A 130,535-nucleotide genomic window follows, 5' to 3' on the forward strand; every position below is an offset into this window, starting at 1 on the left:
CCTGTAAGTCTTTGACAAATGCTTTCAAACTTTAACTTACAGCGCAAAAAAATTGATTTCTCTGTCATATTGTCTGATGGATTATTACTAGGGGCGCACGATAATTATCGGACCGATAGTTATCGAACCAGCAATGGCCAAATATGACGTCACACTTATCGGCCCGATAGAGAAAAAGGGACTTGATAACACTAAATACACACTATAATAATGAGATGACACTACTTGTTAGAAATATTGTAAGCATTTATTTTCTTCATTGTGACATATTTTGATTTTCTGTGGAATTAGTATCACAACTTGGTCGCGTTCCCTCTTTACCTCTTGATTATGTCTGAAAGCTTGGCTATAATAAGTCTCATTGCTTTGCATTTGTGTATCTAATTCATTAGCATTTTATCTTAATGACAATAAAGACCATCATGAATTTTGATTTATTATAGCCACAATTGTGTACAGCTAAGGCTACGCCACTTGATATGAATGATTAGTATATTTCTTTTAGCCAAGGGATGTGTGACCTTAAGTATTGGAGCACTTGAATAATGTTTAGAAGTGACATATTATCACATTGTGAACACACCTATAATCTGTGATATCTACCGTAAATTCCGGACTATAGAGCGCACCTGATTATAAGCCGCACCCACCACATTTTAAGAGGTAAAGCGATTTTGTACATACACAAGCCGCACCTGTATATAAGCCGCATGCGCCCACATTTAAACATGTAACACAAACGCAAAATTAACCCAAACCCGACTTCAAGTCCCGCGATTGAAACTAAATGTCCTTCATTAAAGTCCACAGTCCAAAAATCACAGCCGGCAAAGTGAACAGAAAATGATACCGGTACTTAAGGTTTGATGCAGACTGGCAGAGTCCGGGTCCCGTTGAAAGTAATCCAAGGAAAAAAGTGTATATTTCCAAAGGTAAGGGTGGGAAAAATATATCAGATGAACACATTTACTCACGCAACTCCCTTTTCTTTAACCAACTTTTTACCCCCTCTTCTTTCCTTGTCTGTCCCTCTCCTTTAGCGGTCCCCACTTAAACTCGACACCCTGCGTTTGTTCCGCCCCTCATTTTTCGTTCACGCGTGCAAAACATATCAGAATAAGTGTTTAAAATAAATACAAATAAATCGATTACATAAATATACAGTTGCAAATACATATTATACATGGGTTACACATATTTACAAAGAAAGACGGTACACCGAGAGAGTTTTCAAAGCTTTAATAATAATAATATAGCTTTGACAGTGCAGTTAATGGTAGCAACATTCGAGCGCCGCTGGCGGCCGTTAGAAAAATTACATAAATTGGCCGCATCACTGAATAAGCCGCAGGGTTGAAAGTTAGGGAAAAAAGTAGCGGCTTATAGTCCGGAAGTTACGGTATATACCGGTGTTATGATACTTATAAGAAAACATTTGCCATTATAGTTCACCTGAAAAATGAAGTATTGATAGATCAATTGATTGATTACTTGAGCTTTAGTCATTCCAAAACATGTTTTGGAGACATGTTAATCAAAGTTGTATGAGGTTCTTGTAATTGTAACCCAAAATAAAGACACATACCAGTAATAAGTCTTTTGTCTTTTTATTTTTCTTTAGATCATAATAAACCTAAGTCACGTGTGAAATAAGAGAAAGGTACAGTCAAGTCAAGTTTATTTGTGACGCCCTTAATCACAAGGAGTCTCAAAGAGCTGCACAGACCAGAGTATTGCAAACTACGGACTATTTAACACCATCCCCTGATCTAAAACCTACATGAGGGCAAGGAAAAACTCAAAACCTCAGTCAAATCATGTTTATTTGTGACGCCCTTAAACACAAGGAGTCTTAAAGGGCTGCACAGAGCACAGAGTATTGCAAACCACAGACTATTATGACACCATCCCCTGATCTAAAACCTACATGAGGGCAAGGAAAAACTCAGCAAATCATGTTTGTCCTATGCACCAGTGCTTCAGCAGGGAATGTGGTTTAACTTTTTTGATGCTGCTACGTGACTGAGATGTTGATTTTATTGTTCATATTTTCAATACAGTGAGCCTTCATTTATCGTAGGGGTTACATTCTAAATGGAACCTGTGATCGGCTAAGTCTGTGTAGCGGGTTTTTTATAATTACAGTGTTATTATACAATTAAATTCTGTTGTTTTTGCAGAACATTATAATAATAATAATAATAATAATAATTTCCTTGTATTGTCATTCTGTGTAACAATGTACACAGAACGAAATGTCGATTACACCTGACCCGTTGTAGCGAGCCGATGCAGCCGCAGCCAACAGAGGGCGCCGCCGACCACTTTTTAAGTCTTAGGAATGACTCGGCCGGGGCGCGAACCACCGACCTCCCAGTGGTTATGTCAAAACGATGGCGTTTAGAGAATCTTTGAATTGTAAAAGAATTTGGGCGTACATGAAATGAAATAACATGATCTGCATTTTTATAGCGCTTTTCAAGTCAATGACTTCCCAAAGCGCTTTACAATGTGCTCCACATTTCCCAATAGCGGCCTTCTATTGCAGCCATGTAAGACGCTAACCTGCTTATTGGGGGTATTAGGGGTTCAGTGTCTTACCCAAGGACACTTCGACATGTAACACGGACGAGCCGGGATTCGGACTGGGATCCCTTGATCCCAAGACGAGCGCTCTACCTCCTGAGCTACTGCCGCCCCGACATGACATAGGCAACACGGCAGCTGAGTGGTTAGCACGTCCGTGGCACAGTTTTCAGGTCATGGGTTCGAAAGCAGCTACCAGCCTTCTTGTGCGGGGTTTGCATGTTCTCCCTGTGCTTGGGTTTTCTTCGGGGACTATGGTTAACTTCCTACCTATACTGTCTTCCTCCTGAACTTAGCAAAAATCGTCCAGTCTGCCTGACTTCAGTCAACACGTTACATAGTAGTATATAAAAAAGTCTGGATGCTTACCAGTTCTTCGTACCTGGTACGCTTAGCTGTTCGACAAATGCACCTCCAGGGTCAAATGTCCCACTCGTGAAAATGTGACTAAAATGACTTTGTATCTAAATTTTGGGGGAATGTAATAGAACCTGGCAACACGGTAGATCAGTGGTGAGCGCGTCCACTGCACAGAAGGTCATGAGAACGAACCTTCCTGCGTGGAGTTTGCATGTTCTCCCCATGCCTGTGTGGGTTTCCTCCAGACACTCCGGTTTCCCCCCACATTGCAAAAACATACATTTGATTGGCCGGTCCAATGAGTAACAGCTAAGAATATCAACAGTATAAACAAATATTTAAATATATAGAAAATAAAAAACAGAATACTTCCAAGCTGTTTTACGTTTGTGTACATCTTAAAACTCAACCCTATGGATGTACAGGTTGAGAAGAAGCGGATAGACTGTTTAGCCAATCAGAATGCAGAACACAATGCCTGATGAAGATCTATAAAAAAAGCAATACAGTGAAAAATGAACTGTGTTAAAGTGAGGGCTAACTGTATATTTTGGGTTCTCATCTCAGGTGACAGTCACAAGGTGGAAATCCCGCGGGAGGAGATGGAGGTGGTCAAGGGCCAGATGGTGGTACTGCAAGCCTGGTACAGCCCCAGCTCGGACATCTCCAAAAACACCGTCATTTGGCACTATACCGGGAACGAGTCCAAGCAGGTGAGACGGCAACTGGAAAACAAACGCACCCATAGTCACACAAACACACAAATATATCATGTTTCATGGCTTGTACATCTGCTGTAGACCATGCGCTGACCTCCACTGGAATTTACAATGGTCATCTTCTTTAGTGGGATTAAAGATGACACCATGAATGGAGGTCATTGTGCGTTGTTGAAGGGGAAATGCATATCTTGGAGGGATTATATAACACAGTAGAGTATGCGCTGTCCTTTATATTGAAACTGAAACGAATAATGATGCACTGAAATCAAAGCTATGGACCGAAACTGAAAATGTGAAATGTGATTGGTCGAAATACCAAAATAGAAGACTGCACCAAATTACCCTAAAAAAAAAATTCATGAATTGACCTTTCATAGACTTGCCTAAAAGGCCAATTGTTTGGTGAAATGTTGTTTCAATTGCTCTTTGAGTCACCACAGTTACTTATTCCTCCCCCTTCTGTCATTGTTAGCATGCTAGCATCATTAAATTATGAAAAGGTAAAACTGTTTTGGTGAAAATTGGGTCCAACTGCTCATTGAGTGTCCTTAGGAAGAAGGTTCTGTCACTTATTCCTCCCCCTTGCTTTAGTGTTTGCGTGTTAATGACATAAAATTATGGAAACCTCAAATTGTTCCGTGAAAATTGGTTTTAATTGTGCTTTAAGTCACCTAGGCAGAGGGTTCAGTTACTTATTCCTCCCCCTTCTGTCATTGTTAGCATGCTAACCTCATTAACCATTGGGAGGTATTTTTACATAATTGTCTTATTTGATGGTTTTGATAATTTACCATCAAACAAAAGTATCGATAAAAAAAGTATGTACCTCTGAATATTATGAGTGGTTGGACGTAGAAATTGTAAAAGGAGGTGGACAGTCGGCTTGGCACAGAGAGGTCACAGGTTCGATTCCCGGCTCCTTGAGTTAAATGTCGAAGTGTCCATGGGCAAGACACTGAATCCTTAATGCTGGCGCCTCATTTTTGCATATTATCGTCATGAAAATATTGAAACCTAAAATTATTAAGTCTGAATTAGATTCAAATACTCTTTGATAGTCCTTAGGCAGGGGCTTCAGTTACTTATTCCTCCCCCTTCTGTCATTGTTAGCATCCTGTCATGATTAAAATATGAAAAGCTAAAACTGTTTTGGTGAAAATTGGGTCCAACTGCTCATTGAGTGTCCTTAGGAAGAAGGTTCATTTACTTATTCCTCCCCATTTGTCATTGTTTACATGCTAACTTCATTAAACCTTGGGAGGTAATATTTACATAATTTATATTATTTGATGTTTTTGATGATTTACTATCAAACAAAAGTATCGATAAAAAAAGTATGTACCTCTGATTATTATGGTTGGACGTATAATTTTCTAAAAGGAGGTGAAGCGCTCGGCTTGGCACAGAGAGGTCACAGGTTCGATTCCCGGCTCCTTGAGTTAAATGTCAAAGTGTCCATGGGCAAGACACCGAATCCCTAATGCTGGTGCCTCATTTTTGCATACTATTGTTATTAAAATATTGAAACCTAAAATTATGAAGTCTGAATTAGATTCAAATAATCTTGGATAGTCCTTAGGCAGGGGCTTAAGTTACTTATTCCTCCCCCTTCTGTCATTGTTAGCATCCTGTCATCATTAAAATATGAAAAGGTAAAACTGTTTTGGTGAAAATTGGGTCTAACTGCTCATTGAGTGTCCTTAGGAAGAAGGTTCATTTACTTATTCCTCCCCATTTGTCATTGTTTACATGCTAATTTTATTAAACCTTGGGAGGTGTTTTTACAAAGTTTATTTTATTTGATGTTTTTGATAATTTACCATCAAACAAAAGTATCGATAAAAAAAGTATGTACCTCTGAATATTATGGTTGGACGTAGAATTTTCTAAAAGGAGGTGAAGCGCTCGGCTTGGCACAGAGAGGTCACAGGTTCGATTCCCGGCTCCTTGAGTTAAATGTCAAAGTGTCCATGGGCAAGACACCGAATCCCTAATGCTGGCGCCTCATTTTTGCATACTATCATTATTAAAATATTGAAACCTAAAATTATTAAGTCTTAATTAGATTCAAATACTCTTTGATAGTCCTTAGACAGGGGCTTAGTTACTTATTCCTCCCCCTTCTGTCATTGTTGCATGCTATCCCGTGTCGAGAAAATCAGTATCCTTTTCAAAAGACAAGCGGGATGACGTCTCGCATGATATGGCCATTTCAGGTTTTTTCAGGACGCGAAGATTAATGCGACACATGTCACATTAAATTAATTCGAAGCTAACGACATATTTCATCGGCCACGTAAATATTAGCACGTCGGATGCGTGGGCGCCCGTGTGCGTGCATGCGTGAGTCTTGCCGTGATTAATATAATCTAAACAGTTTCAGTGTCTGATGCCCGCGGGTTTATCTCGCAGAGAAAATCAGAAAAGTCGGCGCTTGCCATCTGCACACATCAGGATTATCTTTATGATGGACGTCCATTTCTGTTTATATGCTTAATCTGTGCAAGCAAATATGCTGCACGGCCAATGCCATTACAATGTATGATATGCCCTATGCACTTCCGCCATTTGACTAATTACCGCAGGTGGATTTAGCGCTCGGAGCTGTGTTGGAATGCGTTTTTACTCTGTTGTGTAAGAAAATAGCTTAACGTTTATTCGGACTGGTTTCATTTAAACCAGTGGTTCTTAACTGGTCTGATTTAAGAAGCCACCCTAACGACGAGCTGCGACCCAAATCCAGAAAAAAATCCCACTTATCAATTGTATCCAATGAAAGGATTGTGCGGTTTGGAGTAGAGATCGTAAAATATATTCCCTAAACATCGATAATTATTCATGCAGTTAATATATAGAATGTATCCCATGGGGATGAATAAAGTATCTCTCTCTCTTTCTATCTTTCTCTCTTTCTATCTTTCTATCTATCCCTCTATATCCATCTATCTCTATCTATCTCTATCTATCTATCTCTATCCATCTATCCATCTCTATCTATCTTTATCCATCTATCTATCTATCTATCTATCATTAATCTATCTATCTATCTATCTATCTATCCATCTATCTCTATCTTTCTATCTCTATCTTTCCATTTATCTCTATCCATCTATCTCTATCCATCTATCTCTATCCATCTATCTATCTATCTCTATCTCTATCTATCTCTATCAATCTATCTATATCTTTATATCTACCTCCATCTATATCTATTAATCTATCTCTATTTATCTATTTATATCTTTCTATCTCTATCTTTCTATCTCTATTTATCTCTCTCCATCTTTCTATTTAACTCTATCTCTATCTATTTCTATTTATCTCTATCCATCTAGCTCTATCCATCTATCTCTATCTAACTATCTCTATCTTTATATCTACATCTTTATATCTATCTCTATCTATCTCTATCTATCTATCTCTATCTTTCTATCTCTATATATCTCTCTATCATTCTATTTATCTCTATCCCTATCAATCCATCTATATCTATCCCTATCTATATATCTCTATCCATCTCTATCTATCTATCTATGAAAATCTAAAAATTGTTAAAATCATTTACAGTCTAGAAACGCTTCAATGGCAGACCCTCGTACACCATTTTTATATTTTGCAATTGTTTCCTTCTTTGACTCCCTCTTTTTCACTTTTCTCCTTATTACTAACTTTCTTGGGACCCATTATATTGGGCAAAAAGGGAAAGAAAACCAACATTGACAATAAAATGAAAGATGGTCCCTCTCAAACAGGCTGATTGGCTGAACAGGGAGAAGAGATTGAGCAGGACATTATTGCTATCTACTGATAATCAGTGTGAATGGTAAATGGTCTGCATTTATATAGCGCTTTTCAAGTCAATAAAGACCACCCAAAGCGCTTTACAATGTGCTTCACACTTACCCATTCACACACACACTCACACACCAATAGGGAGTCAGCCATGCAAGGCGCCTACCTGACCCTGCGTTTTTTTTAAATTATGATAAAAGCCCCGTGACCCCCACTGAAAATAAGTCCTCGACCCACCTTTGGGTCCCGACCCACCCCTCGAGAAACACTGATCGAGACTATTGAACACCTGCCAAAAGATTGCTTATGATGCCAGGTTTAGGTTATTTTGACTATTATTGCTGACTGTTGTTCTTTATTTTGACTGTTATTGAGCACCAGTGTACTGTTAGATCACTGTCACTATTTGCCAATCATGTTGCTGTTCTTTGATTTCCACACCCTTTACGATTGATCTTATTTTCGTTACCTAGGAGATTTTAATAAAAAGAAAAGGCCTAGGTAGGACCTTTAGAACAGGTTGGGTTTTTACATCTTGAGGGTTTTGTATAGTCTCCCCCTGTTATCTTTGCAAGTGTTAAGTTTAAACTTTAGTAGACAAAATAAGGTGAAAAGTCATCAATGGATTTTGAACGTGCAGGAAGATAAGAGAAATCCATTCCCCGTTTCTGACACCTTGCCCTAAGCCTCATCTTTTTATTAAATCTTTAATGTTTTAAAAAAACAAATCAGCCCTAAAGTGTGTGGAATTCAAATTACAGCAACACGATTGATCGATAGCGACACTGATTTAATAGGCAATACAACAAACAACAGTGCACAATGATACTCAAAATAAGGAAATGGCGTCCCAGGAAACCTCCTTTGCATTGTTCCTGTCAAGAACCAGAACAGGATCAGGACCCAATTGCGTGACGTTCTCACACAAGCCTTTATTTTACGGGAAATCAGGGGTCTGGCGTGGAAAGACAGGAAGCCAGAGACCGACAAGATCGATTCCAATTGCCTGAGTTGATACCGGACAGATGGGGTCGATACTAGACAGGACGGGACAGACAAGATAGATAATGAATCAGGATATCGGGAGAAACTAGACGGGAACAAACCTGGGGAAAATAACAAACAGGACAAAAACAGACGGAAACAAAACTGGAACCTGAAATTGAACAGGACAAATATAAACGGAAACAATACCAGACTGGAAATACCGACAGGAAAACAGGACGGAGTCAGAACCCACGTCTTGTGGGGCAGAAGTTCGTTTGACGGGCTGACAAAGGAAGCGTGAGAGTCCTGAGCTTAATATAGACAGAAAGCCAATCTTTTAACGTGCCGCAGCTGGCGCCACCCGGGCGGGGCCAAATGGGCACCATGGCAACCGTGACACACACGGGCGTAGCCAATTGGGCGCCATGGCAACCAGGACAGGTCCAATCATAAATAACAAACTTCAAGCTAAAAATGCACTGATGTATTTTCTCCTTGTTTTGAGTGTCTATTCAACTACAAACATGGGTAGAGTTTTTTTAGTTTAAATGGAACAGTTTTTAGAAATTCTACTTATAGACTTATATTTTCATCTCATTATTTGTTAGGAAGATGTTTTTATTTCACACGATTCAACAGTCAAGTGGAACAAATTGACATTTGATTTAATTTAGCCAATTAAATGGAGCTAAATAGTCAAGTGACTTATATAGGTTTTGAGAAATTTTCCCCTTTCAATTATAATCCCTTAAATATATTGTATCACACTGAAAGGATATAGTTATGTTTATACTTATTTTGGGGGATAAAATCTTGCACTTCCACATTGTCGCTGCTATTTAAATAACACATATCTTCATCTTTTTGTCCTTTTTCATTTTTGCACTTTTTAGTGGAAATATTTTTGCTAAAAACATAAAAATGACACAAATGGAGAGAACTAATAAGAATAGCAGCGACAATATATTCAGTTCTATCATCATTAAATTATTTTTGTTATATTGTCATCAGGGCAGCACGGCGGCGCAGTGGTTAGCGCATGTGCGGCACAGTTCATGTCTTGGGAACCTCCTGCGTGGGTTCAAATCCAGCTCCAGACTTTCTGTGCGGAGTTTGTATGTTCTCCCCGTGCTTGCGTGGGTTTCCTCCGGGCACTCCCACATTACAAAAGACATGCATTTCAGGTGATTTGGCTGGTCCAAATTGTCCCTAGGTGTGAATGAGCGAGCGAATGAGTTGTCTGTCCCCGTGTGCCCTGGAATTGGCTTGCAACCAGTTCAGGGTGTCCCCTGCCCACTGCCCGATGATTGCTGGGATGGGCTCCAGCACCCCCGCGACCCTACTGAGGATAAGCGGTGTAGATGATGAGATGAGATAAGATAAGATATTGTCATCATTAGATTTCCATTAAAAACATTTTTTTTTCTTTTCAATCTTCAAAACAGAGCCCATGATTAAACATTTGGTGCAGAACTTTCTGGGTTAAAATATTTTTTTTAATTTAGAATATGTTTAATGCTTCCCCACTTTTTCGGCTGCGGGCTGTACGTGGTTTTCCAGGGGCATGGACTAACACTACCTATGGATGTATACAACTGTTGGCGCCACGACATATGAATTGTTGGATTTTTGCAGTGGGGATGGAAAATAAACAGGAATTTCTTGGAGAAACCCAACAATAGACAAGAGCCTTTGTTTAACAAGTAAGCTTGAGTTGGCGTGTATAATTAGTCCCTGTACTACAAGTCCCATGATGCTTTGCGGTATGAAGGTATCCCGGATGAAAGAAACTGCTCACATGTAAACTGATTCCTTCTGTTAAGCTGTAGCACATTTACATACAGGTAAGGTTCCTACTCTGTGGAAATTCACTTAAAAGTATTTCCAAATTCTTAAACATGCAACGGTGTTAGGCTTGAATTTATATTTCATCGGTATTTTACAATTATTTTCTAAGATAATCCATTTTTAGGACAGCCTCTCTTTGTCATTCTGAGCTGTGACATCATCGGAGGAACACCAGCACCCTAGCAAGCCAGTTGCCATAATTGTATTTGTTAATTAATAAAGGGGTATTGAGTTTTGAATAAAAGTTTTGGTCATTTTTGTGGAGAATGCCTTGGTTTTGTTTCAGGTGGATGCAGTTATGGTGCAACAAAGGGAGAGAAGCCAATTAGGGGCTAATAGGCAAAAAATAACACACAGAGAGCTAATGGAGGCTATCCGGGACGGACCAATTAAAGCAGCAACAGCCTTGGCATACAGTGAGCAGAAAGGCTGGGAATAAACCAAGGCACACAGCCAAACAACACATGGTGGGCAACCAACGAGCACCTACTGGGAGCGAACAAAACAGGAAAGCCCTGGGCATCCCTGATGCTAATGGGAAGCTAGCTAGCCAAAATTATGCGTGACAGGCATGGTGAAAAACACAAACGAAAAGCCACAATCGCCTAACTCTCTGAAATGAGCGGGTTTGTTTTGGATTCATCCCCACATGTTGTGTTAATGGGATTTCCCATTTTTTTAAAGTGTTGTGTTCCTTCAATGACATCACAGCTCTACAGGAAACAAGCCAGATGGGTCAACTTTGAGAATAAAAATCTCAATCCCCAGGTGCCTGTTAAATTTTGCAACATATTTGTGTATTGTGGGAAGGAACACGATGTGTTCTGTACTCTGTTTGAGAATACAGTGGTACCTCTACTTGCTAACGTAATTCATCCTGGGAGTAGTTTCATAACCTGAAAACTTTGTAAGTAGAGTCATGCTTTGTATGTAAATGCTCTAATCCGTTCCAAGTCCCGCAAAAGTACACAATTTTTTAAAATCATAAAAGAGCATCAGAACATGAAACAAATACATGTTAAAATAAGATTACTGCACCATAACCTTTTTAGCTGCGCGTTCATTGAAAAACTGATCCAATGACGTCTGCTTTTGCCAGCTTTTGATGATTCATCAGAAATGCGCGAGGCAGACATAGCGATAGCCCGACTTGTAAACTCTTTTCCCGGGTGATTTATTTTCACTAATCCCCAGACTTCATAGAATTTTTCTAAAATGTGTTTAATTTGGGCTGATTGGATGATGGCTGCGTCATGCCGGAACCCCTCCTCCTCGTCTCTGACGTGACGGTGACACAAAAAGCATGCTGGAAGCACACATGCGCACTGGGTTGCCGGGCAGTTTTGAAGCAATAGCCAGTATTTTAGACTTCGTAACTAGAGGCAATGTTTTCACGTTCCGGTACTTTGTAACCTGAATCCATCGTGTGCAGAGATATTCATAAGTAGAGGTACCACTATGGTTATTGAATTTTAGTAAGACTGTTTTAATTGTATGTCAATTTTCCGCCACCCTAAAGGTGATCAACTTCAGTTCTGGCGAGGTGGGCCACGGTCAGAACGATTTCAGCAAGCGAGCGGGCTTCCACGCGGCCATGCCCTCCGCCAACCTCTCTATCTTCATAAACAACACGCAGGAATCGGATTCGGGACGCTACGTGTGCGATGTCATCATTCCTGGCGGCACTGGCATTTCTGGACAGATGCGCCTGAATGTCAAAGGTAGCGAACCCACGGCTTCACTGCGTAAAGGTTATGTTTGATTACAAAAAATGCACTGCTACTTCCTTTTTCAAATAGTGGAATCGAAGGAAAGTACCTTTAAAAAAAAATCAATCCACCTTTAGTAGTGAAGTTAAATACTATTTTATATACACTTATACTAAAAATATTTGTCCTAAGTTTGACCTCAGCCTTGAGTACAACTTTTGAGAAGGATGTCGTAAAACACTTGTGCATTGGAATGTTTTCTTTGGTTTTAGTCTGTGCAAAAATTAAATGACTTATCACCTCGCCTGGGGGGTTAGAATGTGTGTGTCGTGCCCCATTCTGTCCGAAAGGGCGATGACCTATCACCCTTCTCCCAAGCTTCAAAGGACTATTGGGAAATTTACATCCAGGACGGCGCGGACCAATATTTTGTAGTTATACTGTAGTATTATTTATGTAGTAGTCGTATTTTTGTAGTATTACTGTAGAAGTATTTCTGTAGTAGCGTTTCTCTATTCTTGTTGTAAAATAATTCATTAGGTCTCTGTTTTGAAGCACTTAATATTAATTTTTTGGAGGATGATGGACCCATGTGGGGGAGGCAGGAACTGGAGTCAGGGGTGCTCCAAAAGAAGGTTGTATTTAATAACAAAACCAGGATCAAAATAGCAACAGAAAATGGGCCCAAAGCAACTACCAAAATGTCCAAACCAGAAACCAGCAACAAAAACAAAACAGAGAAACTGTAAATGGATTAACGAAGGTAACAAAAAAACTAGAAACAAATAAACTAACCTGACATAGCGTTAAAATCGGGCTTAAAATATCCAGCCCAAGCCACCTTTAGTAGTAATTTTGTAGTAATACTGTAGTATTATTCATGTAGTAGTCATGTTTTTGTAGTATTACTGTGGTAGTATTTCTGTACTAGCGTATTTTTGTTCTTGTAGTAAAATAATACATTTTGTCTCTATATTTAATTACCAAATGTTAAGATTTTGGAGGATGATGGACCCATATGGGGGAGGCAGATACTGGAGGCAGGGGTGCTCAAAAAGAAGGTTATATTTGATAACAAAACCAGGATTCATAGTAGCAATAAAAATATTTGAATGCAATATTGAACTAACTGAAGAATTACTGTGGTGCCATTTTGTGGTATCACTGCAGTAGCATTTTTGTGGTATCTCTGGAATAATTGTATCGTGCTTCTTTAGTATTTTTGTAGGATTACTTTACTAGCATTGTTATAGTATTACTGTATTAGTGTTTTTGTGGTTTTACTGGAGTTGTAAGTGTAGTATTCCTGTAGTAGTCTTTTTGTGGTATTTCTCAGGTAATACTTTTGTAGTATTACTGTAGCAGTCTTTATGTAGTAGTATTGTTGTAGCAGCATGTTTCTGTAGCAAAATAATATATTTGGTCTTTGTCTTAAGCACTTAATATGATATTTAGTTTTCAGTACTTCTGTAATTAGTATTTCTGTATTTTTTTTGTATTACCGTTGAAGTATTTTGTGGTGTTTCTGTAGTAGTATTTTTGTAGTGTAAAGTAATGTATTAGGTCTCTGTTTTAGGCAACTCAATTTGATATTTTGTTCTTTCGCATCTGCAGTATTTTTGTTGCAGTTCTGTAATACTTCTCTAACATTTCATACTACAGTATTAATGTAGTAATACATTTGTGGTATTTCTGTTGTATTATTTTTGTACTCTTTCTGGAGTTGTATTTTTAGTATTTATGTAGTAATATTTTTGTCATATGACTCATATCACTGTAGTAGTATTTCTGTAGTAGCATTTCGTATTAGAGTATTTTGTTGTATTTATGTAGTATTTTTGAGGGATTTCTGTAGTAGCATTTTTGTTGCAGTAGTTCCGTAGTACAGTCTGACTGTAATAGTATTTTGGAATATTTCTGTTGTATTTTTTTCTTTAAGTATTAAAGTATTTGGGCCGTTCTTTAGCACATCATATGCTTTTTTATTTTGTAGTGTTTTTGTTGTATTTATGTAGTATTTCCGGGGATTTCTGTCGGAGTATTTTTGTAGTATTTTGTTGCAGTAGTTCCGTATTACAGCCTGACTGTAATAGTATTTTGGAGTATTTTGGCTGCATTTCTTTTTTCTTTAAGAATTCAAGTTAAATAAGATATTAGGGCCCGGTTTTAGCACATCATATGCCATTTAGTTTTGGAGTGTTTTTGTTGTATTTATGTAGTATTTCCGAGGGATTTCTGTAGTAGTATTTTTGTAGTATTTTGTTGCAGTAGTTCTGTTTTACAGTCCGACTGAAATAGTATTTTGGAGTATTTCTGTTGCATTTCTTTTTTCTTTAAGAATTCAAGTTAAATAAGATATTAGGGCCCGGTTTTAGCACATTATATACAATTTAGTCTTGTAGTATTTCTGTAGTATTTTTGTTCATACCCTGAGATGTTGTTTCGGCAGTCCCACCCTCCCCTCCAGTTTGCACGTTGACGGGCGAGCCGGTGGTGAACGGCAACGTGACTCTGAGCTGCAAGTCGTCTCACGGGAAACCCGTCCCTCAATATAAGTGGACCAAGACGGCCCCCATGCAGGAAGTCTTCTTCTCGCCCATGCAGAGTGAGTACATGTCTACTTGTCAAGTTTTAGACATTGTAAAAGAGTGGTGAATGATTGACTTCTCTATCCAGAAGTCAATCACTTATTGTGCACACTTGCGCATGAAAATAGCGCGTAAAAATGGATCCCGAGTGGCATTACGCATTTCATTTTCATTCATTCATCCGTTTGTTCTGCTTATCTATGTTCTTTGGTTTGTTCCTTCCTGGTTTTCTGTTCCTTGTTTTTTTTTTTTTAAATCTGATGTGTAATTTAAAATAGTATTATTAAGAAACATCTCTTGAATTCGTGAAATTGTGTTCAGGGATTTAACTTTAAGATCTAATATAAATACATTCAAAGCTAATAGGCTCTCTCTCTCTCTCTCTCTTCCTCTCCATGTATCAGTGTATACGTATAGCTTTCTGTATTCGTCCATGCTTTTCTATGTCTATCTTTCCCATCTTGTTTTTATCTCTACCTGTCTTTCTCTATTAGTCTCCGTGTCTCTCTATCTCGCTATATCTACATCGCTCGCTCGCGCTCGCTCTCTCTCTCTCTCTCTCTCTCTCGCCGTATCTACATCTCTCTCTGTCTCTCTCTATATCTACATCTCTCTCTCTGTCTGTCTCTCTGTCTCTCTCTCTCTCTCTCTCTCGCCATATCTACATCTCTCTCTCTGTCTCTCTCTCTCTCACTCTCTCTCTCTCTTTCTCTCTCTCTCTCTCTCTCTCTCTCTCTCTCTCTCTCTCTCTATATATATATATATATATATATATATATATATATATAATAATAATAATTTCCTTGTATTGTCATTCTGTGTAACAATGTACACAGAACGAAATGTCGATTGCACCTGACCCGTTGTAGCGAGCCGATGCAGCCGCAGCCAACAGAGGGCGCCGCCGACCACGTTTTAAGTCTTAGGAATGACTCGGCCGGGGCGCGAACCACCGACCTCCCAGTCTCAAAGCGGGCGCCTTACCATCTAGGCTACTGAGATACCTCCCCATTTCTATTCATCTCTAGCTAGCTTTCTATCTCTTCTTATTGATCACTTTTTTACGCTATTGCGCTTTCTGTACCTATCATTCAATTAGTCTCTAGCTATCTCTCTATCTCAACCTACACACTGTATCTCTTATTCACTCTCTCTACCTCTACCTCTCTATCTATCTTTCTATTAATCTCTTGCTAGTTCTCTATCTCTACCTATCTATTTATTCACTTTAATTCTATGTCTATCTCTACCTATATTTCTGTCTCTTTCAATCTTTTTATCTCTATCTCTCTGTTTCCATCCAACAGCTATCCCCCTATGTCTATGTTTCTTTTGATTTCTAGCTAGCTCTACTTTGTCTGTCTGTCTGTCTGTGATTGGTTGGTTTATATTCGATTTTGTTAAACAATACCGTTAAAGTAATAACTATGATGACTCACCTATTTTGGGGGGGGGGCTTGGATCATTTGACTCAAAGAAAATTATGTCTTGAGCCAATCTGTCATTTTCAGATGGTCTCAAAATGGCCGCCCACAGAGATGGATAAAAACAAGAGGGTTTTGTGTTTTTCATTAATTTAAAAAGGCAATATCATTCAAAATCCTTTGTCCAGACCAGTAAGATTGGAGAAACAATATTAGGATACCGAAAAGTATTTAACCACCAAGTCGTTTTTTGACGAAATGCTGATTTTCTCCACCTGACATTTACTTGGTGTGTCCCATTACTTTTGTCCACAACTTGAGTTAGAAAACTCCAGGGGGTAATCACACCAAAAAGGTCAATTTCCCCCAAAACAGAACAACGTGACCATGATTCATCGGCCCCCGGTTTGTTAACACGCTAGCCATGTGCTTTAAAAACGTGGCACTGTGATTGGTCGAATAAATGATTGGCGAAGACCAATGTGAAGCACTGTTGAATTATAGTGTACATTGGTACCTCTACTTACGAATGTTTTTACGTACCTAAACGGGAAAAAAATGCTTCTAGTTACAAAGGGGTTTTAGGATACAAAGTCAAAAATACAGTACATGCTGCTATTAAAATCTGCCTGGCAACCCAGTGCATATACGTGTATCCCAGCATACTCTTTATGTCACCGTCACAGTTCAGAGTTCAGAGGAGAAGGGGTTCGGGTAAGATAGCAGGGGTGAGGACACTGCCATCATTCAATCAGCCCAAATTGCTACATCTGCGTCTCACATTTCCCACAGATTGGCAAAAGCAGACATTATTGGATCAGTTTTTCAAGAAACACTAGACAAAAAAGTAAATCAATATTTTTGATATTTCCTTTATTCTTTTCTCTTTTTTTACCGTATATGCCTCTCTTTTTATGTTAATTTTGGAGTAATCTTATTTCAAGATATATTTGTTTCATGTTCTGAAGCACTTTTATGATTTATTGAAAAAATATACCGTACATTTGCGGGGCTTGGAACAGATTAACGCATTTACATTCAAAATCTGTCTCTACTTACAAATGTTCTAGACTAAGAAGCTATTCAAAAAACAGATAAAATGTGTTAGTAGAGGTACCACTGTATTTATTTTTAGGGTGCATGTTCTACCTTGGTGAATATCCGTAATGACTTTGAGTTTTGTTAGCATTACATGTGGAATAAACCTACTAGACCAAAAATGGGCAAACTATGGCTCACAGGCCACAGGCGGCACGTCCGTCTTTTAATCCGGCCCGCCAAACAAAAATGGTACTCATATACAGTACCCTTCAAAAGTTTGTGCTTTCCGTAAAAAGTCATTACTAAAATGAGTTGCAAAATAGATAGAAAACACGATAGAACAAACATTCTGCCGGGGGCCGGACCAGTAGATTAAAGAGGGAGAGAAAGAAACAAAGAGCAACAAAGGAAGCGAAAAAGAGACACAGAGAGTGGGAGAAAAGGGGTTGAAGAGAGAGAGAGAGAGAGAGAGAGAGAGAGAGAGAGAGAGAGAGAGAGAGAGAGAGAGAGAGAGAGAGAGAGTTCAGTGTCTTTTTTCGAGGCACCTGGATTTGGCAACATCAAGTTGACATATTTCAACCTGCAGCCTGTTTTTCTCTTGCGCTTCTCTGAGTGTTGCCTCGCGGGCCGGATTTATTCCCTTACCGGGCCTAATCTGGCCCGTGGGCCGCCTGTTTGACACCTGTGCTCTATGCCATTGTCATCCTGTTTTTTTCATTTCGCCATTATACACACAAAATAATATCAAAATCCCTGGATTACATTGCAAAAAAAAGGAAAAAATGAAATAGTGCTGTAGACTTCCAAATATTGCAGTAACAAAAGCAGGTTTGACATCAAAATGAAGTTGTTTGCGTAACATTCGTCCAAGCTCGCTCGTAGAGGATTAAACAAATGGACATGATAATTAGAGAGATTTGGGTTTGTTTGTTTGTTTGTTTGTTGGCTCTCTTCACTGGCTTTCTTTTTATTTACACATTTGGCTCAATATACGGCACTAGAAAATATGTACCCGAAAATAAAAAATGTTATGTCAATTGTGGGGGCAGCACGGCGGCGCAGTGGTTAGCGCATGTGCGGCACAGTTCATGTCTTGGGAACATCCTGCGTGGGTTCAAATCCAGCTACCGGACTTACTGTGCGGAGTTTGTATGTTCTCCCCGTGCTTGCGTGGGTTTCCTCCGGGCACTCCGGTTTCCTCCCACATTCCAGAAACATGCATTTCAGGTGAATTGGCCGGTCCAAATTGTCCCTAGGTGTGAATGAGTGAGTGAGTTGTCTGTCCCCGTGTGCCCTGCGATTGGCTGGCAACCAGTTCAGGGTGTCCCCCTGCCCACTGCCCGATGATTCCTGGGATGGGCTCCAGCACCCCCGCGACCCTACTGAGGATAAGTGGTGTAGCAGATGAGATGAGATGTCAATTGTGTTTCATATTTGTTTAATTTCGTGAACCATATTGCTGTGGTAGTGTGTTACGTTTCCAAAAATCTAGAATGACGCCCTAAGACAACAACATATATTGTTGTCGTGTATTTGATGTTAAAATAATGAACTAATTAAGTAATTATCTCTGGGATAGTTTATTAAAATAAGCAAAAATCACATTTGGCTGGCTTTTGCTGATTGTTATTTTTCAAATATTGTGGTGCACTTTCATGTTTAATGTCAATGTGAATACATATAATATGATGTACAAAACTAATATTTAAAGTTTCACGAATGAAAATTTTTTTTCTTTTATTGTATTTTAACGTTTACATGTATAGTTTATAATGATATGGTTATTTCAAATATTATAAATAAAGTAAAACCTTAAACAAACCAGCCAAATCATCATAAGGATATCAATATAATATTTTAATATATCTCAAAATCTAGATGTAGATATCTATATCTATAGATATAGATGTGTGTGTGTGTGTATATATATATATATATATATATATATATATATATATATATATATATATATATATATATTAGGGCTGCACCATTTTTGAGAAAAATGAATTGCGATTTTTCAGAGTTGTGTTGCAATTTTTAAGCGACTTTCGATTTTAAAAGAAAAGTGAATTTATGTGCTTGTGTCGTTTACAGCTAATAATATATAATATATATTGTATTGATTACTTCAAATAGTTTAAATATAGTTAACCAGCAAACCAAACACATAAACAAAATCATCATAAACACATTAAAATAAAATTTCATAGATGAAAACAAACATAATGTATATTTTGATATTTACATTTGTGTAATATGCTTTTTATATATATATATATATATATATATATATAAACAAAGTTAAATCCCTGAACAAACCAACAATCTAAATAAAAAAATCCTAGATTAAAATATATGCATTGATTGTTGTTTCTTATTTTAACATGGATAATATTAATATTTTAAATAAAAATCAAACCCAGAATAAAGAGACAAAAGTATCATAAGCCTAAAAACTGACCGATTGAAATATACATCGATTTTCTTTTCTTATTTTAAGATATATTCTTTTAATATTTTATCTATTTAAGAAAAAAACTTGGAACAAACCAACATTATGATCAATAGCCTAAAATTTCACAGAATAAATAGTATACATAGCTAGTTCTTATTTTTAACATTTTTAACATATATATTTTTAAATATTTTAAATAAATTAAAACCCCAAATGACTAAAACCCTCTAGAAAACATTAAAATAAAATATCACGATTTAAAATGTTAATTTTTTTCAAATATCATCAAACTATTAAGATACATGTATATTTTTATAATGAAATATTGTATATCCTATATTTTTACTTAATTTACATTGTGTCTCTACAAACAAGCAGTAAGTGGGTCAGTGTTTTGATGTTCTAGCTTACACAGGTACTCGTGCTAATAACAAATTACAAAAAAAACAAACCAAATGCATTTAAATCCGTTGTTCCGTTCCCATTTGCGGCCATCTGTTTCCAAACAAGAGGACTTAGCATCGATCGATGCGCGTCCTTCATCTCCTGATGACGATTAAGTCTTTAGATTCGGCCCCTGATTGAAATTGTTGCTTCTTTTACCCAAAAACCTCCCAAAAAAATAAAAAATACGAGACTTGAGTACAATTTTCATCCTTTTAACGCCACAGTCTGTCGTTGTGATACTGCTGTTTTTTTCTTTCATCCGTCTCTTTTTTCCTCTCTTTTCGGGAATTTTCCTGTGTTGTGCCTAATCTAACATGCCCCATGTCATTACTTGGTCCAAGAGCCCTAAGTTGGATTTGGGCCTGAAAGCATCACTAACTCTCCTCCCGCATCCCGCATCGCATCACGCATTCTTCTTCATTTTTCCCTTTTTTTTCCTTTCTCGTTATCTTTTTCAACATCTAACTCACAAAAAGAATGGAGGCCGTGTCCTCAGCCCATACTGGTCTTGGGCTTCATGGGTAAGGCTTTCACTCATTCCTTCCAGCTGAAATGTTTTAAAGGAGAAAAAAATGAAGTCAATAAAAAACTGTTGAGTCAATTCATAATTAAATATTCAAGCATATTACCGCCATTTTAGGACTGGATGTCTGTATATTTTCGTATTTAAGTTAATCAGGAAAATCACATGTTAGCTGTAACTTGTTGCCAGGGTCAGAAATCTACCTAGAGGCCTTCACAATCCATTCTGCAGGCCCTGGGGTTAAAAATGAAGTGTCGATAACACTGTTTGGTTCAGCCCACCCGATTTCAAGTTGGTGACACCGCGGCCTTCTAGAAGGCATAACAAAATGTCACCGGTTTCACAAACTATGATTGGCTAGGGCGGTGGTAAGGGAACTATCGCAATGAAAATCTGAGGAAAAAAATCCACAGGTCAGACTTTTTTTGTCCTAAATCGAATAAAAATAGGAAAGAAATACGACAGCACAGCCTCGGCTTTCGGCATTAGCGTCAATGCCGATTGAACAGATTCATTTGATGGAACTGATTCGCACGGGGAATCTGTACAACAGAGCAATTTAAATTTTCTCGAGGAAAGAAAGGAGGATGGATTTAATGCAAGAAAAAAAGGACTTTGGTGATTAAAATGTGGGTAATTTTATGAGGTTATTATTGATGCTTTTGTATATGTGTCACAGCTGTAGCTGCAGTAAAGGTTTTATAGCCATAAAGTAGTTATTGAGGCTTGGATTGAAGAACTACTGAAGGCCTATGAGTAAAATGCACGGCCCGCCACCTCTGTTCACGTCATACAGATGGTAAACTTCGTAGTATGTTATTCAAGATATATATTTATCATAATAAATCTTAATATGTTTAAATACTAGACACATTATTAGTTGTGTCATGTCTGTGGTTGCCCTATTCCGTTTTTATTTTCAATTGTTCGTTATATAACTTCTAATAAATATCCTAAAAATGAGCAACTTATACTCAAGTGTGGATTTAAATTCTTCATAATGCATTTTATAGTGACTTAAACTCCTGAGCGACTTATAGTCTGGAAAATACCCTAAATATTTTTCAAGGGAACCAGGTCAATTTTCTCCTTTAAATCATACCCATTTGCTCTGATGTCACTTCTCTGTATTATATAAACAGTGAAGAAAATAAGTATTTGAACACCCTGCTATTTTGCTATTTCTCCCACTAAAAATAATGGAGGGGTGTGAAATTTTCATCGTAGGTGCCCGTCTTAAGTTTGCATATGACCATTTGGATGTTACTGAGGAGCCATGGGAGAAAGTTTTGTGGTCAGATGAGACCAAAATAGATTTTTTTGGGTCATAATTCCACTAAGTGTGTTTAGAGGAAGAGGAATGAGAAGTACAATCCGAAGAACACCATGCCTACTGTGAAGAATGGGGGTGGTAACATCATACTTTGGGGGTGCTTTTCTGCACATTTGATAGGATGAGTGCACTGCATTAAAGAGAGGATGACTGGGTCCTTGTATTGTGCAGTTTTGGGGATCAACCTCCCTCCCTCAGTCAGAACATTGGAGATGGGTCGTGACTGGGTCTTCGAACACGACAACGACCTGAAGCACACAGCCAGGAAAACCAAGGAGTGGCTCTGTAAAACGCACATCAAGGTTCTAGCATGGCCCAGCCAGTCTTTAGACCTGAACCCAATCAAAAATCTTGGAGGGAGCTCAAACTCTTTTTTTTCTCAGTGATAGCCCAGAAACCTCACTGATCTAGAGAAGATCTGTGAGGAGGAATGGGCCAAAATCCCTCCTGCAGTGTGTGCAAACCTGGTGAAAAACTTCAGGAAACGTTTGACTTCTGTAATAGCAAACAAAGGCTACTGTACCAAATATTACCGTTCATTTTCTCAGGTGTTTCTGGATTTTTCTTTTTAGTTTATCTCTCTCACAGTGGACATGTACCCACGATGAAAATTTCAGACCCCTCCATGATTTCTAGCCGGGAGAAATAGCAAAAAGGCAGGGTGTTCAAATACTTACTTTCTTCACTGTAACTTGTGTTAGCGTGTGATGTTGTATTGGTGATTTTTAGCAAAACGACTGGATTTGTGATAGGCTAGCAGTATTGTAATATTATTGTTTTTTGTTTTTTAAACAGATGGAAACTGTAGATTGTTTTTAAATGTTTTCCTGGGTAAAACATGTTTTCTCACTTTGTGCTGGCAGTTTATATGAGTAGTTAAAGGACAATTCTAACAAGTTTAGGCTATCTTAGCACAGTAAATATTTGAAATTAATGAAATTGAATTATGAAGATCTATGACCACACTTTGGATTGAGGTATTGATTTAAGAATTGTGAAAATATAAAAAAGTCACTGTTATGAAAAAATATTGTGAAAATACGATTGAATGTATGATTCATAAATATCAAAAATATATATATATAAAAATGCTAATTATTTCAAATGTTTTACATGTTATGTATTGAATTCTTCAAACTTTTTTAGATTTTTTTGTTATGCGGCCAAATTAGGATGCAATTATATTTTCATTTTCGCTTATTTGAAATGTATTCAAGACACATTTGTATTCACAGATGCATTGGTAACTTTTTTTACATTTATTTAAATCTATTTGTTGTGGGGTTAGGGACACAAAGTATTGTGGATATAATTAAAACATCTCTCAAAATCCAACTATGGGAGCCCCAGAGTGCCAAAATAAATTATATCAAATCAGCACTTTAAAATTGAAAACATATTTTGCTTAAGTGCTGGAATTTATGCAGTGTGTTGTTTTTGTAAATACCTGATGTTCTTTGAAATGTCTTAATTGTATTATTAAATATTAGATAATATATTTAATATCATTTTACTCTTTTTTTAATAATGTATTTTCATTTCATTTGCATGGTTTATTTGAAAAAAAAAAGCAAACAAAGAAAAATCATTTTTACCCCAAACATCCTTTTCTATAATGGCCTTTTTATTACGTTTTACTGGAGAATGAATCCTGTTGTCAATCAAACTACAGGAGGCGGGGCTTTCGGGCAATCATGAATATTGAGCTTAAAGATCAACCTAATACTTTGATTTACAGCAGAATTCATCCTTCTGTAACAAAAAAAGCATATTAAAATAAACTGTTTTTTTAAAGCCTCTAAAAAAGTTTTAAATTAAAAATGTACATTACTCTGCAAAGTATAATATTTTTTTTTATAGAAGAGCAATGGAGAGCAATAAGCCGCAGCATCCATGTGCGCCGCCATCTTGCCAGATTTTAAAGGATAGTGATACCCTTTTCTAAAAGTGAATGGCTATATTACCTGATTACCTGTTATGTAGCAACCATTTTTTGATCAAAATATTTTTTTTATTAATTGTATTCTGGCAGTGGTGGTTTCTCTGCCAAACTAAAAATAATATTTAAATCATGTAAAAATGTAATCATATTTTGTCTATTAATACTTATAAAATAATTCCAAATTGTCTGTCGGCATCCTTACGATTTTTCCCCCCTTGGTTGCGCTGCTTCCAAAGGTGTGCTTTCATATTTAAGCATTTAATCAATCACATTTCAGCAATTACTTGTATCCAGGCTCAGAAATCTGCCCGGAGGCCTTCAACAACACTTCTGAAGGCCAGCATAGCATAACATGGTGTCCGTAACAAGTTTAGCCAATCAGATTTCAAGTTACCCAGACCACGGCCTTCTAGCAGGCGTAAGGAAACATCAGCTAGAGCGGCGGTATTGCACCAAAGTCTAAAATTCATTGTACTAAATTAAAATAACATTTATTTTTTCCACTTTACAGCTAACTTTTAACTCATCTGAACTGAACTATTAATATTCTAACGCAGAATCTCTAAAAAACACACAGCAAAATGTTAGTTAAAAATTTGACTTTTCAGTATAACAACTAACTCTGAAAGACAAGAATAAACCTTATGTTTGTTATAAACCATATTATTCCCCCAAAAAACACAGAATGAATGAAAATATTTACAGATCTACAACCTCTGTGAATCTCACATCACGAAAGGCCATCACTGAAGGCCTTGGTGTGAAATACATGGCTCCGCCACTGCATTTTGGCACTCATGGGCTTCCGTACAACTCCGTCCCCACTCTCAGCAATTGTCTGATCTGCCTTCCCTGTTTTGGCCTCCCTGCTCATAAACCAGGAGTCATCATTCATTCTCATCCAACAAATCATGTTCCCCATAATGACAACAAGCCTGGATGTATTGTATGAAATATCAAACAGCAGGGGGATTTTTATTTTTTTTCATTTCGAACGTTTTAAAGGCAGCTGCCGCAACAGGCAACAGATTTTGTTGAATGGTAATACCGTGAAAGCATGCCCGCTAGCCACCGTGTCGCGACCTTTGTGTGCTAGAATATGAGAAGAAAATCTGGCGTGCAAAAGCGAGCGCCACTCGTACTCTCGCTGCCAAGGTAGCTGTTGGAACGCTACCAGCCGTGGATTAAACAGCGGATTCGTGGCAGGAAACGGTAACTAATGAAGTCGGCACTACCGCCGCACGCGCCGGTGTCATAATACAGTGGTGCTGCTTAATATCAGTTTAATATACAGGTCCTTTTTAAAAATTAGCATAGTGTGATAAAGTTCATTATTTTCCAAAGTATAATGATTAAAAATGAAAGTTTCATATAACTTGGATTCATTGCACACCAACTGAAATATTTCAGGTCAAGCCCTTAATCACAAGGAGTCTCAAAGGGCTGCACAGACTATTGCAAACCACAAACTATTATTTCACCATCCCCTGATCTAAAACCTACATGAGGGCAAGGAAAAACTCAAAAACCTCAGTCAAGCCAAGTCATGTTTATTTGTACAGCCCTTAATAACAAAGAGTCTCAAAGGGCTGCACAGACCACAGATTATTGCCAACCACAGACTACTATGACACACCCCCTGATCTAAAACCTACACGAGGGCAAGGAAAAACTCAAAAACCTCATTCAAGCCAAGTCATGTTTATTTGTATAGCCCTTAATCACAAAGAGTCTCAAAGGGCTGAACAGACCACAGATTATTGCCAACCACAGACTACTATGACACACCCCCTGATCTAAAACCTACATGAGGGCAAGGAAAAACTCAAAAACCTCAACATGAGGAAAATGAAGAAACCTTGAGAAGGGACCGCAGATGAGGTATTCCCCCTTCCAGGATGACCAGGCTGAAATGGATGTTGCAATAACAAATAATACACGGATACTGTCAACATGAATATACGTGTGTTCAAGCCTAGATTTAAACAGCTTCAAGTCAAGTCAAGTCATGTTTATTTGTATAGCCCTTAATCACAAAGAGTCTCAAAGGGCTGCACAGACCACAGATTATTGCAAACCACAAACTATTATGACACCATCCCCTGATCTAAAACCTACATGAGGGCAAATAATCCACAGATATTGTCAACATAAAATATAGGTTATTCATATGCTATAGAATAGAAGTGTGTTTTAAGCTTAGATTTAAACATTTTCACTGAGGTTGCAGATCGAATCTCAGGGGGAAGAGCATTCCACAGCACCGGGGCCCGAATGGAGAACGCTCTCAAACCTTCGGATTTCTTCTTGGCTCTTGGGATCACTACTAGACCAGCATTTTCAGAGCGAAGGCTCCGCACCAGAGCATAGGGGGAAATTAAATCTGAAAGATATGAGGTAGCAAGTCCATGCATGATTTTGTATCCTACCAACAGAACCTTAAAATTACATCTTAAGCTAACAGGGAGCTAATGCAGGTTAGCTAAAATGGGGGTAATGTGATCTAACTTTCTTTTCCTTGTTAAAAGCCTCGCTGCGGCATTTTGTACCAGCTGAAGGCTCTTGATTTTGGACTTCGGGAGACCGGAGAATAGTGCATTACAGTAATCGAGACGGGAGGTAACAAACGCATGAATTATAATCCCCTCATCCGACTTGGATAGCATAGGGCGAATTTTAGCAATGTTACCAAGATGGAAGAAAGCTGTTCTAGCAATATACTTAACGTGTGTTTTGAAAGGACAGATCGGGGTCAAATATGACACCTAAATTTTTGACTGAGTCATTCTGGGTGATATTACATTTGTCAATATTCAGATCAGTTTTTGAGAACAAGTCACGGCATTTAGATGGACCAATAACTAACATTTCGGTCCTTTCAGAGTTAGGGCGCAAGAAGTTGAGTGAGATCCATTCTTTTATCTCAGTGAGGCAGGCTTCCAAATTTCCACAGTTTACTATGGCAGATTCCTTTCACTGAGGTTGCAGATCGAATCTCACATGGAAGAGCATTCCACAACACCAGGACCCGTTTGGAGAACGCTCTCGAAACTGCGGTTCTCTTCTTGGCTCTTGTCTTATATTGTTTTAATAGTAAAGATGTTGGCATACAGCTCATGAAAACCCAAAATTCCTATCTCAAAAAATTAGCATATCATGAAAAGGGGCTCTATACAAGCTATTGACCTAACCTATCTGAGTCGCTGAGTTCACTCTCCACACCTGCAAATGATACCTGAGGCTGTTTAAAACTCCAGGCCTGGTTCATTACTCAAAATCCCAATTCTGGGTAAGACCGCTGACATGACTGCTGTCCAGAAGGCCACCATTGACACCTTCGAACAAGAGGGTAAGACACAACATGAGATCATTGAGCAAATTGGCTGTTCCCAGAGTTCTGTATAAAAGCACCTCAATAGGATGAAAAAAAGTGTGTCAGAAAACACTGGACAACCACAGGGATCAGAATGGAGATTTTCATTTTCAGCTGAAATAGCCAGCGTCCAGGAATAAACCAGGGCGGAGCCCCCACACCCCCACCGCCCCCCAAAAAAACCTGGGTTTTAGGCAATTTACTTGTCCAAAACCATGCTTATATTTATCATTTAAGTAACATTTTTAGAAGATTAAAATAATTTGCCCACATAACTGATTTTTTTGTAAATACTGCAAGATAAGTTCAAATGCAGTTCAGTCCCTGCAGCTTGTGCGACAATGCGGCCAATTTTTCTAACGGCCGCCAGGGTGCGCCAGAGCAATAAAGGAAAGAGTGAGACAGTCGGATTTTGAATTTGTTTGCTACGCAAGAGAAAAAGTGAAAAAGTCGGAATGCCTTTGGGGTTCAAAAACAGCGGAAATCCGCGGATCCGCGGAAAATTCTGATCCCTGCAACCAAGAGGTGACAGTTTCCTAAGGAAAATTGTGGAGAACAGTCGATTCCAGACCCTGGGCGACCTAAAGAAGCAGCTGTAATGAGTCTGAAGTAGAAAAATCTAGAGCCACAATGCACAAGGATGTGCAGAAAATGGGCTACAGACGCCACATCCCCGAAGTCAAGCCACTTTTGAACCAGAAACAGCAGCAGAAACGTCAGTCCTGGGCGACAGAGAAGCAACACTTGACTGTTGCTCTGTGGAGCAGAGTACTTTTTCGGACAAGAAGCAAATTTTGCATGTTCTTTGGAAATCAAGGTGTCTGGAGGAAGACCGGAGAGAAGGAAATGCCAAAATCCGAAGTCCAGTGTCAACTACCCACAGTCATTGATGGTCTAGGGCAGGGTTGGGGAACAAGTTTGACACAAAGAGCCGAAATGTTTAACTGTGAGAGTCATAGAGCCACACCACGCACTGACCTGCCACGACAGACAGACACACACAATTAAAAACATTATTTCCCATGACACACTCCTCTCCTTTTAATACAAGTATCGTTCTTTTATTGATTTCAAGGAAAGTGTCCACCCTCAATACACACAAAAAAAAGAGCCACAGTATAAAGAAAATCTGATGAAGTAAAGGGCCGCATTCTTATTGGCCAATAGCCATGTGTTCGCCATCTTTGGTCTAGGGAGACATGTCACCTGCTGGTGTTGGTGCACTAGTTTTATCAAGTGCAGGATCAACGCAGCTTGCTATCAGGAGATTTTGAAGCACTTCAAGGTTCCATCTGCTGAAAACCTTTATGGAAATGAAGATTTTATATTTCAGCACGACCTGGCACCTGCTCACAGTGGCAAAACTATTGTTAAAGCTTTACTGACCATGGTGTTACTCCTTTCAATTGGCCTGCCACTCTCCTGACCTGAACCCCATAGAGAATCTGTGAGATAATGTGAAGAGGTTGAGAGACACCAGACCCAACACTGTGGATGAGCTTAGGGGCGCTGTCGAAGCATCCTAAACCTTTGTAACACCTCAGCAGCGTCATATGCTTCCAAGCCACACTGTACTGAAGCAGTCATTTCTGCAAAAGGATTTTCGACTAAGTATTGAGTGCATGAATGAACAGTTATTTGAAGGTTGACTTTTTTATAAAATAAACAACACCTTTTTTATTGGTCAGATGAAATATGCTGATTATTTAGATAGATAGATAGATAGATAGATAGATAGATAGATAGATAGATAGATAGATAGATAGATAGATAGATAGATAGATAGATAGATAGATAGATAGATACTTTATTCATCCCCGGAGGGAAATTCACATTTCCAGCAGCATCCCTGAGCTGAGAACAATACAATAATAAATAATAATAATAATAATAATAATAATAATAATTTCCTTTGTATTGTCATTCTTTGTAACAATGTACACAGAACGAAATGTCGATACACCTGACCCGTTGTAGCGAGTCGATGCAGCCGCAGCCAACAGAGGGCGCCGCCATTATACCAATTAGAAGCAAAAAGAATACAATATACAAATACCCAGTGTGACGTGCAAATGCCCACTGTAGAGTGTTATATAGAATATCTAAATAGTGCTACACAGAATACATATTGCAATAAAATTTGGTAATATGCAATGTAGGTGGTGTGGTTTAATGTGGGCTTTTACTCTGCCGGGTAGAGTTAAAGAGCCTCATGGCATGAGGAAGAAAAGATCTCTACAGTCTGTCCATAGTACAAGAGAGTGACAGCAGTCTGTCGCTGAAACTGCTCTTCTGTCTGGAGATAATGCTGTGTAGTGGATGCGATGGATTGTCCATGATTGACCGCAGCTTTTCCAGTGCCCGTCTCTCGGCTACTGTTGTCAGGCTGTCGAGCTCTGTGCCCACAAAAGAGCTCGCTTTCCTAGCCAGTTTATTGAGACGAGAGGCATCCTTCTTCTTGACGCTGCCTCCCCAACACGCTGCCGCATAGAAGAGGGCGCTTGCCACTACTGTCTCATAGAATATAATCAGGAGCTTTTTGCAGATTTTGAAGGAGGCCAGCCTTCTGAGGAAGTAAATTTAAGATTATTTGGAATTGTATATGTTTGCTTACTATTTCTGCCAAAATCATCAATATTAAAACAATATAAGGCTTGAACTACTTAATTTGCGTGTAAATGAATGTAAAACATATGAAAGTCTAATGTTTATCAGTACATTACAGAAAATAATGAACTTTATCACAAGATGCTAAATTTTTTTAGAGGGACCTGTACTAAACCCCAGGGACACAACATTTATCGCTTTTTATGTCAAGATCGCGAGGTGAAATTGACTTATAGCGGGGGCAGGGTTGGGAGTGTTATTGCTAAACTGTACTTACTAGTTACTTTATTTAAAAAGTATCGTAAATTCCAAACTACATGTTGCGCATGATTAAAAGCCGCATGAGCAAATCTAGGGAAGAAACTCAACATTGTTTTTGTTCAAGCCACACTGGATTTTAAGCCGCAGGCTAAAGCAGCCATTAAACAAAGGAACTCATCCACGTCCATTTCTTACATAAAAAAATCAGTGGTGTGGACGAGGCAATCCAGCTATTGAATAGATTGTTAATTTCAGTTTCTCATTTTATAGTTGTAAATTTGGCTTTTAAGCGAGTATATATGGTAGGGAGAATATCTCCATAAGGATGAATTCAGCGACCTCATACTCTGTGGTTGAGACTGCAGCGCCGTAATTGTATTTTCTAGGTAAATATAAACACCCTTAGGGGGGTGATTCCACCTGAGAGATGAATCTAGACAATGTAAGTGAAGCAAGAGGACCTCAACAATGAGAGGTCACCAGAAGTAATCATCTGCTTTTAAAAGTAGTAGAGTCATGCCATAGCACAACAAGTAGTAACGATAGTAGAGTTCCAGCATTTTATTAACGCATTACAGTACTCGTTACTCGTGTTGATCCCATTTCAGGAACCTTTGCACTGGGTTGGTCCCAACGGTAGTCGGGGGTCTACCGTACAACAGGAAAGCGTGTAGAATAAACAAAATAATGGTGTCATTACACTTGATCTTTGCTTTTTCAACTTGGGGCTAAATACATTAGATTTTGAGATGCATAAGCTACAGGTAAAAGTCACACCTGCAGATGTTTTTTTTTTTTTTTTCAACTTGAAAATGTTGATGTTTTGTGTCTGGCTTTGCAGACGAGAGACACGGCACCCTGCGGCTGAGCAACCTGACCAAAAGCATGTCGGGGAAATACATCTGCAGAGCCAGCAACACAGCCGGTTCCGACAGCTGCTCCATTAACCTGGAGGTTATCACTTGTGTGTACACGCAAGCACATGCAAAAACACACAAAAACACAGACTAACTACACTAGCTTTCAAAAATTTGGGGTTATTTAGAAATAATACAATTTTTAAAGTAAAAGTACTGGGGTTTTTTTTCCAATGATGATTACATTAAACTATCACACTGGATTTTGAGGCACACCCCTAAATAGGGCTGCACGATTTTGAGAAAAAACCTAGTTGCGATTTTTCAGACCAGTGTTGCAAACTCAATGCGATTTTCTGTGCTATTTTTTTTTTCTATTTTTGTAAGTACTTAACCCTTGGGTTCATGACCTACCAGTACATATAATATTCCATGAGTGGAGTCGGTAATTAGTAGGGGGTGGGATAAAAATACTAATGGCATCATATCATACACATGTTTTATGAGGAATACTTGGGATATGACAGGATTACAACTTTTTTATTTTTGAAGATTTTTAAGAATAACAATTTTGTGATCTAAACCTCTATTACTTTGGTTCAGTCTGCCCACCTGTGAAAAATAAAGACAGAAGTCTGAGTTCGGGTCGGAGTGAGACTTTATTTTTCTTCTTGCAAGAAGGACATCGGCCAAATGTGTGTTAGTCACCGTTTATTCCCCCTTTTTATGCACTCTCACGACTGGGAGTGTGAAGCAGGATATGACTAGAAAATAAAGACAGCTGGATCATGAGTTTAAACACAATGAACAATGGTGTCCTTTACACAGTGTGCGAAACAGGATATAACGGGCAAAAGAGCACAGATATTGGAAATCTCATTTGATAGATAAAAGTGTGACTTTTAGTTTTTCACAAGTTTTGGAACGGTAGTTTACACACAAGATATATTTATAAGCTCATGTTGTTGTTGTTGTTGTTGTTGTGCAGCTTCCAACGCGGGCATGATAGCTGCGGCCACTCTGGGCTCCATGGTGGGACTCGTCGCCATGGTCCTCTTTCTTATATGCGTCCTCAGGAGGAGGCGGGACAACGAGGACGAGACAGCCAATGAGATCAAGTGAGAAATCTGTGTGGGAAGTCCATTTGGGGATGGGTCATAAATTGGGTTAAACGGTGAATCCGTGAGATTATCTGTACCGATTAACTCCAGTTCCTCATCTTGGTTAGACTGCAAAGAAGAACATATTCATTTTACTGTATACTCTAAAATATACATTATTATTTACCAATGAGAAAAAACTGAATTGTTGAAAATAATGTAACGTAATTTAGCTGATTTTCTTTGCTTTGTTAACGGAAAAAGTTTATCACATAATAAAATAAATATGTTTCAGGAAAAAAAGTCTTAAAAGGAAAAAACAATAATAAACAGGGTAAAAATGAACATGGACAAGTTTGCTCAATTTGTGCAATTTTTATTTCTTTTACAAGAAAAAAAGGGGTACAAATATGGTAAAAAATATCTGCATACGGTATAATTGTGATAATTGTGTTAATTTTGTGAATATATATATATATAGAGAGAGAGAGAGAGAGAGAGAGAGAGAGAGAGAGAGAGAGAGAGAGAGAGAGAGAGAGAGAGAGAGAGAGAGAGAGAGAGAGAGAGAGAGAGAGAGAGAGAGAGAGAGATATTCAAACAATATTCAAAATGAAAATACTTTTTTTTTCCCTTACCTTATTAGAAAAAAATAACTGTGATATATTATTTAGCTGGACTGGTGTAATTGTAACAAACGTTTTGACATTTAGTAATATAAGAAAAAAAGTGTTGAATAAGAAAAATCTGAAAACGTAATCTTAATTCATGTTTTATTGTTCACACTTTACTAGGAAAAAAAAAAAAAAAATATATATATATATATATATATATATATATATATATATATATATATATATACTGGACTGTCTCAGAAAATTAGAATATTGTGATAAAGTTCTTTATTTTCTGTAATGCAATTAAAAAAACTAAAATGTCATACATTCTGGATTCATTACACATCAACTGAACTATTTCAAGCCTTTTATTATTTGAATATTGCTGAATTTGGCTTACAGCTTAAGAAAACTCAAAAATCCTATCTCAAAATATTAGAATATCATGAAAAAGTATACAAGTAGGCTATTCAACTAATCACCTGAATCATCTAATTAACTCGAAACACCTTGCGAGGGTTTCCTGAGCCTTAAAAACACTCAGTTTGGTTCAGTAAACTAAATCACAAGTATGGGGAAGACTGTTGATCTGTCTGCTGTCCAGAGGACCATCATTGATACCCTCCATCAGGAGGGTAAGACACAAAAAGAAATTTCTCAAAGAGCAGGCTGTTCACAGAGTGCAGTTTCAAAGCATATCCACAAAAAGTCTGTTGGAAGGGAAAAATGTGGCCGGAAACGCTGCACAACCAAGAGAGATGACCGCAGCCTTAACAAAATTGTGAACAAGAGCCGCTTCCAGAATTTGGGGGAGCTTCAAAGACAGTGGGCTGAAGCTGGAGTCCAGGTATCAAAAGCCACAGTTCACAGACGTGTCCGGGAAATGGGCTACAATAGCCGTATTCCCATGGTCAAGCCACTTCTGAACTCAAGACAACGGAAGAAGCGTCTGACTTGGGCTATGGAGAAGAAGCACTGGACAGTTGCAGAGTGGTCCAAAGTCCTCTTTTCAGACGAAAGCAAGTTTTGCATTTCATTTTGAAGTCAAGGCGCCAGAGTCTGGAGAAAGGCTGGAGAAGAGCAAAATCCAAGTTGCTTGAAATCCAGTGTGAAGTTCCCACAGTCAGCAATGGTTTGGGGAGCCATGTCAGCTGCTGGTGTTGGTCCACTGTGTTTCATCAAGTCCAGAGTAAATGAAACTGTGTACCAAGAGATTTTAGAGCACTACATGCTTCCATCTGCTGAAAAGCTCTATGGAGATGAGTATTTCATTTTCCAGCATGATCTGGCACCTGCCCACAGTGCCAAAACCACCAGTAACTGGTGCACTGACCATGGCATCACTGTCCTTGATTGGCCTGCTAATTCCCCTGACCTGAACCCCATCGAGAATTTGTGGGGTATAGTTAAGAAGAAGATGAAAGACACCAGACCTGCAAATGCAAATGAGCTGAAGGCCGCTATCGAAGCATCCTGGGCATCAATAACACCTCAGCAATGCCACAGGCTGATTGCCTCCATGCCACGCCGGATTGATGCAGTAATCCGTGCAAAAGGATTCCCAACCAAGTACTGAGTGCATCAATGGACATTTTCAAATGTTTGATTTAGTTTTGCTGTTATAAAATTATTTTTTTTACTTGGTCCGAGGAAGTATTCTAATATTTTGAGATAGGATTTTTGAGTTTTTTTCAGCTGTAAGCCAAAATCAGCAATATTCAAATAATAAAAGGCTTGAAATAGTTCAGTTGATGTGTAATGAATCCAGAATGTATGACATTTTTTTTTTTTTAATTGCATTACAGAAAATAAAGAACTTTATCACAATATTCTAATTTTCTGAGACAGTCCAGTATATATATATATATATATATATATAGAGAGAGAGAGAGAGAGAGAGAGAGAGAGAGAGAGAGAGAGAGAGAGAGAGAGAGAGAGAGAGAGAGAGAGAGAGAGAGAGAGAGAGAGAGAGAGAGAGAGAGAGAGAGAGAGAGAGAGAGAGATATTCAAACAATATTCAAAATGAAAATACTCTTTTTTTTTCCTTACCTTATTAGAAAAAAATAACTGTGATATATTATTTAGCTGGACTGGTGTAATTGTAACAAACGTTTTGACATTTAGTAATATAAGAAAAAAGTGTTGAATAAGAAAAATCTGAAAAAGTAATCTTAATTCATGTTTTATTGTTCACACTTTACTAGGAAAAAAAAAAAAAATATATATATATATATATATATGGTCTAACATATCTGCCGTATCATATAATTTAGATTATTTTATGTTTTTTTTATTATAGTAGAATAAGAAAATACATATATCAAATGAAAAATATCAATATAATTAAGTATTATTTCCTTTACTAGAATTTAAAGTATAGTAAAAGGTATCTGCTATCTGCTACATATTATTTTGCTCCTTTGGAGCTTGTTTTCTTTACAAAAAACATTTAAAATGTAGTATCATAAGAAACGATATGTTGAATGAAAAATGATTTGAGTATTATTGTCTTTATTAGAAAAATATATATAGTAAAATTTGTTATTCACGCGTTTGCAGAGGAGACTTTTTGAAATGGTTTTATATTTTTTTGTGTTTCTTTTTTGATGCTATTCATTTTACGAGAGAGCATTTATCAAGATTTTCAAAATAATATTTTGAATCAGACAAATCATTCTTAATTGTCTAATTTCATTTATTATTTCTACCAATCGCAATTGCCCTTTTTAAGCGATAATAGACCTTAAAAAAAACAATACGGCACCTATTTACTTACATCAAGAGACTATGTAAAAAATAATGTTAATTCATAGGTTTTATTTACCAAATAACACAAACAATTCTTTCAGCATCTTAGTTATGTCCCCATTTGGAGTAAACGTAATGTTGCTTATTATATGGAGCAGTGTATTATTTGAGAGGAAAATATATCCCTGTACAAAAATTGTTATACTCATACACGATTTGAAATATATCCAAAAATGAACAAAATATGGGTAAAAAAGTATAAGTAGACAGGTATGATCATTGTACGCTAGCAGGATTGGGTAGGGTTACTTTAACTGGATTACTTTCAATTACTTTTGGATTACTCTAATAACAAATATGCTAATAAGAGACAAAAGAAACTAAATATGAATAAAATGATGACTCTCAACACGTGGTAAGCTTTCTCTCCTGGCTTTGATCTCAAAACGAACATAAAATGCGACAGAACAAAATGAAAAGAAATCCAAACAGCTTGCCAACATCATTTTTGCTGTTCCATGTATTCCGTTACTCCCCAAGCCTGCACAAAATGTAGTTATTTTATTCATATTTAGTTTCTTTTGCCTTTTATTAGCATATTTGGTATTGGAGTCATCCAAAAGTAATTGAAAGTAATCCAGTTAAAGTAACCCTACCCAACCCTGTACGCTAGTTTGTGCTGGATAGAGAGCTATTTTTAATTCTGTCTGTATTAAACTGCCCCCTATTGGCTGAAAGATGTACAGCAGAAAAACTTGGTTGTTTCCTTTCAGGGAGGACGCTCAAGCTCCCAAACGCGTATCGTGGGCAAAAAGCAACACAGGCTCAGACATTGTATCCAAAAACGGCACGCTATCGTCCATCGCCACCAGCCCCCGGCCTGGAGACCACCCCCACTTGCAACGCCAGCCCGCCTACCATTATCCATACTCGCCCTCGTCTACCACCGATACGGGCTCCGTCATCAACGCCTACCAGCTCCGCCCGGGTGAGGCCAACACCCTACGCGGGCTACCGGGCTACAACGCGGGCGGCACGCCCTCGCGTAAACAGAAACGGCCCCTTTCCGCCAACGGGGGGCCACCCCAGGTGGTGCGGATGCCCCCTGTCAGGACGGAGGGCCCCCAGCCTCAGATCCCGCCCGCTTTCACGGGGTCCCCACAAGCCAGTTCTTCGTCCACGCTTACCCGGACCGGCACGGTGGCTGTCATGGTGCCTGCGCAGAGCCAGGCGGGGTCCTTGGTGTAGCCTGCCATTGTACGAGAAGGAGCAAGGGCGGGTTGGGACATTTTCTGCCTTGTAATTGGACAATGGTGACCTCCTGCAAGGGCGTTCAGTTTGTTTATACTACTGACTTTGATTTTCACTCCAGATGGTTTTAGTCAGGGCAAAGTTGTGTAGATATTCGGCAGTCTTGTGAATCAAGGGTCTCAAACTCAAGTCAAGTCACGTCACATTTATTGTACAGCCCTTAATTTCAAAAAGTTTTAAAGGACTACACAAGCCGCAATTACAACATCCCCTCATTTGACACCTGTATTAGGGCAAGACTCAAAAACCTGTTTAACATAGTAGACACTCATCATAAGGAGAGAAGATATTAATAGATTTTGAACTTGCAAGGAGGGCAGGGAAAGGAGCCTTCAGATGAAAGAAATTATATCCTAAATCCCTTCCCTAAACCCCCTCTTCTTATCAAATATTCAAAGTTACTGAAAAACAAATCAGCCCTAAGGGGCTCTGGATATCAAAGAACAGCAACATGATTGGCCGATAGCGACAATGATGTAATGATCAAATCGGGTGCGCAATAATAGTCCAAATAATATCTCCTTTGCATTTGTCCAAGATAAGTGGTTTTTATCACTCACCATGCGGAAAATAAGAAACCTCGAGAAGGGGTCACACACAAAGTAATCCCACTTCCAGGATGACCAAAAGATGTCAATAGATGGGGCAATGGGTAACAATACACAAAATGTGGTCAACAATAATAATAGGAAACAACTAAGCTGAGATAATTTAAGATCGGGTTAGCGGGCACCTCAGCTGTCTTTAGGGGGCACTGTGGTGTCCTTGGGCACCACGTTGGAGACCCCTGGTCTAGATTTAAACCCGTCCACTAAAGTTGCAGCTCCTATCGAGTTTTTTTGCTGCACTGAGGCCCGAATGAAAAACTCTGGAGCCTGTAGATTTCTTCTTGGATCTTGGAGTCACTAGTAGACCAGCATTTTCCAAGTGGAGGCTCCAAACAGGAACATTGGGCATGACTAAATCGGAAAGATAAGAGGGGGCAAGTCCTCGCAAAATTTTGTATGTTAGTATTAGATTCTTAAAATCACATTGTAAAATGGACATGGAGCCGGTGCAAGTCGTCAAAACTTGGATTAATATGATCAAAATGTTTTGTCCTTGTCAAAATTCACGTTTTAAACCAGCTGCCAAGATTTTATGCAAGACTGGAAGACCAGAGAGTAATGCATTCCAGTAATCAGGCAGAGAAGTAATAAACACATGATATTCATATTTTATATATTATTTATTAAAATCTCAGCATCTGATTTCGACAGCATGATCTGCACCGCTCATCCTCAGTAGGGTCACGGGGGTTCTGGAGCCCATTCTAGCTATCTTCAGGCTGTGGGCAGGGGACACCCTGAACTGGTTGCCACCCAGAGACAGACAAGTCACTCGCTCATTCACACCTAGGGACAATTTGGACCGGCAAATCCACCTGAAATGCATGTTTTTGGAATGTGAGAGGAAACTGGAGTGCCCGGGGGAAACCCACGCAAGCACGGGGAGAACATGCAAACTCCGCACAAGAAAGTTTAATCCCAGCCGGTAGCTGGATTTGAACCCACACAGGAGGTTCCCATGACCTCAGAACTGTGCCGCGGACGCGCTGACCACCCAGTCGCAGTGCTGCCGGAAAATAGCTATTTTCGCTATATTTTTTCTCCTGTAACTGAAACGACCGAATAAGACCAAATATTACACAGAGATTTCCTGTCGCCTGGGGCCCATTTGATAATGATAGTTCAAGTCCCGCACGGCGGCGCAGTGGTTAGCGCGTGTGCGGCACAGTTCTGAGGTCATGGGAACCTCCTGTTTGGGTTCAAATCCAGCTACCAGCCTTCCTGTGCGGAGTTTGTATGTTCTCCCTGTGCTTGTGTGGGTTTCTTCCGGGCACTCCAGTTTCCTCCCACATTCCAAAAACATGCATTTCAGGTTAATTGGCCGGTCCAAATTGTCCCTAGGTGTGAATGAGCTGGTGAGTTGTCTGTCCCCGTGTGCCCTGCGATTGGCTGGCAACCAGTTCAGCGTGTCCCCTGCCCACTGCCCGGAGATGGCTGGGATGGGCTCCAGCCCCCCTGCGATCCTAGGATAAGTGGTACAGCTGTGATGTTGTAATATTCTATTGTTCAACTGAAAACGATTGCTAAACATCACAAGTAAGAATGAAAATTACGGAGACTCCGTTTTTTTCTTTACATAGCAGCAAGATACCGGCCAATTACTGTACAATTTGGTACGAGCCGCAAGGGATTTGAGGCCGCAGGCTCTGACAGCTTTACAAATTAACTTACTCCTGTTCATTTTTTACATTTTGAGAAAATCAGCGGGGAAATGTCTAGTACAGAAAGGAACACATTGTGCCGTGGATTAGACACTCGTTAGCAGACTGTTTCTCACTGCTCTCAACAGTAATACACTAGCGCAGCAATCAGTATTAGCTAAATTGGCGTTAGCATACACATGTGGGTGCAACAGAAATATTCCTAAAACAAAACGCAATGTACTGTACTGACTAAAATTCAGAAACCCTTACAATCACAATAGCCTCTACACATGCTGAGCCATGCGACTGATATTAAGCTCTCCCATCCCTTGCGCACATGACAAAGTGATAGAGAGGAGAAAAAATCATTAGACATAAATGTTTGGAATCTTTCTCACAAGTCTTGGAAGTTGATTGAATATTTTTGTGCAGCATCAGGTGACTAAGTATCGGGTACATTTTTAGTATCGGGCCAAAAACTGTGAAGTCATTATTAGGATGTTATCAGTCTGATAACTATCAGCTCATTTTCTTTTTTTTTTTAGATCTAACTTTGTCCATGGAACGATACTTAAACAGAGAGGATTGTTTTTATCTGAACTTTTTTGTATACAACCTGATCTGGCTCAACTTCACCCAGACCCTTAGCTCCGGTGGTCCCGAGATAAATTGAGTTTGAGACCCCTGTTGTCGATGTTTCTCAGAAACGGAAAAGAAGATGAAGAGGAGAAGGTCTTATGAAGAACAAAAGTAAACAAAAAAAAAATCAAAAGAAATTCAGGTTTTTCTATAAAAGTCATGAAGAATTGTATGTGTTGCCAGTAATGATAGACGGAATGTAAGCAAAATGTAAAGTTGATGGTGTAGGACGGACATTTTGTGTACAAGGAACTGGGGCCATCCCATAATTAGCCCTGCTGGTTGTGTAGAAGTTTATACTGTACTACATCAAAATTCAATGTACATATGCTGTTATTTACAAATGGCAAGTAGTTATATATATATACATATCGCATTTGAAATACAGTTTGAAAAGTCGGTAGTTGTTTTCCAATTAAAGAATAATTTTAAAAAATGTAAATTTGTTGTTTTCTCCGACTTGATCATGATCCATTTGGAATAGGTACAAGATTTAACTCAATACAAAAGTATGTTTTTTGTGTGTTTTAATAGATCATATTTATATCTAGAATGAAGCTGTTGTGTTAACGGGACTAGACAATATAGCAACAGATTAACATTTTGTTATTTAGTTCAGTAATGTCCAACGTCCGCCCCGGGGAACCAGTTACCACTGTAAATTAAAAAAAAAAAAAAAAAAGGAAAGTCGACTGTGAAGGCCGCCTCTTCCTGGAAATTAGTATTTTTTCACGGAAATCTGAAACAACTACATTCGCCTAATTTGCAAAGACACTGTGGCTGTTTTTGAAGAATATACAGACGCTGCCCTACTTACGGACAATCGTTTGTAAGTTGAATTTGTTCATAAGTTTCTATATTTTGTATGGAATGTATGTTTAAGGTTTATATAAGTAGGCTTAAGGCTTGTATAAGTAACCCTGTAATGTTTTGTACTAAAAAAATAAACATTTAATAAAATAACATCCTTTATAAAGATAAATGAAGTTAAGTTTAACTTACTTTTGGAAGATGCGCTTCAAGAGTTAAAAAAAAAAAGTTATCCAACCATTTTCTCAACAACATCAGGCTTCCAATGTCCACTTTCATTTCAAATAAAACGGCTCGCCTCTTCTTTACACTTTACACGAATCATTGAATGGCTGCACGGGCTATTAAACAATAAATATGTCAAATTTCTTAGCGCGCAGGAGTTACAGTATAGAATGTTTACACACAAATTAGGAAGAGGAAGCGAATTTCTTCTTCGGGGTGGATGCTGGGTGACCTCTCACAGCTCCACACGTAGGTAGCAGCGGAGATAAGCACTACAGTACTGTCCTTGGAAAAAGGTGCACATGATACAAAACCTGACTAACCACAAACTATTTTTCGATATACCGAAAAAACAGTCGCATCTACCGCTTTTCGTAAGTCGAATAGTCGTGAGTAGGGGAGCGTCTGTAATATCAAGAGGCACCGCCGTGCGAAACATGCTGACTACAAAAAGCTAACTGGAAACGAACGCTGTGAAAAGGTGAAGCAACTGGAAGCGGTTTTAACAGTACAGCAACGTTTTTTCACGAGACCCTGCGTGTCAAATGAAAACGCTGCGAAGGCGAGCTATGAGGTCGCAGCGCAGATCGCCAAGCACTGCAAACCTTTCACGGGGGAGAATAATTTATTAAAGACTCTTCAAAGAATACCAGGCCCTCACACATTTTCAGCTTACCAAATTTAACCCGCTTGCTGAAGAGTTTGGACACCCCTTTTTTAAATCTGAAAAACAGTTCTATTGTAGTAACAAAACTCTCCAATGTGAGGCAGTAAAGAGCCACGAATGGTTGATTGCAATAGAAAATAGAAAAAGCTAAACTGACCATAATTGTTAGTGCTAAATATTTTTGAGTGAGTTTAACAGTAAGTGAAATACTATCTATCTATCTACCCTGGCCATATCCCTCAAGAGAGGTGACCGACAGTAAGAACAACACATACAAAAACAAAGAAAATAAAAGGGGAAAAAGCAAAAAACACACAAAAATATTTGGACCATGGCCAACCCAAATGCCCAAACACCCAAACAAGTTAAGCACCTGGGCACCAAAGTTGGTCATGCTTTCGTCCCTCCACATGAAACAGGACACAAGAAAGCGGCCATGTCACTCGGGTCAGGGCGACAACACACTCTTCTTTTCAACAGCAGGGCCCGACAGCTTTCGCTGGTTTACCCCTGCCGTATCATATAGGTGCCCTACCCATCCCTTAGAACGTGTCTAAACATCCCACTATCCTTTTACAACACCTCTCCACTCATTCCTATCACCAACAAGAACTCTAGCTTCCTAGTGAAATAATAAATGTGTTAATTCAAGTATTCTCCTTTTTTTAACAAGTTGAAAATATAGCAAAATATTGTGTAATTAAGCTCATTTTGCGAACTTTTTACAAAAATAAAATATTGTAAGAGAATGAATGTTAAATGTAATAGGCAAAAATTATTTCATTGAATCCAGATCCAGTTGAAATAGGAACAAGATTCAACGATAAGGGCATTGTTCTAATCTTACTTATAAATTTGGATTTCAGATGGAACAGAATATGTATAAATACTGAATTAAACACGCTTCTTTGCAAACAGGACTACACAATTTGGCAACAGATTTAAGAAAAAAAATCTTATTTTCAGATGTTATGGTAGCTCAGGAGGTAGAGTGTCCTTGGGTAAGACACTGAACCCCTAATACCCCCAATAAGCAGGTTAGCGTCTTACATTGCTGCAATACAAGGCAGTAGCTCAGGAGGTAGAGCGATCGTTTTAGGATTAAGGGATCCTAGTTCGAATCCCGGCTTGTCCGTGTTACATGTCGAAGTGTCCTTGGGTAAGACACTGAAACCCCAATACCCCCAATAAGCAGGTTAGCGCCTTACATGGCTGCACAGATCACGGCCGCTATTGGGAAATGTGAAGCACACAGCGCTTTGGGAAGTCATTGACTTGAAAAGCGCTATACAAATGCAGATCATTTCAATTTGGCAACAGATTTAAGAAAAAAAATCTTATTTTCAGACATTTTAATGTTTCAAAGTGCTGTATAAAATATGTAATATACATTAACCAGCCCACAACATTCCCCCCCGTTCTTGTTGTTTGCAAAGGATTTGGCAAACAACTGGATTATAAAAATGTTTAACTCAATAGTTTTGTTTTGCTGGGCATTTCATTGTATTTTTCCTAGGTCCTTACAGCTCAACACTGCAAAAAGTGCAGGTAAAGATGAGAAAGAATTATGCAAAGATATTTTTATTTGAATGATGTCAAATATTTTCTTTTATGCTATTTATTTAGTATCATTGGTGTCAAATCTTATGAAAAAAACCATTATATTGTAATACCAAAACTTATCTGTAAGGAGCAGTAAAGTATCCGTAAAGCTACCGTTAATCTAATAACAATTAGCCTGTTAGATATTTCCATTGTACGTGCTAAAGTTTATGATTTTGCACAAGGTAAGTTTTCGACTTGTCATACAATATATAAATATATTTCTGCTCTGTAACTTTTAGTTGAACAACATTTTCTTTTACTTCCTCATCCAAAAATATTTAGATCAGCGGCGTTATTATTTATAATTCAGGTAAACATTTTATTTTTTTCAATTCTCTCATCCCAAACATATCACTCGCCAAGGAAATAAACGTAATAAAAAAGTGTAAATTTTGAAGTCCTATTTTTGATAAGTGAAATTGGACCAGAGGGTTTAAAAAGCTTAGCTTATTTGTGCGTGTTTATCTTAAAGGTAGGGTGCATAGTTTGAGGTTAAAAGTCAAATATTTTCTCTATTAAGTATGTGGCAAAAATGCCTAAGTTCAAAGAGCCCATATGCTTTATTTCCCATTGCTCTTCTCACTTTACATCAGACCTATTCAGGGTGGAACAAACCCCCAAAAAGAGAAAAGTTTATTCCAACACGTCTAAGAAATGCTTGCAAATCATGAGTTACTGTGCTGCCATCTCCTGGCTCAAAGTCGTGATAGCAGCCTCAAGATTTTAAAGCACGCACCACACCTTTACAAATGTCCCTGTCTAATTTATTTAAGAATTATTGAAAGAATAAAAACACTGTCCAAAATGTCGTTGCTTTTAGTTAAAAAAAAAAACATCCCATTGTCCAAAATTACTAGATTCATAAATTAAACAGCAGATTGCAAATGGTATGCATAGAAAAGGGCAAAAACATTTCATTTTTAGTATTCCGCAGACCTACATTTAAAATGTTTATACCTATTTGTATATCTTTTAATATAGTTATTTCTTTGCATAAAAATATGTGATGAATATACTGGAGTAAAATTTTGGGGAATGCTTAGAAGCAATAACAACTATCCTCCTTTAAAGTGACATTACTTGTTTAAATTATATATATAGATAGATATAGAGCGAGAGAGCGCTAGAGAGCACACGAGAGAGAGCACACGAGAGAGAGAGAGAGAGAGAGCGAGAGAGAACGTATAGTCGAGACATTGAGAAGGTTAGAAATAATTTTTATGTGAAAAAAATATATATATGCTACAAACTTTGCTTTCATCATACAATGGAAATATGCAAGCGACCCCAACCTTCATTAGGTAGTGTATATTTTTGATCTAACAGTTCCAGTCCAACTGTCCAGCTCCCGCTTAAATACTTTCAAGGCCTCTTCAAAGTACTTGGTATGTAACTATCCTTCAAGTTTACACTCTCACACAAAATACAAACCAGCAGTCTGTTTAGAGACGTGTATCAGGACTCTGTCAGGAGACTGCGGGAGATGATCATCCTCATGACCTCGTTGGTTCCTGTGAAGAAACTGGACGTTAGGGAGCTCTGAGAACATGACGCGGTCAATGGCGGAGCACTTGCCGACCTTCTAAAATCTGATGAACGCGGATATCGCGCACAAACTGTTGCACGGCGTAATCCTTTAAGTAGCCGTAACCGCCGTGCATCTGGAGAGCCTGGTTGCAAATCTGAATGGCAAGTATGGAAAAAATGATCAACCGAAGCACATAGAGTGAAGAAAATAAGTATTTGAACACCCTGCAAGCTCAAACTCCGGGTTTCTCAGCGTCAGCCCAGAAACCTGACTGATCTAGAGAAGAACTGTGTGGAGGAATGGAACAAGATCCCTTCTGCAGTGTGTGCAAACCTGGTGAAAGACTACAGGAAACGTATGACCTCTGTAATACCAAAAAAAGGCTACTTTACCAAATATCAACATTCATTTTTGTAGTTATTCAAAATACATATTTGCAGCTGTATCACAAGAATAAATCCCTAAAGATCATGCATTGCGATTTCTGGATTTTTCTTTTTAGTTTATCTCTCTCACAGTGAAAATTTTAGACCCCTCCATGATTTCTAAATGGGAGAAATAGCAAAACAGCAGGGTGTTCAAATACTTATTTTCTACACTGTCTCTCAATAAACAACTTATATTGATGCACAGCACTATACTAAAACTTACGTTGAAGCAGTGGTCCGTGGCGAAGAGCTTGGCCATGGAGCACAGTTGCATGGCATCCGCTCTGTTCTCCTGAAGCGCCACCGCGGCCTCGCGCACCAAAAGACGAGACGCCACCAGATCCGTGGCCATTTCTGCCAGCTTGAACTGAAGAAACTGCACAGAGGTGCGTTAAGTGATGGTGGGTAATAATTTACCTCTAGAGGTCGTTGTAGTTTAGAACGGAACTCAAGGGTGTGTATCCAAAGAAGACACTGGATACCCCTTCGCAAAACTGCGATAGGACAAGAAAGCTAATGTTAATCCCCGAAAAGACAGGGTGAGCTGGATACACCCGAAGCGGCTGAAAAGAGCAAATGGCACAAATTCGTCGGAGTTGGTGTAAGTGGCCGACTTTAGCAGCTAGCAGAGGTAAAAGATTGTAAGAGGAAAACAGAATTTGTCAACATAATCACACATCTTAGAGGCGTTCGCTTGCATAACCCACTGCGGAAGGTGACTCTAGCGACCATAACCTGAGCCTAGCAGCGAACATGAATGGCTAGAGAAGGAAACAGTGGGGGAAAAGTCAAAGATGCTGGATTCTTTGGACTCATTGACCATCACATGTAAGGCTCAACTGTGAGAGGCGAATGACAATGGCGGACGAATCAAAGATACTAGAATAAGAAAAAGACTTATTACACCATCCCTTGATCTAAAACCTACATGAGGCAAGGAAAAACTCAAAACCTCAGCATGAGGAAAATGAAGAAACCTTGAGAAGGGACCTGTATATTTCTATTACTCAGTGAAATCCCCACTTAGGTCGCTGCCATTGTCCAGCATCCAGAAGACACACTGGCACTCACTCACAACGGCAACAAAGTGCCATCTAGTGGGCAAATATTACACATCGAGGCTTTAAGTAACAATTATGAGAAAAAGCCAGACTTCATTTAAATAAATAATACCCACAACCCCATGTGGCATCATGAACTGTTTCCAATAAATGTCACTGACCTGGTTATTGGAGAGTGTCTCACCAAACTGCTTCCGCACCAACAGATGATTCCGAGCCAGCTGGACAGAGGCGTGGGCCGCGCCCAGAGAACACGAAGCTGTCGAAAGGTACAATGGACGTTTATATTGAGAGCCTCAACACTTTTATTGAGCTAAGAATCGACTGCCTGTTTATCTTTTTTTCATATATTCTTAAAAAGCAATTCTAGGGGTAAAATGAAGAAACATCGATACAATAAAGTCTCTCATCTCATCTCAATAGCTGCACCGCTTATCCTCAGTAGGGTCGCGGGGATGCTGGAGCCCATCCCAGCAATCATCGGGCAGTGGGCAGGGGACACCCTGAACTGGTTGCCAGCCAATCGCAGGGCACACAGGGACAGACAACTCGCTCGCTCATTCACACCTAGGGACAATTTGGACTGGCCAATTCACCTGAAATGCATGTTTTTTTTGGAATGTGGGAGGAAACGGGAGTGCCCGAATGAAACCCACGCAAGCACGGGGAGAACATGCAAACTCCGCAAAGTAAGGCCAGGAGCTGGATTTGAACCCACTCAGGAGGTTCCCACGACCTCAGAACTGTGCCGCACACGCGCTTAACCACTGCGCCACCGTGCTGCCCCACAATAAAGTCTCATTGTGATGTAATTTAAACACTTTAACATTCAAAAGGCATTTAGAAAATAATGCATTCATGAATTAAATATTGCAAGACAATCATTTTGATAAGGGGAAAAAAATAATTGTAATTCAGTGATCCCAAGAGCCAAGAAGAGATCCGCAGGTTTAAGAGCGTTCTCCATCCGGGCCCCGGTGCTGTGGAATGCTCTTCCCCCTGAGATTCGATCTGCAACCTCAGTGGAAATGTTTAAATCTAGGCTTAAAACACACTTCTATTCTATAGCATATGAATAACCTATATTTTATGTTGATGTGTATGAAGTGTACTTGGGCAAGACACTGAATCCCTAATGCCCCCAATAAGCAGGTTTGCGCCTTGCATGGCTGCACGGCCGCTATTGGTGTGTGAGTGTGTGTGTGAATGGGTAAGTGTGAAGCACATTGTAAAGCGCTTTGGGAAGTCTTCATTGACTTGAAAGGCGCTATATAAATGCAGACCATTTACCATTTATTATTTGCCCTCATGTAGGTTTTAGATGAGGGGATGATGCCATAATAGTCTGTAATAATAGTTTGCAATAGTCTTTGATCTGTGCAGCCCTTTGAGACTCTTTGTGATTAAGGGCTATACAAATAAACATGACTTGACTTGAAACAATATTATAATAACGATTTTATGAGAATAAGATAACACTACTAGAAAAAGGTATGAAATGTCAGGAAAAACATAAGAACACTGTATTATGACAAAAAAAAGGTGCACTATTTAATAATGCAACATGTATGGAGAGCGTTTAAATGGTACAATAATAAAAATGATTTTGCAACAGTAAATAAATAAGCAAAATAAATAAACAAATAAAATAAAACTTACACGCTCCTGTTAAAACATCAGGTTATTTAATGCAGACGAATCAAATGTATTTTAATTTGTTTTCCTTTATTTAAACATTTAATGTGACTTATATGAACAGTAAACGTTTATTACATTAAAAGCGCTCAGTCATTAAATAAGAAAACGTTCTGAATTCAGCAAAATCACCAAACCCGATCTCCAAACAAAAATCAGCACATTTTATTTTACTGTGTGCCGTTGGATGATTTGATTAAATTCATAAAATAAGAATAATGCCAGAGCCTGTCTCCCTTATCAACAAATATATCACTTTAAACTTGTCTCCATCCCGCAAAGACCTAAGATCATTGAGGCTCATCATGACTTTCTTTTTTTTTTTTATATAAATAATGGTTTCAAAACAAGGTGCAAGCAAAGTTCTTGTTGTAAAAATGTCACAAAATACTATAAACAAGGATACTGAAGTATCTGTCTCCGGTGCAGACGGCCCGTCGTACAATTATATCAAGCCCGTGAAATCGTATCATGTACTGTAGGTTAATGCTAAATCCATTGCAACCTGGTTATTACGTTATACTTTAATTATTTTATATTTTATTGTTATTGTTTTTTAACGCAACATCTATTGCAGCCTGGTCATCCTGGAAGGGGGGATTACCTCATGTGCAGTTCTCAAGGTTTCTTCATTTTCCTCATGCTGAGGTTTTTGAGTTTTTCCTTGCCCTCATATTGGTTTTAGATCAGGGCACGGCGTAATAATATTCTGTAGTTTGAAAAATTCTGTGGACTGTGCAGCCCTTTGAGACTCCTTGTGATTAAAGGCTATAAAAATAAACATGACTTGACTAGAAGTGTGCCGTGTGCATAGCTCCACCCACCCTTACTAATAATAATAATAATAATAATAATAATTTCCTTTGTATTGTCATTCTTTGTAAGAACGAAATGTCGATACACCTGACCCGTTGTAGCGAGCCGATGCAGCCGCAGCCAACAGAGGGCGCCGCCATTTTTACCAATGTTATAAGTCTTAGGTATGACTCGGCCGAGGCGCGAACCAGCGACCTCCCAGTCTCAAAGCGGGCGCCCTACCATCTAGGCTACTACTCACCCAATCAAATTGTACTGTGTGCTTTGCTGGGAATTCTGGCTGTTTACAGTTTTTCTGGGGGTTTTTACATAAACCGTCTCAACAGTGAACCTAAATTGTTTAATCAGCTTCCATTCAAATGATTACTTAGCGACATACAGCCAACACGGGGTCTGTTGGTGACAGCTTGACTGTAACTTCTGCGCTTATCAAAATTGGAATGCTATAAATGAGACTTGCATGTCTCTAGTCATCACTCTATCACTGTAGTTCTGCCATACTTAACATATTGTGCAGAAGACTGGGGCAATAATTACAAAAGTTCACTATAGCCCCTTTTCATCCTCCAAAAACGTGCAATTAGAACTATACACAGGGTAGGCTATCGAGATCATACTAATATTTTATTCCTGCAGTCCAAATTATTAAAATTAGATGATTTAGTAAAATCTTTCACTGCACAACTGCTATTTAAGGTCAACAAAAACAGTGCCAGAAAACATCCATAAATTATTCATTCAGAAAGAGGGAAATTATAACTTAAGGGGCTGTAGTAAATTCATAATCCCAAAGGTGAGAACAACCAGGAAAAGTATGTGTGTGTCTGTGTGTGGAGTCAAACTTTGGAACAAGTTACAAGACGAGATCAAACAATGTCCAACTATTCACGTGTTCAAATTTAAATAAAAAAAAAAAACATTACAAGCGGAATACAGAGATGAAGAAAACCGGGTATGAGTGATACGAGGGATTGGGAATAGTGCGTCTAGAACTATGATTAACTTTGTGTTATTATTGCTGTTGTTACGTCATAACTGTTATTATAATAGTATTACAAATGTTGTTATATAATTGGTGTGTTTAATAGGGAAGATGAAGGGGTAGGGAATATAAGCATTTGCTTCTGATGACCCCTTTTCGAACATATTATATAATATTATTTTGTTGTTGAGTTGTTGTTTTTGTTCCGTTTTTATTTAATGTTCGAATAAAATATTCATTCATTCATTCATGTGTATGATTTCATCTCCGAGCAATATTCAGTAGCCTAGATGGTAAGGCGCCCGCTTTGAGACTGGGAGGTCGGTGGTTCGCGCCCCGGCCGAGTCATTCCTAAGACTTAAAAAGTGGTCGGCGGCGCCCTCTGTTGGCTGCGGCTGCATCGGCTCGCTACAACGGGTCAGGTGCAATCGACATTTCGTTCTGTGTACATTGTTACACAGAATGACAATACAAGGAAATTATTATTATTATTATTATTATTATAAACTCAATAGAAGATCTATAGGTTCCCGACCCCTGCCTTAGACTGTACAGTGAGTATAAGCTCACAGATATTAATCCTGCCTCCGTTTAGTCCTTTCATAGCGATGGTGAAGCCTTGGCCTTCAACTCCCAAAAGGTTGCCTGCAGGAACGGCACAGTCCTCAAAAATGACGGCCCTGGTGGGCTGTGAGTTCCACCCCACCTGTGAAGCACATTGGATAAGCAACACTTGACTCTACTTTGACATCTAGTGGTCAACTGCTGCACTACAAAAACAATGTCCACCTTGCGTTCCTTCTTGCCGAAACTGAGGCCCGGTGTATCCTTTTCCACCACGAGGCACGAGATGCCTTTGGGACCTTTTGCCCCTGTGCGACACATGACCACGTAAATGTCGGTATCGCCTCCTCCGCTGATGAACGCCTGCAACAACAACAAAAACACCAATTTATTTCCTTTCTTAATGCAGAAACTTACTCAAAGTTTGACCTTGGAACCATTCAAGACGTAATGGTCGCCGTGGCGCTGGGCATGCGTCAGGAGCGATGCGGCGTCACTGCCGCTGCCTGAAATTCACGAGGAGATAGCCAAGTGATGAGGTTAGAGAGTTGTTATATAGAGGTTGCATACCTGCCAACCTGTACGTTTTTGCCGTACAAAGTACGTTTAGTAGGCATTTTAAGACGTGTACGACGTACAAGAAAACCCAATTTGTCAATTATGGGTACCATCCGGTATACACCGATTATCACGAAACGGCAAATCAATCAAGTCAAACGAGTTCGCCGCGGTAGCCTCTATCTCGGTATCATGTTTTTTCGTTGCAAACGAAGCGAGCGGTTTGATGCTAGTGTGCGCATGCGTCTGCCGCCTCGGATTTCATGTGGTAGTTATGTAGTGAAAGGAAGTCCGTCTCTTTTTAGAGAACCGGCTTTTTCGACTCAACTCATTAAAGAGAGCCGGCTCTCAAACGGCTCACTTGCTTTGATGCATTGTATTACGAATCATTGTCATTGTATGAAGAAGTTGAGAAAAAAAGGAAGTATAAAAGGAGAAAATGAAAAAAGACAGGTTTGTGGTTATCCCTTTAATCAGTATATTACCAACAATAATTTAATGCGGGGGCAGCACGGTGGAGCAGTGGTTAGCGCGTGTGCGGCACAGTTCTAAGGTCTTGGGAACCTCCTGTGTGGGTTCAAATCCAGCTACCGGACTTACTGTGCGGAGTTTGTATGTTCTGCCCGTGCTTGCGTGGGTTTCCTCTGGGCACTCCGGTTTCCTCCCACATTCCAAAGACATGCATTTCAGGTGGATTGGCCGGTCCAAATTGTCCCTAGGTGTGAATGAGCGAGCGAGTTGTCTGTCCCCGTGTGCCCTGCGATTGGCTGGCAACCAGTTCAGGGTGTCCCCTGCCCACTGCCCGATGATTGCTGGGATGGGCTCCAGCACCCCCGCAACCCTACTGAGGATAAGCGGTGCAGCTAATGAGATGAGAATGAGAATTTAATGCGGAAAATGAATAAATAATTTGAATAAGAAAATGTATTATTCCACTCAATTATATTTGCATGTATTTTTTCCTTCTAAAGTGAACGTCCAAGCTGCTTAATTTTTGAACTTTTTTTTATAATAAACCTCATTCATGTCGAGCAACTGAGTATCTCACAACAAAATGTTAATGAACTATACACATGACATAACGAACCTGCACGTTTTGAAAAAAAAATATGGTGTAGGATTATTTTGTATTTTTTAAGGGAAAATAAAACATTTTCTAAGGGCATGGGACCCGTGGAGGTTGACAGGTATGAGGTTGTACTTGGAGTAACTGACCTGGTTCAGTAAGGCAGTAAGAGGCAAACTTCTCCATGGAACAAAGTTGAGGACAGAATTTTTCCCTTTGCTCCTCGCTGCCGAAGCTGTCAATCATCCAGGCGCACATGCTGCATGAAAACGTCATGTTAGGTGCGCCTCTGCATTTTTAGGACGTCTGATACATCAAAAGTTTGGCATTCAGCATTAGTGAGTATTTATTAAGCTTCTACTCATTACTACTATTCTATCCGAAAAATAAATTACACTAGACCCCGGGTTATCGTGTACCTACCTTTGAAAAATTTTACATTAAGATGTGGAATAAAATGTATTTTTCCTCATTATATGAAATATGTAAGGTTTCAACATTTACTAAACTGCAATCTGACTCCTAATACACTTCACGTGTCATGTCTAATTCTTTACAGTTGGATCAGGTTCTAAAGTCAGGGAAATTATTGAGCCGAGCGCCGCATATAGTCCACATATTGATTTATTTAGCCGAATCACATAGTTAAAGAAATCAGGTCTCTGTCTGTGTCAATTTCAATCGTTTGCAGGAGACAGGACGACAAGACTCCGAGGGCTCCTCTGTTATAATTCATGCTAATGGAATGTTTACGCCCCATGACCAAGCCTCTGGCTGATTGGTCCGTGCCTATTTTTGTGCTAATGCAACAAGTGAACATTTGAAATGAGGTCGAATAAAAACCTTATTCAAATGTATTTAACCCATTCCATTTCAGACGTTTTTTTCCAAAGTTTTTGGACTCGGGCTAAGTTAAGGGGATCCACAACATTATTTTTTTTTTTGTTCATTTCGAACTACACTCAAACCTAGCGAATCATTATCTGAATTAGTCACGTGGAATCAAACCTCACCGCTTACGTTATAAACACACAACTTGACACGCGTTTCATGAACCACTCATCTAAAATACTCGGCACACGCTTCATGGATTTGAACTGAGAAGCACATTACTAACTGTAACCAATCCAAGATTACCACAATTTATTTTTAACATGGAAACAATAAAAGCAACAACCTTTTCTTTGAAAGTTGAAGTTTTAATCTTTTAAATCTTCCGTCAGCTCCTCACTTCTGCATCCACCCATTAACTCCACTGTACCAGCCCAAGTCATTCACACCATAAGGTAAAACAAATTGCATTTTTCCTTTATATGTATTATGATTTAATCATATACACCCAAATCACATAAATCGGTATTTGCTAATGTTTAGTATGTACTTTATATACAATTGTAATGTTTTACCTGGGGTTTTAAAGAGATTTGCTAATTTTCATAGGTTTCTATCCCCCACCATACAACAATTTCACTTTACAATCCCACAGAATGGATTAATGTTATATCCCGGGGCTCCTAATTTAATTACAAATCTAACTCATGCAAAGTACATTATACACTGTTTACAGTGAAGCATCGTGATTTACTTATGGATGCTGATGTAGGCGGTGGTGCTGACGCATCCAGTAGACAAGGCCTCAAAGATAATTGATGTATCCAAGCGAGAGAGACCAGAACCTCCGACGTCTGGCTGTACGTAGATTCCCCCGAAGCCCAGCTGGGCTGCCTTGCGCATGGTCTCAACCGGGAACACTTCCTTATGGTGAAAGCAGAGAAAGGTAAGCCAGCTTCAAAAAGATCAGACCATTTACAATTTGCGGCTGTTTTGGTTAGCAACTGAGTAATTTAAATTGGTTCAGATGATACTGTAAAGCAGTGGTTCTCAATTATTTTCTGTTGTGCACCCAATTCCCTGTTTATTCATCTTTGTTAAATAATGTTTCATGTAACTTGAGGGCAGCACAGTTTTGAGGTCATGAAGTCGAACCTCCTGTGTGGAGTTTGCATGTTCTCCCCGTGCTTGCGTGGGTTTCTTCCGTGCACTCCGGTTTCCTCCCACATTCCAAAAATTGACCAAATTGTCCCTAGGTGTGAATGAGCGAGCGAATTGTCTGTCCCTGTGTGCCCTGCGACTGGCTGGCAACCGGTTCAGGGTGTCCCCTGCCCACAGCCCGAGGATGGTTGGGATGGGCTCCAGCACCCCCACGACCCTACTGAGCATAAGCGGTGCAGATAATGGATGGATGGATGGATGGATGGGTGTATCTTGAGGGTTTGCTATACCTACTGACTACACTTTGTACTCTGTACGATGTGCAAAGCGCAGATGCTCAATTTGAACAACTCCTTCACTACAGCAATTGCACTTTATTCTTGGGCAATTTAAAAAAAAAGTTCTGCTAGGTCTATTTGAGAACCACTGCTGTAAAGTAACTTATTTCCTAATCTAATAAGGGAAGTGTTTTAACCAACCTTTTGGTCCCACTCTGCCATGTGTGGAGCCATTTCATTGGCTGCAAAGTCAAAGGCCACTTTCTGGAACTCCTTCTGTTCATCTGTGAGGCCATGAGAAGCTTGGGGGAAAATGACAACATACTAATTAAGGGACAGCCTTTGCATTAATGTTTTAATAGTGAAATACAGTCAAATATTGCCAGAGATCGACTAAATGTTATTCTGTTTTGCAGAGAGAAGGGGAGGAAGGGTCTCTTGTAAATAAAGCAATGCGTTTAAGAGATGCACAGCCTGGAAAAGGATGGGCGCCCCCAGGCTGTACTTGCCCAATACACACAGCAGGAAATGGTGCACCTACGACCCTAGTGGTTTTAAAATCCACACACAAAAACGCACGTTACGAAGTTGGCATTTAAAACGCATCTCGGTCAATGACAGTTCCATAAGCAAGTGTGGGTGACGTGAAATCACAATTTTTCTCTAGCACAACAAAAATTGTAATATTTTGCATGGACTTACGATCGATACACGTAGCAATCCCCCGTCTCGGGGCGCCTCTACCGGCGATTAAACAGCGGCTCCTGCAGATGTTCCCTGTCAACCTGGACAGTACTACCCGTGAAACAGCCGCCATGATTTTTTTTTTGCCGACGGCGTTATGTCATTGCACAGTGCTCCAGCGGGTGCTGCTGGGATATGTAGTTCTAATCGGGAACAGCCAACAAGGGACGCCCACTTGATGAGACCCAGCACATCTACTGGTGACGTCACCCATTTCGGAGTTTCGCGGGTTTAAATGGCTGCTTGTTGATGCGACAGTGTTACTGAATTAAAGGTATGACCAGTTCTCCATTTTAATTGTTCAATGTGTTTAGTTAAACGAACGTGGCTACAATTTAAATACATGGAGACTTAGTTATATTGTGTTTTATATTTGCCACTGGATAGAGTGGCTATTTTGACGCACAAAACGTAGTCATTTATATGCTGTGTAATATATTTATGTAATGTTCATATACTTTCGAGTAACATTACCAATTTTAGTATTTTAATGTATTACTAAACACTAACCCTAAAAGTATCGCTTTAAGGTTATACAGCATTTCCCTGTCAAATGTTTTGTCTCAGTAGTAGTAGTAGTAGTGGTGGTGTAAATACAGTGAAACCTCGCCATAACGCGACTCACTTTTTACGGTCTCGCTACTTCAGTTATTTGCACCGTGTTCTGCATTCTGATTGGCTAAGCTATCTCCTCTTTGATACACGTGCCTTAATAAGGTTGCTGATTAATAACTTTGTAATGTGCAAATTATTTTGAAATTTTAAAGTTTTCTCTATACTCATTATGTGACCAAGTTGCGTTAGCGTAATTTTCCGTACGGAAGATTACGCTAACATGAACGTGTAAAAATAAAAAAAGGATAAAGAAAAGAATCATGAATAGGATTTTTTATCTTTGTGGTGGTCAGCAGAAGGCGCAGATGGACGTTGAGAGGGGTGGAGGAGGAAGCAAAATTATTGTTTGGAAGGAGAGTCCCCTTCCATTAAAACTTCAGGGAGCTCTTCTGTCTGAGGGCTGCTCACACGTTCAAATCTCTTTGCTACGGATGACTGGCTACAGGATGTTCTTTTCTCTTAAATATCTATCCAATGACACTTGCTTCTGCCTTCTTTTATAGCACTTTTAGGAAGTGGTTCATGACAGTATCATTAAAGTCATGATGACTCTGGTGGCTGCAGCTTCATCGGTGTGGTGAAATTCTGTATCTCGGCCCATTTGCTACACATTTGTTTTATCTCGGACGTCCCCTAGTGTATTGGAGGTGCAATTGCACCTGAGAAAATTAAAAGGAGTAAAAAAATGTGATGTGAAACATCCACCCCAGCGTTCGAACTCCGATTTTTTGACCGAACAGCGAAGCAAGAATTTCTCAAAATTTTTGGCTGGACTCCGATTTGTTCGAACTGAGAGGCGTTCGAAAACCGAGGTTCTACTGTACATGTATACACAAAAGAATATTAGAAATATTAAAACGATAAAAATACAAGAGTAACTCAAGGTGAGTTAAGGCAATAAGATAAAAATAAGATGAAACACAGTTGAAAGTCACCAATTAAAGCATTTAATTGTATAATAATTGTAAAAAGAAAAATAAAGGTTTCTACTTCAGGGATTTTGCCTTTGGAATAAAAATCCCAGCGATAAACAATGATTCACTGTAAATACATCTCTGTGTAAGACATATTGTGGTAGTTACAGTCACGCATGTTCATTATTTTAAAATAATAAAAGTGATGACATACATTTAGAATTTTCCAGTAAAACTTATATATCCCCCTTCTACCCTTTCTTGCATTCTCATTTGTGTGTAGGCCATTGAATATAATTGTTGAAATTTAAAAAGAAAATTAATAGGCATTGAAAGCAACATGGAAAAAGGAATTACAAATCCTTCTCCAGACAAAAGCTTTTACTTCAGCACATTTTATTTTACTGTATGAAATTTGATAATTTGATAAAATCTATGAAATAATAATGATAATAATCATAATTCCAGAGCCTGTGTCCCATATAAGTACAGCATTTAAAATCGGTCTCCCTCCCGCAGTTACTTTAGAGTGTTAAGGCTCATTTTCACCGTTATTTTTGTCATAAATAAATTTCAAAACAGTGCAGGCAAAGTTCTATTGTAAAAATGTCACAAAATACTGCAAACAAGGATACCAACGTATTTACCTTCAGTGCAAGACCGAGCTCGGCAAAGGAGTGTGCTCCCCTGTGTATAGCTCTGCCTTTTCCTACCCCTCACCCAATAAAATTGCTTTAGGTGCTTTTTGTAAGAGCTTCTGGGTGTTGAAACTGTTTTATGTGATAAATGATAAAGTGTCTCAACAATGAATATTCAATTTTTTTAATGAGCTTCCATATAAATGATTATTTAGCAATTCACAGCCAAAACGGGTCTGTTGGGTTGACACTTTGACTGTAAACTGTAGTTAAGATTTGGTCCTATTTACACTGGACTTCAGCTTCGCATTTGTCAATCTGCTCTGAAGGTAACAATATTTTGACTGCGTAGGTTCCATTTTATCTCCGAGCCATATGTACTTATGAAAAGAGCAATAAATGGCTCGCGAGTCATATGTTCCCAATCTCTGCCCTAAGAGCTTCAACCCTGTAAAAGCTTCAACCTTGTTTTTAGTGGCTGGGTGAGAGAAGTAAAATCAGCCAAGTTCAACAGTCATTATTTAGCTGTTGGATGGGTCACGCCGATAAGGTTCTTGAGGATTTTTTTTCCAGCAAAAATGTGCCAAAGGCCGTAGAGTTTGCATGGACGAAGGTGTCATGTTACCATCAATATCAAGCAATTGTTTTGTCCAATATTGTGCTCACTTAACCATTTATTGACCAAGTATCGTACAAAGCCACCTGCAGTTTTTTTGTTATTTTGTCTGTGAAAGAGTAAGAACTCAGGTTTTGAAGTGATTCTTTTGGCCCATTGTTTCATAACAAACCCAAACGTTCAATATTTGGCAATATCTACGATAACTATGTGCATAGCAAATGTAATAACAGTTTAAAATGAAAAACAAAACAAAAAACATACTTGGATTTTTTTATGAGTATAATGCAGTAGAGTAGTCATGAACATATTTTTGTAACACAAACTCTAAATATGAACCGTTATAAATATATACAAAAATGTTTTTGAGTCTTGCTCTCTCAGTATCCCTATGTGTCACTGGATCTATGGCGGTGACCCTGAATCCTATCCAGTACAAGGAAGGATGGTGTTCGGTAGTGGCCATCCTAAAAGATTAGTCTTGGTAAATAGTGGAAAGGTAGGTGCATTGACATCACAACAATAATGATGTACAAACAATTACAAAAACATCAGATGATAAAAACTAAAATTTATAAGAGAATAATAACAGATACTCAACCTTCCAATGAATGACAAAACTAGTACAGTTATGTTCAAAGGATTCTTTTTTTTTTAAATTGGTAACGAATAACAAAAAAAATGCTTTGCTTACTCTGGTTGAGATCGATCTGCTCTATACAAACGTGTTTCTTTATCCAACCATCGACCACCAATGCCTTAGGGATTATCCATTGTGAGAAGTTGCTTCCACTTTGAGGCTGTTCTAGAGAACTACCTTGGTATGATTTCATTGAAATCAAGGGTTTTATTCAAAGCCCGTCTTCTCTTCTTTCAGGAACCGTTTCAATTTTGCCTATTAGCCCAACAGTCACAGAGTTACGGTAATTTAAATAGGACTTGTTAAACAGAGGCTCCGGCGCCCCATATTAATGAAAGAGTAAAAAAAAAAAATCGATCTGTGGGGAGCGAGAGGATTTCTTCTTCCAAGGGGGGTCATGACAGAAAATAATTTAGAAGCACTGCTTTAAATTCTCATATTACAGCTGCAGCCTTAAACTATGATCCCATGGGCCACAATTGGGTTTTGGGTGTGAGACCCCTGTTATGAGTAGTGTGTCGTCTAGGTATGAAATTGTCGGTAAAACTTGTCGTTTTTCATAAAATATGGGTCTATGTGAATTACCCTCAACTTTTCTCTATATTTTCCAAACGCTGTCTAAACTTATAAAGCAGGCAAATCGATTTCTAGTTGCATGTTCTCTCATTTGCGCTTGTCATCTAACATTATGGCCACTTAGTCTCCCAATCCTCAAAAGTATGTATTTTTTTTTTTTACTGACAGAAAAAAGAAATGCCTCCGAAGAAGAAATCGAGAACAAGATCTATTAATACTGGTAAGTTGAACGAACTTGACTTGCTTTACATAATTGGAATACCGGCCTGCATCTAAATAGTTCCTCTGACACAGATGAAGATGCTAAAGAAGAATTTGCACCTTCTCCAAAGCCGAGCCTCAAGAGGAAGGCATCATCTTCTGCGGTGGCTTCTGAGGTGGCGAACACACAGCAGTATTGTCGTTGGCTCATGAAGTCTGAGCCAGAAAGCCGCTTTGAGAATGGCATTGATGTTAAGGTGCTGGAGAAAATGACTATAAGCTTGTGAGCATCTTATTATAATCAGAATTGAATTAACAGTTCGGCATTGAAGATCTGAAAGCTTTGCCTCATCAGACCAGCTGCTGGGACGGTGTTCGCAATTATCAGGTAGCGTCACAGAGTTAACTTTTTGTCAAAATAAGGATATATCCGGAGATGTTTAATACTGGTTCTTGGTTTTATTATCATAATGCATCATGTTTTTCTGTTCAGGCCAGAAACTTCATGCGTCAAATGAAAGAGGGACATTTGGCTTTCTTCTACCACAGTAACTGTAAAGAACCTGGCATAGCTGGAATTATTAAAGTATGACCCTATATGGTACCTTAAAATACTACATAGCATTACATACATTGATTGTCATGATTTTTCTCTTTGTGCAGATTGTGAAGGAAGCGTATGTGGACCACACTCAGTTTGACAGGAAAGATGTTCATTATGATGCCAACAGCAAGCCAGAAACACCCAAGTGGAGCATGGTAAGAGAATGTTCTCTGAGACGGAACAGAATTTGTTTAAAAAAATTATTGCCTTAGTTAAGGAAAAAATCATGTGAGATTTAATTTTTTAAAAAGACTACATAAAGGAATGAGGGATCAATTTTAATTTTGGAATATCTGTTGCACATTCCAAATAACCTAAACATTAATCTTGCATGTGAATGAAATTTCAACTCCAAAAATTATATTGTCATTATTAATATTAGAATCTATGCTGGTCCATATTAAACTAATTTTGCATGTTTTTTTTTCCATTATGTCAAACAAAAGAAATGTTTATCATCAATTTGACAGATGTCTATGCGGTATTTTATCTCTTGTCTTTATTGTTAGGGACTCACCCTTGAAACTAAATGAACATGTCTATTCAAACCCAAAACAAAGTATTTATACAGGGGTCTCACATCTGCAGCCCATGGGTCAATTGTGGCTCATGATAGTTTAAGGCCCCTGCTTTAATATGAGATTTTAAAGCAGTGCTTGTTAATTATTTTCTGTCACGCCCCCCTGGGAAGAAATCCTTTAGCGTCCCCCCATGATCAATCTTTTCTTTTTTAAGTGAGCACAATATTGGTGGTGATAAAACAAAAATGTCAACGCCCTTTGGCACATTTTCGCTGAAACAAATCCTCATGCGTCTCATTAGCGTCGATGGGTTTTAACGTCTTTGTGACAGCTTAATTTATTTGATTTCCTTCTGTTTGCTGCAAAAAATTTTAACATACTAAGCACACCGGTCCTTGCTCGTCTCTCCCCATGATAGCAGTGAAGTGCTAGGTACACTCCGTCAAACCTCTTTGTCTTAACTTTCGGAAAAAGACTTGTCTCTTGCCCCCAGTCTCTCTCAGCGTTATTTTTAATGGGGTCATTAGGGTCTGTCACACTTTGTGGCTACACTTCATACTCAATGCTTATACCGTGTGCTTATTGCAATGCATGGAGGCTTAATGTAAACAAAACACTTTGCCTGTGAGAATGCCTATGTGCCATAGTGTAGTTGAGGTACACTTTATTCTGGCAAAGTAAAAAAAAAAAAATGAAGTCTCCCTAAGTCAAACGTGCCCACGCCCCTAATGATGGAGCCACATGACCCGCCCAGGGGGTAGGGGGGCGGGCATGCCCCCCCCCTATTTAAAAACAATTGGTAAAAAGTATGGACAGCCCATTTAAATTAAGGATACATTTATTTCTGATTGATTTATTTTCATATTATATAATTAAAATTTTGTGTAAAAATAAAGATGAGATCAGTAGAATGCTTTCAATCGGAGCTTTTTTGTAGAAAACCTGTTTTGGCCTAACCTCAACCTGACTGGAGCTGAGGCAGTCCCTCGAGTCAATATAGTTTGAAAATCCCATTTTTAGCTTACTAACCCGCACGACTAACAAAACTTAACGTGAGAAGTTTGAGGATGGATGATGCCACGGATATTCCCGGATCACAGGTAGATGTGCAGTACCAAAGAATGTTGAAGCGTTTTCTTCCATTGACCGAGCTCAAAAAGTACCATCTGCAACATAAGACCAAGGGAGGCCCACTGAAGGATGTCATGCTTTTTACCCGGGCCCGGCTCTCTGTGCAGCCCCTCACCACTGGTAATTGACCAGATGATAGTTCCAGTTAACATCCACGTAGTTGCAAACATGCATTTTTTTATCATCCCTGCAGAAGAATTTGACTTTGTTCTGAACCTGGAGGACCAAGAACCGCTGTGAATCTACAATTTTACAATTGCATAGAACGTATCTTATTGTAATTGTTGTGAATTGTAAATAAAAAAGTGACTTTTTTCCCCATTTGGCATCAATTTATTTGACAAGTGGGATACAATGAATCAGTCATAAGCGCTTTGCAAAAAGATCTAAATAGTTCTACTTTATTTCATTTCTCTTTTAAAAGACTAAAATTATATCTGGAGGCGGATAGTGGGGGGCACTTGTCTAGCCAAACTAACCACTTTTGGACGTAGCGGCCTAATAACATCGCCGGAATGCTGAATAACCGTTCTTAATGACACGATCATTGGACGACATTTAGGTACTTTTCACATTTCTCAGTTCCTTATTAATGGAATGTTGCCTGGTCAAAGTTCTTAAATCAGTTTGCCATAAAAGCGTTAGCAGTACACACGGAATGGCATTAGCGTGAGAATCCCAAAAATTATAACGTGTGAGGTGATTCAGTCAGATTCCTTTCAAGAAACAAATGAAACAAAAAGAAAAAGACAAAACCAGAAGGGTATAATTCCAGTCCAGTCTTCTTTCGTCCTCATTCTTGGGAACGGCGTCGCCTCATGGAGAGCTTCGATCGTGCCGAAGGTGAGGCTCACACCTGTTCTCCTCTTTGACGCACTGCTCTAAGGCGCTCTCTGAGGCAGCTGAGCCCTCGTAGCGCTGGGAGGCGATGGCCGCCTGGTGGGACATGCTTTTCCTCACCACATCGCCTTTCCGCCAAAGCGTGATTTCCTGGGAGAAGCAAAACTCAAGTCACATTTACTTCTGTAGCCTTATATCACAGAAGAATTTCAAGGGGATGCACAACCCCACAGTTTATAAATCTAAAGGCAGGGAAAAACCTCCAAAAACACATATAAAATAAATTATATTTGTATATTTACTGATTTATTTAAGTCAGTTTTCCGACCGAGGTAGTCCTCTAGCCAGGCTAGCAAAGTTTTGATATTTTAGCACTCATCACCAGCCAACAACAGGACATGAAACCTAGCTTTCATCCTCGTTGGTGACAAAAGACCGAGTAAACTGGCCATATCTGGAACAGTTGAAAAGAGCCAAATAACTGGAGTTGGTCATAGCTGGTGTAATCAGCAGATACAGCTCCAAAAAGGACAGAAATAGTGCAAAAGCAAACCAGGAATTGCCAAGTATTGGGACCCGGAGTCACAAAACTTAGCAATGTTTCCTTGCAAGACCAGCTGACGAAGCAAGCTTTATTTACACGGATCTGATAACAATAGCAGATAATGGCTAACACGAATAGCTAGAGAAGAAAACAGTGGGGGAAAAAGTTGAAGATGCCAGAAACACCGGAATTGGCAACCATCGCATGTAAGGCTCAGCTGTGGAACGGAAGTGGCTGTTACGTTTTAAAAGCACCATAGGGACAAGCTACCTTCAAAAAATGATCATTTAGGTTTCCATCATAGTAAGAGGGTGGCCAAATATGTCAGCTTCTTCAAACGGTGTCTCAAGTAGTGTAATATCATTACAAATTCCTTAATCTACGCTTCATATTTGTAAGATTTGACATGCATTTTTGCTTTTTTTTTGCAGTATTTTATTGAAATAACCAAAGCATTTAACACCACATTAGGGTTGCTACAAAATACACACTGGGGCTTTAAGGTTTGTGCCAATGCAATTATTATGGCCACCTGCTGTTTGAAGTAGCGTCTCTCCTCCTCGTCAATCAGCACCAGGTTCAGGTAGTAGCGCACAGAGAACTTCTTGTTGATGTCTCGCATGGTTGGGGTCAGATCGTAGCCGGCCAAAAACAACCGGATAGGAATCGACTCGCCTTTTAAAAGAAAAAATAAATAAATAAAATGTGCCTCCATTCAACAACATATTTATAATGATGAATTTCCCTTTATTGGAACCCAAACCAAATACTCTTGGAAAATCTGGCTCAAGATTTTAACAAACAAATGGTTTTATTTTGAAAAGAATAGCACCTTGCTGCCATCTGCAGGTCACAATCCTATTAAGGGCCATGCCCTTTTCAAAGAGTTTACTAGTAAGCATTTTAAAACTGTCCCTTTACCACTTAAAGGTTATGCTTTACTGTGCTAGAATAGAACATTATTATTGAATTAATTCCAAAACAGAATATTACCAACCATATAAATTAAAAATGGTGGGGAGTTGTTTGAGGAGTCCAAAAATCCCTTATGCTTTATTTTACATTGCACCCATCTACCTTTATTTTATTTTCATCAGACCTGTTCGGGGCAGAACACATAAAGTTCGAGAAAAGGGGCTGGGGTGATTGCTGGAGAGACGTAATGCTCATGCCTGCAGTTTTTTTTTTCATGACGGTGGAGCATAAAAACAGTAAAAGTAAGAAAAGACCTGCTTCTAGTAAAGTCCAAACACGAAAAAAAAGTGTATCCAAGCCTGTGTAGGAAATACATGTGATTTGCATTTCACAGATCCCTTAACCGCATGGATCGTCAGGGCACCAAAGAGGACCAAACTCTGGACAGCCTTCTCCGCTGTTAACGGTCCCTGGCTCGTTCTTGGGTCATGGCAAAGTTGGCACTAGTTCATTTCTTAATGTTGTCAGCCCAGTTATTTTTTTGGTTTTCCTCTCCTCCTGCTCGTTTGGACTGTGCCTTAGAAAATTATCTTGGTCAGTCCTGATGACCTTGTGACGTGACCATACCATTGAAGTTTCCGTCAGCGCACAGTTGACAACAGTTCTCTCGTGATGTTCCGCATAGTTTCGTTTGTCACATGGGCTAAGTAGCTGACGCCTAGAAGTTTCCTGTAGCATCGCGTCTCCATGACCTGGATTTCCTTTTCCAGTTTTTCTGTGAGAGTCCATGTCTCTCAAGTGTAGGGGAAGATGGAAGTAAGCAGCACTTGCATTACTCTCGTCTTTGAGTACAGTGCTCTGGTGTTGTCCATACAGATCAGTTTATGTCTGGCAAGTGCAGATGTGGTTTGAGCTTTCCTGGCCATGATTTCTGGTTCTGACCCATCTTCTGATATGACAGCTCCAAGATAGTTAAATTTGGTGACAGGTTCTAGCTCTCTGTGGTTGATGGTGATGTTTTTTTGTGATGTTTTGGGGATTGTTGGTCCATTGTTTTTGTTTCTGTGCTTATTTCTTGGTTGATGCTTTGTCCAGGCGATTGATCAGAACTTTGAGTTCCTGTTCGAATCCTGCCGATCCAGCAAAATCATCAGCAAAAGGGATTACTGATTGCACCTTCATGTTGCTCCAGAGCTTCGGACATGATCCTCTCCAGGAAGATGTTGAATCAAGTTAGAGAAAGAATGCAGTCTTTTCGCACACTGACTGGGGTTCGAAACCACACTCCAACGGTACCATTATTCAGTACCCCACTGTTGGCATTGGCATACAGTTGTTCAATGGTCTGAACTAGATTCTAGCCCATGTCAAGGTTTCTCTGTTGTTGAAACTTCTCACATAAGCTGTGCAGATAAAAAAAATCTGTTCTGTGGGGCTCCTTCCCTCCCTGAAACCTACCTATTTGGCTGGGATGTTTTCAGCCTGTGCTTTCAGTCCGTTTAGTAGGAGCTTTAACATAACTTTTCTTGCATGGCTAATGAGACTAATGGTTCTGTAGTTAAAGGTTTCCTTTCTTAGGTAGCATATTTACTCGCGATTTTGTCCATGCAGATGGCCACTGTCCTGTTTGCCAATGCATGCACTTGCACACAATCACGAACAGGCTGCCAAAGGCTACAATACCAACTTTAAGCCAGTAGATAGCAGCAGGGATTAACAAACTTTCATATCCCAAACCCCAACTTTAATTTCCATATATATATATATATATATATATATATATATATATATATATATATATATATATATATATATATATAAAACCTGACCAATAAATATGTTTGATGATGATGATTTAATTGATTGTTTTACCTCTGACTGGTGCTCCATCCATGATTTCGTACTTGGCAATCGTGTCATTTTCGTGGTACACGCTAGGGCCTGTGCCGGTCGTCTCGCGTTTAATAATGTCAATCTCCATGTGCTTGATTTTAATCCTCACCAGCAGAAAATAGATTTTCCCCACAATCACATCTTTCAGGTGGTATCTGTTGTAAAAGGAAGTTGAATGTGAGCGTGCCAAAACTTTGAAGTAAAACGTAATTTAATGTAATCTAAATTGAAATCTACGTAGTTCTAAAAGTAGTCTCACTTGGATTTGTTGTACTCAAACTCAATGTGAAGACAGTCCTCAATGCCGACTTCCATTTTAATGGAGGAGTTGAGTTCCGGGTACGTGCTGAGCGTGTGGACCACAATGTCCAACTCTTTGCTGATGTCATTAAGTCTTCGGATCACCGTTGCACGCAAGAAGTACCTGCACAACGGGTACAAGTTGCTGAGGGCAGTCTTCAGAAACATCTTAGAGGTCCGAGACTGCAATCGTGAGTGGGCTCACCTGAGTTTGACGTTCTGGCCCGTGTAGGACTCGTAAGGCTTTTCCACGTGCGTGAACTCAAAGTCAAACGTTTGCGACTGGGTCATTTCACCAGGCCTTGCCAAGTCTTTCACCAGGGACACAAACTCGTGGTGGTTCCCTCGGTCATAATACAGCTCTAGAAAACACATTTTTATAAAATGTACTGAATTCAGCATTAGGTCAGAATTTAATTTTTCAATGTCGAAAAAAAGATAAAATAATGACGTAACATGTGCATTGAATACTATGCTTTAATTCAATCATTCCCAGTGACTGAGTTATCTGATAAGACCAGGGCATGAGATTAGTCAAAACGTTAAGGGGCTAAGGATACAATGTGTTGTCTATACACACTCGACGAACTTTGATCCTATAAAAGCCTCAACGTAAAACACCAGGCTAAGATGACATCTAACTGTTTTTATAAAATACGGATCCATGTTGTTTATTACCCTCAACTATTCCTAGTATCTAGTCTTGGAAGTACCATAGTAACCTAAAAAGTATGCAAGTCAAAAGGTATTGGCATCTTTATTAATTTTCACTTGAGATCCCATATGGCAGCCGCTTCAAAAGTCACGTGACCCTCGGAAGACGCACTCGTTTAGCTCGTGGGCCACATGGTAGAAAAAGTACTCTTACGTGGTCCGCACAAGTAAACAAATGGCATAAAAAGTCCTTCAACAGGGGGATCTTTTTGTAGGCTTGAATTCAATTGTGATTCAAAAATGTAACATTTGGTTATTAAACGATTATTGAGGGTTATCTGCCCAAATGAACCACAATGACTTCCAGTTTTTGATCTGTCCACTGGATGTTGCCAAAGCCAAGCGCCACCCACAAAGCACCCACTGTAGCTGCAGTTGCTGACCACCATTAATCAACGTTGAGGAAACCCATCCCGAGGGTATTTTACCTATTAAGCGTGTCTGTGACTTCTATTCAAACCAATACGAAAAATACAGATAAAAAAACATTACAAACACCTTGGTGTCTTTAAATACGTTTAAGGAGGCTTTGGTTAGTTTCTATGATAAAAAGATAACAGAAGTTCCCATATTCGGGTGAACCTTCACATGAAAAAAAGAAAACAGAATTTTAAATAATTAAATCAGAGTTAAATAAACTGTAGTGGAAATGAATTTAATTGTTTTTATATGTATTCTATATGAGTCAGAAACGGAGAAAACCGTTTTATAATCAAATCTTTCCTTCCCAAATCATAATTTACTTGTGAGCCTTTGAAAAGACCCCCAGCCCTCCAGCTAAGGCACACTTTTTATGCCATTTATTTACGAGAATGTAGAGAATGTTTTTTTTCTAGCATTTGCCCACGAGCTATAGTTAACTTGATACCCCTGTTGTAAGGGGCACGCAATCCGAGAGATAATGATAATTTCTGTGATTTACAGCAACCTTGAGGAATCACAGTTGCAACCCCATTTCGGGGGTCATCATTATTCAATCTGATGTCATTTCCAATAGATTGGCCCCTATGCACAAATAATGATGAATATGTTTGGGGCGGCAGTAGCTCAGGAGGTAGAGCGCTCGTCTTGGGATCAAGGGATCCCAGTTCGAATCCCGGCTCGTCGGTGTTACATGTCGAAGTGTCCTTGGGTAAGACACTGAACCCCTAATAAGCAGGTTAGCGTCTTACATAGCTGCAATACAAGACCGCTATTGGGAAATGTGGAGCTCATTGTAAAGCGCTTTGGGAAGTCATTGACTTGAAAAGCGCTATATAAATGCAGATAATTTCATTTCATGTTGTATACTAATGAATACTGTGAAGCTAATACTATACAATGATTTGCACAACTAGATTTTCCTCAGAGGCAGAATACAGAAGCTTGACAACGGTTTTTTTTCTGATTAAGTTTCAAGTAAAATCCTCACCGATCTGTCCGACAAATTCGATCTTGATGCCCTGGTGCTCCAGCCTCTTCCCGGGGCTCTTGAGGGTGACGTTGACCCTCCCGCTGACAGTTTCTCCGTCGTAGAAGAGGAAATATTTGTCCTTCTTGCCATCTTCCGTCTTGTGCTCTGCTTTCTTCCTCGTTTCGGCGTCGTTGAGCACCACGTCGATCTCGGCACTTTGGCCGAAACTGAAGAAGCTCATTGTCGTTACTGCACACAAGGCCCGAAGGTTAAAACAATTCCCCTCCCCTGCAACGGTCACTTCACTTTTATTTATCTTCAATAGAAAGCGTATTTGTAATCAAACACGGTGATCGTCCATGTCCGACCGTTAAAACCCAAAGGGGAAAACGCTACGTTCGGCTAACTAGAAAACAAAATGTCCAACGATTTAAAAAAGGAGAAAAAGAGAGAAAATACTACGATTTTTTTCTCTTGCAATATCCTAATGAATGCACATTCAAATTTGGACTGACCTCTTAAAACACGCACGCGACGCAAATGTCGTAATATTACATGTTTTTCGCGTTCCGATACGAGAGCGTTGCGAATGTTGTTAAAAATTCAGGATGTAAGACATCTGGGTCGACACTACTACTTCCGGGTAAGCGGGGGATTAAACAATAAAAGCTTAGTCGATGCTGACCGGAAGTGGGATGACACTAATTCCGGGGTGTCAAACTTATTTGAGCCGGGGGCCACATGCTAGATAAAAACGGGGGCTGTAGTAGGTTTTAAGAGAAAGAGAGAGGAAGGAAAGAAATTGATAGATAGATAGATGGATACTTCATTCATCCCCGTAGGGAAATTCACACTTCCAGCAGTATCCTTGTGTTGGAAAAAAAATGATAATAAAATAAAAGAAACTAGAATACAGAAATACCAAAATATAACGTGTTAGTATAGAGTATTCAAACAGTGCTACATAAAATACACACTGTAATAGAAATAGTGTAATATGCAAATGTGGGGGTGGGGTTTAATGTGGGCTTCTACTCCCCCGGGTGGAGTTAAAGAGCCTCATGGCATGAGGAAGACATGATCTCCTTAGGCTGTCCGTGGAACAAAGAGGAGGAAAGAGAGAGAGAGAAAGTGACACAGAGTAAGATAGAAAGAAAGTGAGTCAGAAAAAGTGAGTTAAATAGAGAGAGAGCACAATAGAGAAAGAGAGAAAAGAAAAGCTAAAGATATAGACAAAGAAAGTGAGAAAAAGAGAAAGATCAAAAGAATGATAGAAGAGAAAATGACAGAGACAAAAAAGAGCGAGCATCAGGGGGAAAGGAAAGGGTTTGAGAAATATAGAGAGTAAAAGTGAGAGAAAAAATAAGGAAAGAAAGAAAGATAAATAAAGAGGGAAAAGGAAAATGGGAGAAGTTAGAGAGAGAGGGTAAGAAATCGAGAGAGAGAAAAAAGAGAAGGAAGTAAAGGGAGAGTTAGAGAGAAAGAGAGAAAGAGAAAAAAGAAAGCAAGAAATAGAGAGAAATATATAGAGTGAAAGTGGTGAAAATGAGAAAGCAAGTGAGAGAAAGTTATACTACTCTGCTTTGTGAGTGGTGCCTGGCTTGGGTGACATCAAGTGGACATATTTAAAACTGCAGCTCATTTTTCTCTTGCTTTTTTTCTCAGTGTTGTCTTACGGTCCTATCCGGCCCGCGGGCCTTCTGCTTGACACTGGTGCACTCATTGAAACAGGTTACACCGGCCCCTCAGAATGACAATATAAATTGTTTACAGTAAACCCTGACTTTAACGCAGTTCACTTTTCACCGATTTGCTTCATGTTCTGCTTTCTGATTGGCTGAACAGTCTCCTTTCAGTACACATTGAATATTCAAATTATCATTTGACTGTACAGTAGTCATTGGTTCTTTGGTTTCAATGTATCATAAAGTATTTAATTGCATGATAGTTGCAAAAAAAAAAAAAGGTTTATACTTCATGGATTTCGCCTATTATGGGCTTTTTTGCACAGCAACCCATGCGATAAACAAAGGTTCACTGTATATAAATTGTACTTTTATTTTAAAATGTCAAATGATCACATAGAACTATATAAAAAAAACGTATCTGGTATGATAACAATAAAGCGATTCATTTTCACGTTACTCGAATGAAGCAATATATCTGAGATATTATGAAAAGCATTGATGAAATTGTTTGTGATCAATGTATTGTATTTAAATGTTTTCTTATCCACTATTTTTTTTAGTTATTAAACGCTTGCAATGGAAAATGTTTTTTGATCAACACATACAAAAAAATAGTTATAATACCTGGCTTGTTCTTTTATTTTTTATTCTGTGAAATAAGAAAATCTTTCGATGTTTATGCAGACAACTATTTTTATTCGACTCAATTACAAAGAAAAACATGGTTCTATTAGACGCTGCCCTACTTAGTTGCTTCAGTGCTATATTTTGTTTGCTTAAGGCTTGTATACGTAACCTGTGTTGGTTTGTACTAAAAAAATAAACATTTCATAAAGTAATATGCTCTATAAAGATAAACAAAGTTAAATTTAACTTACTTTTGGAAGATGAGCTTCAAGAGGTCCTCCTCGGTGGTAGACAGTGGCCGAAAAAAGCGATCCAACCATTTTCTCAACCGCATCAGGCTTTCTTATTCGACTTTCATTTCAAAAGAAACAGCTGGCCTCTTCTTGACACTTTACAATAACAATATTAAATGGATGCATGAGATAATAAACAATACAAATGTCAAACTTCTTAGCGCGCTGGAGATACCGTATAGTATGTTTACACACTCACTAGGAAGAGAAAGCGGATTTCTTCTTCCCAATACCTTTTAGGCATTCTGTTATGATTTAGGTTATATATACATGCGTACACAAAGAATATACTGTAACTGCCTGAAATGAATGAATAAATGAATGTAATGATAATTAATAACAAAATAGATCAATAAATCTGTTATAAAACATTTGAAAAGTAATGATAGAGCAAGGATATAAGGGTTGGGTTATTTTGACTCTCAATGCAGACTCTTGTTCATTATTTTGACTATTATTGTCACCATTTGCCAATCAATTTGCTGTTCTTTGATAACCACACCCCTTTACGGTTGATGCTTTCGTAATTTGGATGGGTATGGTAGATCCCTTAACCAGAAGGTTCGTAGGGGCACCATTCCTGTGGTGTGTCTTGGGCGAGTACAGCCTGGTGGCACCCATCCCTCTCTAGGCCAACAAATATGTTTCCACCCAGTCTCAAAGAGGGCCTGTGGGAGTACCTTTTGAAGAACTTGGATTTTCATACTTTGAGGGTTTTGTATGGTCCTCTTCTGTTCTCCTCCAAATGTAATGGATGTGTTCTCTCCTTATTTTGAGTTTCCATTATATTACAAACCTATCATGGCTGCTAGGACAAAATGATTTCAGCTGTTTGAAAAAAAGGGGGTCTCACACTCAATTTGTTTAGGGGGCGCTAGAGATAGCGTCCGGTTAAAATTGGGCCAAATCGGGTTTTCTTCAAAAAATGCTCCAATAAAAAATATAAAAATAATAAAAAAGTAACATTCAATGTTCCCAAATATTTCAAATTATTTAATTTAAATATGCTTTACAAAACAAGATAAAAAAGAATAAAAAAAAAAAACATGAAGAATTCAAATGAAAATAAAACAATCGATCAGTCATAACAGAATCCATAATTCGCATGGTTTGCACTGACATCAAAGGGACATTGTGTATTATTTGACCACTAGATGTCACTGTATTGTGTAGTGAAACCGAAAACTAGTGCTAAAAATCACAAAAAAAAGAATACAAACTACATATTTTCCAAGTGACCAAACCCCATTTTTATTTTCAGATTTTTTTGCCCAGCCTTTCACTAGGTTTTTTTTTAGGTACCAGTGAACAAGATGGCCGACAATCCTGTCAGCTTCCTTTTGGTGACCCTAATGCTCTGCAGAATAACTACAAATTACTCGACTTACGAGTATTTAAAAAAATACAGGTTTATATGATAGTTCAAGCATTTTTCCTTATTACTATCATTCTATCAATGTATATTTTTTCACTAGTAGGATGCACTAAACAGTACAGACTGTTTCTTTAAACTTTCATATTAAGGTGGGGGCCTCAAACCTTCACCCTGTGGTCCACAATTGGTCCCGGGGCCACGAGTTTGAAGTCCCTGGTTTGAAAAAGACAAACGTGTTGTCAGGACCAGAACGGAAACAGGACCTATTTGCGTTACGTTTTATTGAAGGAAAAAAGAAAGGGCTGCGCCCACGATCCGGTGGTCGCTGGACGCGGGAAGCAAGTTGCTCTCGTACTCGGATTGTGTTTCGAACGCGGAAGTGGATCTTCCGTCAAAAGCAATGGCGGTGTCAGGGACGGAAAAAACGGGTCGGTAGCCGGGACTGGGAGAGCAAGGTGTGGTCGGGGTGGGAAGCGAGTCGTAAGCCAGAATGGGAGAGTAGACATGGTCGGGTGGACAAAAAGAGATCGTAAGCCGGGATGCGAGAACAGACGTGGACAGGAGCAAAACAGGTCATAGCCGGAGACAGACTGGAGCAAAAACAGGACAGGTGGGAGTCAGGGTCGAAAAAGGCTTGCTTAGTATCACTGAGGTTCGCAGACAGACTGACAAGAGGGGACCGACCGGACTGGGTTCAAATACTGACAGGGAGCCAAAAGAGCGGGCACAGCTGAGTCACATCAGTAGTCATAACACATGTGTGAACAGTTCAAATGTATTTTAATCATAACAAAAAAAAAAACCAATAACAGCGGGCATTTGACAACAGTTCCTGAGTTTTTACACAAATCATGAACACAAAAAAGGTGAAAACAGCACTGGACAGTAACTTCAGTACTGTAAAATGATCATTTTGAACATACTTTTTTATTTACAATAAGGTACCGGGGGCAAAAACCTTTGAGTATTTATGTACAATACTGAGGCAAAAGTGGACAATATGTCCAATATCTACAACCCAAATAGTAGTAACACACAGAAGGTCACTTATACACAAACCGCACTCTAAATGTCATACATCGTCATCGTTTAATAGCACGTAAATACTGAATTCGCAGCGAGTTGGAGATACAGAAATCAAATCCACTGGGTAACTTGAACATGTCATTTTAACAGTTGTAACTACGCTACTATATGCTCAAGGCAGTTAAAGTGCCCCCCCCCCTTTTTCCTCATATCCTCATTTTTATTCTATTGCCCGTACAACCACAGCACGCACAACTCTTGGCCACTGGAAGAACAAGAAATGACGACGTTTCTCACATGAGCACGGACGAAACACAAAGACTTCTGCAAAACAAGCTCAGTGTGTAAAAAAAATAAACAATACAAAAGAGGAACTTATTCCAAAACTTTGCAATCGAACGTTGCTTCAACACATCCTAGCATCGCCACCATCTAAATGTCACAGCTTGAAAGTGAATAATGACTTTACCCTCTAGTAGAAATATGCGGGAAATAAAAAAATAAACTCTACAAGTGAGAGGTGGACAAAGAAAGGAATAGTGGAGAGTTCCGGGAATATAAAATCTGTCGGCGCTATAAAAACATGAACAGGTGCCACAAAAAACGTATTGAAACATTACTTTGGCAAGTTGGTTGAAATTTGGATGTGCATCAGAGATTTAAGTGTGCCATGTTTCAGCTCAAACGGAACCACCAGCGCCGTTCTTCTTACTTCCTCCTGGGCTCAGATGATGAATGATGACTTGTGGCGGAAATGTCCCTTTAAAGAGGGGAAAACACCTTTTAGATTCCGTGACATAGATCCGCCAGAAACGCTAACCTTCGGAAATTTTCTCTGTAATTGGCCCATTTAAGTCACAAACTCTCAGTGGCGAAAAAGCGAAACATGCAGTGGTTTGCAAAGTATTCGGCCCCTTGAAGTTTTCAACTGCCACAATTCAGGATTCAAACATACAGGGCTCTCTCAGAACATGACAATCAGAGATAAGACCGAGACTAAAGAATCGAACCCATGGGTAATAAAGCCTGACCCCGCCCGAGCCCGACCAATTAACTTCATTTGCAGGACAGAGCCAGAAGAAACCACGAAATTTCACATTTATTTTTTGAGGACTCGAGAGGATTAAAGCCTGTCTTTTGTATCAAAATCTAAGTTAAACAAGACTCTGTAAATGGTAAATGGTCTGCATTTATATAGCGCTTTTCAAGTCAATGAAGACCTCCCAAAGCGCTTTACAATGTGCTTCACACTTACCCATTCACACACTCACACACCAATGGCGGCCATGCAGCCATGCAATTCATGCCGACCTGCTCTTTGGGGGCATTAGGGATTCAGTGTCTTGCCCAAGGACACTTCGACATATAACACGGAGGAGCCAGCAATCGAACCTGCGATCTCTTGATCCTAAGACGAGGGCTCTACCTCCTGAGCTAATGCCGCCCTACAATGCCATACAAACTAATACCAGCTGCCGTTAGTCGCAAAGGATTAAGAAATACAATGGCAGACCAAGGCCACTAGCGTGTCTGCGTCATTTTTAAGCATACTTGATTTTTTTTTTTTCATTTAATGAGTGGTCTGTACACATTTACATATTTTACATTTCTGTGTCTGCAGAGGTTACATTAACCAACAACTTTCCATCACTGATAGATTTTCGGGAGTTGACAGGAAAATTTTAAGGCTGGCTGTCATTTTGATGGATTGAAAATTTGGCCATAAACCACAGAGCCTGTCTTTTGTATCAAAATCTAAGTTAAACAAGACTGTACTGTACACATTTACATATTTTATATTTCTGAGTCTGCAGAGGTTACATTAACCGACAATTTTCCATCATTGACAGATTTTTCAGGAGGTGACACGAACATTTTCAGGCTGGCTGTCATTTTGATGGATTGAAAATTGGGCCATAAACCACAGCAGCAGTACATCCTTAAGAATCTAGCACTGCACTTGCAGAGAGGCAGATAAACAAAGAAGGACAATGACAGGTGGATAATAGAAAAAAGTCAGCGAGAGAGAAACCCAGCCTGTTCTGAATGTAGTAATTGCTTCTGATCGGGCTCAGACTCAAGTTTAGGATCTTCTCTCTGATTAGAATATTACTGAGTTAATTTTAATGTTATATTATTAAGTATATGTAAATATTACATTTCATTTAAACTCGTAATCTTGAAATACATATTAAATCATGGGTAAAAAAATCAATACTATTTTTAAAACATTAATAATTTGGATAAATTACACCTTTCGTTGAAAAAATCTGGAGTTCTCCCATTTGTTACTGCAGCATGAACAATGTCGGAGTTCATAAAGTACAAACTATTAAATAAATGAAGTCCCCAATCACAATTGTACCCCACTTCATCTTGACAAAAAAATTCAAAGGTTCTGTCTATATGTTTGGAGACTTTACTGTGGCTAAAGGTTCAAGCTGGCCAAACACTGCAAGCATCCAATTTCAAGCAAATCAAAAGTACAATTTTTAAGGGCATAACCCTGAATATGTCGTACCTCATCTGCATCGCCGTAGTCCACAGCGTCGGTTTGCACCGGCCAATTGAACCTGTCATCACGGCATCATTATAAATGCATATCGGATCAAGGCGGGAGTGAATTAGGGATGAGATAGTTTAGGAGACTCACTCGTTTTCATTTTGCCCTTTTTTAGATGAAAAAGCGCGTGAAAAGCAATGCCAGATGCAGCCGATCACAAAGATGACCGCCACCACGGCGCCCACCGACTTGAGGGCGATGTCCAGGATGTCCACGTCATCTACAGGGAAGGTACACACTTGATCAAAACACGATATTGTGAGATTATACAAAAAAATTATTCTTGGCCATTATCCGTGCCATCCGACCCTCTAATAGCACCCCCTGTTGGTGAAAAGTAGAAACTATATTTAATGAGATTATCCCTTTCACTTTAATAACGGTGCTTTTCTAGAGGAAAATTATTCTTCATCCCTAAATCACCATTGTGACTATAATAGATTTATTTTTGCATCTCATCATGGCAAGTAAGGTGAAAACGAAAGGGACACTGCCACCTTCTGCATAGAATGTGCAATTACAAAGGATTCTTGGAGAAAGGCTGTCAAATAGGCACATCTTCAATATTTTCTGATTAGTTTTTACACAATCCCACGAATTGTGGTATTGGTTTGCGGCTGTTGCAATGAAATAAGTCACAATAATATACAACTGCAAGAAATCCAAATAAATGTATCAATAGTAATAGAAAGCCGGAGTTATACGTGGCACATATTTTCTTTGACATGTTAAAACATCGGAAATATCTTAAAACGGTCAATGATTTACAGTGTTTTTGTAAGTAACAAAAGAAAGTATGTTTTAATTGCTTCTCTGACTTATTTAGCAAAATCAGCCTCAAATTGACCCTTTGTATACTGCTGTTAATTCAGATCTACTATGACGTAAACTGTATGTGACCCTCCCTATTTCATAAATATGTTAAGCCCTGTGTAATAATTAAAACTCGTTTGTGCGTGAACTCATAGGTTATCATACATTTTGTATGGCCCTAGGAGGGACTATTTGAAACCAAATTAGAACTTGTATTAAAAGATGCCGGTGTAACTAATGAAGGATGCATGATTACTTTTTTTCCTACCAATGTAATCCTGCTTCTTAAGACTGCTAGTCAAGTCAAGTCATGTTTATTTGTGACGCCCTTAATCACAAGGAGTCTCAAAGGGCCGCACAGACCACAGATTATTGCAAACTACAACTATTATTACATCTAAAACCTACAGGAGGGCAAGGAAAAACTCAAATACCTCAATATGTTAGACAAGTCAAGTCATGTTTATTTGTATACCCCTAATCACAAGGAGTCTCAAAGGACTACACAGACTATAGACCAATGGTTCCGAAAGTGGGCGGTACCACCCCCCTGGGGGCGGGAAAAGATCTGGGGGGGGCGGTAAGGAAGAAGGTGGCGGTAGGGGGCGGTAGTCCAAAGTCAAAATTGGAAGTTTGATTGTTTGTTTGATGATTTGTACGCAACATATTAGGGCTGCACGATTAATCAAAATCGAATCGACATTGCGATGTGACGTAGTGGGGTTGTGAAACAGCAAAGGACTGCATTTTTTTCAAGGTCTTGTCATGAGTGATGGAGCTTTGGCCAAACACAATTGTTACTCTTCGAGTTTTAAAATCGCTGACCAATTTGAGCCAAGCCAATAAACGCGATTCAAAGTTTGCGAGCACCACACTACGCCGTGTGAGCTCATTGAGTGTCATGGCGGACTCCGTAAACATAGTCCCAGAGTCAACAAACGAGAAGAAAACGAAGCTTGTGCCGAAGAAGGGCGGTACATCACTTGTTTGGACGTATTTTGGTTTTGACGAAGCGGACGTAGAACAGAAGGAAACGCCCGTTGCAGAATTTGCTTTCGCATAGTCAGTAGGTCCAGAGGAAACACAAGTCATTTGTACCAGCACCTTAAAAAGGAATTCACTGGGGAGCCAAGGGGGCGCCAGCCTGCAAAAGTTTGGGAACCATTGCCATAGACTATTATAACACCTTCCCCTGATCTGAAACCTACATGAGGGCAAGGAAAAACCTCAAAATGTTCGTCAAGTCAAATATTATTATATTGTATATATTTATATTATAATCAGGGTTGGGTAGGGTTACTTTAACTTGATTACTTTCAATTACTTTTGGATTACTCCAATAGCAAATATGCTAATAAAAGACAAAAGAAACTAAATATGAATAAAATGATGACTCACAACACGTGGTAAGCTTTCTCTCATGGCTTTGATCTCTTTGATCTCCGGCAAAACCAACATAAAATGCGACAGAAACAAAATGAAAATAAATAAATCCAAACAGCTTGCCAACATCATTTTTGCCGTTCCATGTATTCCGTTACTCCCTGCACAAAATGTAAATTTTATTCATATTTAGTTTCTTTTGTCTTTTATTAGCATATTTGGTATTGGAGTAATCCAAAAGTAATTGAAAGTAATCAAGTTAAAGTAACCCTACCCAACCCTGATTATAATATATATAATAATAAATATTACATTTCATTTTAACTCGTAATCTTGAAATACATATTAAATTATAGGTATAATATCAATACCATTTCTAAAACATTAATAATTTTGATAAATTACACCTTTCATCGAAAAAATCTGGAGTTCTCCAATTTGTTACTATGTTCGCGTGCTGCATTTGACCACTAGATGGAAGCATATTTCAACAAATACAATGCACCGAACACACTTTCCCGTGACCTACCAGTGATCCTGTGCCATCCATCAGTAGATCGCGATCTATGTAATGAGCACCCCTTACTCAGAATTAGTAGAAGTAGTCTCTATTAATTGACTATTATAGCGTGGCAAGTGATTAACTATCGGGTCATTTATTTGTCTTTCGGGCAATAATTGTGAGGTTATATTTGCCTGTTACAGTGTTCTCGTTTGTCCGCTTCCCTGCGTCCTAAACGCATTATTTTTGCTGGGGACGCATCGTGTCAAATCAACGTGCGTCCCCGGGAAGCAACTTTTTTGACACGAAATTGTCAATCATCGTTTTTTAACAAAGATTTACCGCACTCCAAACTTTTTGTCAGGCAGATCCGCCATTGTTGTTTTGGTCTCGCCGTTCGAGTTTTCGTCTGCACGCCTATCTCGAGTTCGAGTTGCGGGGTGAAAGTCCGTCTCTTTTTAGAGAACCGGCTTTTTCGGCTCAACTCATTAAAGAGCCGGCTCTCAAGCGGCTCACTTGCTTTGATGCATTATATTACGAATGATTATGTTGTATAAAGAAGTTAAGAAAAAAAGGAAGTATAAAAGGAGAAAATGAAAAAAAGACAGGTTTGTGGTGATCCCTTTTAATCAGTATATTACCAAAAATAATTTACTGCTACTACATAAATAAACATGTTTGAAAAAAAATAATATTTTTTTTGTATTTTGTAAGGGAAAATACGACAGTTTGTAAGGGCATGGAGCACACTAAATTTGGGGGACCCATAGATCTCTGTTGGGACCCATAGATTTTTGAGCATGCGAGTCCCCGGGACCCATCGCTTTTCACAGGTAAAATGAACACTGCCGTTATTAATTGGATATCTATGGGTCTGAGAACTACAAATTGCCTATAATAAATATACCCGATAACAAGGGTACAGCAGCTGCTCTACTTAGCAGGGACCTGGTGAATTATACATTCAGATTTAATAATCATATTCATCCTCCTTAGCGTTTGATTCTTCTAAATCCTTTCACATTATACGCTGTCCGAATCTTCAAGGACATTTTCATCGCACTAGTCAAAAAAGTGCCCGAGCAATCACACGTCACTCACAGACTTCCATCCACTGGGAGGCGCACTGGGCGTGGCCGGCGTCATTCTTAGCCTGGCAGTAGTACTCCCCCGCGTCCTCCTTCCTCACCCTGCGGAATTTCTGAGGGGGAAAGGTCAAGTCAGTCGAGTGACGCTAGGATGCGCAGTCGGCATAATGTAACAAAAAATGCGCGAGGGGACTGAAAAATGGTCGCTCTGCCGCTTTTCTTCTCATCAATAACGTTTCAGTTTAACGTGTACATGTTCGTAAAACAGCTTGTTGAACTTACACAGGGTTTGAAATCCTTGAAAATGCTTAAATTTGGTGTTTTTAAGGATTGAATGGGCTTGGATTTTGGGTGAAGTGCTTTTAAACGCTCAAATTGTTGCCATGTTTTACAACAACTTGACTTAAAAATGACGCCGACACTGCTCTCTGGTGGCTTCGCTTTTGCTTTTGAGTTTCTTCTTCCCTCGTGATTAACAGCATCTGGCATAAGTTTGTATGGCATGGTTACGGGTTGCGCCCAAGAGGATAGGTTTATGCTATACCTTAACATAGCACTTTGAAATGTGTATGAGTGCAAGGATTATGTAGGAATTATAGACATTTATTATGGGCCATGCAAAAAAATAGGGTAGCGTTTACCAGTGGTAAAATGTAATGGGAAGAACGTCTTGCTAATGAAAATGTAGGCTACGTATTACCATTTTTACCCCAAACCTATACGGAGAAAGATTTGTCTCAAAAAGTAAATATATTTGCGATTTACTCAAGATCTAAAAATTGTATAACAATACAAATTGACACATACGATTAAACACTATTTAAATTGCAGTTATTTTGGTGGCTCTGCATTTACATGATTCACACTAGATTTTTCTGGTACTGGAAAAACACAAAAACTGGTCTTGAAGGTCCTTAAAGAAGAATGGGACTATTTAATGAGATGTTCAAGACAATTCTACAACGTAATCGATGGTGACTTGTCGGTGTGTAAGGATTTTTTTTTGCTAAGAAGGAAAAATGGGCGACAACAACTACCCATTACACCCTGCACCGCGGACTTCAAAAGAAGTTAACCCTACAGAGTGAAGTCAGGACAAAAGGGGCTCGCTCATTCAGAAGAGCAGCAACATACACTGGTAGAGGGAGTGTGGACCCTCTTTTGTGCAATGGTATGCCCTAGCGGCAGTGAAGTCATGTGGTAATACAGTTCATTTGAGGTTACGCTACGATTCTCTGCCACGTTATCATTTTTACAGCTTATACACACAAAAATATACACCTGAGTTATCATTTTTCATTTTCTCCCGTTTAATTCTCCATAAATTGAAGTAGTCAGTTCACATTGATGATTGAAATCATAATTTGACTGTGTGTTCCCTTAACCACTAGGGTCGTAGTGGCACCATTTCCTGTGGTGTGTCTTGGGCAAGTAGAGCCTGGTGGCACCCATCCCCAGAAGTTATTTGTTAAAAAAACGTTTACAAAGCGCAGTACTTTTATTTGTTAATTAAATGTTTGTGCCTGTACATAGTATTTGTTCTTTGGTTTTAATGTATAAGAGACTACTGTGAATTTAGGACGACAGAGTCGTCTACGTCACGTGTTTTAGGATCATGTGACAATACAAGATTGCAATTACATAGATAAGCATTTACTACTGCGCCAAAAGAAAATGTGAGCCTTATATTTTGAGACGACAGTGGCAGGGCTGTCCTACTTTGGAGAATAGTGCCAGATTGCAACACAGACATGTCTTTTTGTGTTGTTGTCATTAGTGGTTGCCGCGTTAATGGAACAAATTGCATTCGCTTCTCATCGCTCTTTGAGGATTAAATTATATTTTATCAACATGATATTGACGCCGATGATACACAAAGAGAAGTGTAGTGTTTTTGATAGGTAACTTCCAATGCTGTTCAATTTGCATGTGTAAATTGAGGACTGGATTTGCTAGTGAAAAAGTGATTATATCTAGTATGTTCTAAATATTGAATAAAGTACTGTCAACTCCTGTTTTGCATTACATAAATCATTTTGGCAAAAATGTTTCTCTCGAAGGGCATCAGAAATGTTGCCAGACATCACATTTGTTGTCGTACCAGGCTGCCGGTGTCGGGGTTGATGGTATATGTGGCGTTGATGAACTTGGGGGTGTTCTTGGGGTCTTGGGGAAGCTCCTCATTATTCTGGAACCAGCGGTAGACGGGTGTCGGGAATCCTTCGTTCTCCAAACAGCGGAGCTCTGTCGTCGTGCCCACCGTAACCGCTTCGGGGACGCTGCATCGGGGCACCACTGGTTTCACTGGGCACAACAAGGATGTTTGCTTTTCGTTAGTCTTGAGGACGGATTTTTTTAAAACAGTTTCTTGAAGGGACGGTGTGTGTTAGTTGACCACTAGGTGTCGCTGTATGGTGGAGTGCAGTCGAAAATGAGCGACAAAAAGCACAAGGAAACACACTACGGAGAATCAAAGTGACCAAACTGCATCATTTTTCTTCCCATTTTTTTTTAGCTAAGCAAGGTTTTTTGAGTAGCAGCAAGGTGGGGGGCAATTATCTCAGCTCCCTTCCGGTCAGGATCATGTTATATAATGAATGCAAACTTACAACCTTCGAGTATTCAAAAAAATATACGTTTATATGATAGTTGATGTATTTTTGCAGATTTTTAAAAAAATAAGTATGTTTTTTTTAAATGATTGAAAGATTTTTTTGCAAATAGGTGATAAAAACTACACACGATCCCTTTAAATGGACCACATTTATATAGCGCTTTTCAAGTCAATGAAGACCTCCCAAAGCGCTTTACAACATGCTTCACACTTACCCACTCACACACACTCACACCGATTGCAGCGTCAGCCATGCAAGGCAACTACCTGCTTATCGGGGGCATTAGAGATTCAGTGACTTTCCCGAAGATACTTCAACATATAACAAGGAGGAGCCTGGAATCGAACGTGAGCTACTGCCGCCCCGATAATATTTATGAAAACAAAAATGAGCGTCAGGCTATTCCAGAGTAGAGCAAGTGATAAGTATCCCCACCTAAAATGATGACAAAAACTTGGCTAGGGATTGTGCAGAAGATTTTATTCTGTTATATGTTGTACTTCCCAAAATTAAGTTAATGCTCTACAGACACTGGGCAAGGAGGAACAATTTAGTGGATGCCGTAAATTCACCAAAGAACCTTGGCAGAGTCGACACTCGGGCCGATAGCTGAACTCGAATGAATTACGTACATGCATTGTGTAATATTTATACTGTATTTTCTGGGGCTAAAGGCACAGTATGGTAGAAATTCAAACTGCGCCTTACAGACCGGAAATTGGGCGGATAAAATTGGAAATGCATGATCACAACAAAATGCTTCTACATACAATACCATTTATGAATGAATCAATTCATTCGTTCCAGTCTGATTAATCATCAGGTAACGGCAGAGTTGTTTCCCTCAATGTGATTTTGAACTCTGATCCCAAACAGAACAGTATCACAGTATACTTTTTTTATTTTATTTTTTTCCTACTACTGTATTTTTTCGAGTACAGTGGAACCTCGGTTCTCGACCATAATCCGTTCCATTTCTTTGTACGAAAACCGATTTGTACGATCACCGGAGTCGTTTTTTCCCATTAAAAGTAATGTAAAATTGTTTTAATCCGTTCCAACACCCTAAATGTTTACCACGAAAGTAAACATGAAGCTAACCCAGGCTAATCGTACTTTCGCGTTAGCGTAATCTTCTGTACGAAAGATCACGCTAACATGAACGTGTAAAAATAAAAAAATCAGGTAGTTTACACCTCATTTAGCACCCGGGTCCCCACAACAAGTGGTGAGCAGTTAAAGGATAAAGAAAAGAATTATGAGTAGGATTTCTTACCTTGGCGGTTGTCTGCAGAAGCCATGCTGTATTCCTGAAAGAAGGGAAACTCGCACACCTTCTTCATATTTTGCTATTATTTCTTTCTTAAATGCAATAGTTGTACGCACTACTCCTCTTTTTTCACCTGTAGCAACTTTGCTGCTTGCACCAACCTTTTTCCGAGGCATAATTAGAAGTGAAAACACTCCCTTCACCGCTTTTCAAAAACGAAAGCAGAGAAGGAGTGCGCATTGCCGTGACAACAATTCTTCACGAGGGGTGGGGCCAATCTACACTCGTACGCCGCTCAGCATCGCCCTTAGCGTACCGGCGTTCGAACTCCGATTTTTTGAACGAAAAGCGTAGCAAGAATTTCTCTAAATTTTGGGTCGAGAACCAATTTGTTCGAACTGAGAGGCGTTCGAAAACCGAGGTTCCACTGTATAACAAGAAGTAGGTGCACCCATACTTTTATTTTTATTAAAATCGGTTTAAAACTGTGTTTCACTTTTCTCAGCTCAAACTAAACCAATGCCCCCCTACTATTTAAGGACCACTGAACTGGAATTAAAAGTGACAAACCATGTTGAAAAGTGCTGCTATTAGTGAAATAACTTATTGACAATATAAACTATGTAAAAAAACAATAAAAAATGTAAAATGTAGTTATTCAACATCCTTTATTGTCGCCGGCGACTTTAATCGGGCATGTTTATGGACTGTACTTCCCAAATCCATTCAATACGTGGACTGAGCAATTCGGGAAAAAACACTGGACTGTGTGTACTGTAAGATCAAACATCCAGTTGGATCCACCATTTCTGTTTGTCCCTACCCCCCCTAATGAGATAAAATCAAATGATTTTTCTCGAGTCATCTATATCACTGGTCTAGTGGTTAGGATTCAGTGCTAGTGTGTAAGGGAAATCAAAGCCGTAATCGAAAGAAGCAGGGATGGCTTTGTAGCGTACTATGAACTGACTGATAATGGATAACGGATAATGGATAATTAACAAAGAAAATAGTACAATAACCCACAAAAATCCCCCCACTATTGTGACCCAGGTTCAATTCCTGTTGCACCCAATGTTTTGCGATTATGGACAGCAATATTTTTCGACTGATCAATCATTGCACGAATACGGTAATATGTGTAAGGGAAATTAGAGTCCGATTATAGTTTGAATGTGCCTTTGTATGATATTATCCTCAAAAGTGGCTTTATGAAGCCAAAGATTATATGCAGGTGTTGTTTGTATTCTTGCAACAATTGTATCCTCTTGGGGCCGGCTGACTATATATCAAAAAGGCCTTCATGTTTAGAGCCAGCAACCTCGCTCGAGAGCTTGCCTTCCCACATTCCAAACCCGCTCGAGAGCTTGCCTCCCTACAATTACAGAGATGCATTGTGTTTCAAAGTTTCCCTATCCTTATTGCTCATTTATTTTACTCACACGCCATCTGGCGACCAACATTATACACTGCATTTAAACATGTGATTCCTGTCTAAACCATTTTAGTTTCCTGTGTTCATATGATCTCGTTAAACCAATTAGATGTGTTGTTTCATTCTTGTGTTTTCCAATAAATGAGCCTCTGATTTATTTCTTATCCGATCAGCTAAGCACGCGCCTCCGATGGAAGGGCTATCAAAAACCTAAATCACCGACTCGGAGTGTGTTCTTTTCTTCATTCTAATACAATCTTAAGTAAAACCTCGTGTTAACACGCACCCAAAATTTGAGTACTTTTCTAGGGCAAAAAAGACATGTTATAGACGGGTAAATTTGGTAATGGTTGCTTTACAATTTTAAATATATTATTTAAATTCTAACATTTTCATTTGCCAAGCTGTATAAAACAGATTGACAAGCCACATGTGACCTTAAAAGATGCATAATAGCCACGTTATAGTGTCAAAATTTGGTGAAATCCAGCCGGTACAATCAACGAAGAAATGCCCGTGTTAAATTTCACACACCTCTCACTGCAAGACTAATGAGAATCTCATCAAAGTCTCTCTGATCGTCGATGGCGGCCACTTCGCAGCGATACTCGGCCGTATCCGCCCGGGTCGCGTTGAAGATCAGAATGTTGGCCGGCTCTCTGAGCTGTGCCCTGTTTTCCAAGTCCCCTTTTCAAAAGAGAGAAGAAGAAAAAGAAACAACTTACAATGGCTGATTGAAATCCGCAGCACGACTTGGGTCAGGTCAGGAACGGAATTCAAAGCCGAGTGCTCTCAAAGCGCCGTTTATTCCCCTTAGTCGGTTGTGTCAATTTACCGGCAATCTTTCTCTGGAAGTAAACATAACTCGGGATGCCGTTCCTAATCTTCTTCCACTCAATCCTCGGGTTGTTGGTGGATATGGATTCTATTAAGCAGGTCAGCTCCACGGCTGCAGAGAGGAAAGGAGAGGATGAAATGCGATGCAAATTTGAATGAGAGGGGCCTTGAGATGTGGCAACTTACGCTCAAACTCATTCGCCCACACGATTTTGTCCGTTGTTCGGAGGATTACCGCGAGCGACGACGGGACGTGCCCTGTGGAAAATATAGAAGAAGAAAAAAAAGACTTAAAGCTGAGTCACCCTGATGAAGTTTTCATTAGCAGACATTAGCAGCTGGGCAACTCGCCTTATAAACAACGGATTATCATGGCAAACACACACATACGAGCGCTCTCTGAAGAGGGTATTTAATGCTTCCCATTTCTATCCAAGAAGATTAACCCAAAACAGAAGCTGCTGGTGTCCTTCAACAGAGCCAAAGAGGAGAGCATACTGGAGTTATGGTGTGGTATGCTGGGAGCACAACAACAGATAGGATATGCTTACATAGAGTCATAAACACACCCAGGAAATCATTGGCTGCTCCCTGCCCAGTCTGGAGAAGTTACCGGCCAATAAACTGCAGCAGAGCCAAAAACATTATGAAGGACTCCTTTCAACTTGGACCAGCTGCCTACTGGCAGACGCTTCCGATCCCTCAAACCAGGGGTGTCAAAATCAAACAGATAGGGCAGAAACAAATTTGACTACAATCTGAGGGCCGGACTGATGGAATGTTATCAATTTTTCAAATGTCATATTTCTGATTACATCTAAAACAAAAGAAAGTCTCTTGTTCATTTCTAACAAAAGTTACTTTTTTAGATAAATACAGAGATCCCACGTTTTTTTACGGTTATTGGGGACCAGGGCCACAAGGAGGCGTAACACCTTCAATATAGTTCCCAAGGGGAAAACTTACCTCGAGATTATGAGTATACAAAAACAGAACCTCAGATCAACAAATAATAACACACAATACATTCTTGCAGGGGCAGCACGGCGGCGCAGCGGTTAGCGCTTGTGCGGCACAGTTCATGTCATGGGAACCCGTCGTGGGTTCAAATCCAGCTCCGGACTTCCTGTGCGGAGTTTGTATGTTCTCCCCGTGCTTGCGTGGGTTTCCTCCGGGGACTCCGGTTTCCTCCCACATTCCAAAAACATGCATTTCAGGTGAATTGGCTGATCTAATTTGTCCCTAGGTGTGAATGAGCGAATGAGTTGTCTGTCCCTGTGTGCCCTGCGATTGGCTGGCAACCAGTTCAGGGTGTCCCCTGCCTACTGCCCGGAGATGGCTGGGATGTTTCCACACTAAAAAGGCAAATAACAAACAAATAAGAACAAATAATGAAGTGGGTTACCCTGCTACTGAGCTCCCTTCATCATCGTCGGTGACCCTACGTTTTGGTTTTGATTGCCGCCTCACCATCGTGGCGCTCCCGTGCCATATTACTTTTGCAAACCTTGCAAGTGACACACTTTTTTGCTTTATGAAATGTGGAGTGCTTCCACACTTTTGCAGACTTCAGTTCAAACTGTTTTCTCCGTGTACGCCATGTTTTATGAGTTGAATTTACCGCAGCTCTTCAAAACAGCGCCTTATTAGTTCGCATTACACTGCGCTCAGTTATGCTCGCGGACTCGCTCTGCGTGTGAAGTCACTGGCTCTGTGGTACGACGAATTTATGAAGTGATTCATTGCCAATTTGTTTCAGCTATGATTGTCATAATACAAAATTAATATGAAAATGGTCGTAAACATGTGCAGCTTCAGGTAGGAACGAGGAGCCACCACATACACGTCCACCTCTGTGGGGTCCAGGGATTTATCAAACCTGAATCTCACGCGGAAATCTGAACGCTTGGACCCTTGCCACAATGTCATGGACATTGTGTGAGTCAGCACCAAACGGCTGGCTAGTTGCGTGCTAGCGTCTGGTGTTAGCCTTGCCAAACTAGGCCGGATCTGCAGCCAGGCTATTGCTTTGCCTTTCAACGCTGCCTCAGAAGCACCGCTGGTCATCAGCATTTCTTTACATTCTTCTGACTTTCCTTAGAGTCCGATTTAAATGATGAACTTCTTTACAATGTAATGAGCCGCTAAAAGCTAGCAGCCGCTATCCTTTCTAGTCTGTTTTGATTCCGAGACGTTGACTGCGCTTGCCGAAACCGGCACACCAGCCTATCAAAGTTGTGCGCACAGACAGTCACACCCACCCAACACAGAGCACCCTCCTTACTCTGTCCGCCCTGTCTATCGTAACACAATGTACGATCCGAAATATCAATGACAGTAGAGACGATACAATTCAACTGAAAATTCGCAAAGGAGTGAACCAGTGATAACCGAAGCACGAACTAGTGAGGGGTTTTTGTGTAAAAAACAAATGCTACCTCCTGCCACTAGTGGGCAGCAAAGGTGTAAAAGAGCCCACATCCAGTCGGGTTTCATGTTAAAGACAGTCTTGTGCAGTATTTTCTCAGTAGTTTTGACGGCAGTAGCTCAGGAGGTAGAGCGCTCGTCTTGGGATCAAGGGATCCCAGTTCGAATCCCGGCTCGTCTGTGTTACATGTCGAAGTGTCCTTGGGTAAGACACTGAACCCCTAATACCCCCAATAAGCAGGTTAGTGCCTTACATGGCAGCAAGGCCGCTATTGGGAAATGTGGAGCACATTGTAAAGCGCTTTGGGAAGTCATTGACTTGAAAAGCGCTGTACAAATGCAGATCATTTCATTTCATTTCATACCCTAGCCTGATTGGGTAGCATCATTTTGAGAGAGATTGTCAGTCCGCCACCTATTGAGGATACATTGTGATTTTGTGTTTTATCACCTTTTTTGCCAATAGCAACGGGTGCCAAGAAAATAGCGATGAGGGGAATGAAAAGAGAGAGAAATAATCGAGTTTGGAAGAAAGTTTTTATGTAATACAAGACTAGTGTCATGTCCAGCATGGTCGCCGTGGCGACCGGCTGGCCCCGCCCCCTTGGCACCGGCTGTAGCAGATTTTCTAATTTGCGTGTGTGCTTCTTAAGGGCGGGTTTTGGGGATTGCCGGTTGCGGGTTCATTCTGTCACGGGCCCGGACCAGATCGGAGCCAGGAGGCAGGAAGGGTGAACTCATTCGCGTTAACGATCAGTTACTTTTATTAAGGAAACAAAAGTCGTCCAACACTCAGGGACAAAAACAAAAACAGGCTTACAGGCAAACAGGAACTCAGACTAGGAATACTCACAAAACAGGCTTTTACTCAGAACGGGCAAGTACAGGTTTCCTCAAGTCAAACAGAACAGAATAATGCAAAGTAATGCAATGAACCCGCAACCGGCAATCCCCAAAACCCGCCCTTAAGAAGCACACACGCAAATTAGAAAATCTGCTACAGCCGGTGCCAAGGGGGCGGGGCCAGCCGGTCGCCACGGTGACCATGCTGGACATGACAACTAGTGGATGAGTGTCTGCTATCGAACCACTGTTCAAATGTACAATTTTGGAATAGTTTTATATTTTTATCTTTATTGTGTTTAATCTATTTTTTGTCTACACATTTAAATCATCATTGTTGTTTAGTTACACATTTTATTCATGGGGTATTTTGGAATGCCTAGCAACGCATAATTACTATTACTGCATATGAGAAAAATGTTTCGGTTCTCAAACCGTTCGAGTACAACATGGGTTACACACCAATCCCGATAAGGGTTACGGTCGAGTACGGAGGTATCACTAAATTATTCTTATGTTTTATTTTTCCTTTTAAGTCTTTTACTACACGTTTATCCTGTTGTGCCAAATCTAATCTCATTGTGAATGATGTACACTACATCGTAATCAATGACAATAAAGACAACTCTAATTCTAATTCCTATCACCTCCCATAATAGCGCTTAATTGGATAATAACGAAGCCGGCGGCGGGTCGACGGGGAGGATGCTCCCCGTGTTCAATCGGCGCTCATAAAAACATAACGCCACGGTACCGGAACCATAAATATCACGGCGGCGACGGCGTTTTATTGTTCTGGCGTTTCTCCAGACGAAGGCGGGGGTTAGAGTGCTGACTTTGAGTTTTACGGGTACATCCGTTGGTCAATTTATTAGCTACGGCGCTCGCAAGCACAATCGAGGGAGCGATATCGAAATGCGGTCACCTTATTTAGCCTCGGGAGAGGAGCAAAGCTGGAGGAGTCGCTCTTAGGATGATGCATGGCGCAATTACATAAGCATAACCGCTATTTGTACATGTAGCGAAAGCGCCTGATGTTGCATTGCTGTCGAGTAGGCAGGTCAATATGTCCGCATTTCTAGCTTGCGCTCATCATGAATAATATCAAAATTTAAGCAATATGATTCAGAAATAGGGCAGCACGGCGGCGCAGTGGTTAACGCTTGTGCGGCACAGAACCTCCTGCGTGGGTTCAAATCCAGCTCCAGACTTCCTGTGCGGAGTTTGTATGTTCTCCCCGTGCTTGCGTGGGTTTCCTCGGTGCACTCCGGTTTCCTCCCACATTCCAAAAACATACATTTCAGGTGAATTTGCCGGTCCAAATTGTCCCTAGGTGTGAATGAGCGAGTGAGTTGTCTGTCCCCGTGTGCCCTGCGATTGGCTGGCAACCAGTTCAGGGTGTCCCCTGCCCACTGCCCGATGATGGCTGGGATGGGCTCCAGCACCCCCGCGACCCTACTGAGGATAAGTGGTACGGCTAATGAGAGAGAGAGAGAGAGAGAGAGAGAGAGAGAGAGAGAGAGAGAGAGAGAGAGAGAGAGATTCAGAAATAGAAATTGTGCATCCAGAATTGTGTTTCTTTCATTTTCGAGCAACAGTTCACTCTCTCCCCAAACAATTCTTTCCCTATCAATGAGTTTAAATATTTTTCCTACTAAAATCTTTTTGAAATTGGCAGCTAGATATGTTTTCCATTTGGTAGAAAATTAAATATGAAACATTGAATATAAGCAACAATTTTTTGTAAAAACAAATAATTCTTAGAAAAAGCAAAACTCTTTATCATCTTGTTAGGAATTTAATATTAAAATGTACCGTTTACCAAATTGTTCGAATTAGTTATCTGACTCCGATAACCAAACACAACCTACATGAACAAGAGACCGGCATTTCCACACAGGGGCAGATTTAATTTCTTAAACAATTTAACTAAGTGAACTCCATCGAATATGGCCGAATTAGTGTCGCTCAAGTCTCTGTCAAGCCTCCTCTCTCTCTTTCTCCCGCTTCTCTTCTTTCGGCCCATGTTTTTCCGCAAGCTGGTGTGCCGGCTCCTCCCATGGGCGTGCCAGGGGAGCCCCCACGTAGGCTCCACCACCTCGCCTTGATGTCTGGAAAACTCATAACAGCAGAGCGTTTATCAAAACAATGCCAGCCCTCCTCCGTCATCAGGGCCTTTTCTGCGTCTGGATGCGCTGATTATCTTATCAGTCTTACGTCAGCTACCGCCACTCCTGTGAACAATATTGCGTACCAGGCCAGGGTGCCCTGAACCTTTACTGCTCATTGAACTTAAGCCTACTCTGTGAAAATCTTCATCGCACTCAATAAATGTAACTTGTATTCAATCGTATAAAATCTTTTATACTACAATGTATAAAATCCTTCAATCTGAAGTGAACAAATTGCAACAAATACATTCCCCCTATCCTTTTCCAGCCAACGACCACAGCCAAAAAAGAAGGAACCCCGACTCAAAATTCGTTCCACAAGACCTTTACTTTTCCCTTTTTTCGAAAGCACATACAAGCGCACGCTACAAATGGACTTACACACAATAATGTTTTCTTTGTTTACGGGAAGTGACTACACTCTGTATAATTAAAATTTGAATTCCCAAATAGGTAATTTGTAGTCAACATATTAATAATTTGCCGGTGTGTGCTGCCATGATTCATGGTATAGATTTATTTCATTGCGTGTCCAAAGTCATCTATTAATTAACCAATTGGAGAACTTTATTTTGAAAAGCTGTCAGGTTTAACCCAACAGATGTACAAAACCTATATACAAAAAAGACACAGAGAATCGTGAGTATAACTTACTTGCAAGTGAGAAATATCCATAGTCTACCCATTGGCAGTCTACTGGATACTCTGAAAATGTATATTTCGTCCTTGCCTTTTATTGTATTAGGAACGCCCTAATTTACATGTTTCTCTGCTAAAGGGAAGGGGAGTGACAGAAAACAGTTTCAGATCTGTTTTCACAAAAACATCTTATTGTATCAACACCTGTTTAAACTTACAACAACGTTTATTTATAGCAAACAAAAACTAGGTGGGCCTGCGGTCAGACAGGTTCCTTATCTGGCCGCAAATAAGGTGTTATCCTGTTTCCTCCTTCTTCAAACACAAGCAAGAAAGGCGTATTGTATGCAAAGAAGCTTGTGCAATAGTAGAATAACATCTTTAGAGTTTAAATCCATCATTTCCCTCCTGTTTATTCACTTTGCACTATTTCTCTTTGTCATCCAATAACTTCTTCTCTCGATTTTCAGTTACAGAATCATGTTATAGTACTCATGTTACACTTAGAGGTTAAACTTTGTCGTCTGATTCACCGTAGTCAAAAACTTCTGAAAAAAGATCTGGAAAATGTCAGAAAGTGGCATTTGCCAGCCCAAAAAGGTCCCGGCGACGACGATCTTGAGGTCTTTGCAAAAAATGGCGTTGTGAAGGAAGTTCTCAAAGAGCTTGAGAAAGACGCGGTCATCCTTCTCCCGGTCCTTCTCCTCTGGGGTCTTTGGGCAAACGCAGCAAGGACCCTTCTTGGCCCCGGACAATTCTGACTTGGTGGGCTTGCTGATCTCCTCCATGTCGCTAAATCCCGTGGCAGGCATCCGGATCGGGATCTTCAGCTCTTTGGAGTAGTAATTGTGCAGGTATAGCTCTCTGTGTCCTGGCTGCCGCTGCCATCTGACGAGGTAGTAGGTTAGGTTGCCGTTGGGAAAAAGAGGCGGCGACCATTTGACCAGCAGTTTCATGGATGAATTTGCGTAGGCACGGGGTTCTTTGGGCACGGTCGGCAATGACAGACGAGTTCGAATTCAAATAATGTCACTCTTTGCACCAGGAATGTGCTTGTCCTCCACCCACAGGGTAATGGCCTTGACAAAAATGGCATACTGGGTCCAGGGTTTGAGGTGGTGAATGGCGACTTTGGGGTCCGTATTATTATCCTTCGGAAGATCCACGTCCACCATGTGCCAGCTGTTGGAACCGCAGCCGTCCTGGCCGTCGAATTCGGTGATGTTCTGAGAAGGGGCCTCCTTGTAGTAGACCATAAAGCTGATAAGGCCTTTGTAATCCCGTGGATGGTAGCGCTCCCACATCAGGCGGATGGCATAGCTGGACGTGCTGTTGGACAAAATCCTGAGGACGTGGCTCACACAACTGGCTCTTTCGCCGTTATTGCGAAAGTCGCCTTCCTGGGCCTTTTCCGTGACGCTGGTTTTCTCCCACATGGTGTGGATCTCGGACATGCAGAGTTTGGGATTGAGGCGGAAGAAGAGGCGTTCCGCACGGATGGTTAGGTTGTGCTGAGTCCAGTCCCAGAGGTTGTGAAGGTGCTGGATGTTGATGTCCAGATTGCCGGTGATGACGGTGCAGTCCTTGAGGGACTGAGCGGCGTTCACCGAGTCGATGACGGAGGTGGAGCAGATTTTGTCGCATAGGCCGTTGCAGGCGCTGCACAGCATCCGATTACTCTCGTTGGTGCGGACCCGGAGGGGCAGTCGGGCATGCACTCGCCCTCGTGGATGACGAAGTGAACGTCGCTGGGCAGGTGAACTTGTGAGCAAAGGTCCATGGTGATGCAGCGCCAGCCCTCGAACTTGAAAGTGCGGGGCAGGCAGTCGGGCACGCAGCGGCCTTCGTGGTAATAATGCAGGCAGGCGGCGCATGCCGTGTCGCTGTTTGCGTGCGTGCAGCTGCCCAGACATTCGCGGTGGCAGCATTCGCCTTTTTCGGTGCAGGCGTGCTTGCAACGGCTGGGACACATTAATCGTTGTCCATTCGCAGCAGCTCCACCAGGATGGAAAGTCTTTTTTCCTTCCACACTGCAGCACGGTTGTATGCCGCAAACTTCCAGTGAGAAGTTTCGAAGTGACCCTGCAGCACCCTCCAGAGTTGCAGGGTTGGAGCTCTCAGCAAGGAGTGTCAAATATGGCTTCACCACTGCCGGGTGCAAAAGCATCTCAGCGCCCGTGGGGCTCTTGGAGAAACCTGGGGAACGCCATCCCAGTTGTCTTCCTGAGAGTCCTTTTACTTTTTCTTCTTCTCTTTTGCACATTAAGGTTTTCTTCAAATAACAATAAAAACGTTGCTATAATTGCTACTACCAATTCGCCTACCGCTACCATTCTACCTGTTAGCATTCTACCTGCAGATCTGCAATTCCTCCTAACACTTCCAGAGTTGTGGACAATCTTCACTGGTTTGAGACGACTGCAAACTATAATTGCAGCCCCCTTTGTAGCCAGACTGCCTCTGAAAGTTTTGTTGAGGAATAACAGCTCTCCAGTAGTTACCACAGTGCTATTACAATGACGCAACTAAGAACAATCAAAGCGTATGCTAAAATAGAAACATTGAAACAGTTATTTTATTCATGCTTAATTACTTTCTTACAGTGTGTCAAATGAGCTCATGTGTTTTTCTGCAATCTTTACTGCTTTTTATCAGGACCCAATCACCTGGTTCAACTAATTGGCTTTCCTATGGAGACATAAAAATTGTATCATCGTTATCATTACGATCCGCCAGTTGCTTCTGGTGCTGCAATATTTTTCTCATGTAATCAACCAGAGTACTTTCATCATCAGTTTCCCACATATTTTTTAAAGAATGGTAATTCACCAAATATTACTTCATATGGTGTTCTCTATCTTTGGAAACTCTCTTTGGTCTTAGATTACCCTGAGCATTGTGCTTTGCACATATCAAACATGTACTACAATTTTTTATTTTATCATTATTTTTTTTATAGGAGTTAAAACCATAGGTTATCAATATCTGGTTTATCAATCCTACTATATCCCTCCTGTTGAGACATATCTTCCCTTGTCTCAATATTTCTGCCCATTTGTATAGATTTTTTTTAGTAGGATTGGTTTATCTTCTTGTCATTTACAGATTCAATCTTTTAGGTGTGCTCCTTTTCTTTTCCAGAGTTCTTGCTCTGGTTTAGGCGATTGTTGTTGCATTTCTTGTAGTATTTTGTTTTTTTTTTTTAAGGCATTTTCTGTTAGACTTAGAACTGTTATTTCTCATTGTGCAGCTTGTTTTGCTATTTTATCTGCAAATGCATTGCCCTTTGAAACTGGGTTTGTTTCTGGTGTGTGGGCCACGCATTTACATATAGCTAACTGTTTTGGCAGCTGCACTGCTTGTAATAGTTCTGTTAGCAGTTTTGCATGTGTCACTGGTTTTCCTGTTGATGTTATCATACCTCTATTTTTCCAGTGTTGTGCAAACGTGTGAGTTGTTGCATAGGCATACTGGCTATCTGTGTATATTGTTACTATCTTATCTTTCATAAGTTTGCAGGCTTCTGAAAGGATCAGCTTGAGCTGAACAATGTTGAGTTAATGCTTCTGCCTTTAATACTTTATCATGTGTTACTACAGCATAGCCTGTCCTCCATTTTCCTGTTTCATCTTTCTTTTCTACGAAACAATACTTTGTCTGTTATTTTAGCCTCTTTTTCTTTTTGTTCACGTTCTGTTTCCTTTTTTCTTTTAGTTAAATGGAAACATTATTATTTTTTTTTTCCATGCAAATATACATTTTTTTAAAATTTTCATGATCTGTCTCAAGATAATTAATCTGCTATTTTTAAATATCTATGATCCTACCTATTCAGGCTCAATCAGTTTCTCGTTATCTTTTAAAAAACACTCCTTCCATAGAAATTGTTTCTTTTTAACTATAAGTCAGCATTGGTTACGTATTTATCAATCATTTGTTAATTGTAACATGCTTATACTTAAAAATTAAGCGTGGCTTATTTCACCTTCTCTTGAAAGACTTTTTATCAGTTGTCCTCCTAGGGGATATTGTCCTTAGCGCTAATCTCATCAAAATTCCAAACTATCACACTGCCTAAATATCAAAAATCTCAAAAATGCCAAATGGAACTCAACGTCAAATCTTTTTTTTTAATTGTCATTTCCTCTCTCTTCAATCATAATCAACTATCTTTTCTCATTGATTCAATATAAAACAACATATACTTGTCACTAATAAATTGCCTTATCAACTCGCTTTGTATTATATTATATTATTATCATAATCTTCGGTTTGCAATAGTCTTTTCTCTTTGCAGCCCCTTAATATCCTTAGAGATTAAGAGCTATACAAATAAACATGACCTTATCTGAATTAATACTTGTGTGTCTTTTTTTTCCTTTTAAGAACAAAGCACATTTCATTAATGATTAAAACAGAAAATTTAATTTCCAATCTCACGATTTCTTTTCCTGTGTTAATAAGTCGTTATTTTCAAACTCATTTCAAAATTTTGATTATTTGAAATGACTCAGATTTCCTGCTCTTAGTATGCAATATTATTTTTCTTTTCCTGGTTCTACTAATATATCATCTACACAAGTTAATAGTTCGCTCTTATTTAGAGGCTCGAAACTTACTTGAGAGTAAATTCTTGGACTTTCACAATACCCTTGAGGTGTAGGTATATATTTTCCCTTTAAACGTAAATGCAAACCAAAATTGATTGTCTTTATGCATTGGTACTGAGAAGAATGCGTTGCTTATATATATACCACTGTGAAATACTTGGCCTTTGGTTTCAGTGAGTTCAATAGCGTGTGTGGATCCACCAAACAGGGACCTTTGGATCACTGTATTATTTACTGCTATCAAATCCTGAACAATTGTCCATCATGTTGATGGGGGTGCCTCATTTACAGAAAACATCGGTGTGTTTACGGGTGACTCAGCACATTCAATTAGTACTCCCGCCTTCTTTAGATCTTCTATTACTGGTTCTATTCCTTCCATTGCATCTGGTTTTAGAGGATATTGTTTTATTCTGGGCCGATGTTCTGTTTTGGGTCTTATTATTATAGGTTTGCTCCTTTGACTAGTCCTACATCTGTGGGTCCCTGGGACCATAGTTTATTAGGAATTTGTTTTAATAGCTCCTGCTGTTCCTCAGTAAAGTAAATGTGTCATTCCTTCTTTTTTTTTTCAGATGTACTCCTGAGTTTACTATTATAGTCCAGAATAATGACTTTCTGGAAAGACCAGTATAATCGCTGAACCATGCGTTAAGGCCTGTTGCTACCCAATACCGTACATTTTCTCCTCTGTAATATTATTTGTGTATAAATATTGTGGTATTTCTTTCTTCTTCTTCTAAAGCAAAACAACATATTATGTCCATGTTTATTAGCATTTAATTAGATATTCATCCCCTTGAAATAATTTTATTCTATATTTGTAGCTTTTCTATAAAAGTAATGTTATAAATGGTAAATGGTCTGCATTCATACAGCGCTTTTCAAGTCAACGAAGACCTCCAAAAGCACTCTATAATGTGCTTCACTCTCACCCATTTGCTTTTAGTCATCTAGACTTAACACAATTCAATGTTGAAAAAGTTAAGTTATTTGTACCAATCTATGGTATTATGGTTAGCCTCACTTAATTTTCAACCAATTATCTTTTTTGATATTTAATTAACTTTCCCCTTTGTTTCTCTTTCTTTTTTTTGTATGCTCCTTTTCTTAATATTTATTTTCTTTTCCCTTTATACCTTCTTTTACTTACTCTCATTTTTCTGTATTGTAGCTTCCCTACCTGTTCTGCCAACAATCCATTCTCAACATAACATTCCTTCCTTACACGCCCTCTCACAATAGCTTTTTAGCTCACCTGTTTAATGCGAAAATGAAGTATAATCATCTCACTTAATTTTAATTTTTTCCTTCAAACCAATTAAATCTACTATTTTAGCTTTACTCATTTAATGTGAAAATCACATATATTGATGTGCAACAAGTTATATTACTCATTTGTATTCCACTCAATACATTTTTCCTCCATATTCATTGAAAATAAATTATTTATTAACGCTTTTTCAATACTTTTGTATAAAAATGCTTTTATCTCAAATTAATTTATTCCAATTCACTTAAATAGATTTTTTCCTAGTCTTCCCAGTCCTTATTTTACCAATTTTGTACTAAAAACAGGAATATTTTATCTTTTTCTGTATTATTCTGTCATTATCTTGAATTAACGCATCTAAAATAACTCACTCATTTTTTTTTTCCTAAATTTCTCAGTTTTTAATTTATCGGTTTTCAACTAAAAAATTCGGACCGCAAGAAAAAATCTCCAGAACCATCTGTGGCCCACGGTGCCTGTGTTAAACACCCTTATGGTGAACACCTATTCCTCAAAAAAAAAAAATACTTTTTCCAACTCCTTTAATCTGTTCTATCAATTCTTCTTAAATATTACTCTTTAAACAATCTCAGCTCTTTTGAAAACGTACTTTTTTAGCGTTTAGCTTTCTTTTTGACAAGTAAGACAGACAAACATATAACATAAGACATACACAGGGCCCAAACAATCAAACTTCTAATAAATTTAACAAAATTTGGTGACTTAGGTTTCTTATTTTCTCTCTATACAGTATGCTTTCTAAGTTTAAAACCTGTTCTTCAAATTTCTCATGGCGAGTTTTGAAAAGATATTCTTCCTCTTCCTCATTTCCATCCCCTAGCTTGATCTCTATCTCAAATTTCACTTCAGGCTTTGGTCCCGGCTCCGGGCCCAGTCATGCACTCTAATGGTCTTGTGGGGAAGGGTTGCCTCTGCAATTTATAGCAATATGCCCTTCCTTCCCACAAGACCAACAGGTTCTAGGTTTATTGCTTGCACGTGATCCAAAACCTCTACCTCTACCTCTAGATTGTTGAAAGAACACTGTGGTTCCTTCATCTTCTTGGTAGAAAATTGTTGATGGCTTCTTCTCCCCTTTCTTACTTTTGATCACTTTCTCAGCATGGAGGGCATGATTTATGTATTCTGCAAGTGTTCCTCCATTCATGCTTATATAGTGGCGATTTACCCATCCACTAATCTCTGCTAAGGAGCCTGAGTGCAATGCATTTTTTAATTGTTGTTTATAGGGGCCCTCGTCAGCTCCATCACCAGGTTCTAACCCACTATGTGCCCTAAACACCTTTTCCATTCTTACTCTGTATTCATCAAATGGCTCATCTGGTTTTTGTTTACATCTCCCTATTTCAGTGTAATTTGCTCTTTTCCTGTATTTAGTTCTGATTCTTTCTAGGAGAGGGGTCACCTGTTGTGTCAATCGTTCAGATTCGGGTGCAAGTATCACGGGATGGTTAGCGTCATTAGTTGGAGAGTATGCTACCTTTACGTGGAACCAATCTGGCCCTAATTGTGTCATCCAAACTTGCTGTACTTCCATTCCGTTTAGATGATAAGATCGCCTTAGATTTTCTATCTGCGTTATGCATTCCCCTACATCCTCTCTCTCCTGTCTTGCTATTTTTATCCAGACTTGTGTCTGTTCATCCAGTCTTTGCACGAAAAAATCTTCTAAAAGCTTCTGTTTTACTTTACTTTGCCCCTTTCCCATTTTTAGAACTAAATTTGGACTCAGTGGTTTTTAATACCTAGTGTATTCTAACACTGAGTTTCTCTTTCAACAGGATGGTGATAAATAACCTTTTGTGGTAAAATTCACTTCAACCTATGCAGGTGGAATTTTCTTGCATACAGGCATCCACAAAGGCTCACCATTTATTCCCTGTTGCTTTGGTATAAAATACAATTACCTAGTGGTAATAGTATTTTCTTTCACACTCACTTTCACTCTTTTTGAAGAACAAAGAACTTCCCTTGAGTTCTTTTTAAACAGAGAGGAACCCTTGCCCTTTTACTTAGAGGAACCCTTGCCCTCTTAAAGAACTTCCCTTGAGTTCTTTTTTGAAACGGAGAGGAACCCCTTTCCCTCTTACTTAAGACTGTGTCTTAAGTCTTACTGGCCACGTTTCTCTTTTACCTAATAGTGCCTAGGATTGTTAGGATTTATTTTCTTAACTCTGTTTTGAATTCTTCACACTCATACCCTTTTAGTCACATGCATTCCTTTTTAAAATAAAAGTTTTACTCACAGTTCTCTGAGTCCTTGGACTTTCCGTCAACCTTCGGATCCCAACTTGTAAGGAAAAGGACCAGTCCCGAAAAGGGTCTTAATGCTGTGGCCACAGACTTGCCTGGATCTTTACTCACACGCTGGGATCGTCAGGTTTGTTGGAATCCGGCTCTCGAAGGACCAAATAAATGTCAGGTTTAACCCAACAGATGTACAAAACCTATATACAAAAAAGACACAGAGAATCGTGAGTATAACTTACTTGCAAGTGAGAAATATCCATAGTCTACCCATTGGCAGTCTACTGGATACTCTGAAAATGTATATTTCGTCCTTGCCTTTTATTGTATTAGGAACGCCCTAATTTACATGTTTCTCTGCTAAAGGGAAGGGGAGTGACAGAAAACAGTTTCAGATCTGTTTTCACAAAAACATCTTATTGTATCAACACCTGTTTAAACTTACAACAACGTTTATTTATAGCAAACAAAAACTAGGTGGGCCTGCGGTCAGACAGGTTCCTTATCTGGCCGCAAATAAGGTGTTATCCTGTTTCCTCCTTCTTCAAACACAAGCAAGAAAGGCGTATTGTATGCAAAGAAGCTTGTGCAATAGTAGAATAACATCTTTAGAGTTTAAATCCATCAAAAGCGTCAACAGGAACCCTCAACAGGTCACATGACATGACACCAGTGGTTGATGTGCCCTCTAATTTTCCACGGGTCTGAGCGTTCACACAAAGTCGGTGAGCAACGCTTGAAACAACAGTGAGCAACAGCAATCCCAAGTGTGGCAACTCAATCAAACATGTCCAAAACTGGACATCAAGTTACATTTTGCTGAGTTTCCGGCAATGCAAAATTATTTTTCTCTTTGAATCAATTGACTCATGTACTATTGCAAAGGTTGTACGGCCTACAAACGTCGTTTGTTTTTACAATTCTTTCACAAGATATCCAATTGTTTTTATTTCCTGATATATTTTATCGCATAATATTAACATTTTTGGCGGCTTATTTAGTCGGTTGTAAGATAGAGAACTGTACTTAATCACATTTTTTAGTGGAAGTACAATGTTGGCAACACGATTCACTTGATATCATTGGAAATTATTTGAATGCAACACAAACTTTTTATTGTTTTTTCTGTGTTTTTTTATCTACTTTTTTTTTAAATTCCTTTAAAAAAAAAAATCTCATTGTGTTTATTTTTTCCGAGCTGTTACTTTTTTCTTTTTGTTCTCTATTTACTTTTTTCCTACATTTCTTTCTTTTTTCTGGCTTTTTTCTAAATTTTTCCTTCTTTTTTTTTCTCTTCCTTTTGTTTCTTTTTTTCTCAGCTTTTCACTACTTTTTCATTTTGGTATTTTTTTCTTTTTTGTTCTATTGCCCCCTTCCTTTAAGTCATTTTGTGCATAAGTTTACTTAATATTTGGTCACGTTGGGATCAAAGAAGCAAAAACAACCTGAAGAGCTGTTTAGGACCCTTTTTAGTGAGCCGAGCCGAAGAAGCCGGTTCCCGACATACTCTTCTAACTTTACTCAACTTCGTTCGACTTCAAAATACCGCATTTAGGACACAACGTCAGGGGAACCCGTGTATTTTTACCTTCATGCACTGTAACTTTGACTTGAGTCGCTTCTTAATAAGTAATTTTGAGCCCTCATTTTTGTGCACTGGCTAGATTCTCTTGTGTGCCGAGAATGTGCGAGCAGTGCGCAATTGCGCACGCGCGCAGCTTACAGGGAACACTGGTCCAAAGTCATCTATTGATTCATCAATTGGAGAACTTTATTTTGAAAAGCGTCAACAGGAACCCTCAACAGGTCACATGACATGACCCCAGGGGTTGATGACATCACAGGGCGTTCAAAATGCAAGCACAAACGTCCGCGCTCCTTCTTTTTCTGTTTCTGGGACTGGGAGTCTAAAGGGGGCTCGCTGACCTGGACCGCCATGGCCAGCCTTTGCCCCTGGACAAGGAGGAAAAAGGAAGCCCGAGTCAGGGGCTGCCACCGGGCTAAATTGGCCCATTGCTTACTCTCACTTGCTCTTTCTTTGCTCGAGAAGCAAACGATGAGCTCTACAAAAAGGAAGGAAGGTTTTCAAACGCGCCCAGTGTCCATGCAGTGCCCCTCCCTCCACATGTTACTTCTGATGAAGTCAACACCAGAAAATAGTTTCTGAATAGCTGTCTTGGTGCTTGGGCATATAAATTTATTCTGACACGTAACAGGAAAATTCATCCATCCATTATCTGCACCGCTTATCCTCAGTAGGGTCACGGGGGTGCTGGAGCCCATCCCAGCAATCATTGGGCAGTGGGCAGGGGACACCCTGAACTGGTTGCCAGCCAATCGCAGGGCACACAGGGACAGACAACTCGCTCGCTCATTCACACCTAGGGACAATTTGGACCGGCCAATCCACCTGAAATGCATGTCTTTGGAATGTGGGAGGAAACCGGAGTGCCCGGAGGAAACGCACGCGAGCACGGGGAGAACATACAAACTCCGCACAGTAAGTCCGGTAGCTGGATTTGAACCCACACAGGAGGTTCCCAAGACCTTAGAACTGTGCCGCACACGCGCTAACCACTGTCAACTCATAAGTGGTCATTAAAATGAGTTGATTATCTTAAAATTGGCCTGATTGAGCAGTACTTTTAATGGCTGCAAAATCCCCTCCCGCTCTTCCTCTCTTCCTCACATGTTACCTTTTGTTAGCTAGAAGCGCACGAGTTTCTTTTGTGTGTTTTGTTTGATTAATTATTTTGCTTTCTAAATAAATCGTAGTTTGTTTAAAATCAAACCATACGGTTTGTGTCTGCATTTCTCATTCGGAATAATCATCTTTATCAAAAGCAATGAACTGTAAAATTAATCATTTAAAGGCTTAAGTACAAGATAATGTTTTGAGGAATTTCTTCTTCAAATTAATAGAAGATATAAATGAAACCATTTTAAACTAATGTTGGTGGTATATCTTCAGCACCACCGGCTTATTAATTATGTAACCAGCAAATTTTATTCCAAACCCAATAAATCAAAATTAAAACTTTTTTTTTTCTCTCTTGCTAGCTTTCTTTCTTTATCTCTAGATAGCTTTCTTTCTTTTTCGCTAGGTAGTGTTCTTCCCTTTTTTCTTTACTTTGTCCTTTTTTCCTTTCTTGATAGCGTGCTCGCTTTCGGTCTCTGTAGCAAGTTTGATTCAATTATTTTATTGATTTTGCTTGTTAGCATTCCTTCTTCCTCACTGTTTTGTTTCTTGCAAGGTTATTTTCTTTCTCACTGTCTCTCGTTCCCATTTCGTGTCGGGTGATGATTGCAACGTAGATTGATTATTAAACAAAGATTTAATGATGCACTTCATTCCAAAGTCTAAACTGTCACTCAAACTTAATGCCGGTAACATCCAAAACAGATCACATGTATATAATTTCAGTAAATACAAAGGACAAAATAATAGAAACAAGAAACTGCATCATTACCTTTGTCACAAATTCTACACTAGTCTCTTTTTGCTATTCGAATCCTAGCAATCGTCCAGACAATTAATCCCAGCAAGGTTCATACACCTTCTTCATGGCCGAAACCAAGCACTTTTTAAGGACTTTTAAAGACAATTTTTCAGTTTCTCCAGTACCATTAAAAGAATGAATACGGGTGTGAATCATGTATTTTGAAGAGCCACCAATATACCTGTGATTTACATATGCGATTTTTAATTTTGCGCGTGCATATAGCAAGAAATTATTTTTGGATATTGAGTAAGTCGCGAATTTATATGTATCTGAAACGTTTGTGTGGGAATATTTTTAATGCAAAACTTTCCCCATGTACTGTAGGTGTTGGGTAATTATGTATATTACCATATTTTCCGCACTATAAGGCGCACCTAAAACCCTTTATTTTTTTCAAAAGCTGACCATGCGCCTTATAATACAGTGCGCCTTATTTATGGATCAATATTAAGTCGCAAAGTCTTCCAACTAACTTGCAGCCGCCAACTAGATTTTCCCCTGAACGCCAAGTAGTACGCGGTGTATGCTGGGATTTATTTACCGGCGTTTCATTGGCTAACCAATGTGTCAATCATCATTTGAATCGATCATTATTTGCTAAAGTTATTCGGAGGTCAAGGGGCGGATCCTTTTTATCATTTACAGGCTGGCATTGGCTTGAACGGCAAACAAAGCCTGCAATTGGCCGAAAAAAATGTGTCAATCATCATTGGAATCGATCACTATTGGCTAAAGTTATTCGGAGGTCAAGGGGCGGATCCTTTTTATCATTTACAGGCTGGCATTGGCTTGAACGGCAAACAAAGCCTGCAATTGGCCAAAAAAGATGTGTCAATCATCATTTGAATCGATCACTATTGGCTAAAGTTATTCGGAGGTCAAGGGGCGGATCCTTTTTATCATTTACAGGCTGGCATTGGCTTAAACGGCGACACAAAGCCTGCAATTGGCCGAAAAAGATGAATGCGTATAGCACGTGGCTGACGGCATACAGAAAGCATTTTTTTACTATTTTGTATTTGTAAATATTGTATTCTCCTGGATTTACTACCCTCACAGATATAAGAGGACATTGGCTGCACATTATTATGATCACAACGACTTCGGTGAGCTACTCCGGGTTTTATATTGTCCCTGTATCTTGTTTCAGACTGAACTCGATGTTTCTGTGACAAGCGGTGCAGATAATGGATGGAATGGAGTGTCTATTTTTAAATTAAACTCAATTCCAAGTGTTTATTGTCATATGCACAGTAAAGTTGCGAGCGAGAAAGAAAATAGATACTAAGGAATGGTTGGCATTTCTTGAATCCCAAGACTTTAACCTTCCGAATGATGGAACGATGCATTTGAGTGACATCCTACGGACACCGCATCCGCACGTGTTCTCGACACGTATTTGCGTCTTTGCAAGCTTTGGGAATGTTAAGGGGGTAATAAGTTGGACTGAACTATCTGACTGTTTTGTCGACGTTCCTATTGTAGCGCCTTATAATCCGGTGCGTCTTATGTATGTCAAAAATAGGACCAAAAACTATTTTTTCGGGGTGCGCCCTATAACCAGGTGCGCCTTATAGTGCGGAAAATACGGTATCTAGCTTACATTTAAGTTACAGGAAGTCATTCCCAATACAATTTACCACTGGGAAATGCTACCTTAATTTTTTTGTATGGCCTATGATAAATGTCTATAATTGATACGTCAGCCTTGCGTTAATATACATTTCATAGTGCCCTGTTTGTTACGGTCTGGCATACCTACCACCACCAGAGGGCCCCAACTGGCGTTTTGAACTGGGCACAGGTTTTCCATTTACATTTCTCGTTCTGGTCGTTGTTACTAGTTTGTGGTTTTTAGTTTCTTGTTTGGACTCTTTGTTAGTCATTTAGTACCCACGTGTTTGTTTAGCACTTTGGTACTGATTTTTTGTCAATTAATGGTTGGTTGGTTTGATCCCTTAACAACTAAGGTAGTTAGGGCACCATTTCCTGTGGTGTGCTTTGGGTAAGTACACCCTGGTGGAGCCCATCCTTCTCCAGGACAAAATGTTTAGACCTGGTCTCGAACCAAGGACCTTTCGCGTGACAGGCAAAAGTGCTAACCACTGCACACTGTCCTCTTTAGGAGAACCTCTGCCTGAAGTTCCTGCCTCTCCCACATGGGATCATCCAAACCGTAAGCCTTAACAGAATGACCCGAAAATCAAAGGACCTAGGGGGAGGCTCCCACGCCCCCTGGAGAAATAACTTCAGCCGTGCTTGGATACCTGTCCTGGCGGCAAGAAGACACCTCGACCTCGGCCGTTACCACCTCGGTCGTACTTGGTTACCAGTCCTGTCAGTGAGGGGGCACCTCGGCCATGCCCGGGTAACCTGTCCTGGCGGCAAAGGTGGCACACCTTGTCCTTGCCCGGGATAACCTGTCCTGGTTGTGATTAGGACAGCTCGGCCACACCCGGGTAACCTGTCTAAGCGACAAAGGGGACACCTCGGCTGCGGCTGGGTAATCTGTCCTGGCGGCGATGGGAAGGCTTCTCAGCCACGCCCTGATTTTCTTTCAGTCATCCCATCACTGCACGAATTTTGTTTTCCTTTTAGGGCCGTCTGCTATCCGGCTTTTGAGGTGGGGGGATTATGTTGGGGTCTGGCATACACCCACCACCAGGTTTCTTTGCTACTTTGATCCTCGTATTTTCCATTACCACTTTTTGCCATTGTTTCAAATTTTTTAGTTAGTTTTTTTTTTGTTTCCAGTTTCTTGTTTGGACATTTTGTCTGTTGTTTGTACCCTCTTGTTTGTTTATGACTTTGGGGGCGGCAGTAGCTCAGCAGGTAGAGCGCTCGTCTTGGGATCAAGGGATCCCAGTCCGAATCCCGGCTCGTCCGTGTTACATGTCGAAGTGTCCTTGGGTAGGACACTGAACCCCTAATATCCTCAATAAGCAGGTTAGCGCTTTACATGGCTGCAAAGCCACTATTGGGAAATGTGGAGCACATTGTAAAGCGCTTTGGGAAGTCATTGACTTGAAAAGCGCTATATAAATGCAGATCATTTCATTTCATTTCATTGTCTTGATTTTTGATCATTAATACTGTCCTCTTTTTGAGAAGTTCTGCCTGTAGTTCCTGCCTGCCCCAAATGGGTTCAGCCACAACGCAAACCATAACACTGTTTCGGTGTAGCATGCATCCCGTCTCTTGGGTGTGACCCATAGGCGGTGATGGTGCTTCATAAGACAATGTCATACAAAGGAATGCAAGCTGCCGTTAATCACAAGGAAAGAAGTAATGGCAAAGCGAAGCCACCAGAGAGCAGTATTGGTGTAGAGAAACCTGAGAACCAATTCAAACATTTACAAAGACTTCACCCAAAATTGAAGCACTTTTAAAACTTAAAAACAACATTAAAATTCAACTATTTCAAGCACCCGTACGAACCCTGTGACACGGACATTCATCAAAGGTCCAAGTTCCCAAGTGCGGTCTGAACTCAACTTTTGTGGCGTGCAGAAAAGAAGTTCAGCTTTTTAATAGATAATAAGAAGAAACGTAGTAGACCACAGAGGAGACCGAGCCCGATGTGGGAACATGACATGAGAACACTCAGACCGGAGCATTATCTTAAGCAGTTTGACAAAGCGAAGCATCGCTCCTAAATAATACATTCAGATCAGTTGTTGTTTTTACACCCTAAATCATAATAAGGTCGGTTTCCTGTTTTAAACGTATGCGGATCGTGAGCGCTAAACAAAAAATGCGGGTGCGGCAAAAAGCAGAAGCGCAAATTACTTAACCGTGCTTAAATGTGCTGCATATTTAATCATCATTCTTGTCTGGCCCGGGGCACGTACAGCGTACAAACTCGGAAGGTTTTAGCAGTTCTTTGCCTGAGTGGACTCCTTCAAGCAATCTGTGTTATTTCAGTAAATGCCAATTTGTTGAGGTTTTTTTTTTTTCCTTTTCTCTCAAATTGCCGGACTCGTCAAGCGGGAGGTTTTCATAAGTGTCAACCTCAGCCCATCAACCCCTTATTATTGATTGTAGTTTCCCTTTTTAAGTGATAATAAAGGTTTGTTGTCGTCTGCTACCAGTGCTCTATACAACAGATTGTTTTTTTGTTGTTGTTTTTTAATTTCCCGTACAAACATTCTTATATGGTGTACACAATTTGAAATGGTGGAAAAAATGTATAAAATACAGGAAAACGTATAAGTCGACAGGTAAGTTTTTTTTATTATTATCCAAGCTTATATACTTGTAGACAGAGGGCAAAAATAGATAAAGTACTAAAATATGATTAAACTGTTGAAAAACAGGCATTCTGTATCTATAATTTAGCTTCTTTAACTTTCAACCAACAGTTCATGAGAATGGTTCACCTGCAATTACCGTAAATTCCGGACTATAAGCCGCTACTTTTTCCCCAAACTTTCAACCCTGCGGCTTATTCAGTGATGCGGCCAATTTATGTAATTTTTCTAACGGCCGCCAGCGGCGCTCGAGTACAAAAGGTAAGATTTAGACTGCAACTTCTTAGCTTGTGCACAAATTAAATTAGCGTAGACATATCATCATGCAAATTGCAAATAAAAAAGGCACATGACGCAACTTTCAAGTTAAACGCAATCGAGCAGTCCGATATAGATGGAAACTTTACTTTGCGAGCGTGATGCTAGCGTGTTTTTTAATAAGGGAGCGTGGGACGGCGTCTATATGACAAAGTCTCTTTCCAGTACTGAAGGAGGACCACTATGATAATGTCGTTTATAAGGAGGAGGATAGGGACGGTTTACCGTGCTTATTTCTAGTACGGTATGTTTTTTTAACAGAACTGTTTACTGTGTTTAGAGCGTGTTACTAGTAGCGTTTTGCTACCCTTCACAGGCACGGTTTGGGATGAAAGTTATAATATTATTATTAAAGCTTTGAAAACTCTCTCGGTGTACCGTCTTTCTTTGTAAATATGTGTAACCATGTATAATATGTATTTGCAACTGTATATTTTTATAATGTATTTATTTCAGAAACTTATTCTGAAATGTTTTGTACGAGCAAATGAGAAAGAAGGGGCGGGGCAAACGCGGGCTGACGGGAAGTGGAGTAAAGGTGAGACGTGTTTGTGGACACGGCCGACAATAGTGGATATATATTTTTACCTTTGGAAATATACACTTTTTTTCTTTGATTACTTTCAACGGGCACCCGGACTCTGCAGGTCTGCATTAAATCTTAAGTACCGGTATCATTTTCCGTTCAATTTGCCGGCTGTGTTTTTTGGACTTAATTGGGTATTGGTTAGTTTCGTGTTTGAGTTGCGTCTTTCAATGTGGACGCATGCGACTAATATACAGGTGCGGCTTGTGTATGTACAAAATCGGTTTTCCTCCCGAAATGTGGTGGGTGCGGCTTATAATCAGGTGCGCTCTAAAGTCCGGAATTTACGGTATGTGTTGTGTGTTATTTGTAGATCTCGGTAGTCGGTAATGGCGTCACCTCGATTTAAGGGTTTTTTATGAAGGTGCAACAATTCTTTGCAGATTTTTACTTTTCGCGAGTGGTTCTGGTCCCCATTAACCGCGAAAACCGAGGGAGAGATGTCTGTATTCGTAAACACTATGTATACAGGGTTATTCGTTTGTCTCCAAGCATATAAACGTATTCCCTTTCTAATCGGATTATCGCCTACATGTAAACGTAGTCAATGAACCACAAAATGAGGGCAATAAAAAAAGATCTATGAAGTTTTTGCATTTCACTGAGTCTCCATTGAATCTGATGGTTCTAGTATCATTAATAGTCAGAAACACATGGGGGATTTAACAACCCCCAGTTAGGCCATGAAGGAATCCACGCTCCCACTGGAGGTGAGTAAGAAGGCAGCAAAATGGAGACTGAAATTAAGACAAATATAAACCTCGCCCTTTGCACCGCCTCCCCCCCCCCCTCTTTCCTTGTTTCCCTGCAGCTTTCTGACTAATTTAGAGGTCTTTATTCAAAGCAGGCTGCTACGACACGACATCACTCCCCTTCGCCTCCGAGCGGGACGCCACCAACATGCTCACACAAAAACACACGGCTGCCCGTGGGAGTTGTGAGAACGCGGCATCAAGTCGTATCAAAGGCGCTCGGCGATGAGACGTGACTCCCAGGTCCCGGCTTCTGTCTCTTGCATCCCTGACTCCTTTCCCACCCTGAGTTCAGCGACCGCGAGAGGCCGAGGAAGGTTTTTTTTTTTTAACTGCAGCTGTGCTTGGTTGTCCTGAGAGACACAAGCTTGTCCGGCAAACAATCCCCAGCGCAACTTACGGATTATCCGTTAACAGCTTTGTCGGCAGCGGACAGGCCAGAGGTGTAGCATTATGGCTTAGCGCTAAAGCGGCTATGAAAACATGAAAGGTTATTGTCCAACCCCCCGATCGGAGCACTCCCACCCACCCGGGAGGCACTTTGGCAGGGTCACTGAGAAAAGCATGACATTTACGGAATCCGTGATTTCGTAACAAGACGTTGTGTTATTCTTTGCAATATAAATCACAGTCCTTGGACCCTACGAAGGACTGTTGACAACTGTGTGTGGATGGAAACTTGAGTGGTAAGGTCACGTCACAAGGTCATCAAGACTGGCCAAGATAGATCTCCAGGGCACAATCCAAAGGAGAGGAATACCCAAAAATAACTGGGCCGGCAACATCTTCCTGGAGAAGATCATATCCGAAACTCTGGAGCAACATGAAGGTACAGTCAGTATTGGGGGACACAACATCTCTAACCTTTATTTTGCTGATGATATTGCCGAATTGGCAGGAGGTAAACAGGAATTCAGAGATCTAGTCAATCACCTGGACAAAGCAACCAGTAATGACCAAAAATCCCCAAGGAATCAGCACAAACATCACCATCAAACACAGAGAGCGAGAATCTGTCACCAAATGTAAATATCTTGACGCTGTCGTACCAGAAGAGGGAAGAAGACCTAAAAAGAACTCGGACGACAACTTTAAGGAATGTACTGGTGTCAACTTTGTCACGACCCAGGAAAGGGCCAGGAACCGTGAAGAAAGCTCTCCAGAGTGCGTCCTCATTGGTGCCCCAAAGACCCATGCGATTAAGGGATCTGCACCATGTGGCTGACGCGCCCGTCTTGGGACCCATAGCTAGTAAATGTAGTAAAAAAATACAGTATTGTAGCCCCAAGGTGCATAGTTTTTACAAAACACACGAGATTCTGAACAGAATAAAGGGACAGAAAGGCATTGTGGGAGGGAGTTCAGCCAATAGCGTATTGGCATCTTGATCCCGCAATGCTACCCAATTGCAGGCCAGCATCTTACAAGACGTCAGTCATTAGCAAACAAGCACAGCTATATGAACAAACAATGCAAAGTTTAAATTTTGTACATTTTTGGGCAGGATTTAGGAAATTTAGATGTCATATGGTGGGGAAAATCATATTCCACATCATAATAGGGATGTCATAACCCGGTGGTCTGCTGTCAATTTCAAGTACAGTGGAACCTCGGTTTTCGAACGCCTCTCAGTTCGAACAAATCGGAGTCCGACCCAAAAATTTCGAGAAATTCTTGCTTCGCTGTTCGGTCGAAAAATCGGAGTTCGAACGCCGGTAATGCGTGAGTGCGTACGCTAGGGTGCGATGCTGAGCGGCGTACGGGTGTTTTAGCCCCTTATTATGCCTCCGAAGAAAGTCAGTGCAAGCGGCAAAGTTGCTACAGGTGAAAAAAGAAAAGTAGTGCGTACAACTATTGCATTTAAGAAAGAATTAATAGCAAAATATGAAGGAGGTGTGCGAGTGTCTGATCTTGCTAGGGAATACAGCATGGCTAAATCTACGATCAGTACGATACTAAAGAATAAGGAGGCTGTGAAATCTAGTGATGTGGCTAGGGGAGTGAGTGCTATAAGCAAGCAACGGCCGTCCACCTGCGCCTTCTGCTGACCACCACAAAGGTAAGAAATCCTATCCATAATTCTTTTCTTTATCCTTTTTTTTTTAATTTTTACACGTTCATGTTAGCGTAATCTTTCGTACGGAAGATTACGACAACGCGAACGTACGATTAGCCTGGGTTAGCTTCATGTGGGTGTTGGAACGGAGCCCAACATTGAGGGTGTTGAAACAGAGCCCCCTTTCCAATGAACCGCTCACCACTTGTTGTGGAGACCCGGGTGCTAAATGACTTGTAAACGACCTGATTTTTTTATTTTTACACGTTCATGATAGCGTAATCTTTGGTACGGAAGATTACGATAACGCGAACGTACGATTAGCCTGGGTTAGCTTTAAGTTTACATTAAACATTCAAGCTAAACATTCAGGGTGTTGGAACGGATTAAAACGATTTACATTATTTTTAATGGGAAAAATGATTTCGGTGATCGAACAAATCGGTTTTCGAACAGGGTTCTGGAACGGATTATGGTCGAGAACCGAGGTTCCACTGTAATTGGCAATTAGTATTTGGTTGTATAAATTTGGATTATGAGCAAAGTCCTATTTTGCACTTTGCTGCCCGCAGTTGCACTCATGCCGTCGCTTGATTTTGTGTATGGGACATAATTTATTTTTGATAGCATATGTTAGGGAAAATTCTGTAACAAGAGGCCAACAGGTTGTCTTATTCCACATCGTAATGTGAAAAAGTGTATATAGAACAACTTTCAAACACATGGCCTGTGTGCAAAATGTGGCCCGCCACATCATTTCATGTGGCCAGCAAGAGCCTAAAATGTCAGAGTGTTTCAAAAAACAGGTCAAAAGACTGCCTTGAGAAAAAACTACATATCCCACAATGCCTGTCGACTATGATAACCACCAAGAGATGGCTCAGCACTACTATACATTTGAATTTCCATATTGATGCCAAAAAGTGAATTTGATAAGTAGATGATCCTAAAAATGTTCAAGAAGATTTTGTTATCATTTTGTTATTTGTTATGTATAAGTGACATCTCTACATAGGAAATTGATATGTTCCCAGATCGTGCTGGTATCTAGAATTCCTAGTCTCATTATCTCATTAGCTGCAACCGCTTATCCTCAGTAGGGTCGCGGGGGTGCTGGAGCCCATCCCAGCAATCATCGGGCAGTGGGTAGGGGACACTCTGAACTGGTTGCCAGCCAATCGCAGGGCACACGGGGACAGACAACTCACTCGCTCATTCGCACCTAGGGACAATTTTGGACCGGCCAATTCACCTGAAATGCATGTTTTTGGAATGTGGGAGGAAACCGGAGTGCCCGGAGGAAACCCACGCAAGCACGGGGAGAACATACAAACTCCGCACAGGAAGTCTGGAGCTGGATTTGAACCCACGCAGGAGGTTCCCAAGACATGAACTGTGCCGCACATGCGCTAACCACTGCCCCGCCGTGCTGCCTTAGAATTCCTAGTATCTTGAGCAAATTTTCCGGGTACGAAATAACCATAAATCTATTAATCAGTTCCCTGCCTCCCAAAAACATCCACGTCAACTCGAAATTGCTATAAAAAACATCGTCCTGACCACTAAAAACACTTTCAAATAGTAATTATACATGGTAATATTGTAATAAGATAATAAAAAAATGATTTTAATGTTAACATCTGGAAATTTGGGAACATTTTTATGCTTGAAAGGCATATATAATTTCTGGTAGCTTAGGTGGCTCGTAAGTAACGGTATCACTGTATCTAATTTATAACATATTATAGGGTTCCTACAGCTTAAGGCAAGTTAAATTCAAGACTTTTAAAGACTTTTTTTATGCCTTTTAAAAATAAAAAAAAACACATATTGCTTGCACAGAATACATCGTGCTTCGTATACATCACCTGACGCAGCTTTTAGCCATAGCAAAAATTGTTCCTCTCATTAAATTCACACTTTCCTATGGTCCAAAGCAATTGCTTTGTTTGAAGGATAGATATACCTAACACATGCGTCTGCTCAGAGGCCCGACTGAAACCATATCACCGTTTTGATAGTTCCGTTATTTTGGTCACGCTATGTTGCCACAAAATTAAATCCATTAATGTGTTTACATTTTTAAGACTTTCTAAAATTGGATTTAAGACATTTTAATGACAATTCAGGCCTTATTTTTAGAAAACAAATTCAATGCCTTTAAAGGCGTTGTCACGACCGGTACAAGCAGGGGACCCAACTGGAGATCGATACAGGAAACAGAATCAGGATACGGGTAGCCGGGACAGGAGAACGGAGCTTGGATCCGAGATCGATAAAGGAAACAGTATCAGGATACGGGTAGTTGGTACAGGAGAATGGAGCTTGGATCGGGGATCGATAAAGGAAACAGTATCAGGATACGGGTAGTTGGTACAGAAGAATGGTGCTTGGATCGGGGATCGATACAGGAAACAGAATCAGGATACGGGTAGCTGGGACAGGAAAACGGAGCTTGGATCGAGGATCGATACAGGAATCAGAATCAGAATACGGGTAGCCGGGACAGGAGAACAGAGCTTGGATCGGGGACCGATACAGAAAACAGAATCAGGATACTGGTAGCCGGGACAGGAGAACGGAGCTTGGATCGGGGACCGATACAGAAAACAGAATCAGGATACTGGTAGTCGGGACAGGAGAACAGAGCTTGGATCAGGGATCGATACAGGAAACAAGTCAGGATCAAAACGGAAGCCAGAGTCAAAAGTGCTTGCCTTGCATGCGCTGAGGTTCGCAGACGGACTGACCAGGAGTGAACGGGAATGACATGTTTAAACAGGATGAGGGCTAATTAGGGAACGAGTGGCAGCTGGGGCTGAACGAGTGAGCGCCGGTGATAGTAATTGGCAAATCATGACAGGCGTTTCAAGGATCCGCGGCAATCCTATGTGATACAGTTTATGTGTGGTGACATGTTTTCAATGTCATGTTCGTGACTTGAATAGTTAATACATTTAGAGATACGTTACATGGACTGGTTACATTTAGTTTATATACCAATTATATTTAGCTATTTCTAAGTAAAATCAGGCTCTTTGAGGTGCTGATGTGGCCCTTGTGCAAATGACCTTAACGCCCCCTGGTCTACAGTATAAAACATACAGGACTTAATGAGAAATACCCACACATATCCCACCCCAATAACAAAGAAGCTGAATTCATTAGATGTTATCCAATGCCGGTCAGCGTTCCCCGAAATGTCCCCGTTATATCGAGGTGGTCACCCCAAGCAAAATATAGGCCGTGGGAACCAAACTAAAATACTAATGGCACTCATGCAACAATAGACCCTCTGTGGCATGATGCAGGTCAGCCTGAAGACAATATTGCGAAAATAATCCCATCACATCTTAATCCTTCTGTTCTTCCATTGACCCGTCCCACTAATTGCATTCCAATAGTCACGTCCCACAATCCCCTTCCGCGGCAAAATATGAACGGCGCTATAAAAAGACGCTTTCCCAGACATTCCAGTGCAGACTCGGTAAACACGCTGAGAGCGACCGGACCGTTGGGATTCACTGTGCAGAAAACAAACACTCAGCGTGTTATCATAAATTCTTGCATGGGATGAGACGGGAAATGTTTTTTCGGACGATTCGGAATCAACGATAATGCAATCATCGGTGCCGAAAGCATGAAGTCATACTCAATAAGTCCATTTTCGGATAACCTCAAGGGGATGACTTCACGATTAAGAAATTTGTATTGATCTCCGGGAGACGTTTTCTATCGATGTTCTGCCAAGTATAATTGAAATTATGCAGAAGAAGAAACTTTGCAATTAAAGGACAGTAACTTGCACAATGGTGATATTTAAAGAACAAAAATCGGATTTTCTAATCGCTGTCCAGTGTAACTCCCACAACGATGTTCATTCAAGAAATCAAGAGAAAGAAAATCAAATTACTTGGACAAAGATCAAAATAGAAAAAAAAATCTTCATTTTCACCGTGTTGAAATAAAGCTAAATGTCATACATTTTCTTGATCCTTTGGCAGATAAATTTGGTCATTTAAAACTTTTAAGTACGTGTTTTAGGGAAAATAATACTTAAAATTATTTGTCATGCCAAATAATTTGTTCTTCTTCATTTTCTGGATAGCAGCACGGCGGTGCAGTGGTTAGCGCATGTGCGGCACAGTTCATGTCTTGGGAACCTCCTGCGTGGGTTCAAATCCAGCTCCAGACTTCCTGTGCGGAGTTTGTATGTTCTCCCCGTGCTTGCGTGGGTTTCCTCCGGGCACTCCGGTTTCCTCCCACATTCCAAAAACATGCATTTCAGGTGAATTGGCCGGTCCAAATTGTCCCTAGGTATGAATGAATGAGCGAGTGAGTTGTCTGTCCCTGCGTGCCCTGCGATTGGCTGGCAACCAGTTCAGGGTGTCCCCTGCCCACTGCCCGATGATTGCTGGGATGGGCTCCAGCACCCCCCGCGACCCTACTGAGGATAAGCGGTGTAGCTGATGAGATGAGATTTTCAGGATAAGGTAAAAATGTTTTTTAAATACAAATATTGGTATACTATAGTATAGTACAGTATGGTATAGTACAGATATTCTTAATCAGTTGAATTATTATTTTTTGAAAACTTTTTAGGGAAAATTATTACCTTTTTTTGGGAGGGGTTCTTAGTGGGTTTTTGTTTAGGGGGGTATGCCTGTAGTATAGATAGATGGATAGATTGATAGATAGATATTTCTTATTTGAGAACTTTAAATCTAATTATTTTTTACATTTTAATAGTTATTTATAGGAAAACATACTCAAACCTGTCTGTTATGTCAGATAATGCTCCTAAAATAATATTTTCCACATTTTACTAGAAAACAAATAAAATATAGTAGATGAAATATGAATAGAATAGGATCGTTTTCGAAACTGACATAAAACAGGCTAAATTGCCTGCCAGTGGGAGTTTTTTTACTTTTTTTGCAGAACATACAAGCTACACTTTTAGTTATGGAAGTGCTATTTTTTGGTCTGCATATAATTAAGTTGCGGGATGGCGGTTGAGTGGTTAAGGCGTCACCCACCCCAGTGCAGAGGTCCAGGGTTCAATTCCAGCTATCGGCCTCCCTGTGCGGAGTTTGCATGTTCTTCCCGTGTCTGTCCAGGTTTCCTCCTACATTCTAAACACATGTACTGCAGGTTGTTTGGCAGATTCAAATTGTCCCTAGGTATGAGTGAGCATCTGAATGGTTGTATGTCTCCATGTGCCCTGTGACTTGCTGGCAACCAGTTATGGGTGTCCCCTGCCCAATGCTAGCTGGAGTGGGATCCAGCACCCCCGCGACTGTAGTGGGGCTCAGCGGTGCAGAAAATGGATGGATATTATTCAGTTGTTCACACCAATTGATGCAAATTTGTGACAAAAATACTCAATAATTTACTTACATTTATTTTTGTCTAAAAAGCACATGTTGTTTTTCCTTTTTCTATACGTATATCGCCGCTACCCACCTAGCACCGACAAATTCCACACACACAGTATATTTCACGGTAACTTGCAAGGGTGCGAGAGGCGAGTCGTCGCTCTCTGATAAACGAACTGTCAGGGCCGTGATTCACACTCGGGTCAGAAGTTCAAACCTTACCGATGCAATCTAACGTTTATAGACGCCAGGCGACACGGCCCTCAGGTTTTACTCGGCAGCAAGGTGACCGAACACAAACTGCCACGCCGACAAGCCATCTTCCCTATAACGGTTATGTCTGTCAGCCCGACCGGATGTTCTCGGCGGGGCTGATGAGACGTCACCGTGAGGGAATCGTCTCTGCAACGTTAGTCACCTGATGGCCGTGACGCTATGTGCAAAAACAAACATGCAAACGGATGGACATTTCAAGAGAAGGGAAAAAAAATTATAGTTAATAGACACTAGAAGTTAAGGATCGACTGATATGTTTTTTTCAGGGCCGATACCCATGATTAGTATTAAGAGGAGGCCGATAACCGATATTTTGAGCAGATATTCATTTGCTGTAAATATTAGGAAAGACACAAAGAATATTTGTTATATATTCTAATGAAACTTTGATAGCACTCAACAAAACTAATATGACTAATAAGTGTGGTAGTCTTGACGTGTGTCTTACTTCGCAAACACCGCTTATCCCCAGTAGGGTCGCGGGGGTGCTGGAGCCCATCCCAGCCATCTTCGGGCAGTGGGCAGGGGACACCCTGAACTGGATGCCAGCCAGTCGCAGGGCACACAGGGACAGACAACTCGCTTACTCATTCACACCTAGGGACAATTTGGACCGGCCAATTAACCTGACATGCATGTTTTTGGAGTGCCCAGAGAAACCCACGCAAGCACGGGGAGAACATGCAAACTCCGCACAGAGAAGGTTGGTAGCTGGATTTGAACCCATGACCTCAAAACTGTGCCGCACACGCGCTAACCACCGCGCCACCGTGCTGCCCACTGGGGAATCCAATAAAACCAAAGTCTCATTCACAATGGTTCTATGGTTACAGTGATCAGTGAACAACTACATATAATAAACATGCTTTAAAATAACGGTACTATATATATATATATATATATATATATATAATATATATATAAACGCCTACTTGTGTACAACCAATTGTGGTCGTAAATATTATAGCATCTAGCTACATTGGGTTGCCTCCAGTGTTGGTGAAGTTCGCAGGAATATTTCTTAATAAACTCATTGTATGGACCAGTGTTTTTCAACCAGTGTGCCAGGGCACACTAGTGTGCCACAGGAAATTGCCCAATTTTATTATTTTATTAGCATTTCATTAGTACTTAAATAAAACATAGCTTTCTGCTATTGATCGTCCAGCTGTAATATTCATCCGTACCGGTAGGTGGCAGTGTTTACTTTCTCTCTTTTTTAAAGTAAGTTTTCTGAACATGAGACAGAACCGGTACAAATATATATTAACCAACAGAAAATAATGAAACAAATGTAATAAAAGAGAAATCATAATTTAAATATCTTGAGAATCTCCCCAAAAAGATTTCAAAAGGTTAGAATGTATTAAATCAGGTTTTGTATTACTAGAAAATCATTTTTTCCTCTTTTTTAGTATCTTTTCTAAAAAAAGTCAAGTCATGTTTATTTGTGACACCCTTAATCACAAGGAGTCTCAAAGGGCTGCACAGATCACAGATTATTGCAAACCACAGACTATTATGACACCATCCCCGGATCTAAAACCTACATGAGGGCAAGGAAAAAAAACAGCATATAATATTGCAAAACTTGAAAACAGATGAAACATATAATACAATCCCAAATTTTTAACCAGAATGACTAACTTGGTTTACCTCCTAAACCACGGTGACCAGAAATGATGATAAAAATTTTAATGGTAACTGTACAGTGCTTTATTTAACAGCCCTTTCCAACAGTCCTTTCAGTGTACCAAACTGCTTAAACCTATACTTTATACTGTCATTTTGGCAACAACAATTTAAGTTAAGTAAAAAATCAACAACATAAAACTGGTACTGGCAATTCATCCTTAAACCTTTTCTACGGACGGTGTGACTCAATTTTTTTTCATGAAAATAAGTGTCCCTTGCATCAAAAAAGATTTAAAAACACTGGTATGGACAACGATCACTTTTTTGTTTTAATCACAGTAATCAATATTTCTTAGTAAACAGAGTATACGGACTACGGAGACTCGTTCTATCAGCGAAGCGCTGAGAAGCATTGGAAAATCGCGTTCAAGTAAAGGGGAGTGAAACGCCAGGTAGTATCTGCTTCCTCAACATTTCAATGGTAGTTCAAAAGAGTGGAGAGAAAAATAGACAGGAAAATGGAATGTTAAAAATATTCGCTAATATGAAAACTATTTGCGAGAGCCCAAACTTTTGCTCCGGTCTGTGACTGCACACAGTGTGGAGGGAGCTTCCTGCTTTATTGGCTCCGCCCCCGGTCACTCATCCAATCAGTAGGCGCGAAGTGGGTAGCATCCGATACAGAAGGCTTGAGAGGATGGGAAAAGTTCAATTTGGCTGTTGCTTAGGGTGTTTTTAATAATCGGCCTAATAATATGCGATACGATATCCGTCAAATTCCCAAATATCAGTGCCGACCTCTACCCGAAACAAGGAGAGAAGACATCAATGAATTTTGAGCTACCAAGGAGAACAAGAGAGGACAGTAGAAAATACCTCCAGACGCAAAATTCCAACCTGTTCTAGAGTTCCTCTCCTCTCCTTCTTTTCATGAAATCTCATAGCTTAAGAAAAGCCGATCAACACCGAAGGGGACGGAAATCAAAGAAAAGCAACATGATTGGCCAACCGTGGCAATAATCTAAGCAGTGCATAATAGTCAAAAAAACACACAACAGTGAGCAATAATCGTCAAAATAACAAACAAACCCAGAATCCTATGCAAAATCCAGGTGACCGATAGTAAAAAAACAGAACCACAGTCTTTATTGTAGGTAAGCAGAATAAACATCACAATCAAAGGAAAAAACATTGGGAATTCCTGGTCATAAAACCCTACAACGAGCCTAAAATCTTTAATTTAATTTAATTCAATAATAAATTGAGAGAAAAAATGCATACTCTAACAATACATAAGAAAATAATTATGATATGATTGGTTGGTTGGATCCCTTAACCACTAGAATCCTAGGGGCACCATTTCCTGTGGTGTGTCTTGGGCAAGTACAGCCTGGTGGCGCCCATACCTCTACAGGCCAACTATGATTTACCTTTACATATGAACTAAATTGAGAGATTTATGAGGTTTATGCCTGGCACATATAATTTACAGTATTGTAATATCGTGTATATCACAATTAAGGGGGACCAGAACCTCTGTATGATATGTAAAAATCCACAAAGTAGCCTTCTCGTAATTCTAACATGTGCTCTGCCGGCCATCGCCCGCAGCAAAAGTCGATTAGGTATAATGGATCGCGGCCACAAATAGACACCACCCAGAAAGTGTGCTCTGCCGATCCACACTTGCAGCAATATGTGATCGGGGATAGTGGATTGCTGCCGCATGAATGCAATTCATTTTAGGCAAAAATAACGGTAGAAAAACTTGCCATGCCCGACAAAAATAAAAATAAGGCAACTTTTTCTTTGTGTAAGGGCCAGGACGAAACGACCCACAACCCGCTATCTGTCCGTACCCAGTATCGGTCCACAGCCCGGTGGTTGCACACCACTGGTCGAACGCCTAAAAGCCTAGCAATAAGTTATTATTTCACAAAATCTTGTCAATAACGCGACATTTCGTGTATTCGTGCGCTTTCGTGGGTTGCCCTGATGACTTATGTCGCTAGATTGGGCGCACACGCGCGCGCACGGCCATTATTTGGCAGCAGTAGTGAAGCATGGACGATCTCCTTCCACATGAAGGAGCACACAAGACAAAGTGACGCCACAAAAGACAAAGCAGATGTTGTCCTCATTTTCGCCCATCACCACCCACACGACTGACCAACTCAATTAGCTTTAAAACACACAAAATAGAACAAAAGATACCTCATGTTTATTCGTAGCTGTCAATCACGGACTACACCTGAAGTAGTAACGTGGACTCGGAAACACTACATACTTTATCATCGTTGAACAAATCTATTAAACCACGCTTTTCTTTTCTATTTTTTTCCTCTTTTTGGCTCTCATTCAACCTGTTTACGTCGAGCTAAGTTAGCACCAGCTGCTCCGAACGTTAGCCGTGGGAGCTCCAGCTGTCGCGGCGCTGGCGGTGAATTCCTCCCGTTTTACGAGCGTCCGTAAAGGTGACACGAACATATGATGGCGGTCTTACCCAGGCTTGTGTACAAGACGCAACACGCCATCAGTCGCACCATCGCCATCTTGCTGCGTCTCGTTTAGTCGTTTTCTCCGAAGAACACGCGGCTCGCCACTCACCACCTCGCCGAAGGTACGAAGAGGATGAGGGGAGGGGGACACGCAAAGGGAGAAAGGGCTGCTGGATGTTGCCATCGACCAGTTTCCATAGCTACAGTCGATTCCATTAACCCCTGCGTTTTGACTCGAAGGCTCAAACACCTGCTGAATTCATACCTGACAACACCAAGTGACTAAAACGTGTTTATGTAAAGCACAGACCACAGATTATTGCAAACCACCGACTATTATGACACCATCCCCTGATCTAAAACCTACATGAGGGCAAGGAAAAACTCAAAAACCTCCACATGAGGAAAAGGAAGAAACTTTTACAAGGTACCGAACACGAGGCAATCCCCCCTCCAGGACGACCAGGCCGCAATGGATGCCGCAATAACAAATAATACACAGATATTGTCAACATAAAATATAGGTTATTCATATGCTATAGAATAGAAGTTAGGCATTATACTACCGCTTTTCTATGGAGTAAAATCACTGTCGAAAAGGCTTACCCAGAAAAATACATAGAAAGACAATTTGTACCTGTAAAGAATGGATTCGAACTTATAAAAATGGTCCCCCTGTGTGTGAATCAAAACAATACACGTTGCCTACAAAACAAAAACATACGGGCAAAAATTACCTTGTGTCGAAAAACTACAAGGACAAATCAGGTTACAAGTACAAAACAAAAAGCTACAGGCAGACTTATGAGCAGTGTTGGGTAGGGTTACTTTAACTTGATTACTTTCAATTACTGTTGGATTACTCCAATACCAAATATGCTAATAAAAGACAAAATAAACTAAATAGGAATAGAATGATGACTCGCAACACGTGGTAAGCTTTCTCTCCTGGCTTTGATCTCTTTGATCTCCGGCAAAACTAACATAAAATGCGACAGAAACAAAATGAAAATAGATCCAAACAGCTTGCCAAAATCATTTTTGCCGTTCCATGTGTTCCGTTACTCCCCAAGCCTGCACAAAATGTAGTCATTTTATTCACATTTAGTTCCTTTTGTCTTTTATGAGCATATTTGGTATTGGAGTAATCCAAGAGTAATTGAAAGTAATCCAGTTAAAGTAACCCTACCCAACCCTGATAAAACCATAATGGCGGAAGCGAGCCTAGTCGTCATATTTAGGTGCGGTGGTCTCACGTCCTCGCAACAGGTAACGTGAAAAACATTTAATATGTAATAATAAATAAATGCCCCCTTTTCAAAATACGTGGCTCATAAACCCACCATCCCTACATTCATTTTCCAGCCCGCTTATCCTCAATAGTCGTATCCATCCACCAATCCATCCATTATCTGTACCGCTTATCCTCAGTAGGGTCGCGGGGGTGCTGGAGCCCAACCCAGCTATCTTCGGGCAGTAGGAAGGGGACACCCTGGGAAGGGGACACCCTGAACTGGTTGCCAGACAGTTGCACGGCACACCGAGATAGATAACTCACTCGCTCATTCACACAGGGGACATTTCTCAGGATATTATCCGCATCTGAATGATCTAGATCAGTGCTTCCCAAAGTGGGCGGTGGAAAGATCTGGGGGGCGGTGAGGGGGGCGGCAGTCCGAAGTCAAAGTCAGAAATTTAAACGTTTTGAACGGCCACCAGCGGCACTCGAGTACAAAAGGTAAAATTTAGACCGGTGGAATTGTGCGCCGTGGTAGACTGCATCCTCTTAGTTTATGTTCGAATTGTCCGTATGATATAGGACAGAGGTTTGTTCCGATTATGAGGAAGACGCCCTTGATGGCGACAGTTATGAAGAGAAAGACGAGGACGGTTTACCGTGAATTTCGCAATTGCGGTACGACTTTTTTTAACAGCTACACTTTGTGCGTTGCGAGCGTGTTAGGAGTAGCGTGGTGTGGTACCTTTCACAGGCACGGTTTGGGATGACAGTTATGTTATTATTTTTAAAGCTTTGAAAACTCTCTCGGTGTACCGTCTTTCTTTGTAAATATGTGTAACCATGTATAATATGTATTTGCAACTGTATATTTTTGTAATGTATTTATTTTAGAGACTTATTGTGCTATGTTTTCTACGAGCGAATCAAAAAGAAGGGGCGGAGCAAACGCGGGCTGACGGGAAGTAGGGTAAAGCTGAGTTAAATCTCTTTGTTGTTGCAGCGGACAATAGTGGATATATATTTTTCCCACCCTTAACTTTGGAAATATACATTTTTTTCGTTGGATTACTTTCAACGGGACCTGGACTTTAAAGGTTTGCATTAAATTCTAACTACCGGTATCATTTTCCGTTCATGTTGCCAACTGTGGTGGATGGATTGTGTACTATATTTGCAGTTACAATTGTGGTTTTGAAATTGTATACTCTGTTCTGCAAGGCTTTAGGGCTAGGACCTTAGCTTGGCCTTTTGGCTGAGAGTATGTGTCCCGGCTCCTAGGCTTTGTAGCGTATTATGAACTGACCGATAACGGATAATGAATAACGAAGATAGAACAATAACCCTTAAAAAAAAACCACAATCGCGGCACTTAAAGTCAAGTTTGGGATAAAATTGTGACTGTGTTACATGATTAAATGTTGGCGCATGCGGCTTATATACAGGTGCGGCTTGTGTAAGGACAAAACCAATAATCAGGTGCGCTCTATAGTCCGGATTTTACGGTAATAGATGGGTACCACGATGATTAGTGTATAAAATATGCATGGGTACCACGATGATTAGTGTATAAAATATGCGGCTATTGTTATTATTACAATTATGAGATTTCGTTATATTTAGACACAAAAGAGGAAGTATCTATAAATGGAATTAATAGGGAAGATGAAGGGGTAGGGAAAATAAGCGTCTGCTTCTTACTACCCCTTTTCGAACATGTTATGTTAATGTTACTTTGTTGTTGAGGCATTGTTTTTGTCCTTTTTTCTTTTTAATGTTCGAAATAAAGGTTTCGTTCATTCATTCAACTTCAAAGATTTAGGTTAGGATATAAGCAACGCATTATATATATTTTTTTCCTTGCACTGTTACATCGAGTGGAATCCCAGTTTTAAACCTGGGAGACAGAGATGGGGGCAAAGTAGTATGTAAATCGGTGCAAGGGCACAGAGGTGGAAGATGGACAGGAAATGCATGTTCATCACTTTACACATGCTTGCAGAATAAAGCATTACAACAGGGAAAACTTAACTTGCGTGGAACTGCCAAATACTCCTAGATTTGGATTTCTAAATATGATTTAATTTATTTATTTTGCATTTAAATTCCGTAAATTCCGGACTATAAGCCGCTACTTTTTTCCTGCGGCTTATTCAGTGATGCGGCCAATTTATACGGCGCTCGAGTACATAAGGTAAGATTTAGACTAACTTCTTAGCTTGTGCATAAATTAAAATCGCGTAGACATATCCTCATCATGCGAATTGCAATAAGAAAGGCACATGACGCAACTTTCAAGCTAAACGCAATCGAGAAGTCCGATATAGAAGGAAACGGAGCTACCGCACGTAAACTGTACTTTGCGAGCGTGATGCTAGCGTGAATTTGAATAAGGGAGCGTGAGGCGACATCTATATGACAGTATTTTCCCATACTTGGGAAGACGATTTTGATGACACCAGTTATGAGGAGGAAGATGAGGACGGTTTACCGTGGCTTTTACAAGAACGGTATGATTTTTTAACACACTCGTTTACTGTGTCGCGAGCGTGTTCCTAGTAGCGTTTTGCTACCCTTCACAGGCCAGTTTGGGATGAAAGTTATAATATTATTATTAAAGCTTTGAAAACTCTCTCGGTGTACCATCTTTCTTTGTAAATATGTGTAATCATGTATAATATGTGTTTGCAACTGTATATTTTTGTAATGTATTTATTTTAGAGACTTATTCTGATATGTTTTGTACGAGCAAATGAGAAAGAAGGGGCGGGGCAAACACGGGCTGACGGGAAGTGGAGTAAAGGTGAGACGTGTTTGTGGACGTGGCCGACAATAGTGGATATATATTTTTCCCAAAGGCGACTGTCAGGACAGCGTTTAAATACTGATAGGGAGCCAATCTGTCAACAAGTTTCAGCTGGCGCCCAGGGGCGGGGCCAATTGGGCGCCATGGCAACCGTGACAGAAACTGGTGCCACACGGCGAGGGCCAATTGGGCGCCATGGCAACCGTGACATTGACTTCCTTGTTTGAAGGCTTCTTTCCCTGTTTTCTTTGTAAGTTCAAAACCCAGTTATCACTACTCACTATTTTGAGTGTCTACTAAAATGTTATTTAAAATGTTACAAGTTATCGTATATAGTTCCCTGCACTACCCCATGAGCATATTTTTAGTATATAGAAAGAATGAAAAAATGGCAATCTACTGCCACCTACTGATATGGATGTATGTTAGTTTCTTGGCTGAAATCGGACGAAATCAAAGATGCTTTTTTTTAACAAAGATAAAATTGGTCAGTTCCTTGCAGCACACTAGACAAGGTCTCACGGCACGCTAGTGTGCCTTTGCACACTGGTTGAAAAACACTCATGTGATGTAATATTTTTACCCCAATGTACCGTATTTTCCGCACTATAAGGCGCACCTAAAAGCCTTTATTTTTTTCAAAAGCTGACCATGCACCTTATAATACAGTGCACCTTATTTATGGATCAATATTAAATCGCAAAGTCTTCCAACTAACTTGAGGCCGCCGACTAGATTTTCCCCCAAACGCCAAGTAGTCCGCGGTGTATGCTGGGATTTATTTACCGGCGTTTCATTGGCTAACCAATGTGTCAATCATCAGTTGAATCGATCACTATTGGCTAAAGTTATTCGGAGGTCAAGGGGCGGATCCTTTTTATCATTTACAGGCTGGCATTGGCTTAAACGGCGAAACAAAGCCGCAATTTGCCGAAAAAGATGAATGTGTATAGCATGTGGCTGACGGCATAGAGAAAGCATTTTTTTCTATTCTGTATTTGTAAATATTGTATTCTCCTGGATTTACTACCCTCACGGATATAAGAGGACATTGGCTGCACATTATTATGAACACAACAACTTCGGTGAGCTACTCCAGATTTTATATTGTCCCTGTATCTTGTTTCAGACTGAACTCGATGTTTCTGTGATAAGCGGTGCAGATAATGGATGGAATGGAGTGTCTATTTTTGAATTAAACTCAATTCCAAGTGTTTATTGTCATATGCACAGTAAAGTTGCGAGTGAAAAAGAAAATAGAAACTAAGGAATGGTTGGCATTTCTTGAATCCCAAGACTTTAACCTTCCGAATGATGGAACGATTCATTTGAGTGACATCGTACGGACACCGCATCCGCACGTGTTCTCGACACGTATTTGCGTCTTTGCAAACTTTGGGAATGTTAAGGGGGTAATAAGTTGGACTGAACTATCTGACTGTTTTGTCCACGTTCCCATTGTAGCGCCTTATAATCCGGTGCGTCTTATGTATGTCAAAAATAGGACCAAAAACTATTTTTTCGGGGTGCGCCCTATAACCCGGTGCGCCTTATAGTGCGGAAAATACGGTAATTACCTTTTTACACAGAGTAATGATGACCCATAATTGTAAATCAAAACAAAACCATTTACATTGGAAAATTCGACATGTAAAAGATAACAAACGTGCCACATAATAGCTCGAATTTAACCAAATGTTGCCATTGTTGTTACTTCTTCTCGGGCTCAGACGAAGAAAGACATCTTGTGGCAAAATCGTCCCTGGTGGGAGAAAAACACTTTCAGTCTTAAAGACATTTATAACCGGTCCTTTTTTTTAACCCATATTTCCAAAGCAATCCCAGTTTATTTAAATATTTTTTTGCAGATTAACTAAAAACAAGATCCTACTTGTAAGTCTAAAAAATAGAAAATCATTAGAGTAACCGATAAAGAGCATAGATGGATATTTCAACATATTTTATGACAAAATTACCACAATCCAGTAAAACATAATTCATGTACGAGAAAGAGAGAGGGGGTTAAAGAGAATGAGGCGAGAGATCGAGAGAGCCAGAGATAGAGTTATAAATATGGGTAGATGGATATTTGGATGGATGGATTGAGATATATTTTTTGCATATTTTATTGCATATTAACATAAAGAATGTGAGAAAGAGAGAAAGAAAGGGACAGAGAAGGACAGACAGACATAAAGAGAGAGTAAGACAGAGCGGGACAGAAAGAGGGAGAGAGTGAAAGAGAGTGGGACAGAAAAAATGAGAGGGAGCGAGAGTGAGACATAAAGAGAAGAGAGACACAGAGAGAGGGACAAAAAGAGAGAGCTAGTGGGACAGAAAGAAAGACAAAGAGAGATAGAGAGAGGGACAGACAGACAGAGGGAGAGACAGACAGGGAAAGAGAGAGAGCAGGATATAAAGAGGGAGAGAGTGAGAGAGATCGGGACAGAAAGCAGGAGAGAGTGAGAGAGAGCGGGACAAAAAAAATGAAAGATAGAGCAAGAGAGGGACAAAAAAAAAGAGAGAGAAGATGAGAGCTAGTGACAGAGAAAGACAGAGAGAGAGGGAGAGATAGAGAGAGACATAGTCACAGAGAGGTAGAAAGAGAGGGAGCAGGACAGAAAGAGGGAGAGAGATCAATACAGAAAGAGGGAAAGAGGGAGAGAGATCGGGACAGAAAGAGTGAGAGAGATCAGGACAGAAAAAAATGAGAAAGTGAGTGAAAGAGAGACATAAAGAGAAGAGAGGGACAAAAAGAGAGAAAATGAGTGGTAGTGGAACAGAAAGAATGACAGAGAAAAATAGAGAGTGAGAGAGAGAGAGAGAGAGAGATTGAAAGAGAGAGAGTGGGACAGAAAGAGGGAGAGAGTGAGAGTGTGACAGAGAGGGAGTGAGGAGAGCGGGACAGAAAGAGGGAGAGAGTGAGAGAGAGCGGAAAAGAAAAAATGAGAGAGATAGAGAGGGACAAAAAGAGAGGGAGAAAACGAGAGCCGGACAGAAAGAAAGACAGACAGAGAGAGAGAGAGAAAGAAAAAGAGTGAGAGAGATCGATGGATGGATGGATGGACATTTGGATGGATGAATTGATAGACATTTTTGCCTTTGTTATAATTATCTATGCCTTTTTTAATAGATTTTAGTCAATTTTATGTATATTGCCTTTTTAAATTGTGCTCTCACGATAGAACTAGTGCTGCAACAACTAATCGACAACATCGATTATAATCGACGATTAACACCTTATTGCATATTAGAAAGAGAGAGAGAGAGAGAAGGGAGAGGGAGAGAGAGACAGATATATAGCCGATAGATATTTTTCATTTATTCTATAGCATAATTAACATGAATACTTCAAATGAAACCTAATCAAAGTACATACTAGAAAACAGTATCTATGACCAGAGACAGTATAAGGGAGAGACAGAAACAGAGGTGAGCATGAGAAAAAGAGAAAGAGAAACCCAATTTCAGATAGAAATAGACTGCATTGGATATAGAGAAAGAGAGACACTGAGAAATGAGAGAGATACAGAGAGACAAACCTCCCTCAGAACACAATACTCACTGTTAGTACATTTGTATTACCTCTTCTGCATTCCCAGGGCCAAGAACCTCTTTCTGTCTGTATCTGTAGTACAAAGACACCCTTTTAATTAATTTACCATCAAACTAAAATAAAGGGGTGTTCGACACTCACTTGTTTTCTTCTTCTCCTTTTTTAAAGCAGAACGAGTGTCTGAAACATAGCAACAAATGCAATCATTCCACTTCTTTCTTATTCTGCAGGAGATAATAGATCTGACCTTTTCTTACATAGCAGGCAAAACAATAGAGCCGACAGGGCGCTCACGAAAAGGACGACCGACAGTATGATGATGGCGTCGATGTAATCTATAGAAAGATCCGAGAGAGTCACCCGGTAGTCAAAAGTGATCTCACGATAAAACTAAAACCAGTGCTGCAACAACTCATCGACAACATCGATTACAATCCACGATTAAAAGTATGGGCAACTAATCAGATCCATTCGTTGCAGCACGTGATTCATGAGCCACTAAAAACGTTCTATCAAGGCAAATTAGAGTGCACACCATTTTGGTGTGACGCGGGGAATTGTAGTACCGCTTCGGTCCAGCAGAGGGCGCCAAGACAGTTTTTTTTAAATAGGCTTTGTTTCAGTTTTTATTTGTAGACGCTGCCCTACTTACAAATGAGATACGTTCGAACGATTGTCTGCAGTTGCATTTGTTCGTAAGTTGCTTTAGTGCTATATTTTGTATGTTTACGTCATGGTTGCCAGGGCGCCCAATTGGCCGTGCCTGTGTGTGTCACGGTTGCCATGGTGCCCAATTGGCCCCACCCATGTGTGTCACGGGTGCCATGGTGCCCAATTGGCCCCATCCGTGTGTGTCATGGTTGCTATGGTGCCCTATTGGCCGCGCTCGTGTGTGTCACGGTTGCCATGGTGCCCAATTGGCCCCACCCGTGTGTGTCATGGTTGCCATGGTGCCCAATTGGCCCCGCCCGTGTGTGTCATGGTTGCCATGGTGCCCAATTGGCCCAACCCGTGGGTGTCATGGTTGCCGTGGTGCCCAATTGGCCGCGCCTGTGTGTGTCACAGTTGCCATGGTGCCTGATTGGCCCCACCTGTGTGTGTCATGGTTGCCATGGTGCTCAATTGGCCGCGCCTGTGTGTGTCACAGTTGCCATGGTGCCTGATTGGCCCCACCTGTGTGTGTCATGGTTGCCATGGTGCTCAATTGGCCCCGCCTGTGTGTCACAGTTGCCATGGTGCCCAATTTGCCCCGCCCGTGTGGTGCCAGCTGCGGCTCGTTGAGAGATTGGCTTTCTTTCTATATTTAACTCAGAGTTCTTTTGCTTTTTTGTCAGCCCGTCAAGCGAACTTTTGCCCCACAAGACGTGGGTTCTGTCCTGTTCTCCTGTGATATCTGCAGTCCGGTATTGTTCCCGTTTTTTTTTGTCCTGTTTAATTTCGGGTTTCAGTTTTGTTTTCGTCTCTTTTTGTCCTGTTTGTTAGTTTCTCCAGTTTTTGTTCCCGTCTAGTTTCTCCTGTTTATTTTCGTTATCCTGATTTGTTATCGATCTCGTCGGTCTCTGACTTCCCGTCTTTCCACGCCAGACCGACTTTCTAACGTGCATGACTCCCCATTTCCCGTACAATAAAAGGCTTGTGTGAGAAAGTCACGCGATTGGGTCCTGTTCCTGTTCTGGTTCATGACAGTTTAAGGTTTATATAAATATGTTTAAGGGTTGTGGATTTTTTCGTACTAAAGAATAAACATTTCATGAAATAACATGCTCTATAAAGATAAATAAAGTGAAGTTTAACTAACTCTTGGGAGATAAGCTTCAAGAGTTAGCCGACCTCCTCCTAGGTGGTAAAAAGTGGCAGAAAAAAGCGATTCAACCGTTTTCTCAACCGTACCAAGCTCCCTTATTCCACTTTCATTTCAAAAGAAACGGCTCGCCTCTTCTTTACACTTTACTCCAACCATATCGAATGGATGCACGAGATATTAACAATCAAAATGTCAACGTTCTTAGTGCGCTGGAGATACAGTATAGCATGTTTACACACCAACCAGGAAGTAGAAGCCTGGTTTCTTCTTCAGTGTGGATGCTGGGTGACCTCTCACAGCGCCACACTCCGGTAGAGGCGGATATAAGCACTACACTTATGTCCTGTACTCGGAAAAAGGTGAACAAGATACAAAATCTAACCTAATGCAATGTGCATATATTTTTCGACATCTACGGTTTTTCGTAACTCGAATTTTCGTAAGTAGGAGCGCGTCTGTACCACAGGAGTCAAACAGGCGGCCCGCGGGCCAGATCAGGCCCGCCAAGGGATTGAATCCGGCCCGCGAGACAACACTCA

The 130,535-nt window shown here is 40.0% G+C and overlaps 6 protein-coding genes across 11 annotated transcripts in view; 2 read left to right on the forward strand and 4 right to left on the reverse strand.

Moving 5' to 3' along the window:
* Window positions 1–37,999, forward strand: part of esamb (endothelial cell adhesion molecule b) — a 161,084-nt gene extending 123,085 nt beyond the window's left edge. The window contains exons 2-8 of one of the 2 annotated variants that reach the window (XM_088345373.1): window positions 3,514–3,659; window positions 11,815–12,016; window positions 14,454–14,609; window positions 20,439–20,483; window positions 30,843–30,965; window positions 31,847–31,976; window positions 36,094–37,999. In XM_088345373.1, the coding sequence (XP_088201499.1) occupies window positions 3,514–3,659; window positions 11,815–12,016; window positions 14,454–14,609; window positions 20,439–20,483; window positions 30,843–30,965; window positions 31,847–31,976; window positions 36,094–36,568 (1,277 nt within the window). In that variant the 3' untranslated portion in view covers window positions 36,569–37,999. The remainder of the gene's footprint in view (window positions 1–3,513; window positions 3,660–11,814; window positions 12,017–14,453; window positions 14,610–20,438; window positions 20,484–30,842; window positions 30,966–31,846; window positions 31,977–36,093) is intronic. The other variant, XM_088345371.1, reaches the window with a different exon arrangement.
* Window positions 38,000–44,029: 6,030 nt separating this feature from the next.
* acad8 (acyl-CoA dehydrogenase family, member 8) lies at window positions 44,030–54,662 on the reverse strand. The gene is made up of 11 exons (XM_088345248.1): window positions 54,499–54,662; window positions 53,998–54,098; window positions 53,112–53,281; window positions 51,676–51,785; window positions 50,332–50,408; window positions 50,128–50,265; window positions 49,909–50,044; window positions 46,007–46,104; window positions 45,008–45,160; window positions 44,408–44,510; window positions 44,030–44,339 (listed from the first exon to the last, which is right to left on the reverse strand). Exons 1-11 carry the CDS (start codon window positions 54,611–54,613, stop codon window positions 44,284–44,286), a joined length of 1,257 nt encoding a protein of 418 aa, XP_088201374.1. The 5' UTR covers window positions 54,614–54,662; the 3' UTR covers window positions 44,030–44,283.
* A 43-nt stretch (window positions 54,663–54,705) lies between these two features.
* thyn1 (thymocyte nuclear protein 1) lies at window positions 54,706–64,669 on the forward strand. Of its 2 annotated transcripts, XM_088345250.1 has the most exons (8): window positions 54,706–54,814; window positions 58,708–58,759; window positions 58,834–58,997; window positions 59,060–59,128; window positions 59,234–59,326; window positions 59,404–59,499; window positions 60,966–61,116; window positions 61,190–61,308. In XM_088345250.1, the coding sequence occupies exons 2-8, from the start codon at window positions 58,717–58,719 to the stop codon at window positions 61,234–61,236; spliced, it is 663 nt and encodes a 220-aa protein (XP_088201376.1). In that variant the 5' UTR covers window positions 54,706–54,814; window positions 58,708–58,716; the 3' UTR covers window positions 61,237–61,308. The 2 variants fall into 2 exon arrangements, with proteins under 2 accessions (XP_088201376.1, XP_088201377.1); XM_088345251.1 differs by lacking the exons at window positions 60,966–61,116; window positions 61,190–61,308 and adding an exon at window positions 64,391–64,669.
* Window positions 61,307–68,258, reverse strand: vps26b (VPS26, retromer complex component B). Its single transcript, XM_088345249.1, has 7 exons — window positions 68,111–68,258; window positions 67,614–67,844; window positions 65,694–65,850; window positions 65,448–65,612; window positions 65,168–65,343; window positions 62,913–63,055; window positions 61,307–61,986 (listed from the first exon to the last, which is right to left on the reverse strand). The coding sequence occupies exons 2-7, from the start codon at window positions 67,834–67,836 to the stop codon at window positions 61,813–61,815; spliced, it is 1,038 nt and encodes a 345-aa protein (XP_088201375.1). The 5' UTR covers window positions 67,837–67,844; window positions 68,111–68,258; the 3' UTR covers window positions 61,307–61,812.
* A 4,083-nt stretch (window positions 68,259–72,341) lies between these two features.
* jam3a (junctional adhesion molecule 3a) lies at window positions 72,342–120,794 on the reverse strand. Its single transcript, XM_088346320.1, has 9 exons — window positions 120,599–120,794; window positions 85,297–85,368; window positions 85,109–85,222; window positions 84,808–84,960; window positions 81,055–81,257; window positions 78,967–79,066; window positions 75,258–75,387; window positions 75,126–75,177; window positions 72,342–73,364 (listed from the first exon to the last, which is right to left on the reverse strand). Exons 1-9 carry the CDS (start codon window positions 120,645–120,647, stop codon window positions 73,329–73,331), a joined length of 909 nt encoding a protein of 302 aa, XP_088202446.1. The 5' UTR covers window positions 120,648–120,794; the 3' UTR covers window positions 72,342–73,328.
* Window positions 120,795–125,920: 5,126 nt separating this feature from the next.
* Window positions 125,921–130,535, reverse strand: part of LOC148358850 (junctional adhesion molecule 3B-like) — a 21,493-nt gene continuing 16,878 nt past the window's right edge. Inside the window, exons 7-10 of one of the 4 annotated variants that reach the window (XM_088346036.1) lie at window positions 128,450–128,527; window positions 128,334–128,372; window positions 128,222–128,264; window positions 125,921–126,398 (exon numbers count right to left, since the gene is read on the reverse strand). In XM_088346036.1, coding sequence (XP_088202162.1) covers window positions 126,347–126,398; window positions 128,222–128,264; window positions 128,334–128,372; window positions 128,450–128,527 — 212 coding nt within the window. In that variant the 3' untranslated portion in view covers window positions 125,921–126,346. Of the gene's footprint in view, window positions 126,399–128,201; window positions 128,265–128,333; window positions 128,373–128,439; window positions 128,528–130,535 lie in introns of all 4 variants that reach the window. The other 3 variants (XM_088346037.1, XM_088346039.1, XM_088346038.1) reach the window with 3 other exon arrangements.

Source organism: Urocampus carinirostris, chromosome 10 (genome assembly GCF_059441175.1).
Source record: "Urocampus carinirostris isolate Australia breed hairy pipefish chromosome 10, RoL_Ucar_1.0, whole genome shotgun sequence".
NCBI classification, from domain to species: domain Eukaryota; kingdom Metazoa; phylum Chordata; class Actinopteri; order Syngnathiformes; family Syngnathidae; genus Urocampus; species Urocampus carinirostris.

Excerpts from the sequence above, each read along its gene's own strand:
- acad8 (XM_088345248.1), bottom strand. The coding sequence starts at position 54,613 with ATGGCGGCTGTTTCACGGGTAGTACTGTCCAGGTTGACAGGGAACATC. Across the intron at positions 53,282-53,997 it reads TGGCAGAGTGGGACCAAAAG|GAAGTGTTCCCGGTTGAGAC; the intron begins GTTGGTTAAAAC and ends TTTCACCATAAG. Across the intron at positions 44,511-45,007 it reads CCACGGACCACTGCTTCAAC|ATTTGCAACCAGGCTCTCCA; the intron begins GTAAGTTTTAGT and ends CTTGCCATTCAG.
- thyn1 (XM_088345250.1), top strand. The coding sequence starts at position 58,717 with ATGCCTCCGAAGAAGAAATCGAGAACAAGATCTATTAATACTG. Across the intron at positions 59,129-59,233 it reads ACGGTGTTCGCAATTATCAG|GCCAGAAACTTCATGCGTCA; the intron begins GTAGCGTCACAG and ends TTTTCTGTTCAG. Across the intron at positions 59,500-60,965 it reads AAACACCCAAGTGGAGCATG|GTAGATGTGCAGTACCAAAG; the intron begins GTAAGAGAATGT and ends CCCGGATCACAG.
- vps26b (XM_088345249.1), bottom strand. The coding sequence starts at position 67,836 with ATGAGCTTCTTCAGTTTCGGCCAAAGTGCCGAGATCGACGTGGTGCTC. Across the intron at positions 65,613-65,693 it reads GGCCAGAACGTCAAACTCAG|GTACTTCTTGCGTGCAACGG; the intron begins GTGAGCCCACTC and ends CCCGTTGTGCAG. Across the intron at positions 63,056-65,167 it reads GGATGGAGCACCAGTCAGAG|GCGAGTCGATTCCTATCCGG; the intron begins GTAAAACAATCA and ends TTCTTTTAAAAG.
- jam3a (XM_088346320.1), bottom strand. The coding sequence starts at position 120,647 with ATGGCGATGGTGCGACTGATGGCGTGTTGCGTCTTGTACACAAGCCTG. Across the intron at positions 79,067-81,054 it reads ACCCCGACACCGGCAGCCTG|AAATTCCGCAGGGTGAGGAA; the intron begins GTACGACAACAA and ends TTTCCCCCTCAG. Across the intron at positions 75,178-75,257 it reads AAAGGGCAAAATGAAAACGA|GTTCAATTGGCCGGTGCAAA; the intron begins GTGAGTCTCCTA and ends CCGTGATGACAG.